This window comes from Cyrtonyx montezumae, unplaced genomic scaffold (assembly GCF_038088225.1).
Source record: "Cyrtonyx montezumae isolate F1298 unplaced genomic scaffold, pur_monq_1.0 scaffold_3, whole genome shotgun sequence".
Classification (NCBI taxonomy): Eukaryota; Metazoa; Chordata; class Aves; order Galliformes; family Odontophoridae; genus Cyrtonyx; species Cyrtonyx montezumae.
In genome coordinates this window covers 131,178,275-131,296,452 of record NW_027072034.1, presented here as the reverse complement: position 1 = coordinate 131,296,452, position 118,178 = coordinate 131,178,275, and the positions used below count along the sequence as shown (strand labels likewise).

Below are 118,178 nucleotides of genomic sequence, written 5' to 3'. Positions count from 1 at the left end.
TAGTCTGAGTTGGACATGCTCTGTAAACCATGTACAAGAAACAGAGTTACCTACATTTTGCTTAGTAACAATTAAACAAGACCATATTTGTTGCTGAATTGTTTATCCATGAACATCTTCTTCTGTATATTTGGCTATCAGAGTTCTGCTGTGTTGTGGCAATTTTTTCTCCTTGCAAAGGAACTCTTTGTTATCAAGGTAAACAATAGCAGATTGAAGCAACGCTCCCAAACATCCTGCTTCTTCAGAAGCAAGCATAAGTGCTTCATGAACAATTTGGGTGTGAGTGGAGAAGGACTACGTAGCTGCCTGGGGGTTATGGTCCAGCAGAAGCGTAGGTGGGAGTCTTGCTGAGCTGCTAGACAAAGCTTTTGTTGCTACAGGCAGCTCAGGGTCTAGGCAGCCTGACCAAGCACACTGACCCAAAGGAACAAAAGATTTCTTCAGTCAAATATGATAGAGCTCAAATCTAGCCACTTAAATTTCTCCCCTTTTCTTCAGTGGGGCAGATTGACAGGGAGAGGCGAGGGCCTTACTAAATAATCTCCAGAATGAGCACTTCTGTTGTAGTTTCTGGGACGGTTTACTTTGTTAGAAACCCTTTTTGTTGTTGTGTTTTACCTTTTTTGTTTCCCCGTGCATAACTCTTTGATGTGAATAGGACACCATGCCATCTTTCCTGTGCGTAATCTGTAGGTCTGTGAAATTCCCCTGTTTTTCATATGAAGTAATCCAGTAAAAGCAGGATTGGAAAATCTGTAAGATTAAATACTCATTTATTTAAAATTAAGTAGCTTTATTTCTGGATTTTTTTTTTGGTGAATTAGAGCTATCACAGAACACCATTAATTTATTAAAATTTCTCTGAAAATCTTTTATTCACCAGGCTATGGAAAAAATATATATATTTGGTTGCTACTGAAACAAAGAACAGCAAAGATACATTTCCTTGTGTATACCAATCTCTCACCCACAGTGCTCTCTCCGCCGTTCCCAGTGCCTCAGATACCTGAATGTTGGAGCACTTATCTATATGAATTCAGTCTTGTCTCATGTGAACGTCTGCCAGGCAGGAACTGGGCTGTCAGCTTCATCCCATCAAAAAGACTTTCAGTGCCATGAGCTGAAGGCAGGTTCCAATTGTTAAGTCATTCTGGCCTGGGCTGAATTTAAAGGCAGGCTCCTGGAGCTAACGGAAGTTGCTGGAGGCAACGGCTCAGCAAAAGGCACTAAAATCATATGTCTAATACTTATTCTTTTGACTCAATTACCCATTGACTCTTTATTTTTATATCCAGTGGAACCTAAGGGCGGCAAATGCTGCATGAGGGGAACAAATCCTGTGTAATAGTTCTTGTTTTGGTACATTCAGTTGGTAGTGATTTATTAAGGGCTGCTGAATAAGCCTGATTAAAATGCATAAACAGTTCTGAACAGTAAACAACCATGTCTAAGGATGAAAAAATGGGACCCACATGCTGTGCATGGAAATTGCCCTTAACAACATGGCCTATTGTTGAACAGATAGGAAGCCAAAGGTTGCTTGTAATCAAATTTGAAGTTTCCCATCACTTATAAAAGCAACACTTCCTTGTGTAAACGTTTCAATTTGTTGTTGTTAAAAACTGCTTCCTGACTTAATCCCTACAGGAACACACCATTTCTTTGATTGCCAGGTACGAAGACAATTTCAGATAAAGAAACTTTGGGAGTTAAACGAAGTAAAATAAATATGCAGAGCCCAAGCATTCCTGCAGCAGTAAAATCTGTGTGGTTTGTTAAGATTAGTTAGAAAAAATTGACCAGTTACATCAATTTAAAGTTAATCTCTCCCAAGAATTTCATCTGCTCTTGCAGTTAAGTAATGCAAAATAACAGAGATAAAAAGCAAGCACAGTTAGAGCTGCAGTAGCCCTCCTAATGAGAGGGCAGCTGGAAGCTGCCTTCAGTTTATGGATTTTTCCCTCCAATAACATGGCTAATTAATTACAGAAATTTGCATATTAAATATCTGATTGAAAAAACTGTAGTCTTTCCATGAATGTCAGGGGGCTTTGAGTTGCACTTAGAACAAACACAGCTACATTTCCAAAAAAATAAAAAGTTGCTTGTGACTGCTTTGACAAAAACAGCTTCATTTTGCTGAGACACTTCAGAGCAAGGAAACCTCAGTTCCTAACAGAACTATTAATGCTGTTACATTTCTCTTCACATGCAGCAGGAGCTGTGCCATAGGCTTCCAGGGAGCCACAGTTTCACCCTCTGCATTTGAGGTGTCTGAACGAAGTGATGTCTTTCTAATATTGTTATAACATATTTTTTTTTCCTATATAGGAAAAATAGGAAGAAATTGTGTTTAACTGTGTCCTCATATATAAAACACGATTCTCTATTATCTTTCACCTTTGAAAGGTTCTACAGACTTAGATTTCCCCAACAACTAGAAGAAGGCAAATGTCACATCCATCCTCAGGAAAGGCCAAAAGGACAAGCTGGGAAATGGCAGGAACTAAAAGAACCTCATGAAATTCAGTGAGGACAAGTGCCCAGTGTGGCTTCAGGGCACCAGCCCCCAGCAAGCAGCCTGGATGGGGGACCAGATGGGAATAGTTTTGTGGTGACAGCTCTTGGGGCCCAGTGGGCAGCCAGGTAGGGGTCAGCCATGTGCTCTGGCAGCATGGACAGACCGCAGCAGGAACACAGCCTTTAGATTGAGAGAATGAATTAATCCTCATTTCTCAGCGCTAGGTACTGCATCCCGTTTTGGACACAGCAGTGCAAGGAAACAAACTGGACTGAGTACAGCAGAGCCTGACTCAGTTATCTCTCTCACTTCATGGTGAGAGAGCAAGAGACAACAGGCTTAAATTGAAATGAGACATTCAGACTGCATAAAAGGGAGAACTTTTTGCTCATGAAGACAGTTAGGCAGTGGAAGAAACTACCCAGAGAAGCTGCACAGACTCCATCCCATGTTGACTAATGTCATCCCATTATCATGTTGAAGACCCAACTGGATAAAGCCCTGAACAACTTGGTCTTTGCTCAGAGGTGAGCTTTAAACAGGAGATTGGACTGGTGAAGTATTGGGAATACTTCAAAGATACTGTCTTTGGAAATTAACTATTTTATAAGCTCTATGAACCAGTGTCAGTATTTTTCATCCTAACCACAGACCACATAGTTGCACACAGGTTTTATGAAGTCACGTTTAAAAAATTAAAGTTCTATCTCATCTTTGCTTTGGATCCCAACCAGTTTGGGTATTTTAGTGGGAAAGTAAAACTGAAATTAGTACAAAGATCTATTTTAGGAATATTTCTTTTAAAATGGGAACAGTGTCTTTGTCTTGATGTATTGGTAACTTTCTCCTGACGTGAAACGTTATTTCAAGCTCGTGTTAATACTGTTAAGGTGTCAAAAAAGATTACTGTTATACCTTATATATCTTCAGAGTGATGAGATTCATGGGATCATGGTGTGCAAGGCTGTGAGATGCACTGTTATTACCTGCACTCAATGACTTCAGCATTCAAATGTCTGCTTTTAATGTGATGCCAAATCAACATGCAAAGCTGTAGATATTTAGTTACATTTTCCTCCCCACATAAACAGCAAAAAAGCTATTTACTTTCCTAATTTTCACGTGTCAAGCAGTGCTGAATTTCTGCTATTACTCAAAAAAGTATTTTCTGTTTATTTTTGCAGAAATAGGAGAATAAATTTTGACAGTTACTTTGAAAAATCTATCTTTTCCAACACTTTCAACCAGTCATTTTCTTTCTCTTTTTTTCTTCTCAATTTTCCTTATCAATTTTCCCCTACTTTGCACAAATGCATGGAGCATTTATATCTTACTGGCAAGAATTCTGTACTTAATTATAATTCCTATGATGTCCTTCAATTTATGTCCACTTAATACTGCTCTCTTATTTCATTTAAGGAACCATTTTTCCCTGGTGTAAAATGTCACCAGCAATACCATATTTGATGATGTTACATATCAATCTTTTATGTGATGCTAAATTAAAATACCTCTTTGTAGTCAGCTTAGGATGTATCCTACTTCACAACTGTCAGTTTTCATTGACTTTCCCATGAAGAAGCTAATTACATTAGTTAAACACAATTTTCCCTTTATATTTCCATGCTATTTAGCGTATACCTTTCCCAATTACCTTCACAAATAATTACTGAAAGAATTAGACTTCTGGGTTTGTGTTGGTTTTATTTTTGGTTGTTTCCGTTGGTGTTTTTTTAATATAACAATTTATACTTGGATTGCATGTATTGAGGTGGAGATCAGTTAACTGAGACTTGGGGTCAACAGGAAGAAACTATTAAGGAGACACCCTCACATTATGAGGAGAGGTAATTGCCAGCAAACAGCCTTCTGTCCTGTTTACTGTGTGTTACATAAGTTATCACTCTTTGTCAGTCTATCCTATGTATATAAACTCTCATTCTGCTTTACCTATCTAAAAGCACACCACTGTGCCCAGTAACCCCTATTTAACCCCAGTTTCCAGCTGATTGAAATAGAAGTCAGAAGGATGTGATCAATTACTCAATTAAGGTAGATTGTAATCTAGCCAGGTGTTTGAGTAGCACCTGCCTCTGTGTACAATTACTTCATCTATTCTTTCTTCCACACATGCTCACGTGATTTAATTATTTTTTTCTAACTCCGCAGAAGAACGAACCTCTCAGTGGTGCCATGTAAGATTCATTGACTTATCAGTATCAAAGCTAGTACAGCTAGAGAAACACTTTCTAGCAAAATGCTTAGTGTTGTAAAATACTCATTTGAAAATACTAAAATAATATGTTAATTAACAAAACTGAAAACATGTTTTGTTACTAAAGGTAATTGGTTCCCAAAAGCATTCAGATGCTAACTTGTATGATGTAATCACTGTCATCAAAATTAAACACTCCAGTAAAATCAACTCCTTCTTCCAGGGGCAACATTTGCCTGAAATTTCACTTTGGGACAAATGATAATATCCTAAATTATTCCAGTGGGGAGTGTGAAAGGTCAGAACTGATCATCAAAGAGATTCCTTGCAGGGTCTATGGATATGTTGTTTGCTGACTGTCCTCATGTCATCCTCAATTGAAGAGACATTTTTTATTCTTTCAAGCAACTTGAAATAGAATATTGATGATCATACGACAGAACCTTTACTTTCACAGTTGCAGGCAGTACCTCATCAATGTACATCAAAGTACTGACAATGTAGAGCTTTTCCTGCTATTGTCTTTATCTAAGAAAAATGGTTTTCTGCTTTTATTTAGTCCAGTCACCTCTTCATTTCTTTCGTAGAAAGCAGAGCTGTGCTCACGCTTCAGTATACTTTCTTAACTCTGATGAAGAGACATTCTTAATATCCTAGCATCATCTGCCCTTATTAGAGCCCCTGTCCAACCTCTTGTGCTTCACGCAGTAAATCTCTCCTTTTCAGATGTGATGCTGTCATCCTTTCCTTTCGTGTTAGTTAAACATGCCCTTATGATTTTTTGCCATTTAATACCACCTTTTTTTAAAGCGGCCTACTACTCTTTCAATGCCCATTTCATGTCCTTGATTACCAAATGTTTTTCTACCACTGAATGGAATTTCATTCATTTTTGCATATGATCCTCTGTTGGTTCTGTGCATAGTGTTTATTTTTTATAAAGGTAACACTGAAAAGCCCTAATTTATATTACACCTACTCTAGTTGCCCCATTCATTTCCATAATTAGTTGCTATATTATACTTAATATATTATGTTTACATTATTAGTGGTAATGTAAGTCTATATTACATAATTAAAGACTATAAAGTCTATATTAATATAACTATATTAATTATATATTAACTAATTAACCATAACTAATACAGTTAAAGTCTAGAGATCACCCACAAACAGTTTGCTGTGCCATGAGCTATACAAGCAGATAGGAAAATAGGTATGAGTTTTATTTAGCCCTTGATACATTCTGACTATAAAGTGATAGCACTTAGAAACATTAATTTCTATTTCAAGTATATTTGAAGAAAACTTTGAAGTTCAGTAGTATTCTCAGAGCACAGACCCCCTTGTAATTCCCCCTGGAATTCCTTTCAAAGTTACCTTTGGCTTAACAAATATGAGCTGAGATGAAACAATTGGGGTTGGATCTGGGGAATTCTGAGAGCTGTCATCTGTGAGAGAAGATGGTTATATGGAAGTGGTGATTATATGGAGATGGCATGGTAGCTAGAAAGTTACAAGTCAGTTGCTATGGAGATCCCAAGATTTTGGTTTATAATGATTCTCAAACAGATTTTGGTACGTTTTACAATGACCATCAATAAATCATACCTGGATTTTCAGGCAAGGTTCACTGACCAAGAGCTGACTATGAATGTATATGTCAGCAAATGTGCAACATCCCTGCTTTCTGTTGTTGCCCCAAACCCACTTTGAAGGACCTGAAGAAAGGCTTTGTTTTCTCTGCATACTATTTTATTTGTATTTATTTTACATGCAGTAGTGGGGCCTAATTAACTCACATGCTGACTTTTTAGAGAAGGAAACTTCCATCTGACCAACAGAACTAGTTTTGCTCACAGTAGGGATCCATGGGTGTAATGCAGGGCTGCTTGTGTGTTGCAGATATATTAAAACAGATTAACAAGTGCAATTATTTCTCCACTGATTTCATAACATAATGTATGTCAGCGTCAGGGAATAGGAGATATACTCCATGTAGATGCCAGTTCTGTACAGACAACAGTTCCCTTTGGCTTTCCACATCTGGACAACAGCAAACTTCTAATTTACCTTAATTGTCCTTTTTTTACACCCTAAATGTGGGCAATTTCCAGGAACCTAAATAAGTTCTCCTGATGGAAAGACACCTTACAACAAAGTACTAAACCCAGTCTTTGCCAGGCGAAATTATCTACAGACTTTCCCATTTTCCTGAAACATAAAAATCCCTTTGGACTTGATGTAGAGAGAGTCCCTGTGGTTTGCCAGTCTGTTATAACGCTCTTCAAAGTATGCACATTCTACATATGATGCTGAAAGCTGCCACCCACTGAGCTGCCTGCTACTGCCCAAGGCCACGAGCACCGGCTTTCAAATAAAACAACGTGATTTAAAAATCATTTCAAAATGTGATTGAGTCACTGCCTACATTGTTATGCTCAGAGGCTGAATACTGCAAGAGACTTAGCAATCCAGAATCTTATAGGAGGAGACATTTTATTCTGAACCCAAACCCATGGTGAACTGTTATCGTCCAGTAATGGTACATGACGCCTTTACCGGGATGCTGAAACTTTGTAGGGACAGGTAGAGAGACAGGTGGACTGTGGTCCATGCAGAGCAAATTGCTTGGTTAACGGTGAGAGAGCAGTTTATTCTTACAGTGGTTAGGGTTGGACTCTGAAAGCCTTACACATCTTTTGTAGTGCCCTGCTCCTCTGGCAACTCAGCTGAAATCCTGGAGATGAGAAGCACTATTCAAGGCAGGTAAGCAGAGCGAAGCCTGGCCCTTAGTCAATAAAGGGATTTGTAGAGAAGCTTTTTAAGAACATCCTGTGAATTACTGTTTACTTGCCTTGAAAAAGCAATGACAAACAATGACAGCCTCCAAATGCTGCTATAGTGTTTTGCAAGTGCAATCCTACCTGATGGATTTCAGTGCTTTCAAAAGTACTGTTCTAAGGGGAACTGGAATTTCAAGGAAGCAAAGTTAAAAGATGCTGGCAAATGAATCTCTCCTACAAAGGCTGAAATGCTGGATTACAAATGAGTGATCCTTTTAGCTAGCCTGCTAAATTGGTGTGCAGGCCTGGAAAAAGAGAACAATGAGCTCCTCCTGACACCAGGCTGTTTGTCTGGTGAGTATCCCTCAGTGCAAATGTTGGTACTGTGTGAGTATTTTTTGTGTTTCTATAAAGTCCTAATGAGCTCCTTGGGTGAGAGTGAAACCTTTTGCTTTTTCACACTGTGCTCAAGACCCTTAAACTTCATGGGGTCAGGCCTAAAGAAAGGGTAATGGACCATGAGGTCCAGCTTAATAGACCCGATATTAACACAGCAGCAAGAATGTCACCAAATGCAAAGTTTAGGGCAGGCAATGAATGAAGTATTTGTTACACTTAAATAATATACAAAGATTATAACAGAGTAGTAGCACTATATCAATGTCATCATGTGGGACTTTGAAAATCCCCCATGTATGAAATAACTTTGCAATGCGTCCTTGTGTTATAATCACCATAATTTACCTACATGCCCTAAATGATTGATTACATTAATGTGTATTAAATGTCATATCTAGCTAATAATATTCATCAGAATTTCTCATTAATCTTGGACCTTGAAAAACCTCGTAGAAAGTAGAAAGTGTAGAAAGCCTCTCTTAATCTCCCAGATCAAGTAAGAGAATATTTGCATATGAGAAGCAAACAGTTTATGCATTCAGTGGCTGTGATTCCAGCACTGGCAGATCAGTTCATGACGGTCTTATTGGAAACTGAATGAGATTTCTCACTTCCAGTTTTGCCCTGAGATGCTTGTTTTTGCAAATGATGTTTCATCTGATTCATGAAGCTATGCAATAACTCATGCTAAATTATGAACCAGTGTGGGCCTGAACCTTCTTGACTCCAACATTCCTTTAATATGAAAGCTCTAATGAAAGCAAGAGCATAAATACAGATTTAGTAACAACAGAGATCAGCAGCTCAGTAGTTTATTTAATATTTATTCAACTTCTTTTAGTGGTTATACATTCGTAAGCCCAGAAGTGCTTAACACTCTATTTGAAATAGCCCTATGTTGAATTTTATTTGTAGATAAGGACATTTTATTGTTGTCTCCACTTTGTATTGTTAGAAGAAGTAAAACGCAGATGCACATAGTCATTTTGTGAGCTTTCTGAAGGGGGCAAAAAAGGAGTTTCTAAAATAAAATAAAAAATAAATTTTGGAGCAGTAATAAAGTAATAAAAAATCCCTTTGGCTACAGAGCAAAAGCAGATGCTCTATGTCTGGCTGCCTGGCGTGTCCCTGAACTGACTACCATCAGAGCATGCTGCTGCTGCTGTTGCTTATGGTGAGGAAGGGACACTGCCCTGGCTTACGCAAGGGCTGCAAAGGATCTGGAGGGGTAAAGTGGAGACCTGTCCCTGCCTGGCACAAACAGCAGCATTGCATAAGCTCATGGCAGTCACGTTTCTAATGAAAAGCAGCAAACACGTCCACATTTCAAGGCCTGCCTTGCCTGGACAGCAAGCTTGGTTGTGACATGGAGAAGAAGGCCCATGGAAGGCAAAGAAGTGATCACTTCACTTTCCTGTGACTGCTAGAGGAAGTTGGGGAACAAAGGTAACTGCTGGAGCACCCAAAGAGTGTGAATGTTACCAACATCATTATTTGCTGCCTCTGACAGAAGTCTTCTGTGATCATTCTCCATTTTTTAAAGTTATTCAACATTTAACTTAATCATTAATCATTAATACAGCATGAAACTTTGTTTTAAACTATGTTTTAAATATAAACTATTCATCTTAAATTACTTTTGGTTTTGGTTGGTTTTTGTTTGTTTGTTTGTTTGTTTGTTCTCTATGTTTGACTTCAGTGTTCATGAGTAGAGAATGAAAGCTCGTTAAACTCAGATATTGTGATTTCCCAGACTGGTGTTGCTCATGTTGCTCACAGCTTTGCATGGAGAAGACCTGCATGGCTGAACCTGGCGTGTTTTGGTACCAGTGCTCCAGCAGGCTACCTTAGCACATCCACCACAGGTATGTAGCTAACAAGGAGAGGCTCTGCTAGCTCATCCTGTAGAAATGCAGTTCTAGTGTAGGAGCAAAATTTGAGGAAATATCTGTGTGACTTAGGAGATTTTATTTTATCAGTACTGAGTGAAATGGAAGTAATATTTTTAGGACAGACTCCCTGACTTAGGAATGTGTTTCACTTTTTAATTTGACTCAGGTGCTTGGAAGACCAATCTCCCAAATGTTAAGACAGACGGGACAGTAGGTGCCTGTTTCCCACTGCAATGTGAGCCAAGTACCCAGCAACAACCAGATGAGAAGAAGAACATGACTTTCAAGTTCATCATCAGAGATTCCTTCAGATCATCCATAGTTGGTGAACATATGTTGTAGCTGTGAAAGTAAATGTCTCTGCAGGGTTTGAGTCTTTTTACTGAAAACTATTAAGCCAGCAGCTCAAAATCAATTAAAATCTGCATGAAATGATTCCATCTTTAGGAAGACTAACTACAATGAAACAATCCAATTATGAATCAAGATAATGAAAATCAAAGTAATTACTGTATAAATAAAATGCTTAGGAGACACAAGCAATTTTGATCAGTGAGTGAAATCATCAAGGAAACACTGTGCATTAAATCATGAATTTGATTAACATAGACTAAGAGGAAGACTTGAAACCTGCTCTCTCAGTTCTTGAATAAGTGGTATATGAGATATTGCACAAAATAAGGATGCCATATTAGGCAAAGTAGAGGGCTGGCCTTTCCATATTTTCCACCATGTTTCCATGTTTAGGCTTAGACTGCTTCCAGCTTAATCACTGAACTTTTCTAGACCATTTTTGAGATGTGATTTCAGGTAACAGCTTTGAGATACATCGATTCAATAGGAATCTGTGCTCTCATTTTTGGCAGTCTGGATCAGACTGTATGTCTTGTGATCCCTAGTGAAAATCACGGGGTAGTTATGGGAAAAGATAACATCTTCAGGTCATTCCGAATATGATGAATCTTCAGGCCCTCCAAATATGATGGTTAGAGCTCTGATCAGCCAACTTCAATTCTTATTGATGCTTCATACCATGCAATTTACTTTAACCATGAAGCTCCTTAGGCTAGCATAGTGTGTAGCTTCTCGCTGTTCTCATTTGGCCTGAATAAGACATCTGTGTTTTCCAGAGAAAACCATGTTCAGGTTCTCTAACCCAGTAAGAATGTACTCAGAGGCACATAACTCAACTGTACATCTGTCTAACATGCAACATACTTGCACTGAAAGTAAAGAACTCAAAGTTTCTAGGTGCTAAGTTTTATTTCAACCTGTATCTTTCCACCTACATATAAAGGCTTGACCTATGTTGATATCCATGCTTTGAAAAGGAATGATCATTTTGAAGATCTATTGTATTATGCTGTGCTCTGAAGAGCAGAGATGCACACACAGTGTTGTATGGAATGGGAACAGAATATCCCATTCATACTCAAGTTATACACTTATATAGTGTGTTTTCTCTCTCTGGAACTGACTAACTTCTGAATTGTATTTATACTGCTACTTCTGTTAATGAGTCAGTTAGTTGGATGCTGTTCTATCTTGCTTTACTGTAAATCCCAAAAACATAGTTTACCTGGATTTACACTGATGCAACTAAATGAGAGATATCTAGCAAACAGAGCAACTGGAGCATGTTCTTGAGAACATACATTACTGTATATCTTGGATCTTGAACTCTCCTGCTTTTACACTGTGAATATTAATTCCAAAAAGCTATTACTTCATGTATCACTCAGCTATTAGCTGAAATGTTTCTCGGTCCCAGCAGTCAAAGCAGTACTGTAACTGCTCTCAAGGTCCATAACAGATCTTATCAGAGGTGATATGTCTCACTTCTGGTGATATAGCAAACAGAAAAGGGATGCAAAAGCCAGAAGCACACAAAACTCTGGCTTTATAGGAAGCCTTCCTTGGGAATGATGTAGTGTCTAATGTATGTCTTCATAATAATATACTTAGATTAATAACACATGCCATTTTACAATAGTTTGACAGCAGACATAGTGCTACCTTCTACCTGACAAGGATGACAGAAGAAAAATGGAACGATAACCCATTATCCTGTTACATTCTTCTGCAGTGACAGAGTGCAGTAACTGCATTTCCAGTAATAGCCTTCACACAAGGCTGCTCACTGGTGCCAACAGACAAGTCAGCTGGCAGGGAACCATTCGGGGTTGCAGCCAGGTTTGTGTCCCAGCTGCCACCAAAATCCTGGGCTGCATTTGCTGATTGGTGAAGAGCAGGCACTGTAAGGCTGACTCAACTTACTTTAAACCTGACTCATAATAATCAAGGATACAAGTGTGACCTCAAACCTTGCATCTGCTGAAAGTTACGGTGTAATTGATGAAATCACCAATGCCCTTCTTGTCTTCTAATAGCTTTATTTGTTATAGGAATAAGGTGATTGCTCAAAAATAGTGCATGGGTAACTGTACTAACAGCAGTTTTTCAATACAACAGGGTAAGCAAGAGCTCTGCCCGCAAAAGTGACCAGGAGTAGAGGCAACCAAGAGTTATTTGTTTAGACAGAACTGAGGAAAAAGCAATGAAAAGGTGAAGAACAAATACTCCAGCATCAGATCTAGGCAAATCCTCAAAACTTTGCTCTAGAATGATTGGAAACTGATCTTCTATTCCAAGTGTGAATGTGCGAAATATGTAACAATAAATACCTTCCCATCTAGTTAAGTGCAGGAGGGTGTCTTACTTCCACACTCTAAGCAAAATCATGCCAATATCTAATCTGTTTTGCACTGTCCCAGAGGGAAGCTTTGCTTAGGTTCTGAAAGACAACATCAGGACATGGAACATCTCTAACTCTTCTTTTTTTATAGCTCTGGAGACATAATTTCCCTTGTAGGCAAAAACAAAGATCTGAATTGCTCCTGCATAATGCTTGCATGCTGTCTGAATTCATTGTATTTACAAATGGATTTGCAGTCTAGTGAGTCAGATTAAGTGCCAATCTGCCACAGTGAAGACAGAGATAACATTTCTTTATGCAGCTGAGGAGGAAGACTGTGAAATATAAAACACTTTGAATATGTTCACTTCAGCACACATGCACCAATACAGACCCCGTTTCTTCTCCTAATTAAGGTAACTGCTTCTACTTAGGTGTTTGGCAAGCACCAAGGATGATAACCTGTACACTGGATTCATGTTCAAAACTCAGCTTTTGCATTTGAAAACAAATGAGCAAAGTCTCCCAATGTTACTGCCTAGTCCTACTTCCTTTGCTGTTGCTGAGGGGAAGTTCCTACAGCAGTTCATCTCATTACATTGATTTGGTGACTTTATGTGCAGGGAAGTTCCCTGTGGCTCTGTAAAATCCATCTATGCTGCCATACAACCACAGGAAGCAGCCAGTTTTCTGTCTGAACCTGAGGTCTCCTTTCTGAAGGAACAAAATTGAGCATGGTAGAGTGAAGGAGGGAGATTTCCAGGGATTGGTTGTAGCTGAGCATGGCAAATTGAGGCTTCATGACTTCTGTTTTTTCACCCAGTGGAGTCCAGAAAGGCCTTGCTTCAGCAGGATGCCTGTGTTGGAATGGGGTTTCTAGCAGCAGTAGGTGAATAAAACTCAAGGAATTATCATAGGCTCCCTGGCAGCCTCTTCTTTACCCTTCTGCTCCTCCTCAGCTGTATGAAATTGTCCCAGCTGTATGTATGTAGAAAGGTATTTTAAGTTATCCAAAATGTTTGGGATATTTCTCCTGGTTACATTTTCCCTTCTTTTTTTTATGACAATGGTGATCTGTAGTAGGAACGAATAGTATTTCACGATACTTCATACCATGCAGTACATGCAGTACAATCCACAGCACCAGGCCAGTTTCTCCTCGTGGTAAGTCTGCTTCTAGTATACAGATGTCAGGAAAGGACTCCTCATGTTCTGTTTAGGGACGGTTCTCCAGAAATCTGTTTGTCAGATACTCAAGAGATGGACAACTTCATTGCTGAACATTGTAGCCCACAAACTGGCTCAGCAAACCTGCACTGCATCTGTACTGCAAGCTCATTCATGCAAGTGAAGGCTTTTCTTTCCTTTATAAATCAAGTATTAAGCACTGAAATAAGCAAATGGAGCCAAAATCTGACCAGCACTTGTGTGTTCTCTTCTTGTCCCTCACAGAGGAAAAAAATTCAGAGCATTCTTTATTCTGAGTTCAATGTTATTTGCTGAAAAACTTACATACAAGAGAACTGAAGCAATAAATTCAAATACAGTGTGCGTGCATGCATGAGGCTGTAAACCATACAAAATGTTTGACGGTGTGCGGTCAAACTTACATCAGAACGCCAACAGATGTTGGACGTTGCTGATTGTCAAAAGGCCTCAGGAGTTTAAAAAAGGCGATTAAATATACATTTTCCTAGAGAAAGATCGCATCCCCTGCTGGGTTCCATAGCGTTTCCAAGAGCAGCCGGTTAGTATCACAACCTCTTTCTGTGTTTTCGCCTGCCAGCTGTATCAGCGCCGAGCCCGTGCTGCCACCCGCCGGCTGAGTGGGCTCCGCCTGGCTCGAGCTCTGCTTCCAGGTAGCGAGAAACAGCACCCAGATCTTACACAGAGCTGCCGGGTATATAAATAGCAGTGAGAGAGAAGTAATGAGCTACCCTAGGGCTACCTATAAATTATGGCTAAAAGTGACTTTGGTTAAGTGGCTATTAGTGCCTGCGCTGGGCACGCATGAGTGACTGTGTGTTAAATGGAACTAGCATGACAGCCACGTATTGCTAAATACAGCAGTGAAAATTAGGACCTGCGAGCCTGGCTCCTTCACAACAGATCCGGGAAACTAAGAAGTGCCAGATGAAATATCTGCATACTCTTTCTTGTATTGCATTCATGACTACTTGATGTTATTAATTTTATTGCTAAAACATTCTATTTGTATTTGAATGGTCTTTTTAGTTACTCATGATATCAATTTAACTTTATTTCTAGATTACAGATATGTGTGTACACACTGAGCAAGTGTAAGTTTCCCAACATATCCAGAGACACAAGAGCTACCTCTGTACGTAACAGTTGAAGATATACCCCTGAGAATTTCTCCTTAGAAAAATGCTGGTACTACAAAGGTATGCCACTCTCACATCAGCCTCTGACAATTTACTTCATGTTATTTGTGAAAATGTATATATACTTGCACACATAAAGATTATTCAAAGCTTATGAAGAGTTTTCTTTTTTCCTTCTTTTTTTTTTTTCTTTATCTTTTTCCCCCTTAAGAATCCAAATATTCAATGCCAGACAATTCAATGCCAACTTTCTCCATAAAGCTCAATTCTTACAAATAAGCTCTGCAGATAAAATGCACTCTTCTTTACCAATCTGGGAGCCTGGATTATTTCTGTTGCAATTCCCTGATCTGTTAATGACTTGTTCTGTGATCGTGATAATGTTTCTTGGTCTATCAGTACCTTGTAATCCTCAGGTCAAGATCAATTAAGGAATCATCAGGAATTATTAATCTCAGTGGAACTGACAAAGATTTCTGAAGTGAAATGGTATTTTCCTCCAGCTGAAATGGTTAATAGCACCCCTTCCTGCTGAGACTAAAGCAACATCTGCTTAGACTTCCCAGTAACAGCTTGCTTCAGACAAAAGTGAGTGGCATTATAGGGATGAACTGGCTTACATTTACTAAATATCATTTTCACGCATGCCATTTCTTATGCCATTATTACATATATCATTTTATAGGTCTTAATGAATACTTGTAAATAAATTCCCTGTGTTTCCATGAAAAGCCATCCCAACTATAACTGGGGAAAGGGCTCATTTGTAGTTGGAATAATTATATGATTCACCTAGATCCCTCAAAATACCCAAATGTCCATAACATCAAGTAGACAGTTGGCTCCTTGACTAGACACAGAGACCCTACCTGAAGGTGGCTGATGTGACAGCAGGAAATGGAGACAACTTCAAAATGTTTGTGTGTGCAGGCAGTCACAGCTGAAAGGTCCTGAGGCCCCCAAAGCAGCCGAAAGGCATTGTTTGTGTGCATGCACAGCATGCCACCTTCCCAAAAGTCACATAGATCCCAGCAGTTCAGCTTGTGTGATGGGAAGATCTCCTGAGTCAGAGAGAGGTAACTTTGGAATGCCCAGATGTTCAAAGCCTGTAACATCTGTATGGTGAAACATGTTCCAAAGTGTAAATATAAACTCCTATATTTCAAAGGGCACCCTCTACTTTCCTTAAAACTATCACCTATCTTCTAGTTTTATTAAGAGTGAGTGGAGTGATATTTTTTTCTTTGGTAATGGTATTTATTCTGAGAATATTTTCTTTGCTAAGCTCTTATCTTTCCATTCACAAGAAGTAGCATCTCTCCTTTGAATTTCTGAGTGCACTGTACCACTGGCCCTAACTAAAGCAACCAGAACCATCTGGTAATTCATTCTTAATGAAAGCATATGTTTAGAAAATTACCATTTTGCTTTGCTTTCTGTCAGTACCCTGTGGTGTCAGCACCTTCCTTCCATATTCTGTACTCTAAATATGACAAATACATTTTAAATACGAAGTCCAGCCTGAATTTCCAGGCATGAATGCAACTACAGAATACTTCAAAGAGCTCTAGGAAATGGAAATTCATTGAAGATCTAACTAGTCCCACAACGATCAGGCTAACGAATGCACAAACAAACTTCACAGGAGCTGCTGGTCTCTGCTTCCAGGCTTAAGCTTCCTACCTTCTTTCACTTTAATATACACTTTCCCCTGGTGACTCATTTTATCTGCACAAATGGCTGAAGGCCTTCTGCTGCAACTGCTGTTTCCTTTCTTATACACTGTGGTGTGCAGAGTCTCTGTAAACTTTGACCAGTGCAGCCAAAAGGCTGCTCCACAGATGCTGGCCCCTTGACCTCTAAGGAAAGGAGGATTTTTCTCATCTGGGGAAGCCAGAAGGAAGTTTTGCAGAATATACAGGAAGATGCTTTCCTCAAGGGAGCCTGAGATGCTGTACAGGAATGAAACCCAGCAGCCTAAAAAGAGAATCTAACCCTTAGACTCAAATCTATTGACAGGCCTTCCATGATGCTTCCATGGCCCTCCCAACCCACTAGGGTTACAGCAAGCTTCTGCTAAGAGCAGTGTTTATTTCTGGGATACAAAATGCTGTTCAGTGTTTGGGGTCTTACTGGAATTTTCCTTCATAAAAAAAAACAATGTTGAAGTCATCATTTTTCTGACTTTTATACTATTAGCATACAAGCAATGAAAAAGTAGCCATCATGTAAATGCAAACACTTTCAGTTTCAAAATTCTTCTACCAGAGATCTCACAGAAAGACATCTTGAGCTGTGGATTTTCTATAAGACCACATGCCTCGTGCTTTGTCTGGTTATCCTTCTGCTTTCTGATGTTTCTGTGTTAGCCAGTGATAGTTTCATTGCTTCTCTTCTAGCCTGGCCACACCACACTGCCTACACCTCTGCATTTGTAATCAGCCCAACTAAAGCATTCTCTTTTATCTTGTAGCATTACAATGGTGTCTATTGCTGTGTTCCTGGCAATTGCTGGTTCTGTTTCAGCTATCTAATTCCATGAAGGAGCTTTACTGTTTCTTACATCTTATTTCAAATGAAAAACAGCTGTTATGACCAGCAGCTACAAGGATATTTTGTCCGAGCTCTGGGCTAATGCAACCTAACCCCTACTGAATCCTTCTTTCAGAACGAAGTTCTGACTTCAAGATTTGATCTTTACAAAGGTCTGAGGTTCCTAGAGAAAAATTCTGGTACTGACTGGATATATCAAAGTTGAAAAGTCAGACTGCAAAGCCAGAAATATTCTTCTTCAACAAAAAAGAAATGTAAATCAGAACAAAACATTGTATCATGTTACAGAAAGGCAGAAATTACAGCCAGCCTGGGAATCCCAGGCGAGTAGCTGGAGGTAGCTCTGCAAGTCCATTTGTTCCCTTTCTGACCAGAGGAGACCTTTATCTGATACTAGGCTCCTTCCCCATTAACCTACTCATCAACACATCAGCATTGACTCTGTAATTTAAAAAAAACGGTACTGTTTGATGGCAGCACATTCATATGGCACCAGCCTGTCTCAGAGCAACACTGTTCCTTCATCCTTAGAAGGCCACACCAGGTAGATCACCCCCAGTACCATACAGGTAGGACCCACCGCAGTACTGGGAGAGGTGTGTGTCCAAGGCCACGGACACCAGAAACACATAAAGGGTTTCCCTAAGCAGGGAGTCATGTTTAGAGGTACCACATTGCACCTGGATGAGGATTGTGCTGGGGCCCAGCCTGGCCTGACTCCCAGATGCCCAGCCAGTGTGTGTAGGTAGGTCTGTTCCCAACTGGATGAAGGTGCTGCAGGAACACAAATGGTGCAAGAGAGACAGATCTATTGACATATCCCTCCGCTCAGGGAAATTAAGCTGAGCTCAAACAAATAAAATGAAATTCAATTTTATATGTACTGAGGTGAACTGAAGAAAGTGTAGCAGTTCAGAAGAAGATTCTTGCTGCAAACTGAAGAGGTCTGTCAAGACACAACAGCGCAAAACTGGCCACACGTATGCAACTGAATCCAGTGTGGAACACAACATCAGTTTCCAGTGGCTAAGAATAAAAGTGATTACAATGTATTCTGTGTCATTCCAGTGGCTGAGATCCATCACTCAAAGAAACAGGGAAATAATTATGAGGAATCATAGAACAGTCCAAGTTAGAAGGGACTCACAACTATCATCAAGTCTAATTCCTTGTAGAAGTCTTCTATATTGTAAATGATGTGAATGCTATATGGATAATCAAAAACAGTTTGTAGATTACACACAAAAGGTTAACTGTTGAAAAAAAAAACCTTATAAATTGCAAGGTCAGGGATCTCCAAGTTAGAAAAGTCCTTTGTAACTCTCATTATGACCCAATCTACAGTTATGTTATAAAATGCTATTTTCTCCAAGGAACTCTTCCCTTCATTCACCGAACAGAATGGAAAAGCTACTCAGAGAAGAAAATTCCTGGTGCTTTGCTGTAGCTGTGCTGCCCTACATGTACCATGTCTGGTGTTCAGGGCTGGGTTTACCCAACGTTCTTATGGATTCAACTCTGACATTCCTCCAAAGCGTCTCTGTCACATGCGCTTATTCATAAGGCTTCCCACTGCAGGACTCTACAGTTCTCTTGTAGCTAGCTAAGCTCGATTCCTGACCACTAGCTATTATGTGGATTGGATACAATTTATGGGGAAAAAAATATAACGTGATGCTGTTTTATGGGATGTAAACTAAAGTACCTGTACTAGGTAAGCCCAACAAAAATGTGCAGACAGACAACGTTTTGGCATCTCCTAAATTCTTCTTTATTAATACCACATCCATTTCGTGTTGTTTAATTATTTTAATGACTTTTTACAAGGGGTTACAAATAGTTTAATATCATACATTCCTTCAGCCAAGCCAAGTTCCTCCTCCACCAGAAAACTGTGGATTATTAAAAAGAAATTTAGCAGAAATTTAATTCTTTAACAGAATTAATATTAGTCTTATCTAGTTAAGAGAAACAGGTGTTTGCAGTATAATTAGAAATAAGGTAATCTCCCAGCAAAGTAAATAAAGATTTGTGGGGCCTGGCCAAGTATTAAACTTGCTGGAATACTTCATGCAAAGGGCAATTGGAGAGTATCAGTCACCAAAATACACACAAAAGTGATCAATGCGGAAGTCAGCTCTTCACTTGAGCTGTAGTTACTGAACACCATTGTCTGCTTTCAAGAGAAGGAATGTTGCTGGTGGCAGTACAAATACAGTAAAATCATCTTAGGTGTCCTATAGGGATATCATGTAATGGGAAAGTGACCGATCGTGGAACAGCAGCTTCCATGGCTGCATTGCTGTAAGACTTAGCATGGTTTAATGGGCTATCCGGCATGAATGGAGCATGCCCAAACAACCTGAATGTCATCACCTTAGTGCTATGATTTAAACTGTTCTTGAAATGGCCACATAAGTTGTACAACTTAGTTTCTGTATGCTTCAGAAAAATGTGAAAAATAGCATGCAGGGATATTTTTGGTAGCAAGGGCACATCAGCTTTGACAGGGATAGCAATAGATTAGACACGCTACCATGTTCACATGGTTTCTGGACTTGCTAACTAGTAAGTCAGTTCTTAAGTTGGAAAAAATAAGCTCAAATCTGTTCATACCCTTCCATGCTTTGTCAGTGACATGGCTCCACTCACATCCCAGTACTAAAACATAACATTTAATAGAAAATGTTCTTGTGGTATTTGACTTTGGATCTACTCTTCTAACATTAATTTTGCTTCAGATTGGAAGGTTAAGAAAAGTAAAAATGAGGAAGCAGGAGCTGTACTGATTTGGTGTAAAAGATTCACTTTGACCGGTCATGCCTGTAAATGGGGAGGAAGATTTCTTACTTTGAGGCATTCATTTCCAATTGCAATGAGTAGTGTTCCTCTTCACTAAGCAGTCCCATTGGCTTCAAAATGCAGATCTGGCAAGTTGCTGCAAAACCTGAAATAGATTTTCGGATACTCCACAGGATCACAATATGTCCTCAATCATTTTGTGATGTACTAGTTCATCAGTATCTTGGATTCTGTGGTTAGTTCCTTGTTTCTGTAAGGAACTATGTGAGTATGGGCCTTACAGAAGGAAACTAGCTCTGAGATGGAAGGGAAAAGGTCAAGCTACGGAACAGCCTTATGGATGTGCTATATTTCTCCCACCTGAATACAGTATCTGACATGAAGATGTCTCTGTTGCAGTGTATACAATGGTGAAGAGAAGGAACTTCAGGCTTTCACACACCACTCTGGGACTCTTCTTTGCCTCTCAGAGAAAGTGACCTGGTTGAGAAAAGTCCTTTGATCCCACAGTGGTGGTCAGGAACCTGACAGTCAGGAAAAACACTCATGTTATTGCTTATACTTTTTCCGCAGTCATCCCCAAACCATCTCTAAACACAAGGTACTGGTGCAGTTGTACTTAGAATTTAACCAGCTATCGCTGCTTTTGTGATCCAGTATGCTTTCCACATCAAACATCAGGCGAATGCTTTCTCGTTCATGAATTTTTATGCACCTGGGTTGGGGAGAGAACAAGATTCCATTTTATTCTTGCTTAGCTCACTGTTGAGCTTCTCTGGGTCGGCAGTGTGTCAAAGGCAAGGCATTTGTAGATGTCATTTCACCATTCTGTTGTCATGGAAAGCCACATCCTGCTCTTGTTCACACTCTGCAGCTCCCGCAATCTCACCGGGGATTTCAGAGATGAAATAAGGTCAGCATTCAGCTCTTTGCATCCCATCATACTGAACTTACTAAGGCAAAAAGCTTGTGAGTTTTCTGATACCAATACACTGTGCAATAGAAGGAAACATGTTCTCTCCTAAGTGACCATGGAAACTAGTACTTGGGTTTCCTAGGTGATTTTCTGGCGAGTGGCCAGAGGAGTAATCTGTAACAAAATCAGATCCCAGGCGCCAAAAGCACTGAGTTCCTGCCTGTGCTGAGGATCCTGAAGCAACAAGATACAGAAACAAACATACCAAAATCCTTGCTTTAAAATCATAAGGAATGTCAAATGCAGGGAATCAGGAAGGTTAAGGAAGTCTGTGGTCCTATCTTCCCTGAGAAATTAGTAAGCCTGGTACATTTTCTTTCCTCCTTGTGTCTGATAAATGATATGAACAAGAGTCAGCCAGGTGCCCCTGCTGTGCAGGAGGATGACAATGACCTGGGCTGCATGAGGCAAAGCATCAGCAGCAGGTCAAGGGAGATGACCCTTCCCCTCTGCTGTGACACTGCCACTAGAGAGTGGGATCCTGAGCCCTTCCAGCGTGAGAGACCTGGACACAGTGGGGAGAATCCAGCTCAGGGCCAACATAATAAAGTTCTGAAGCATCTCTTGTGAGAGGAGAGGCTGAGAGAGCTGGTCACTTAGCCTGGACAAAAGGAGGCTCAGGGGGATCTCATCAGTGTATATAAATACCTGACGGAAGGGTGAAGAGAGACAGGTTCTCATCAGTGGGGCACAGTGCCAGGACAGGAGGCAATGGGCACAAACAGGAATGGAGGAGGTTCCCTCTGAACACCAGGGACTGTGCTGTGCAGGTGACAGAGCACTGGCACAGGCTGCCCACAGAGTCTCTCTGGAGTCCCTCCGCAGAGATATCCAGCAGCTGCTGGGACTTGGGCCTGGGCACCCTGCTCTGGGTGTCCCCAGCAGCCTCAGCCACTTCGTGATTCTGTGCTATCAATCCTACCTAACATCTTAAGGCTCACAGAAGCTACTTTTTGACGGAAAATAGAAGACAAAAATGACACAGAGAAAGGAAAAAAGAAGCTCCTCGAGGCTGACTGATACCTTGATGTTAGGAAAATCTCACTCTGTGTATGTGTATGTACAGAGCGTATATACGTGAGTGTATATGTATATTTTTGAAATGCTTCATAGTAGTAACTAAGAATGTTTATCTATCTTTCATTTTCCATGGCATGGAAGATACATGAAAAAGGATCAATTTCTCTTTGAAGTGCAACACAGAGACTTTGCAGAGCACATCCCTCCTGAGGCTCAAAGCCCTCCTTCCATCTCTATAAGGAATATCAGGTCTCTCCCTACCTGTCTGTAAAAATCACTTCTTGTACAAAGGTGAAAAGCACTGAGGTACAACATGTCACAGTAGAGTGGAGGAGGAAGGACTGGTGACAAGACCATTTCTTTTGCAGAACAGAAGAAGGAGAGTTTATGAGTACTTATAGACATATGCTCCTGCAGATTTTGGGCAAGCATTAAAGCCCAACTGTCACAGAAAGCTCTCACATCACAAATTGTGGAGTCTACTGATGTACAGCTATGTGACCACAAGAAGCACCTAACAGCAGAACAACCTAGTGGTGGGGATGTTGCAGCAGCTTAGATTAAAAATCATTACAAATTAAGACCAGCTGCAGCAGAACCACCCAGAAATAGCAGAAAGTCATTTCCCTTCTTCTGAAAAAAGAAAGAGCTAAAGGAGCTTGGAGCCTCTCTCTACAAAAGACCACCTGCAGCACCTGTTGGGAGGAACTGCTGAGTATCAGAATCACAAACATGAATTGAACTGTTACTAAGCATTCACTTGTGTGTTTATATTCATGCCTTCAGCTACAAGTAAAGACATAGGAAGCTTGATTGTCAAGTTTTTCACTAAAGCCAGAAGGTCCTATTCTATCTCTGTAGGATACAGTTAATGACAAGTTATTTTAAGATTGCTTCATGGCCACAGCATAGAACTAAATTATCCTTGAAAGTACTGTGGCGTATTTTGAAATTAACTCTTCCCTTATCTAAATGAGGGCTTGATTTCAGAAATCTTCTTCTTTCCCCCCTCTTCAATTTTTAATAGAATATCTGTGCTTGCAAGTAATAGGGGAGATGTACACGTGCCATCACTGAAAGCACTCTTCTTACCAAAAGCATAAAACCTCATCTGAAAGCTCATGGAAGGAGCGCTTCTTATCTCTCTGGAAGTGCAACAGAAATGAATAATATTTGCGTGTGTCTTGTATCAGCCACTGCAGTAAGGGGAGATGTGCTGATGGGGAGGGGAGATACAGCCTGATTGTGTCATGGTCACCCCTTCTGACCTTAACACCAACAAAATCTGGACAAAATCTGTTTGCAGCCTCTCAGGTGTGGGATACATAGATTCATAGATACATTAGGTTGGAAAGGACCTACAAGATCATCTAGTCCAACCATCCTCCTATCACCACCCCCACCCACTGAACTACTAAATCAAATCCCTTAGCACCTCATCTAAACGCTTCTTGAACATCTTCTTCATCAGTTAAGCATGACACCCAGAGGCCTCAGCTCATCATAGGCAGTGCCATACATGGGGCAGCACCATGCACAGGGGCCTGCACAGGCTTTGTAAGGAGTTGTCATGTTCATGACATGCTAAATCTGAACCAATGAGCCAGGGCAGGTGAGTTTGCCCTCCACACTACCTACCTGTAGTGAAGTTCGTGGTGTAGAGAAGGTTCATAGGGTAAGCCAGGATAATGGAGAATGTTCTCCCTGCTAACTTGGTTAAACAACTCCATTACCTGGTGTAGGGAACCTGCTTCGGCAGGGGGGTTGGACTTGATGATCTCTTGAGGTCCCTTCCAACCCCTATGATTCTGTGATTCTATGAACTCCTTGAAGTTTAAATATTCTGAACCGTTTGAGTTCAGACATTACACTGTAAAAATAAAACTATTTGATCTCTCAGTCTTTTATGCTAAAATACGCATTGGCCATGGATAGATCTTTCCTAAGAATTAAAAGCTTTGTATTAAACACGTCAGAAACATCAGACTGTTTGCCATATAATTACCATACTATGACCATGAAAGAAGGTAGCATGAACACATAGGTAGGAGCCAGCAGAAGATCTGGCAACATTTGTGTGCTTTCCATATAAAGTAATTACACACATCAGTGGTCTGAGATCAATTATTTGTATCCTCCCTTATGTATTCCAGCTCACGTTTTATCGGCAATTGCTATTACCAGTTCACTTCAATAGAGGGCAAAAGAGACTGAAGTTGTCATCTCAGACTGGAGGTTGCATGCAAGAGAGTGAAATAAGGAGACTGGCAGGATTACACACAATTGGAAACATGAACAAATTAAAGGAAAAGTATTACAGCTGTACAGGGTCTGGGTAAGTTTAATTTCCCCTAATGCCTCATTGCTCTGCCTATCTCTCAATCACACTGAGATAAACAAAAGGACTTGAAACAAAATGAACTCAGAACTCTCCACAGTACTTCTTTCTTGAGACTGGAGCAGATTGTAAGCACCAGCTGAACAGCACTGAGAAACACACATGGGTTGGTGAACTGAAAGTACACGCTCCTACATTTTCTTTTACTGGTTTTTAATGCAGAAAATTCCTGAAAAACTCGCTGTACCTGTGGAAAATTCTTACAGTGAATGAATGTTTTATTTTATTTTGATTTCTTTCTGATTTTATTTCTACCTTAGAACACAGGCTTTGCAGGCTCTCTAATAACACATTTCAAATGCTTCCTTTTCTGTTACTGAGTTGCAAACTGTTTCAGCAATGCTTTAAAGTGCACCCATTACCAGGCACAAAAGTACCACATTCCAGCATTTCTTGAAAAGTGTAATGTCTTATGAAAACATTTGTTTGGCCTCTGGGATAATTACTTCTTCCATTATACCTAAGAATATAAAATAGGAAGACCACTCCATTCTCCATTCTGCAGTGAATCTCACAATGATGGACCACTGGGATCTTCATCTCCTTAAAGAATATCTCATGCAGTGATATTTTCCTGCTTCTTTTCTTCCTATACTCTGCCTGCACTGATATTATTTGCTGTAGTGGCTTTAATACAATGTCTTTCAATGATTGATAACTTTCTCAGAAAACTCTTCCCAAGTTTTTTCTTAAGTACACTTAACTTTCCAGTCTTCCAGCTTTGCTGTCAGTGTGCCTTCCTGTTGCTCCTGACCTTTATTCTGCTGTGACTGTGGCTCAAGCAGCACACATTTTGTCCCTCAGCATTTTGCAAGCACAGTGAAAGACAACATCTGAATTAGGTAAAATCCATGGAGATGGAAGTCAGCAAACTTACGCAAAATAATTGTGCTGCACTAATCCTTGGTGTTTGAAGAGTATGAGACCTGTCCAAAAACCAGTTTGTCACTGCCCAAGGGATGTGACGAGGGCTTGATACCTGGCATCCTTTTGCAGAATGGTTGAGATGGGTCCACCAGGCCCAAATTCTGCTCAGCCAGGACATCCAGAGCAGTGTGCCCAGGCCCACATCCAGGCAGCTGCTGAAGATCTCCAAGGAAGGTACTCCACAGCCACCTTGTCTTCTATTACACATAGATGACTTTAAACAGACTACCTGAACACATCTTGGCTCCTGTGAGTGTATGGAAGTGGGAGTGGAAGGGAATGAAATCACAGAGAAAGTGACTGTGAGGGGTTAAAGCCAGTGTATTCAGAGATTTTGTAAACTAACGTCACCTTCTCCTTTCACAGAGTCTCATACGAGACATTTACAGCAACTTCTTACAGAGAATAAAGCACGTGCATCAGTGATCTATGCTGAAAGGCTGAAAGAATGAGGTTTTGTAACCTAGATGAGAAAAGCTCCAAGGGAATTAAGGTGATAGTTTTCCATATGGAATATGTTATCACTAAGAGGACAACAACCAGCTGTTCTCAATGGATGCTGGGAGAAGGAAAGAAGAAAAGAGCTTCAACTGCAGCAAAGTGATTTTGGCGGAGTATGGACAGGAGTGAAACCCTGGTAACAGCTCATCTGGGGCTGTTAAGGGATCCTCACCAGGACTGTGCAGAGAGCATGATGGCAAGTGTTTGTCACCAGATGTTTGCATGCATTCAGACCTGGGCCAGACTGGCCCAGGACTGAGGATGTATTTTTGGTGCTTAGGGCCAAATTTATTACCGTTGTGACTCAGAGATCCCGGTGCCAGCCCAAATCTATGTCAGTTACAGACCTGGTGAATGTGCCAAGGTTTTGTCATCACCGGGCTGAACAATCTCTTTAAGTCCCTCTTGACCTCAGTTTGGATGGTTGCCATGAGACAAACCATCACTCATGGAACCAATTTTTCCACTGGCTCTACGGATTCCCACTCTGTATCTCACTAGCAGAAGTGTCAAAGCATTCTTATTGTTCTCCTAATCCTTTTTTCAACAAAACTGAAAAGAGCCATCCTTGAACTGGGGGCGAAAGAAAAGCTTGACCCTATTTAATAATCTACTTGTTGGCTGGAGGTTACGTAAGTGCATCTCTGAGCAATCTTTGGCTGCTGTATGATTGGCAAAGAGGTGGCAGCAGGGTGGTGCTGTTGAGTTTTCCTCTTCATTTGCTTTTTTTTCTTTTTTTTTTTTAATCTCTATTTTTCAGGAGTATCAAAACCAAGCTTCTGAAGCACTGGTGCTTTGCCAAGGGTAAACGCAGAAATATTTGCATCAGTTATGAAGTTTAAAAAGAGAAACAAACAGTCATGTGTTTTCACAAAGTTGTATGGGGATTTCAGGCACAGTGCTGCCATTGTCTTTTCCAATAACAGCACTGCTCTGCCTGGGAGTCGTCTAAGAAATCCAGCATCAGGGTTTGAGATCTGAGTGAAAGCTGCACCATCCTTATGTTCTCGTAGCTGCTGGGAGATGCTTTGCACTCTATCTATATATTTAGCAGGATCAAGTTATAAACTCATCTTGTAGCCTGGTTTTGAAATGTTCCTCTTTTCTGCATGTTTTCATGCACCTTGCAGCCTTAAATTGGATTTCCATTCATGAAATATGAAAATAGTAAGCATGTAATTAAGACAACAGTGGTGTCTCTACCATGCATCTGAGTGCTAAGTCCCACATCAGTTCTAAGATAAGCTGTGTGCCTTCTGTCACAGTCCCTGCTCTCCTCCCATCACTTATGAAAGAAGATCCCATGAGCGGCACCATTTTGGGAGGACCCACAGGGAAGGAGAACAGCTTCCTATTGCACAGTGCAGGTACAGGAAGATGTTTGTCTTTTCTTTCTCTGACAGTGACCAAAATGTGTAGGGCATGCTGAAGAATTCTATGTTGTACCTGCAGACCATGATAGGGACAAGGATAACCTCATCTCCGCGGAATGAATGTCTGTAACACTCTAGAAGTTGGCATTTCATCTTACATAGTCCTTGAGCCTTCCTCTTCCAACTGACACAACTTTCTCCAAGTGACTCTGCCAATATACATTGACTTTTTAATTTGATTTTTTTACATTCATGGGCTTCAGTTTTATGAAGTACCTAGCAATACTGAGCTCTTCAATGACTGCGTGATATGGTCTCATCTTTCACTCCTGACCCAATTTTGTACAGGCAAACTCATGGATGAGTACAGAGAAAGCTTTGTAAAATCTTTGCTCTGGATCCCATTAGGATCCAGTTCATTTACTAGTTTTGAGACAGTGTTTGATCAGCTGTCCTGACCACTGATGTGGTCAAGAGTATGACTTGCATTGTGGCAAAAAAAAAAAAAAAAGAAGAAGAAAGAAGAAAGAAAAGAACAAAAAGCACAGTGCTTTTCCTGAGTTCCTCTTAACTGTTGTGGACGCTGTTAATGCAGGAGGTAAATGTGCTCATTTACAGTAAAATCCTAGAATAATTAAGGCTGCAAAATGCCACTGAGATCACAGTCCAACCCCAACCCACCACCACCATGCCCATCCACGACACTCAGAGCCACGACTGCACGGTTCTGGAGCTCTTCTAATGACACTGACTCCTCCACTTCCCTGGGCAGCCTGTTCCAACGCATCATCATTCCAAGAAGAAATTTTCTTAATATCCAACCTGAACCTCCCCGAGGGCAACTCCAGGCAGCGACTGCGGTTCCACGCAACGCCTTCCCGCAGCGGAGCGGCTTCGGGCGCCGGGCACGGAGGGGCCGATCCCGCCCAGCTCCGCCGGGAAGGTGCCGAGCCGCCCCGCCCCGCAGCCGGGGCCGCGCCGCCGCCTGGCTCCGCGCGGGGCGCCCGGGGCAGAAGGGGAGCGCTCGGGGAGGAGGCGGCCGAGGGAAGGGAGCGATGCAGACGGAGAACCCCGACGTGCTGCTGGACCTGGAGGAGGAGGACGGGGAGGACGAAGAGGTGGACGAGGAGGATGGAGAGAGCGGTGAGTACGGGGAGCTCCGTGGGGCGAGAAGGGAAAAGTTTCGGGGAGGGGGTGGGAACCTCGGGGAGCGTGTACCTGTCGGCTTCTCACCTGCGGGGGGAAAGGCGCGGCAGAGGCGCTGTATGGATGCAGAAGCGCTGTGCCCTCGCTGGGTGCCCCGCTCCTTCGGGCAGAGGGAGGAATGCCGCTCCAGCCGCCGCCCCCGGCGCTCGGCATCCCCCGAGCTCGACCCCGCTGCTGGCAGCGGCCCCACTGCAGCGCCAGTGACGGGGAAAAGAAAAGCGAGGGATAATGACGAGGAGGGAAAGTGGCGAAGCAAGGAAAGGCGGTCATTGCGCTGGGAAAAAAGTAAAACATAAAAGCGTGCGCTGTGTCCCGCCGGAGATGAGGTCGATAGAACGACCCCAGAGTTTTAATACTCAGAGGCCGGGTGTTAGTCCGACTACGACAGCAGCAGCCCAGGACAATCAGGACAATTACTTTTGTAACTGCTGTGGGAATGAATTCTATTAAAGTGTTTGCAGCAAACAGATCCCAAAGGGCAGGATCTCGGCAGGTCAGACTGAAGGGGTCTGTTTTGTGCTGGCTGACCTCAGTTCAGAGCTGTTCTCAGCCACAGTACCCGACATATTCTGAAGTGTTTTCTTTCTGCTTGCTGAAGTAGGTCCAACAGACAAGGAATGCGGGCAAATGTCAGATGAGCACGCAGATGTTAGATTTGTATATAGAAATTTTATCAGTTAAGAAGGGTTCCTTTGTGCTATTTTTCAAAATGTCATGGCTTTTTTTTTTCCTGATAAGTGCCCAATTTTGATAATTTTTGGCTACTGAACTGAGTTCCTGCATTTGTCAGAAGCTCTACTGATGCCAGTGCTCTGATGCTTGTGCTGCCTTCACATACTGATCCTTAGCAATGGCCAATGCAGTTTGCCTCAGTGATTCAGTCAGCTCCAGCCAGCGGTGCAGAGCTGGAGTCTCACCCAGGGTCTCTGGAAATCAAGGCACATCCGTTCAGCCCAGTTCTCTGTTCCAGATGCTGTAGGAGGAGTATCCTTTGCTGGATAGTAACAGTCCAAAGACAGATGAAGTTTTCCATGTGAAGTGCAGCAGAGGGATTGTTTGACTCCACTCCTCTAGAAAGGGTGGATCAGCACCACAATGCACGAATCAACGCGTGCCTTTTCCTTTCCATTCTTCACCCCAGAGAACAACAAAATTGTTTCCTACTCATGACTCAAGCTTGGGGTTAGTTCAGCTCCCAAAGCCAGTAAGTGTGAGCTGCACGCTCTGCTTGCAGGATGTGGCAGTTTGGAGCAACGCAATGTGTGGTAAAATGAAATAAAAATTGAGTGGGGCGGTTTCATCAGTTGCTACGCAAAGAAATAGCCCTGCACAGCTCAACTGTTATTCTTCCTTGCAAAATGTGTGGGTAATAGTCCCAAGGTTTTTATGTTAGGTATAATCAGAGGAGAGCTGGTTTATAAGGCTGAGAAGCTTGCTGATCACCCCTTGGTCTCCAGTTTTATGGTACTATCTGCATCTTTACCAAGGAATCCAGCCTTACCTTGGTAAGGAGGCAAGACTTCTGAGTCCTTTCCAGTTCATTCATGATCAGCCCAATGCATGCATAGCTCATCAGGTGAGTATTTCCAAGTCTTGCCACATTAGAGACTGTGGCTGGTGCTGGCACGCAGCTGGTTGGGGTTCTGCGTGCCAGTGATGAGCAGAGCACTTCTGCCAGAGCAGACATGGGCAGGAACCCAGAGGAAGAGTGTTGTTTCTGAAATCACCACTTACCAGGCAGGCATGGTGGGAAGAACATGGAGCTGTGGTCGACACCGTATTAAAGTTCTCCCAACCCATTATTTTCAGCCTAGAAACTGTCAGACAGTTTCTTAAGCTGTAAAGTGTTTCTTTCCCTGATGCCAAACCTCCTGCAGTGTCTATATTAATTTCTTTGTACTTGGGGACTTACAGTATATCTGAGTGGACTTTCCAGAAAAGCCATCTTCTGAGGACAAGACCAGGGGTATTCACTCCGACTGACCATTCTGTGCAAAATACTTTACTTGTTATTGGGTTATGTGAGCATCTTCCTCACTCTTTTTTGTCTTGTTTTTGCTCACAAATAACTTCTAGCAGTTCCTTGAACCTCGTGTGTATGTCTTTTCCTGCCTTTTGAAACTGCTGCAGTACTCAAGACACTCGAGCTGGCCAAGAAATTGCAGTCTTTAGTAACTTCTTCATTGTCACGCAGCCTAGATACTGTGCTGATGAGGATTCCAGTTCATGTTCATGAAATATATTTCATGCCAATTTTCAGCACAAGTTTTTACTAACCACAATAAAAATGTACAGCATTTGGCTGATCCAAGGAGTGTTTTATTGTGGAATTACAGCTTCAATTCATCTGTGAGGAGGCATTCTTCTGCAGTCCATTTCCTTCCAGTTTTGTGCAGCTGCTCACTTTTCTGTTCTCAGCTTGGTTCCTCATGGTATATACTGAGTTTTATCATAGAATCATAGAATTCTTTGAGTTGAAAAGGACTCTTAAGGGTCATTAAGTCCAACTCCACTGAAAGGAGCAGGAACATCTAAACTTAGATCAGGTTGCCAGAACCTGGTCCAGCCTGATTTTGAATGCTTCCAGGGACAGGGCATCCACCACATCTTTGGATGACCTGTTCTAGTGTTTCATTACTATCACTGTAAAGAAACTTCTTCCTTATATCCAATCCAAAATTCATAGATTCATAGGTACATTAGGTTGGAAAGGATCTACAAGATCATCTAGTCCAACCATCCTCCTATCACCATCCCTACCCACTGAACTACTAAATCAAATCCCTTAGCACCTCATCTAAACGCTTCTTGAACAGCGCTAGGGATGGTGCCTCAACCACCTCCCTAGGCAGGCCATTCCAGTGCCTGACCACTCTTTCAGAGAAAAAATGTTTCCTCAGGTCTAATCTAAATCTTCCCCGGCGCAACTTGTGGCCATTCCCTCTCGTCCTGTCATTATTTATCAGGGAGAAGAGGCCCACCCCCTACTCACCACAATCCCCCTTCAGGAAGTGGTAGAGTGTGATAAGGATACATTCTTCCTGTCTGTCATGGTTTTATGATTTTTGTTATATTATTGATATTCCAATCATGACATCATATAGTGTATTAGGAGTTAAAGAGTTAATGCTCTTGGTCTAGTGGTTAGGAGCCGGTGCATCTAACCATGACACTGTCGTAACAGACCCTACTAAAGAGTCTGTCTCCTTCTTTCTTATAGCCCCCCTTTTATGTACTGAACGGCCACTATCAGGACTCCCCAGGGCCTTCTCTTTTCCAGGATGAACAGTACCAGCTCACTCAACCTGTCCTCTTGGGAGGGATGTTCCATCCCTTGAATCATTTTTGTGGCCCTCCTCTGGACCATGTCTCTTCTGTGCTGAGAACTCCACATCTGGATGCAGTTTTCCAGGTGAGTCTCAACAGTGCAGAGTTAGGGGCAGGGTCACCTCCCTCATCCTGATGGCCACACTTATTTTGATGCAGCCCAGGATATGGTTGGCATTCTGGAATGTGAGGGCACGGTGCTGCTCGTTCCAACTTGCCATCCACAGGCACCCAAAAGTCCTTTTTGTCAGGGTTGTGTTATATCCTTACATCGCCCAGCTTGTATTGATAATGACTGTGCCATGACCCAAGTGCTAGACCTTGCACCTTATGAACCTCATGAGGTTCTCCTGGGCTCAAATCTCTCTAGGTCTCTCTGGGTGGCATCGCATCCCTTGGTCATCTGCAGTTTGTTGAGGGTGCACTTGATCTCATTGTTGATGTCACTGATGAAGATATTAAATAACATTAGTTCCAGTACTGACTCCTGAGGGACATCTCTTGTTATTGATCATCTGGACATTGAGCCATTGACTTCCCCTCGATATGATATCACAGTCAGTTCCTCCTCCATTGAACAGCCCACTGATCAAGTCCACATTGTCTGCTTAGAGCCTCTAAATTTTCCTACTCAGTAGTTTCATTAACTTGACCTGCTTCTCATTTCCACATTGCAAATGTTATTGATACTCCAAAATGAACATTCTCCATTACAATAAATATCTCTAATATTTGCCTTCCTGGTTCTGAACAGTGGTCAGTTATATTCAGAAATGTTCTAGAGGCAACAGTAAGTCTGAGTAGTTGGATATGTTGACTGAAACGTGTTTTAGTTGTGCAATTGATTGCAATCCTCACACAGTGACAAATTAAAAATTTGTGTACTCAGAAGCAGGTGCAGGGGTCAGAGCTGGTAACAACATGCAATGGTTTTTTAAGTAGATTTCTTTTAAAAAGAAATGGGCCATATTCTCCCTTTCATTCTACTTACTGCTTTAAGTAGGGCTGGCTCTCCACACTTTCACACTTGGCTTTCTTCTGTTTTGTAACCAAACGGAGAGTTGCTGGGGCATCTTTCAGTCTTCCACTTCCTGAAGAGGGCTGTGGAATGGATATGTCTGATGAACTGAGAATCTGGGATTTCTGCTCTTCAGTTCTTATCACACTACTCTGGTAGAAATGTGAGGATAAGCAACTCTTGTGTGCACAAGTTGGATTTCACTTTTCCTTTCTTGTACCTTTGCATCCAGCAGGTGAAGAACACTAGTAAGCAGGAACCTCGTCCCCATGAAATGCAGGCTTATCAGCATTTAATCTCATTGCTGTGATTTGCTATTGAGGCAGCAAGAGGACCTTCATCATGAACTGGGGCACAGTTCTACCATCAAGGAGAAACTGATCTGTAATATTGTTCACAATGTAAACTGCTTTTCATGCCTCCCTTTCCTCTCTCATCTGTTACCCAGTAGTTTACACACATTTCATCCTCTCTTTGTGCTTCAGTCATTTAATTTTCTGCCTTTCCACCCGCCTCAATTTGCTGAATCCTGACTGTGAAAGGAACAGATGGGTCACCAAGTATCTGAGCTGTGCACTGTGGGTACCACTCACTTTTTAATTTTGATGTAATTATTTTTCTACGAAACTACTAAAAATACACAGCAAGAGTATAAATATTTAACTATAATATAATTACTGTTTTGTAGCTATTTATAATTCATAAACTCTGGAGGAGATGAGAATGTTTCGAGAAGAAGACAGGAGATTGGGAGTCTGATAAGATTAACAGATTCACCAGATACTTCTCTTTTTCAGATTTTTCTACCATGACAGAATTCCCAGTTGTCCATTAGGAACTTCCTGTATGTTGAGTGTATTTTTGAGAGATCCCATATTTCAGATTTGGGAGGAATATATGAGTGCAGCTTACAGATAAGTCTGCAGTCAGTAAGGAGGACAAACTCGCTGTCTGTCACTGAGCCAGCTTGTGTCATTTGCACAACTTGGATAGTAATAGTTGTCATTTCCTGATTATTAAGATATTAACTTTGTCAGGTACGTATCACAGGTGATATCAACTTTTATTTACACAGCTGCTCATGAGCTTTTTTAGAAGTAAAAGCAACCTGTGCATATTTAGGCTAAACACATTAGGTTTTTAATTTTTTTTTCAAGCATTATCATTTATACAAAAAAAGAAAAAGATTAAACATTATTAAACTTACTACAGCTTATTGAACAGAGAAAATAGAGTGTTTATGTCAGTAATGTATAGGGCTTGTGTTCCATGGTACAGAACTGTGGCTAGCAGATTCTTAGTGCTACAGTTATTGAAAGCAGTGCAGTCCTTTACTCATGAGGAATGTCCATGCATCACATGGTTTGCAACTTGTGCAGTGTATCAGATTCCAGGTATAGGTCTTGAATTTCAGGAAACCAGAGACATGGAGTGATCTATCCATGGCATAACAGACATCATGTCAGTCTGTGGGTCACACAGATAGACATTTTGAAAGTAATTAAATATGGAGTATGAAGGAGATCTGCTATTATATGCATGGAAGTTTCAATCCAATCATTATCATTTAAATTATAGAATCACAGAATTGTAGGGGTTGGAAGGGACCTCCAGAGATCACGGAGTCCAACCCCCTGCCAGAGCAGCTCCCTAGCCCAGGTTGCACAGGTAGGCGTCCAGGCGGGTCTGGAACGTCTCCAGAGAAGGAGACTCCACCACCTCTCTGTGCAGCTGTGCCACTGCTCCGGCACTGCACTGGGAAGGAGTTCCCACACACATTTGTGTGGAACTTCCTATGCATCAGTTTTTGGCCCTTTCTCCTTGTACTATTGCCACACACTGCAGAGAAGAATCCAGCCTCATCCCTTTGCCTCCTGCACCTTAGATAGTTATGGACATGGATCAGATCCCTTCTGAACCTTCTTTTTTCAAAGATGAACAGCCCCAGGTCTCTCAGCCTTTCATTATAAGGGAGGTGTTCCACACCCTTTATCATCCTTGTGGCCCTCTGACAGACTTGAGGACTTTGAGGAGATCCCAGTCTTTTTTGTACTGGGGAGCCCAGAACTGGACACAGTACTCCAGCTGAGGCCTCACCAGAGCACCTTCCTCGACTGGTGACACTGACTTCATCTTAGTATTTCTTGATACCTATCACTTCCTAGGAAATGATGGCTTGCATGCTGTGGGATTCAGGTCTGCTTTGCCACAAAACATGTGGTGAACCCCAAAGGGAACTGATAATAGAATTGGTATTTTCTGCCTTGATACCAGAAAAAAAGCACATTTTAATGTTTTGTATGAGAAAAATTACCTGGTTTAAATTAAAAAGTCTTTGTAAAGCTCTCCAGTTCACCCTTTACAAAGATGTTTTCCTTTTTTTTATTTTTTATTTTTTTTATATTTTGTTTGGTTTTAGTTTGAGAGGAGAAGTTCTTGTACCCAACTAAAAAAATAAATAAAAAATAAACATCTTTGAACTGTTTGCAGTTTTTATATTCAGAAAACAAAGGTGGGGACTGAAATATAATGCAAGCGCTGAGCACTGTATCTTATTGAATAGAAAAAAATCATCATCCTACTGCTGATCTGCCATTATGGCTTTAGTATATGTCTCTGGCATAGTCCTCCCTGGCAATCTGAAGTATTGTCCTACAGAATTTATGTTATTTAACTGACATTTGATGTATATTTTTAATTAAAAAAAAAAAACAAACAGGAATTCATGGGGCTAATATCACTAGTAACATTTTACTGGACTTTTGGTTCAAATCCAGGCCTCGCTGTGAGCATAGGAGAGCAGCTTTGCCACTGGATGGATTATGCTTCCATCACTGAATGAGCTAAGATGAAAGCCCACATGGTTAATATTTTGTGTTTAGAATTCAGGGTTCATTAATCTGGAAGTTGAAATTAAAGCCTTAGGATGTAATACCATAAACATGCCAAGCTAGCATGTAACATCTCCATGTTTTTTGAACAGCTCCAGGAACAGTTATTCCACCACTTCCCTGGGCAGCCTGTTCCAGTGCATTACCACAGTTTCTGAGAGGAAATTTTTCCTAATATTGTACCTTCATAACCTGCCTACATGTCAGAGCTGCTTCCTCTTCACAAGCCTTCCAGTTCTAAACCACATCAGAATAGATGGCCCGTTTCATATGCAGTGACTGATCTGTTGAAGATAGTAACATTGCATAATACAAAATAGCTAGAGTGCTGTTATTTTTTTTCATTGAAAATAGACATACTAACAGCATTTATGTTGTGTTTGTAAAATGACATGACTCAAACCAGTAAAGGCACTACTCACAAGAAGAACCGGGAAGATCATGTGATGTTGGAAAGAGACACATTCAAGCATCTTTAATTTAAATACCAGATTCAGACTGGAAAATTAACAAAGACATATTAAAACACAAAGCGTCTGAACTTTAAGCAGTGCAGTTACAAGTCTGCTAGAGGATAAACATTCTTCTTTAATTGATTTTATGCTGCTTAGTTGCAAACTGTTGGATAGAGGCTAAATAAGATTGGGCCCTTTGATTCAGTATTTACATTAAATAATTTCCAACTAAGCCACTAACCATCAGTATTCTTTAGACATATAGCCAAAAATCAAAGTTTTGTGGTGACTGCTACCAGTTTTTGCTTTTCTTTTAGAGTTACCCTTCCTTCCAGGTTTATGTTGGTGGATTCCCCCTGGCCCCCTTAATCTGTTCAGTCAGGTCCTTCAGCATTTTTTAAGTGTGATTTATCATAGAACATTAAATATTTGCATAGGAGAGTGTTCGCTGTAGTCAGAAGGAACTGCTATGCCAGCGCTCTTCCGCAGCAAACAGCCACCACTTCTTTTCTGTCCAGGTGCCATCTGACAGCAGCCACTGCAGCAGGTTGTATGACTGAGAATTGCAGCACCCTGTGTGCTTGTAGCTTGTGTGGGTATTTAGCAGAAGTGGAGGAAAAGAAGAGCAGTGTCCTGCCCACAGAGAAGCTGGGGTGTGTCGTGTCAGTGGAAGGGGTCTCCACTCAGCGCCAAATACTGGGATTTGTTATCAGTAGTAAGATTCCTGGAGCACAGCCAGGTTCTTGGCTGAAGAGTTTGGTAAAACAAGGAATGTCAAAGAGATGGAAAAAGGCAACTCTGAATAAGGAGGTGGAAGTTAAGGCATGGCATCCACTGAGACCTGGGTACAGACTGACAAAACATAAAAATAAAAATGAAGAAGTGAGAAAAACCTACCAATGCAACTGTTCACATATGTATATGCTAAGCAATGGCATAAAGATTCTTCCAGATCAGTTCAACAGGAAAATAAGCTACAGTGTGGGGCTAAGGTAATTTAACTGTGAATTGAAATAATTCATCTGTGGCATTTTCATGCATGTTTTTAATACATACTAAAAATAATTATGCATCTCTGGGTAATTTATCCAGCAGTGAAAATAGTATGTTTATACAATTAATTATTTGCAATAAATAAATAAATAAATAGAATCTCCACTGCTGTAGGTTTAGCAATGCAATTAGAGATAATAACATCTAATAAAATAAGGCTGATATGATGATCCAGAGGGCTCTAGTGATTTCCAGAGAGTTGTATTAGTTTGCACATAATATTACTAAATTTCTTTGATCTCTCTATCTGTATATTTTTTCTTAAGTTGTCTAATGGAGTTTTTGTAGACATTAATGAACAAAGATCAGGTCAAACAACGCACACATTTTACTCTTGTGAACTGTCCCGTTGACGAGAGTGGGAATAGCATCATTTTTGTAAATGCTGCTCTTAGTAGAGAATGCAGAACTAGTCCCTAATGAGGGCGATATACTTATTAAATATTTCATCATTTCAGTGTATACTGATCCACTCTAGAGAAAAATAATTAAATTCATTCAGTTATTGTGTTATAAAAGACCAGTAGGAATTTGCAGTTTAAAAACTGATGTCCACGTTTAAGAACAAAAGCCAAGTAAAGTATAGTATTTGGATGACTTAAACATGTGATGTATTAAAAAATAAAAGCAAAATCAATATGACTCAGAGAAGGAGTCAGTGCTGAGTTTAAGTATATAAGCCTCAATGGTAGCACGGTCCAGCCAAATGAAGCTCTATTAGACCTCTCCTTCACAGAAGTAGAAGGTTCTGAGTAAAGATGTTATTAACAATGCAGCAGCTGGTTAGAAGAAAAATCTGAAGAGTCCCTCAGTTGCTGAAACTACAAAGCATTTCCAGATAAGGAAACCAAAGTATGCAGTTTCTTTCTAAGCTTCAGTTCCACCACTGGGAATGCTTATAGACATGAGTCTATGCACCTACACAAGCAAAGCTCAAAAATTCACATCGTTTCAGACTTGAAACTTACTATTTCCACAAAGTCATTAAAATATCTTTTGGGGACCCTCACAGTGTATAGCAGCTGAATGTAAGAAAAACTTTAAAGCAAATGTTCTGAGAAATTCATCACAGAAGTTCAATTAAAGCTCTTTTGGGACATGTAAATTTGAGAGCGAGAGGTATGATTTTATAAACATACCTCAAACTTCAAATTTCACATTAAGCAACCCATTGGTCCACAGGCACTGAACTCTAACCAAACAGTCATTTGCAATTACGATTTAGTTAATCATCTCTGTTCCTCCTGAGGAGGTCCCACAGCTGCCTGGAGGTTTCTCATTCTTGATGAGCACTATGGGATCATCTCTGCTGCTAAAAAAAGCTCTATTTGTAGCTTGGGGCATCTCCTGTAAAATACGCTGAAGGCAACATACACTGTTTTTCCCTGTAATTGTGCAGGCATTCTGATAGTAAGCTTGAGATGGATCTTGGCAAGCCTGTCGGATGGCAGAAGTAGCTTGTCTTCTTTATGTTTTCTGCCTAAGGACAGCTGGTTTGGTTGCTCTGGGATGAAAAAAGAAGAAAGGATTCACATTATTTTAGGCAATGAAGAAAAGGCCTTCAGCTGAAGAAGGCATGCTGGCAGAAATGCTAATGCATTTGTGGAATAATGTACTTGAGCAGGTGAAAAACAGTTTGTCATACTGTTGACCAGAAAGTTAATTACATGGTTACTGCTGAAGCATCAAATCACAGTCCTTCAGCAAATCAGCATTCAGAAATATTCAGGTTTCTTAGGTCCTTGTTACAAATGTGGTCTAGAGATGGAAGGCAACGTGCTCACGTTAAAATGGTGAATGGCTTACACCACTTCTTGTTTTTATACTTTGTACTTGTAAAAATTGATATTTTTATGTTTCCTAATTTAAACCTATATATTGGTTTGGTATGAATAGCAATATTTTGGTTTAAAACAGCTGAGTTAAATTAGATCTCATAAACAGCTCATCTGAAATTTCTCCCTGTGTAGGGACTTGATGCATGCCTGTTACACAACGTAAGAAAAACAATTTTGAGTTAAGTGGCACTGTCAACATCCATAAAGTTATTTAAGTATGCAAATATTGGAGTCTCAACCCCCAGAGACTGTGTACTGCTGTTGAGAGTGCTGGAGGTTTGGTTTGGTTTTCATTTTTTTCAAAGCTATTCATGATAGAAGGATAAATATTTGTCTAAACAATGGTACTTTATGTTTTAGTTGTGGTTGATGGATCCAGGGGGTGTTCATTTTCTCTGAATGGAGGAGAATTTAATTAAATGTTTTAGGTGTAGATGTTTATCCTTTAAGACAGGACGGAATGTGTCCATCAGAGGTGTTTCCATATATGTCACTGAGCAACAATGAACAAACCCAGTGACCCCTCTGCTCAATTAGATTTTCTTGAGCAACTTCCTGCATGCAGAAATAAACTCCAGACAAATCTTTTTTTCCCTTTCAGGAAGTCTCATAGTTCTGTTTCATCTCCTTCACTATTATTTTCACTTTTATCTTCTGGCAGCTTAGCATCAGGGGTTCTCTTGGCCTTTGGAGTGCCAAGCCTGACTCCACAGGAGCAGGTGTAGCAAAAGAAACATAGGTCAGAAGTGGCAGGAGGTGTTCCCATTGTCCAGCCTGCAAAGTGCCAGCCTGCAGCAAAGGTGCAGGAGAGTTATTTTATTGGATCCTAATTTGCTGTCAGTTTCTAGAGATCTCCTTCCTGATATCAGACTGCAATTCATTAAATTTCTGAAACAGAGAAGTTTGTTCTCCTTCAGCCAGAATTTGAAGTTGACACGAGAGACAGGAGATGCAATCCCCTGGCTTGTGTTGCAGGGGTCAGGCTGGATGACCTCACTGCTGCCTCGCTGCCTGCCTGTCTATGAGCTGCATTCATGCACTTCAAAAGTTCATTTTTATTTCTCTCCACACACAAAAAAGTAGAATCTGCAGTAGATCCACTGTGGCGTCTTCTTAAAAGTAAAACAAAACTTCGCATAGCCACTATAGAGGGATTATGATGATCCTCTTCTCAGCCTGCCACACTCACTGTATTCCTGCTGGTACATTGTGATGCATAGCCAACCTTACCTAAGTGTAAGTGAAAGGTAGCTCTGTAGGATGATGCTTTGTTTTTGCTTTTTTTTTTATCCTCTCACCTCTACGGTTCTAAATAAGTGGATTAGAGTCTCTATAGAAATGCATTTAAGAAATGCATGGCTAGATCTCTCAGCACTGGTTGTAGGTTCATGAAGGTCTCTAATGCCATATGAAAAGAGCAAGCCCAATGCTTCCTTAACCACACGCTCTTTAGATGCCAAAGTAAAATGTTTTTTCCATGCATTCCAAAGCAACAGTTTCATCCCTTCCCTCCATCCCCCCCCCCCCTTTTTTTTTTTAAGATTTTTTTAAATTACACAGCAGTATAGGTGAGCTAGTATGAAAATGAAAGAATTTCTCTTTAGTGTTTTGCTCTTTGTTAGTTTTATTTCTTGGCTTTGTTATAGCTGAATGGCATGTAAGATTCAAAGCCACTCATTTTTCATCACTGTCATTAGTGTATAGTGTGACATCTTTTTGCTTCCTCTGGAGATAAGTTATCAAAATACGTATTTTCCATGTTTTTATGCTACCTGCCAATCTAAAGGAAATTTGTGCTTTTAAATTCATCTTTCTTTCCTGATGAGTTCTAAAATTGAATTTAATCACTTTATGATGGCTGGTCTTCTGGGAAGGTGCAGCAATTGTTAGAAAAAGTATACAAAATGCACTTTACATCACATAATATCACATGCTTACTTTGGTTGGTCTAAAGCTGTCTTCAGTGTTCCAGCTCTGAAAGACCTTTCTATGATGGCCCACACTCAGATCTGATAGATGACACTACCCAAGAAATGATCTGATCGTACTATATGTATTTATTATACGTGTAAATGTAAAATCTTCACAGCTACCTGAAGGGAGGTTGTGATGAGGTGGGAGTCAGCCTCTTCTTCCATGTAACTAGTGATAGGACTATAGGGAATGACCTCAAGTTGTGCCACGGGAGATTCAGGTTGGACATTAGGAAATACTTCTCCAAGAGAGTGGTCAGGCACTGAAACAGGCTGCCCAGGGAGGTGGTGGAGTCACTGACCCTGGTGGTGTTCAAGAAACGTTCAGACTTACTGAGGAACATGGTTTAGTGGGAAATATTGGTGATAGGTGAATGGTTGGAGTGCATGATGTTAGAAGTCTGTTCCAACCTTGGCGATTCTGTGATTCTTATGTAGGTAAGAACACTGCTGTGCCATGTGAGATCATTTAGAACAAATTGATATTGCTTCTCTCAATTCATGTCCTCTGGGAGTTTGACTACTTCAGCATCCTTATTTTACGCTTTGGTACATAGGATATCTGTTTTGACCCAGGGACCCTGTGGCCAAACCTGGGGACAGGAGACTGGGCTAGGTGGGCCTTTGAGTCAATCCATAAGTACCTTCTTGTGTTGCTTTTTGCTCTTGGTATCCTCTGGATGCATAAACACATTGTTTCTTAAACAGCACTGGCCTTATACAAAACTGGTGGATAGCCTTACAGCCAAAAGGCAGTACAAGAATGTGGACAGGCTCAGGCTAAGACCTGCAGCTCAACGTGGCAAATTATCTTCTTATGTTGTAACCACTGATCAGGCTCACAAGGCAGATCAGCAGTCCCAATAAAGGCTGATGATGTTACCAGCCTTTCAAGGTAATGTCACCTTCAGGCATCCGTCCTGTTAACGCCTCTTTTTCTAGGAATGTAATTATAAACCTCTGTGTCTTGGAAGCTGTTCAGCAAGGAGCTGTCAGCACTCACCTGGCTGCACTTGGTGGGCATCATGCACAGAAATGTCATCAGAATACAGAACTTTATATTAATAGTGATGGCAATAAGCTAAAACACACAGTTCTGTTTTTTCCATAACGGCACTGAATTTACATTAATTACATTATTCTGAACTGGCTTTTAAAACTCAATAAATTTGATATATGATTTGCTAAGGAAAAGTGTCCGCAGTTATTATGATTACTTTTCTCACAGTACACTTTGAAATTACTCATCAGCAGTGCAGAGTGCTCCTACATGAGGACCACTAATCAAATTGTCTGATTAGGTGAAATTCTAGTCATTCAGCAGTTTCCTCATGCCAATTTGCAATAATAATTTTTCCATCACTCCTGCTCAAGGAATCTCTCAACTGCTTCAGATATAATTTCATTTCTAAACTGACTGCATAATTAAATAATACAGTATAGCCAGCAGTAATCTTTCCTCAAATTTAAATGTAAATGTTACCAGTTACCAACAGGAGCCATAGAATAATTGGCTGTGGCTAATTATGTATTATGTCTAAAAAATGTTAACACTGTGGTTGCAAAGTCAAGCGTTTACAAGTCGGGCAACATCAGAATGAACGTTGCCCAGGCAACTTCCATTTTCCATCCATCCATTTGCTTGCATGCGTGTTACACTTTTTAATTGCACAATCATGCTGTTCTTTTTTTCCTCTTAAGTCCGCTGCCTCATTCAGTAAACCAGTAATAGGCGAAGATTTCTTTTTATCTTCCTCATTAAGAGCATGGCTCTGAGCCTTGTTTAATTCAGATTATCCCGGCCTTACATAGCATACATTTTTATTCATCTCTTCCTCTGTGTTTCTATGATGCTCTGACTGTATCTGAGCACTAAATCCAGAAGGGGTGTGTGAGTGTCAGGTTACCTAACTTCCCATTTAGGAAGGGCTGGAGTTTAGCAATCCAGACTCCTGAGATAAGAATGCAGGCTACTTAAGTGATAAGAATTGAGGAATGCTAAGCATTTTTTAACAGGATTTATGAAGGACTCACTAGTCTGAGAGGCTTGTACCATCAGCAGGCCTCCCTACAGCACATTCATGCAGGTCCACAAGAAAAGAATTGATTCTCAAGCATTTCTGTACAACCTAAAAGCATCATGTGTGTCTGTGGCTGTCGAACACACGAAGTTGCTTGTTGGTTATGTATGCTGTTTCATACAAAGTTGCCAATCACAAGAGCTTACTATTCCAAGTATTCCTGCTCCATACTTCTCCAGTGTACTTAGGCACAAATGCTCAGCTGTGCTGTAAGGGTGCTGAGCTTCCCAGTTGTAGCAGCCTGGCCAGTTTGACCACTTTGCTGGGAAAACCTAGGCGAACCTTAGTTCAAGTAGCTTGCTCAGGATGATAAAGCCAGGGCAGAGGATGCATTCAAATTCTTTCTCAGTCAGATAATTCTTCTGCCTTCCTACTGTCGCTATACCCCATCCAGTTTTTGCAAGCACAATTTGACGATTTCAACCGATCAGTCTTCCAAACCTGGACTTCATCTTCACTGCAGCCTCATCTTGTATACTAAGGAAGGTATGGAGTAAAGAAAAAAGAATAACAATCCAGAATTTATAGCAAAAATAATAAAATCTTCTGCTTTATAATTTACATTTAAAATTTAAAATCCACCTCTTGTGATAGATCAAGTGGTATAATGCACCTTTTACATAGTAAGAAGCATTCATGAAATGAGAAGATAGGTTTCTCCCAAATCCTGATTTAGGCACCTACATCTTTCATTTAATGCCAAGGCCCATGTTCATTTCAGCAGGTATACAGTTTAATGCACAATTTTTTTTTTTTTAATTTGTTGTTAATTAATGTATTCCTTATCTGTTAGATAATTACTATTTGCCTGTTCACTTACAATATTCATTAAAATATGTTTTGTTCATAAGTAGAGTTAATAAACCATGGAGAAAAGCAACACTGAAACATGGTTATTCATTGTCCTAAATATGCTGCATATATAAAAAGAAGGTGCATCTGCAAAATGTGTTTCATTTGAAGTAGTTTGTTAAGCAAGAGAAATATTAACAGTGGTTAATTAAATTGAGAATTAATTAATGAAATTGATTGATTGATTGATTCTGCTCACCAAGGGCCACATGCTGTGTTCTGTATGTGATTAATGTAATAAGGCATAAAAGCTGCCAGTGCTCTTGGACACTCTTGAATCTCTCACCAGGAATTTATCTGTAACTTTATATGCCAACACCTTCTGCAAATCTCTCCTAATGCCATTTGCATTGTTAGAATTAGCAAATCTCATTTTCCACCGACTGGATTCCATTCACTTTTTCAGCCTTAAAGAGGTTATTCCAAGTAGAGAAAAAATTTGCTCAGAACTTACCAATGCAACTGAAAACCAGAAAGTCTGTAAGGTGGTGCTGGTGCACTCTGTGACCCAGGTGATCGATCCCTTGTGTGCTGCGTTCCTAATGGAGCTGAGGTCGTCGTTTTTCTTAGCCCTAGAGACTGGAAGAGTTTGCAGTTTTGACAGCTAGAGTAACATTTTTCACACTGTTATGAAAAAAAGAAGGAAATTAAGTTTGTGTGTAGAGGTGTTTCAGTACGTAGCCATGTGACGCAGCAGAAATCCAGCATGGGATGGGCTCCTTTGACAGTCAACATCACAGCAACTTCCTTCTAAATTTCCTATATAATTAAAACAAAGCAGCTGCTAATTGTCAAAAATAATTTATTGCATCGTTTTAATATAGTTGAGTTTGTTAGTAGAAGAAAGAAATGGAGAAGAAAAGATGATCCAAGCCCATGTCCCAACCTGAGAGTAATTCCTGGAAAGATTATCACTCTGCAGCTGTCTGAACTTTGCTTTATTCCATGACAATTTTAGCTTGCTGTGTGGCATCTACATCCAGTACACAGAACGTATAGCAAATGTTCAAAATCATAGCAGGCAAGGTGTGTTAGTGCATTCTACAAGGAAAAAGAACATATTTATCTATACAGACAGATGAAAGCAGAAATAATTCTTACCGACAGACATTTCACATGAGGGTGGATGTATGGAAACTGCTTGGCCTCAGACAAAAGCATTTAGAATATTCTTAAGGGCCACACTTCTGCTCTGATTTACAGTCAGCTGCTGTCTGCTGTGCAGGCAACAGAGGAACACGGCCCCAGGCTCTGCTGTGTGCTGTGGCACTGAGGACTGGGTGCCAGCATTTCAGTGTTTGCATGTCAGTGGATTCCTCTGGATTCACAGAATTGTAACTAAAAAAGACATCAACCCAAAGCATCTGTATTCTAAACTGAAGCTGGGGCCCATCCAGGTCTTATGGAAATGAAATAGGATTTTTTGTCACAGGTTTTGGGCAAGTGTCCCACTTTTGGTGGAAAGTGATCTTTTTGATCATTTTTTGATCCATTTAGCTCTCAACACTCAAGAGCTGTTTTAAAATTTGGTTACAGAGCCCCTAATCCTTCCACCTTGGTGCCTCCTAAATGTTTAGTCACTTGCAATTGCAATTGCATTTGCAATTCTCATTCTATTCTACTAGCAAGTGAACATGCGTTCTGTTTAGGGTTAGTCATGGAAGAATATTTATTTTTGAAAGTTATACCACATGTTCCTAATGCTTTGTTTGCACAGCTGTAAGAAAGGATAACTTAATGGGAAGAATAGCCTCTCACACAAGAAAGAATTGTCTTCCAAGACAGCCATTTCTCTTCCTTTGTAGTACAGCAGCGTGGGTGTAGGTTCATATTGGTCATGCTTGTACGTCAGGAATTAAAATCAATGTTTTCCTTATTATGCAGCATAGAATAGGTTTCACTTTGACAAAACCTGCAGATATGCTCTGTGTGACTGCACAAAAATGTAATTTAGTGGCAGCTTGGAAAGCCATTTTGGTATTACTAATTGTCATAAGTTTTCTGTAGACAACCGTAGGAGGAGAACAAGAATTTCACACTGAAGGCAGCTGTGTAGATCTCCTATCATCTCTAAACAATAGGTTATAAAGCATAGTTTGGAATAAAAATAATTCAATTTTACTTTAAAAACATACCTTTTTAGAAAGTGAAGATAATGAGTTTATTAGCATCTTTTCTTTAAATAAGGCCTACCGGTATGAAGTAAAACTGATTTAAAAATTCTGGTGAAATAACTGAACTTTAAGGAATAGATACTGCTAATTGCAAGCCAAAAGGGGAATGAGGTGAAACCATTTATGACCTGTGACGACAACTCCACCCTTGTGTGTGAGGAGGAAAGGCTATGTCCCAGAGCACAGCCCATCTGCAGCAGTCACAAACCCAGACAGAGCCCTGACCATCAACAAGATCCTGGCAGTAAGGTCTCCTCCTGGCAAGGAGTATTGTGAAAAGAACAGATCTACATTTTGGAAGGATAACCTAAGAAATTATTTTCTTTATTATTTAAGTTTACTCAGTTAAGCTGTGAGATGAAAGAAATGAGTTTAGAATATTATCCTTGCCAAGGAGGACTTCATGATTGGGAGATTTTTTGTTTAAAATTGTCTCAGTGATTAAACTATATGTGTGGGTTGGCATTAAGGATTAAGACCATCAAAAATAGTTTATGTTTAAAGCTGATTTTTAAACAAGTAGCTCAAAGGAGCTAGTTGCCTTGATTAATTCTGTTTTAGAACTCTAGATCTCGTTGTCTCTTTCTTTCATTCATATATTTTAAAAGGAAGATGCATATTTCTGCTTTTTTCAACTCCTACAGTTTTTTACATCTGAAAGAACTCCTATACACTGAACTGAACATATAAAATAAAATACAGTGTAAAGTACTTTGAACTAGGAAGAGAGATTGTGCCTCTCAAAAATAGTCTAACAGTTGAACAGTTTCTCTTTCCACAGCAATTCCATTTGTACAACGGTTTTACTTCCCATTAAATTTCAGCAACTATTACATATGGCTTCAATATTTTACACTTAACTGCAAAAACATTTTATGCAGTTTGTGATCATTTCTGAGAGGCCTTTTTAATAATAACTATTAGATTAATTTATATGGGGAGAAATATAAAATCTGATACAAATTAAGAGGAGGGAAGGCAGGTTTTTGTCTAGTCTAAACAGTACAAATCAGACCTGGTTTTGTCCATAGCCTAAGAGCTCGTAGTCATGTCACGGAATGATATCTTCACTTTCTGAGTAAATGTTAACATTTGGAAAAGCAAAATCTTTCCTGAGTGAGGAAACTCGTTAGTAGTGTCAATTTTCCACTTTTTGTCTTTCCAGAGCATTTAAAACATCATAGCATAAATTTGTCTTCCCCTTTCCTCCCTTTCTCCCCTCAAAAGCTAGAGCAGAACCTTCTACTTCAATATCATCATTTTATAATGTTGGGCCCAAGAGACAGAGAGCTGGAGGTTCTTAAGAAAGCTGGCATCTTCAAGTCCCTTGAAGGGTAGTGGCTTGACTTCAGTCCCCACTTGGGATTCAGGGTCTACTCTGGTTCTTCAGACTTGTCCACCTGCTTACCCCTCATTATTATTTCCACAGCTCTGTTACAGACTGGCTGCCATTTCCTTGTATGGTGTTGTCTTGGATACATCAGTAGCCGTATTTTTTCAGAACATTCTCTCCAAAACATTAGTTTTATTCAAGACAGCAATAGTTTCTTCTTTCTAGAGAAATAAAGTGAAAATAATCTGGCTTGATTAGAGAATGGGGCTTAAGTAGCTTTCATTCACTTCAGCGCTTGGTTCCTATCCAGAGTCTTCCTTCATACTTTCCCATGGCTTCTGAAGCAGAATCTGTGAGGTGAGGTTTACTGCTGGCTGCCTCTTAGGTTCCTATTTGTTGTAGTACCACAAAAGCATTTTTCTGCTAACACAACTGTAGAGTGCTGAGATGAAAAGCCATCACCACAGTGTTTGCTCAGTTTCTGAGGAGCTCCACTGTGCAACTCTAGCAATCTGGCATCACTTCCTGGCTTTGTAGGTGTGGTTACTCATGAGGTACCATATTCAGTGCCAAGGCCAAGATCTTGTCTTTTGCAGCATCTCACAGGTTTGTTAAAGGAAGTGAAGTGTCACGTGCTACGAGTTTGGTGTTGTAAAACCATTCTGTTTTGAACAATTTTGAACAATTCTGTCTGATTAGTTTGGTGATTTGCAAGCCTAAAAGCTGTTGTTGCCCTTTTCCACCTTGGATTATTTTCATTAAAGAAGAAATCAGTGATAGCCAAGAATTTTTTTTGACAATTTGGCAGCCTTAGGCGTGTTTGGTAATGTCTTTGCTTAAAGAGCCAAGCCCAGCAAACTTTTCAAACACCAGCTTGTCCAATGTCTTTGTGATTTTCTTGTCGTTTCTTTCCATTTTTTTCTGTTTGTTTGTTGTTGGGTTTTGTTTGTTTGTTTTTTGACAGCATCTTTCTTTTCCCTTCTGGATATTGTTTTTTTCCCATTTTCAGGCCTCTTTTAATTTACAATTCCAGAAAACTGTACCTTGGATTGCTCATATTACTTCACTATTCAGACTCCAAGGAAAGGTTTAATTCTTCTTTTTATCTATTCCAAAGTTTCAATGCCTATCAACATGCCATGAACTCTCACCTCTGCCTTCACAATGGGTAGACCTTGCTAGCTTGTGAAAGCTTCTGAGATTAAATCATTCAGCAGGAGGGTCACTGAACTTCCTGAACAATTCAGTCAAAATCAATTAACTAATTAACTAGACTTTTTACTTTGACTCTCAAAGAATTTTAGAATCTTTATTCAATCCAGTCACAAATGTTGGCCAACCTGTAGTTTACTTGACTACGTGGTAGGACTTCATAAGCATCTGTGCTTGATGTGCTTTGACCCAAACATTATCAGAAGTGACAATGCTTCTGAAGAAGAAAAAGATGAGCAGAAAAACTATTTTAATATAAAATCTCAACAGACTGGTGTATGCTGACCATGGCTATGAAAACACCATGGGGTCTGGAAAGGAACTAAAAAGTCGATCTAGGCCATCCTCCTAAGGTGCATGCCAGATTCAACTTGGCTTACATTGTTGTAGCATATTTAATTAATCTGCAGTGAAGAATCTCTGATGTTGTAGACCTCACATGACCTCATCAGCCTCCCAGGCACTCTGTTCCTCTGTTCTCACTGCTAGAAGTCCCAGACTTTCTCAGTGCAGTTTTTTTCACGTCCTCTCTTCTTCAAACTGGTTCTGTTATAAGAGGAGAAGTAGAAGAAATAAATGAAATTATTTGGGTGGTAGAAAAAAGCGCTTTGTATGGATGCAGCCTTTTCTGGCAAAGCTGAGTTTTTGCAGGTACTACTTCAGTCTGAGAAACTGTAATAATCTTTTCCAGACAAAAGCTCTAGTGTCCATATTGGCATAGTTGTCTCAGCAAAACACTTAGAACACATCTGACCTAAGTGCACGTTCATGTAGTGTCAAGGCGCTGTATTCTTTGCTTCACACAGGCATTAACCTGCATTTAATTTGTGAGAAGTTCTGGGTTAATGTCCCAGAAGAAGTGAAAGTGGCAGGTCCCTTTTGCTTGACTCCTTTCATTGTACTAATGGCCCAGGAATTTACTGCATGATATTTCAAGTAAATATGTGTTCATATGATAAATGTTGGCAAAATGGTAAAGTGTACATGACATTGTTGGCCACAGACAATGAGGCAGAATTGAATTGTACTCACATATAAATTTCTCAAGAGGATATTCCTGGCTAGGCCCAGATCCATCAGGATTTAGGAGATCTGAAGTTATCCTTTCTACTGTGAATGCCATGTTTCTTTCTTCTCTTCAGCTCTGGCTGAAAGGATTCTTAGACAGCATTTTTGAGGGGTGTGTGGTTACACACCATGAAGATGTCACCAATAGGGCTTTTCAATCCACAATTCTTGTCACTGGAGTTCAGTGGCTGCCATAAATCTTCATGTCTGGTTATACCAGTGTACACATCTGTTTGCCTCATGTAATAACACACAGAGTTTCAGAATAGGTGCTTGTGTTTCCTGGGGAAATGAGTGAGAATTCACTGGGACATCAGTACACGCTGAAGCCATAGGTATGATATTAGGTTATGTGAAGATCATTCCTGTTGTGTAGTAAATGCCACAGCATCACTACCTGCATCATACCCATTCCAGGATTTCATAAAAATAGTCAGATGTTGTTAATTGAGATTGCCTAAGTATAATGACATGAGCTACAGGTATTACTTCAGGTGGAGCCAGTTCTGATTCCCTTATTCATGAAAAATACTACTAACTGTAGCAAAACCGTAGACAAGAGTTTTCTGAAGGACTAAATAACACATATTAACAAAGGAGGCTTTGCATCACTGTTGCTTGGTTGGTAGGATCTCCAAGCATTAACACATCATCCTGGTGAGAGTTTTGATCTCTTGCCACCTGTTGATTACTACTGAAGTGTGAGAGACATTCTTCTGAGAAACAGCCAAGTACATGGCTTATCCAGAAATAATAATAATAATAATAATAATAATACAGAAAATACTGATTTTTATTTTTGTTTTCAGTGTTGGAATTGAACCAAGTGATTATTCCCACTTATGGAACTGTGCCAGATCAGCAAAACCTTCATACTCCAGAATGGGTGGGTACTTCTTTAACTATGACTACCAGTAATTTTTTCTTCTGTGTGTCTACAACAGATTCCAACAGAATATCATGCCATTGCATTTGCAGCACATCCAGTTCATTTGTGTGATAATTGCTATATATCTGCTTCCCTAAACATACCCAAAGCTTTTGACTTAGGTATAGGAGTACAGACTGACACAGTCACTGAACACAATTAAAAGTGACAAGTCACTAGATGAGTTACCAAAATACATTCACTATAAACTGATAGACACACACGCACTTCTTTTATATTGTTTTGTGTCTGCATGTACGGGATTTCAACGTGCTTGTACAAGGATAAATATATGAATACACCGTGCATATAAACACACATACCTATAAATTCAGACACACCCAGGTATTAGTTGGCCAGTGTGAGTTCAGAGCTTTTTTCTCTGGCAAGCAGCAGAGACTGAGGTGTATAACAAGGAAAAAGAACTGGAGGTCTCTATTCCCTTTATCCAAAGTTCAAGTTCCCCAGCAAACCTAATGTTTTCTGCAGTTATCAGGCTTCTGGCTCTAGCTGAAGATCTCCTGCATCAGACCCCTTTCATCTTTAAGGTCTGTCCAGTTGGCCCTAACAAGCCCTGTTGCTGTGTGTGCTTTGTTAACCTGATGCCTGTTTAGTGTGCTGATGAGTCCAATTTCATATTTACCCTAGTGCGATAACAGTGCAGTTTGCAGTTGCACAGGGATATAGATATAAGGCTGGATTCAAAAAGCTGCAAAATCAAATAGCTATTATAAAGCTACTGGAGTTATTCCATAGAAATAAAAAAGTCAGTTCTGTGTTTCATTACTGTAATGGCTGAGGTCATTGTCATTGGCTTTAAGTGTGCATAGGTTGTCTTATTTATTCAGGCTACCTTTACAAATGGATCAGTGTTAAAGGAGGACAAAGATTAAAGAAACAGGTTAAACACTGTCAAGAATTGCTTTCTGGACTAATTAATTTTGGGCAGCTAAGAGTTGTTTATGGTTTTCACATATGGGAATCCATTCAAGAAATTGCTGCAATTGTGTCATAAAATAGTGACATCTAGAGCTGGTTCTCAGCCAGCCCTGTACAACATATTGACATGTATTGACTATTTACAAGTAACTGAAACAACCTGTGCCTTTCTCTCATCATCATCTACTAAATACTGTTCAAGGAATGACAGCCTGGTACTGCTGCTACCCTACGCTATCCCAGTAGCTTGCACAGAGGAGGGCTGTCTTACGGGTGTGGAGGAACAGGTCCTGCTAATGTCTCTGTATATGAGGAAATATTTTGTTTTCTTCATATATCTAAAATAGCTTGCAGTGCAAGAGTCATGGTGGTTTTTCTCCTGCCTCTGCTGTAGGAAACAAATACCAAATCCACTAGGAATGAAGTTTCTTTCTGGGAGCTCACCCTGCCTCTGGGTACTCTTACTTCATTTTATGCTGCTTCGGACTCTGGAAAAATATTTAATCTTTTTCTGAAGGATGAAATGGAATCAAGGCCTTCAATTTCCTAACTGAGGGCCCTCACAAGGATATTATAAAAATCCTACTGAGGATTTCTTTATAATTCAGTGATTATTCTTTCTTTATGCCTTTAAATGAATTGAGGTAGCATCAGAAGAAACAATGCCATGTATCTTGTGGTTAGAAAAGTCTCTTCTGAGTAGTGAAGGTAGAATTTATTTCTACTAAAAATCAACTGCAAAAATCGATTTTTATTTTTAATTCCTAATGTTTACCAGCACTTGTTTTTGGGTTTTTTTTTTTCAGTTTTAGCAGAATCTTTTCCAAACTGCTAATTCTTAGTTAGAACTTCCAGTGTAGTTTCAGTGGCCAAAATGGTTGAATAAAATTCAGTTAAACCAAACCTGCCCATGAAGTAGATGTGTGCTGCTTCACTCAGGTGTAGCTAGAAAGGAGAAACTAAATAGGAAGCCTAGCCACAAACTATTGCATAGAAGGAAGTACTCTACCAATTGTCTAAACTTTATTATTATTATTGTTGTTGTTGTTATTATTGTTATTATTATTATTGTTATGCTTGCTAGCTGGGTGAACTTAGTGAAATTGATTTTGCAGGTCATCTTGGGGAAGCTAAATCAGAACAAGATGTTGGCTAACAGCAATTGGCCTGTTCTTATTATGATACTGTCTCTCAATTACAGGATTGCATGCTAACTTTTTAACTAGTTGCCTTCCTATCCAGCATGAGTAGGACATTAGTCTCCCAAAAGTCCAAATTCTGTAGGATGGACGGTGTTGTAACCCTTCAGCAAGATTGTACATATGGCAAAAAATTGCAGGAAAAATATTAGAGGTTGTACTAGAAATGCCAAGTCACAGCTTGAACCAGTGATTGAGCGCTTGGTAGGAAGGCTGGGCCAACCCAGGGAAGCTCAGGTGTGTGCAGCATTTCTGGGATGGAGTCAGGATCCACCTCTTCCCAGACTCAATGGCAGTGGAGGCAAGGGTATCTTGCTGGAGATCCCTCCTTATCTGAGATCTCCTGAAAAGAAGCAGCTTCTTTCCTTTATTTCTGTGCCTGTGGCTGTTACATTTGAGCAAGTCCTTATTTGCTTCAGCCTGGAACCTTTCTGCTCTGCTGTCATTGCTGCACTTTCCATTGGGTTACAGGGATCTTATATAGAGAAACTGAATGTGGTCCCAGATAATTGGATTTTACCCTGATTGTATGACAGAGCTTCTGCACAAGACTAGTGAGTTTGTATACATCCAGCTTTTTGTCTATTTGTGGAGTATCAAAGGAGAGTGTCTGTGGCCTGTTTACATTAGCACAATGTGGTCATATATGGGTCTGAGGGTATTGCTCTCCAAGGAGAGAACCTTGCCAAGCACTCCAGAAAACCCACTGTGTTGCATTGGAATTCCAGACTCAGGAGCTAGGCAACAGTTTTGTCAAAGATTCCTTAGTGCTCTCTGCACTCACTGTCAAATTAGTATTATACCGTTGCTTTCTCTCCAAGGAGATCTTGTGAAATTTGATTTCTTAACATTTGTATGCGTAGAATATTGAGATTCTACAAGGGAAATACCATAGGCAAAGAAGAAAAATCACTATTTTTAGGTGTTCAGACTACTTAGATGAAGAGTAACAAAAAAGGCATTGAATAAAGAAGACAGAGTGTGGTGGTATGTGGCTGTGCAACCAAACCATGTGTCATGCACATGGTGTATAAGGAAGACAGAGATACACAGATAGTTGGGAAGTCCTTGGATGAAGACTTTTAGATGTTTTGCTTAGCAGCCTTAGCCTTAGGTAGATAGCTTGAATTTGGATGTTATAGTAAACACAATTCTGAGATTCAGCATCTGTAGAAGGAATTCTTTTCCAGTAACTGGCTTCCAGTTGTGTTGATGCTGTTCCTCAAATATTATTTCTGCAGCTGAAAGGCTTCAGCAAATTCTGAACAAGTGCTGGATACTCCTGCATCCAGAAAAGGAGGAGAGATGCTGAAAAATGTGTTTTCAGGGGAGTACTGTCTTCACCTTTGAGGGCACATGGTCTGTCTGTAGGCAGGAGGAGCTGGGATTCCTCCTGCTGCCAGCAGCTGTATGTGGGCTCAGGCAGAAAGTCCAGAGTGTCTCTAAAAATAGCTCTGGGTGTAAGGCTTCCCAGTGCCTGGCCAGTTACCAGCCATTGTCTGCTGGCAGAAATACACAGCAGTAGTGATGCCATGAGTATTCCTACTTTGTACAAAATCTTTACTCTCAGTTTGTTTTGATTTATTAGATGCCAAAAATTTGTTTGCATGTTAAGGTACTGAGAAAAACATCTCCTGATTCAGAACTTGCTAGTAATCTCATTGTTGCTAAAAACAGAACTGAAACAGTCCTTTGCTGTTATTAGCAAATATGAGTCATGAGGGAAAATGCTAAATGCACAACAGCTATTGCCTACAGAGACACACCAGCATTATCTTCTCATGGTGTGCAAATGAATTTACAACCTGCAGAAGTAAATACTTACATTGGTCTTAGTGTCAGAGCACTTGTCTCTAGTGGTCACTCAGAATAGAAATTAATTAAGCATCCTATTATGTAGCTGTGATAATGATTAAGACTTTACCCTTCTGTAATGTTTCAGATGAGCTCAGAGCACTGTACAAATCATGACGTTTCACGATATCATGCTCGTATTATGTGTTTTCTTTTTAAATATGTGATTGGAAGAGAAGTATCCTGAGGCCTGCAGAGAGAAATAACCGTGCCCCTGGGCAGCACTGAGACATTTCCACCAAGGCAAAACCCACCACTGCCATGCAGCCTGCAGTGCCCTACCAGGTGGGCTGTGTGCTGGAGTGCTCTGTGCTGGGACTGGATCCCCGCAGGTGCCTGTCAGTGGAGGCTGCATTACATGGCTATGTTCTGCTCTCCTGTCCCAGCACCGGTTTACATCCTGCCATGTTCTAAGAACCTGTTTGAAGGTTCTGTGAAAACTATTGTGATATTGCAGACAAGTGGTTTTTCCCTCCTGTAATAATTAGTTTGCCAACATTGGCAATCATACCAAAGGCTCCTGAGGACAAAATAAAGGACTTATTTTATCCTTCCAATTAGATACATCTTTCCTGCAGAAACTCTTTTTTATTAAAAAAAAAAAAAAGCAATTTACAATTCTGTGCTTGTTCAGAATGTAGTAATAAAAAAAATATCTGCAGTTCCATTCACCTGGTTTTTCAATATCTAAACGGGAGCAACGGGAAAGAAGGGGATGGCCTCTTTAGTGCAGGGTCTGTGATGATGAAACAAGGGGAAATGGCTTCAAACTTGAAGAGGGGAGGTTTAGGTTATGTATAAGGAAAAAGTCTTTTTACAGTGGGAGTGGTGAGACTCTGGAACAGGTTGCCCAGTGATGTGGTGGAAGTCCTATTGATTGAGGCTTTCAAGGCGAGGCTGGATACACCCATGGGCAACCTGATCTAGCTGTGGTGTCTCTGTTCATTGCAGGGGAGTCGGACTAGATGGCCTTCAGAGGTCCCTTCCAACTCTAAGGATTCTGTGATTTTTTTCATTCCTGTCTCTGTGCTGCCCTTCCCACCATTACCCCTGCTGTTTGTTTAACAGTGCAATGCCTTGAGGAAGCCGAAGAAGCTGAGGCTGTTTCTGTACAGTGCCACGTTTTCTTCCCTGTAATGGAGCACTGTTGCTGCTGAGAAGAGTTCAGGTCTCCTTCTTCTCCTGCTGCAGCATCACACATAACTGTAGCTATGGTAGCAGACTCAGGAGTCAGTCAAGGCAGCTCCCTTGGGCTCAGCCATCCTGGTTACATGTGAGGAACCCTGAGAAGCTCAGGGGCTCAGGGCTGGTTCCACCTCTGGGGTTTGATCACTCAGTTTAGGGCACCAAACTGCTGGGAGCCAGGGGCGAGGGGGTCTGGGTCGGATACATGCGTGTGGCAGGGCTGGTTGGGCTGGGCCTGTTCCTTTAGGGCCCTTGTCCATCAGTCAGTGCAGTGCCTCCCAGCTCTGCATCCCACCGTGCTGGCTGGGAGCACCAAGGCACTGCGTCTGTGAAACAGCACTTCTGATGTTGTATGTGATATCTGCTTTATACATATTTCTCATCTTTTTGTTGCTGCTGTCCACAACCAAACTTATTCCTTGGAGTCCTTATCCACTGATCCATACACCAGTGTGACCTGAAGCACAAAGGTGCACTTGCCTAACCTTCTGGCTTCACTGCCTCTGGACTAGCTCCCACAGAGGTACTCAAAGTATTTCAGATTCCTCCTGCTAATAAAGCAGCGAATTGCTCCCTGTCTCACTGGTAGGCAAGCAATGACTGTACAGCACTCTGCAAAGTACTAAATATAATTAGTACTTAACAGCTAAAGGTACTTTTTTGTGTATTTATTAATGTGATTAATCAATATTAACCTGCTATCCACTCAGGTATCATTATAACATTTAGGTGCACAACCAATTGTCTCCCTTGGTACTTAAAATGATTAGGCTGAGGCTAAGAAAATGTGAAAGAGCTGTAAATACACCCTGTGTTTGCTTCTTCCAGAACAAAGAGGTATCAATGGACCTGTTCATTATTTTCAGTGATAATGTGCTTCTGATACTTAAGCAAAATTATGGTTTGGAATTTCAGGCACATTAACTTGTGCGTGTATGCACAAAGTTGTGTGCATTTGCCTGATAATAACACCTGTAATATTGTCAAATAATATTACATATTTAAAAATATATATTGTCTCCAAGGAATTATTAACTTCAGTGTACAGCACATCTTTTTGGTTTCCAGTCCTGTTTTTCCTCTGGTAATCATGTTGAATAATATATGATTTTTCATTACAAACTATCCAGTAGGGATTGTAAGACATACCACACATCTGAGTTAACGTAACTGTCAGAACCTTAACCATTGCATTCCCTTTTGAGTTTTATGTCTTACTTTTAATTGCACAACATTAAATGTTATGTTACAATTGATTCGTATGTGTCTTCATCTTATCTCTTAAGTATTCAGGCTTAACGAGTCAATTCTTTGTCGTTATATAAAGCATTTATTGATAAGTCAATAAGATGATGGAAATTAAGAAGTTAGCTTCATGGGTATGAACTCCTCGTCTGGATTCGTGCAGTCCAATATTGATTAAACTTCAAATAATATTCAAGAATATATTCCCCTAGTTTGATATATTGTATGTGGTAACATGCATAAACTTAGGTCTACAGAAACATGTATGTAAGTGAATTCATGGGTTAGGATGTTGATTAATGGCAATTCTCTTCTGCTGGTTATTGCCATTCCAGTTAAGCCAATTACTGCTGAGTTACACTCAGGTTGTAAATGCTTAAAGGTGACTAGATTTAAAGGAAAAATACTTAGTGAAGTTATGCAAACGCAAATTAGGAAAAATTTGATCTTACATTTGGTGTTTGCTATTTTGTTCTTTTCTATCCTGTGCGCTGGTCATATAGGAAGAAAAACTTAAATATAAAGAACTTGAAAGCTCTTACTACTTCAGTGCTTTCAAGTGCATAAATTTCAGAGCTAGACTTTTCCTCTTAAGACAAAAGTTGTAAGGCTGCTGTTTCTTAAGTTTAATAGGGTCTCTTCCTCTTTTGAATATCCTTCTGTTTTAGACACTGGTAGCACTTCCCCTTATTCTGTCTGGGCTCTGTATTTCCAGCATTGCAACACAGGGCAATTTCATCCAGGGACAGAGCTTGCTGGTTCCCAGCAGAGCACAGGGGCTGCAAGGGATGTGTTTGGTGTCCAGCTGGCCTCAGCCTTTGTGCCTTTTTACCTTGTGATTTTTTACTCCAGTTCATACCACATTCAGACACAGTGGTGTCTGGGCTCCATGTGCTCCACGTGCAGCGCACAGGTTTTTCTCAAGCCCCATCTGCAACTCTGAAGATATTGAAAGACAACATCTCCACAGCGAAACAAGTTAGCAGTTCTGTGCATGACAGGGCATCAGGACATCACTCTTTTCCTGACTGCATCTCTCTGAACACAGCATGGGTGCTCGTGCTCAGACTACTGGGAGAGGCAGGCAGCTTCCAGATGAAGACATACATAATTGTCCACCTGGAAATACACGTCTTAAGCCCTCACTACAGAGAGATCTAGGGTGTCTAATCATTAGTATGCTGTGCTACTTTGCCATTGTGTTAGCCTGTAGTCACCAGAGTCCAAGATAATTCTGCTAATCAAGTGTAGTCATCTGTATTGTCCCGTTACTATAAATTATTTGTAGATACTGGGTACTGAGTTGTTTTATAATTTCCCACTTGTATTTTTTAATAGGAATGCTTAGAGAAATTTGAAAGGCAGACTCCTTGTGATAAAGGTGTCTGCCCTGTTTGGGGCATGGTCTGCTCCTTCTGTCAGCCACAGCAGATATATATTAGGAAAGTTCACAGAAACATAGAATTATTAAAGTTGGAAAAGACATCTAAGATCATCTAGTCTAACTGTCCACCTACCACCAATATTGCCCACTAAACCATGTTTCTAAATACCACATCTTCTCTTCCCTTAAACACCTCCAGGGAAAGTGACTCCTCCATTTCCCTGGGCAGCCTGTTCCAAAGCCTAACCATCCTTTTTTCGTGGTTGTGTTTTAAAAATGAGACTGAAAATGGTAGCAGCAGGCTAAATGTTACACCTTTAGCTAGTCCTTAGTAGGAAGAAGTCTCATGAGAATCAAGCCTGATTGCTTAATGGGACTACTGCAGCTCTAGTTCTCAGGATTATAAGGATCTGCATTTGTGACTTGTTTTGGGCAGTAGAGATGCTCAGTGCCATTGTGGTCTATTGATGCCATCTGAAAGTTTAAACTATTTCTTCTAAATCATCACAGTGTGCATCTGTCTGTTGATTTGGTGGCACTGCATGGATGTTTCCCGAGTGCTAGGCCAGGCTGTGAAACTTATACATGACATATCTGTACATAGTCACAAACCTCATAGCAGATGTAGGATTCAAAGGGAGCTGTTCTAACCAAGAATCTGCTCAAACTGTTGAAGCAAATAAGTTAACAGAATGTCTTTGTATATACAACAAAAAGTATTGAGTCTAAACTCCCCTCAGTTCCTTTAAAATACATAATTTTTGTCTCAATTGTGGAGAGACGCTTTGACTGAGCCAATAAACAGTAACAAAATAGTCTACAGAGAGAGAACTAGAATAAAACTCGTAGGGAAAATTTGTTTTGGAATAACAGTTGTGTTATTCCTAAAATGCCATCTGCCCATTGGAACTGGGATGCTCCTGATGGACTATTGCCATTCTTGTTAATTTTACCAGCATCAAAGAGAAGACAATTTAAGCTGCAGATAGGGAGTCTCTGACACCACAGTCATATTTCTCTGGTTTTTATCTGTGGACCAGGCATCCCAGAGTTCCTAAAACTGTATTCTGGGAAGCTGAAATGCCTGGCATCCCTCATGCAGTTTGGTCTTTACTGACAGGGAGATTTCCAGAAGATTAAATCTGGGAATCTTTTCTGTGAACCCAAAGGCACAGTATGTTCTTGAAATTATTTTGGGGCATTTTACTGGTCTGAACCTACCCAAGGCCATCCAGCATGCCCAGCCCTCTGGTAGGGTTTCTCAGCAGTTCTGTATTGCTGAGAAATTTGAGCTCACCATCTCTAATGCAATGCTGAGTCACAGAATCACAGAAACACAGAGTCGTAGGGGTTGGAAGGGACCTCAAGAGATCATCGAGTCCAACCCCCTGCCAAAGCAGGTTCCCTACACCAGGTCACACAGGTAGGCATCCAGGTGGGTCTTGAATATCTCCAGAGAAGGAGACTCCACAACCCCTCTGTGCAGCTGTGCCACTGCTCTGTCACCCTCACCGTAAAGAAGTTCTTGTGCCCTGTGCTGCAGTTTCTGTCCGTACCCCCTTGTCCTGTCTCCACACACTGCTGAAAAGAGTCTGGCCTCAACACTTTGTCCCCCACACCTCAGATATTTATAAACCTGGATCAGGTCCCCTCTCAGTCCTCTTTTCTCAAGGCTAAACAGACCCAGTTCACTCAGCCTTTCTTCATAGGGGAGATCCTCCAGGCCCTTCACCATCTTTGTGGCCCTCCACTGGACTCTTTCCAAGAGATCCCTGTCTTTTTTGTACTGGGGAGCCCAGAACTGGACACAGTTGAAAGAGTCCTCTTTCTTTCAAATATTTGATATCCTCTAATCTTAGTGGCACTACCCTTAATATCATGTATGAATCTGGACAAGTATCTTGGAGTTTGTTACTCACTGAATAACATGACAATACTGATAACATTGCAATTATACATTAACTAAGAGGAGGAGTTGTAATGTGATAGTGCCCACAGAGTACTCTAATAACCTAAAAAGCACTGCTACAGAAACATTCTAGAATATTCAGGTTGTACCATCATCAATGTGTCTGTATTTCGTGTGTATAATATAGACATACGAAGTAACACATTAAGATGTTATTAGTGGGTATGACAACTTTTCTGCTTTTCTCTGGAGACTAGATAATGGCTTATGGATATATTAATCCTTTTGATTCGGGCATATATTTTAAAGTGATGGATGTGTGGTATTTAGCTATGTTTTCTGCTTGCTGAGATTTTGTTAATAAAAAGAGGAAAATAAATTCACATAGGATGTGTCCATTTTGAGAGCACATCTGCAGCCTGACCATGTTCTTTATTCTCAGGGCAATTATTGTCTTGTATGTTAGCATGCAATAGGCAATTGTTTTTTGTTGTGGGTTTTTTTTTTTTTAATCACAGAGATGCTTTAACTTCCAGCAGGTACAGGGACAGATGGGAACACACTAATTCTGAGATTCCCATCAGGAGACAACATAACTTGTAGACAGAATATTGTATCATGACAGCATGAAAATTACTTGACAGATGCGTTGTTCAGATGTGGTGCTACATCCCAGTGCTCCTCCCATTGCCAAAAGCTAATATACCATTTTAAAAAAGAAAATTAGGTCAAAAGTTCTGCTGTCTTTAGGTCATGCAGAGATCTGCCAAATTCCTCTGAATGAATTTTTTTTCTCCAATTTACTCAAAACTAATTTTGATTCACTTTGGACTTTTTACTATATGTGTCTAATACATGCTGAATTTTTCCTTTCACTGAAATACCATGTAACAGGAAATAAATTAGGAAGAGATGAGTAACATTCTTCAAATTAACCTCACCTATCTACCTTACAGGCTGATTTTGATAATAAGCCTGACTCCTTATTCTTCAGTGATGGGAAGCGAAGAATTGACTTTGTTTTGGTGTATGAAGATGAAACAAAAGTGACTCATAAGAGGAGTAATCATAAAAAGCAGAAGGTAAGTTATTGTTGGTGTAAATCTAATCATCTGTTGGGTGCTAGAGCAGTGGGCTTAAAGGACAGTGCCCTTAAACAGAATGGCAATTGCATTACCCTGTTATGGGAGTACTCCTGAGAGCTATGAGACAAGCCCATAGAAGACCAAGCACTGCGTCCATCAGCGTGTGCTGAGTGACCTTAGAGCATGCTCTTGGAGGGAACCCTTCAGGAGGTATGAGCAGAAAGCAGTTAGAGATAGACATCAAGACCTTCACACTAGGGCAGTTTTCTATATCTAGAGTGCTTGGACTTTTGTATTAAATTCATGGTTTCCCCTGAATGCTCTGGAAGAGCCATCTGACTGAATATTCCAAATGACAGTTAAATACATAGCTGCTGACATTTTGCCCAGTAAAATACCTGAGTTGTTTGTAGAGGATACCTGTCACTTTGCCACCAGAACATCTCCAAGTACCACTCTTTCCCATGATGCTTCAGCAGTTTGACTCTCTTTAAAGACCTTGCAAAAAAAGTGACTCTAGCAAATGATCGCTTGATGCTTCCTAGCAAATGTGAACAGCAACCATAAATATTTATTTAATGTTATTTTTGAATTATTTTAGGAAGTCTGTCAGATAACTCAGTCATTATAACATCTGAAGCCACAAAAATAAGTTCAGCCACGCTGCCGAGCTTTTTAAACTGTGAACTGCCTGAGAAATAGGCACCCACTGGATGGTAGTTCCCTTGGAGTTTGCACTCACCCACCCACCACTTTCTTCACTGATCTAGCAGTTCTCCATGTTCCAGAAGCCTCTGATAGAGGCATACAAGGACAGAGATACCAATGAAAACAGCTCATATACAAATAATGATTCGCTGTTAGGAAAGAGAAGAGTAGGAGGAAAAAGGCCATAGCAAAGCTGGTTGATATTCCTTACACAGCACTGTCATTGGCACTGTCAGGGCAGCCGTAAGGAATGTGGTTAGTAAGGCTCAAGAGAGTCCTGCACTGGGTGGATGCTGAGTTACACGTGTTCACAAGATCAGCAATAAAAATGAATTGGAAGAGGTAATTAGAAATCTGCCCCCTTGGAAACAACTATTTTTATCAATTAACACTTTAAATCTGTTTGTAGTATTTGGCCATTACCCAGAAGTATGCAAAAATGTGAGTGTATTTTCTAAATAGTGATGGAAATTACATGTGAACAGTGGAAGAATATTTTTAGTGCTGCATGAATGTTAGAACAGTAGCCAGAAGTAAACGATGGAAAATTAGACCAGGAGACGGTAGGCAGATGCACGAGGTCTAGAGCAAGTGCAATGGTGGGCTGCAGTGATGGTAAGGAGCTGGAACACGTGTCTTGTGAGAAGAGGCTGAGGGTGCTGTGTTTATTCAGCCTGGAGAAGAGAAGATTTAGAGAGGATCCATCAGCCACTCTCTGCTATCCACAGAGCTATCCAGGAAGACAAAATCAAATCTGTACAGCAGTGCATGGGAGAAGGATAAAAGACAACAGGTGTTGACTGAAACAAGAGAGATTCAGACTGGATGAACTATGAAGATGGTGGAACAAGATGTGCAGTCCCCATCCTTTGAGCTTTTCAAGACCTGACCACATGCTCCTAAGCAATGTGGTCTGAGCTCTGGATCAACACTGCTTTGAGCAGCAGGCTGGGCAGTGACTTCCTGAGATTACTTCCAGTCTGAATTTCTGTGTGATCCTCTGACCCTAAGGTACAGCCAGCATGTAACCAAGGCAGCTCTCTATTTTCATCATGCTTTCAGTATCAGGATTCTTCATTTGATTGTTGTTTTATTTATGCTTTGGTGTAACCAAAGACTGTTTTCAATTACATAACAACTCTGCCATTGTGAGTCTGTGAGACTGCAGTGGATGGTGTAAGTTTGTGAGAAGATGAACACAGAGGTGATAGCAATCGTTGCAGCTGTGATAGACATGAACAGTGAGAATCTGAAGCCAGAGGGGTTCTGAGGAAAGCATGGGCAAGAATTTTCATACTGGAAACACATGCAATGCTGAAGGTGCAATAGAAAGCATAGAAGATTGGGATGAAGATGTGGCAATCATAGAAGATTTTCAAGAAAAATAAATACAAGTATGATGACAGCGAGCTAGAGAATTAGTGAAGGAATCCAAAGCTGATCATGGAACAGATAAAACAGCACACACTCAGGTACCTGAGAACATTTAAAGGAAAGTAGCAGTAAAGAAAGAATGTTGTTCATTAACCCTATAATGTAGATTGAAATGAGTCACATAGTCATGACTAAATGCTTGTGATACGGATCAGAGGTACTGACTCCCTCTCACCCTCCAGCTCTTCACATACAGGTGTCATTAGTTCAGAAAGCATTTCAATTATACATTGTCGAAGGAACAATTTTTTGAAACTTAAATAGGTAGAAATTTCCTAAATTTTCAGTATGGACAGGTGCAAGTCAGCTCCAAGCATGCAAGTAACTTGAAAACACAGAGGTACTTACTTTCATTTGAAGTCTGTTGCTGTGCAAGTGGAGGAAGCTGTATTCCTATGAGAGAATAAACATTTTGGCCTACAGCAATTCCAAGGAAGTTGTAGAGATGATGCTGTCCAAGATACATACAGGTTTCATCCATGTAGGCCTAAAAGTGGTTTGATAACTTATCTCCACTGACAGTATTATCTGCTTGTTTGTTTTTCTTTTCTGGGGTAAATGGGCGGTGGTGTGCCTCCCTCCTGCTCATGTGCTTCTAGAATCTGGCCTAAAAGAGACAAAACTGAACTAGTGAAATCACAGCTGCATGGAAACTTCTAACATAATTTACAGATTCAAAGGTTAGCTGATAAGGTTCTATATATGAAGTCATATATGCAACTCAGTTTGAAATCCAAATCTTTTAAATTATTTTACATTTACTTTTGCAAGTGCAGTGAGAGTAAACTATGAGGAGCAGACTCCAGAAACTGCCTAGAAAGCAATTGAGATTACAGCCCAAAGCATGTTTTTTAAACCTCACAATTTGAACTACTATATTTGTCAAGATAGGTTGCCATCAGAATAAAAATTAAATATCTACAGTCTTTTTCAGTATGCTCCAGAATACCACTTTTATCTGTCAGGATCGTGAAGTAATTCACTGTGAAAGTTAAAAGGTCAATGCCAGACAGACAAACTCAAAATAAATTAGTGTGGAATGTCATTCTAGTCCATCTGCTTCCCCCTAGCAGAAATAAACTGAAAAGCTGTCAGTGACTTAAGTAGGAATGTAGACAATGTGGGCAAGGCTGGATAAGTTTGTCTTCTTAAGCAAACAATGAGCAGTTCCCACCTCTAGACTTGTTTGGATTAGATAGACAAAAAACATAAAGCGTGAATAACTTTCAGCAAACCAGTTACACTTCTCCCTGTTGTCTGGCGTGTGTCACACCCACGAAGAAAGAACAGTGTTTGGGGTTACACAAAGAGCAGTAGCTCGGTGCTGTTTTATGCTGTAATCTGACTCAGTGGAGGATGGCAGGCTGTATACACCTGTGGTGTGCCCAGCCTGCTCTACCCAGGAAGTTTGATAGCAAAGGTGAAAAAGACCTTTGAACACTGAAACTTTGCTCAAAAGAAATTCAAGAAATATATAGAGTGGCCTTGTTCTGTCACTGCAATCAAAGCAAGTGCTCCCTACAATTCACAAAACAGAGAAAATCCTGTCAGTGGTCTATTACAAGTTTCCAGGCTCTCGATCTTGTTAGTCTCCTCAGCTTGGCAAGACAGTGGTCGGATGTTGAAAGCATGGTGGTGAAAAAGCAGTTCCCAAGAGCTAACCCCTCTATGTGTCTGTAATTGCTGATATGCATTTACACTATGCTTTCCTTTTTTAAAAATTATGTTTGATTGTATATCCCATATTGTCTCAGTCTGTTGTCTTGCCATTCAATCATCAAAACCCAAGTCAGTTTTGTTATGTTGTTATTACAACTTTACCTTGGAAGTAGCTGAGCAAAATACCAGATACCAAAATAAACTCCACAATCCAGCCAAATAAGACATTATATCTTTGCACTGTATTCCCCAGCCAGTGCAAAACCACTGTAGACTCCTTTGGGTAAAAGTCTAGCTTCTCCACAGATACTCACACACATAATTCAATCATTTATATAAAATGGCAAAGCCCCTAATTAGTGGAAGTTCCCAGGGGCTTTATTTCCTGCTGCTTGCATTAATGCATTATTAGAAATTTTAATATTGTCAACATTCCTCTAAGATTTTGGGGGCAAAATTAGTTTGGGGAACTCCTCACCATAATCAATTATTAAAGCAATTGGAACGGTAAGATTAAAAATTTTTTAAAAAGCATAAATGTAAATCACTCAGCATCTGTCTCTGTTTTGGAAGACAAGAAACAGGTATCTCGCCCTATGCCTTCGTTATTAGCTAAAATGAAGCATAATTCAGGTTGAAATGTTTTCATGATTTGTTATTTTACACCTTCAAAAGAACATTGTGAATAAGGAAGATACACAGAGGTAGAATTAAATGAATAATTTTCAGCATGGTGGAAGAGCTAATAACAGAATGACAAATAACTCCTGTGTGGTACATATTTCAGTGATCAGGCAAAAGGACTGAGAGGAAATCATTATGTAGTTTGCTCAGAAGCCAAGATTACATGAACCTTTAGCTCTGAGGAAGAATGGAGAACACTGTTACCCATGAAATGTTGACAAATGCAAAGAAAGATTGCTGTAAGGAAAAAGCTCATTCACTTTTAATTTAGCACTCAATGCAAGAAGATGATTTAGATTTCATGGGAAGTAGCTATTTTAAGGTACGGTTACATTGACACTGTATTATATTTACATATGTATAATAAATTATAAATGTGCATTGTATATATACAATATTACATCCATTGGAAAAAACATAACATTATAAAGTCATTATTAAAAAGTGAATCAACAGGATGTGGAGAAATACTTATGTGAAAAGTATGGGTTAAAAGATTTGGATCTCACTGACCCTAATCCATGAAGAAATTAATCAAAATGAATAAAAATGAATAAAAAAGCATGAAGTAAATACCCTTTTGCAAAATGTAGTATTAATAGTATTAGTCCAGTATGACCACTGCTACAGGTAGATGCTGGAGCTGAGAATTAACAAAATATTAATTATTAATTCCAAGAATTGATGGAGTTTTGGAAAACTGTTTTTTCTCCTTCAAAGACTTTCAACAGCCTTTAAACATTAAACAATGGGATGAAATTTATGTGAAGATAAAACCGAACCATTCTTGTGGAACTCCTCAAAACTTTTGCCCTTTTTTGCTGAAGTGTCTCAGCTTTGCCCCCTAGAGTAGGTAGATCTTCATTCTGGTCCTAAAGACCAGTTTTCACATACCTATCAGTTTCCAAAGCTCTATCTAATCAATTATTAATTGACTTTGGTCCTTTGCAACAAGGCTGAATTTAAGCACAGATCTTAAGGCCATTATTGTGGTTGTAAAGAAGCAGCCCATGGAAGCCATTGGACCGTTCCGTCTTAAAGAAAATCAAAGTTGCTGTACTGGGAGCACTGAATCCCTAAAGTACAGGGTATATAAACAACCAAAAAATTGTCCAGCTCCATGAAAACATCTGTGGAGCAAAATATTGACAAGTTACTTTGAGGAACACAGTGCACACCTAGTGTTCCCAGTTCAGAGATAAAGCAGCATCCCAGTTTGTAAATGCTGTTACCTTCGGCCGAAGCTCTCACAGAAGCCTCCTGCCTCTCACAGCTGTCTACAGCATACCCACCCTCTTACCCACAATGATATGCAGTGTGTAGGCCAAGGAGAGCTGGCCACCCTTAACTTTATAAACAAGTAGCTCACTAGGGAACCATCTGGCTGATGTAGATGGTCTTTGAAGTGGAATACTGTATGTGAATTTTCTTTTTTTTTTTCTAAATCACTTATGGAGATCACTGTTTTTTATTCAGGGGGGAGAGGGACTGTTTTGTTTTTTTTGAGAGAGGGGATTTGTGTTTGTGAACAATCAAATTCATTTCAGATTTGAAATGTCAGGCCATTACAGATTGTTTGTAACTGCCAGCCAAATGCTGGTTCTGTGAGCTGAAATTGAAAGGAAATATGTATTTCAACTTAACTAAGGGAAACTTGTAATGTCCTTCGGAGGACACTGAATGTTCCTAAGAAAGCATCACTGACTCCACAAGTGCTACAGATATCAGATTCTTCCTTTAGGACTGTTTATCTATGGACTACAATGTAGAGGAATCCTACAGTTTGAGCCACTCTGTGAGCTCATATGATTACTGTGAAATAATAAATTTAGAGATTACTGAGAAGGAAAGTGGGTATTGATTTTCATGGAAAATCCTTGAGAGAAAAAATATTGTTTAAAGGTCAGATTAATAGGGGAAGGGTGGCTGCCCTCAGTAGTTCACTTAATGTGTAAGGGCAGAGGAGGTCACAAGTTTCAATGGTAATTGCTGTTAACTGTCAAAATCTGGGGCAAGTTTTTACCTCTAGAATGTACTATAGACTAAGAGAGTGAATTCTTCTCCACAATTGCATTAGGGTGCAGTATTGCTCATCAGACAAAAAAAAAAATGATTTGGATTAGTAGGTAAAGCTTCACCTACCACCACAGTAGCTGCCAAGTGGGTTATGGAGATGATGACCCAACAAGTCTTCATACTGGGAGGAAATTCTGTTATTTTGTGTGTACACTTCTGGAACAGATGTTTACAGTTTCAATGCCTTTTAACAGAGGAAGAGACAAGTATATGAATCAAACCTGATAAACAATGGTTTGCAACTTGAAGCAACGCGATCGGTGAGTGCTCTTTCCTTCGTGTGCGTGCTGTGCCTGAGAGCAGAAGCTGCCCCTGTGTGGATAAGGAACTGGATATATGAACTGACTGTTACATTTTTATCCTCTTCTAGGTTTTGGATGAAAAAATTATTTTTGTGAAAGTGCATGCACCGTGGGAAGTGCTATGCACATATGCTGAGGTCATGCACATCAAATTGCCTCTGCAGCCCAATGACCTGAAAACTCAGGACTCAGCTTTCAACTGGTTTACTAGTCTCTTCAGGGTGGATGAAAATATCATCAAACCTGAGCAAGAGTTTTTCACTGCTCCTTTTAAAAGGGAACATTTATCCAACTTTTATATTCAAGACAAAGACGCATTTTTCAATCCAGCAACAAGAAGCCGAATTGTAAGTCCATGGAGTATTTCTAGCCTTTAGTCTTAAAAGGCAAAAAACAATTTTACACAAATCAATGCAACTGCCTTTATGAAAGCACCCTGAAAAACTGGAAACTATTTGGGATGCAACAGTTCCATATCATTTATGAAAGAAACTGGGGAATCTAAAAGGACAACAGTGCATACCACAGTGCATACATCTGCCCCATTTCTGTTCCACCAGAATTTAAGGGGGGGGGGGGGGGGGGGGGGATTGAATGGTTCCTATGCCAGGTACAATTAAATTTGCCTGCTTTGCTTACCTTTTCATAACTCACCTGTATGTTGAAGCAGGTATGACCACTTACTACTACTTTCAGGTTGCAAGAAACAAAATATTTTGTAAATTTTAGGTTCATTTTATCCTGTCCCGTGTGAAATATGCAACCAAAAACAATGTAAAGAAGTTTGGCATAAACAAGTTACTGGACACTGGAATCTACAAAGCAGCATTTCCCCTTCATGATGTAAGTCCAGAACTTTTAGTAATATGTCTGCAGGGCAAGAGTGTATTTCTGATAACAAAAGATACAAGCCTTACTAGTGTTTTTATTGACATGGTAGAATATGACATAGTCTGACTTAAGGGGATTTTCTCCAGAACACTGTTTGTTAAAAATGTAGTTCCAAGGCTGAAACATGATATATTTTATTTAGGATTTGTTAATCTTGTATTCTCTGGGAGATGTAGGTCAGTAAAGTGTTTGGCTAACAGAGGAACCTGGGAGCACAAGAATGATAGTTCTCACGATACACTTTATAATCATTTTGAAATAAGTTTTCACATTTTCATACTATTTCATTTTTCAGTATAAAAATCCATACCAAATGTCAACGTTTTAATCAAGATATAGAACACAAGTTTCATCTTGTGAGCAAAGACAAAGACATGATTGTATCTACACCCACACACCTCCTCCCCCACTCTTCTGTGTCTGAGGTGTGCTCTGTTGAGAAGAAATTGAGAAAATGGGAGGTCAGGAGTAGTAACTACGTGAGATGTTTGGACTCTGATAAAAATATTCAGGATGTCTCCAAGGATTTAAAGAAAATTTTTAAGTCAGAATCAAGACAAGTCATATTTCTTGGAAGTAGCTTTACAGGATAGAATTAATATAATTTGTGAATATTTTTAAAGACATCTTTTAAAGATTTAAAACCTGCCCTGCAGAATATTTCTGTCATGGTGTGGGGAATTTGGACTCAGCATGCCTAATAATTAATGACAGTCTTTTTGCACTCAAAATTATATATGAGAGCTACCCTGAAAATCAAAAGTAGCCTATTGATTTCTATAAAAGTGATTTTTCTTGTTGTATTACAGATTACAGAATGGAAAATTCCATCAAATAAAACAGGCTTTACTGAAATAGGTTTTCTAATAACTTGATAAAAAAACACAAGGATTACCTCCAAGTCAACTGTCTTTTGAATATAAATACAAAACAGAGACTAGACTTTCTGGATTCATTCTTTGGACTTTCCAGTCTTCATTCCAGAGCAGTATTGCTTTAAAACAAAGCATGTTACCATCTTAAAGCTACTCAAAGTCCTTATTAAAGCAATCCTGTTCTCAAATTAGAAGGGATCCTTTTCTGTTTTCTATTACTAAGTGCCAAGACACTGACATGGGCTGAGAATTTAAGTTCATGGGGAGGATCTGTTACTTTCAGCTCCCTTGTGTAAAGTGCTTGCTTTAGGATTCAGAATCTTTCTGTCCTCCTTCCAACATGAATCCTGATGATCTCAGAGCTACTTCCCAGTTGTTTTCCTGGATTGCAGTGGCAAAAACGGCTATTCCAGTGTCTGGGTTCATGCCACAGGATCTGTGGAGATGAGATCTGGTCCATGCTGGTCATATTAATGGCTACATTAATAATCTGCTTCCCACTCTTTCTGTTTGGCAGTCTAATTTTAGGCACCTGTCAACTGATCCTGACTGCCCAAGTGAACGTTATCTTCTCTACAGAGAATGGGCTCACCCTAAAAACATTTTTAAACTGCAACCCCTGGATTTCATCAGGTTGGTGGATGTGCATGAGCAGCATGGAGCTGTGTCAGGGGAGGGTCACTCTGGGTATAGGAAAAAATTCTTCATCAGAAGGCTGATCAGGCACTGGAACAGACTCCCTGGGGCAGTGGTCCCGGCCCTAAGCTGACAGAGTTCAAGAAGCACTTAGACAATTCTCTCAGACATTGGGTTTGGTTTTTGGGTCCTGTGGGGAGCTGGGAGTTGAACTGGAGGATCCTTGTGGGTCCTTTCCAACTGAGGACATTTATTCAGTGATTTTGTGCTGTAACTATGGCTGAACTAAACTAACATTGAGGAATTTATGTAACATGTCTGAGTTTTGAGGTGTCAAGACACAGGTACATATAATTCTATCAGTTCATGCATGGGGGTACACTCTGGGCTTGGTTTCACAATAAATCAGTTCATGAAAAACTACCCACTTTACATTTTTCTTTGCTAGCTATAATCTGTCTTCTTCCTTTTCTTTCCCTTCCAATCCTCACATGCAAGCATAAAAGCAGTGAGAGAAATACACAGAAATACCTAACCATAATACTTCTGCAATCCCAGTGTCCAAACTAGAGGAATCTGACAATGAAAGCTGTCGCATTTGAAACAGAAATTTGAATTTACTTGCATTTCATTACACAAAAATGTTCCCCTTCACAGGAAATACTACGGTGAGAAAATTGGAATCTATTTTGCGTGGCTGGGCTTTTATACTAATATGTTGATCGTGGCTGCAATTGTAGGAGTTGGCTGCTTTTTGTATGGATTCTTGATGAAGGATAACTGCACATGGAGGTACCTGATGGGTTCTATTTTAATATTACATGCATTTTTTATCAGTCCTCTACTGATCACAGTTTGCAAGACATAGCATTGTAGGAGGCAAAAAGGAAGAGCGTGAGTTATGGGTTTGAAAGGAACAGTACAAAATATGATATGTGATAGATGAGTAATGGATGTCCCTGTTCCATTAGAGCATTAGACATGTGAGTCTGTTGCTACAGCATTTTCTTCATACGTTGCACTAAGTCACCACATGTAGAGTAGAAATGAACGAATTTCTATAACATCATTTTCAGTGTGTTAGTCTTTAAAGGATGTATCCAAAGACCCTGATAAAACCCCTGAATTTGCTGTCTTCTGTTTTGAGAGAAAACAAGAAGAGCAACAGCACATGGGGGCTTCAGCTGCCCAGGATGCATTGGGAAGAGAAGCATAATGATGACACATATCTCATCAGAACATGATGAGAATGAACATGGGCATAGCACATGGGCCAAGGAAAGAACACTCAGGTTCCAAATCACCTACAGGACATCACACTGTACAGCCCTGGTCAGGAAGAGAGTTTATCCTTATGAATCATGCTGAAGGGCTCTTCTAGAGGTCAACTCAGTGGCCACTTTAGACTCGTTTAGCCATATTATCATTCAGTTAAATTATAATAAGCCTGCGCCATACCGGACTAAAAAAGCCAGACTCTTGCCACCCCTTAGGAGACCAGTTTCCAATCTGAGCCTCTCTAGAAGAACACAGAGACTAGTTAGCCATTTTGTTTCTGCAGCTGCTCCTTGCTCCTAACTCCTCAAATCGGCCTTGCCACAATAGCCCTCCTGAGTGTGCAAGTGTGTGCTTCCTACTGAAGGGTGTGAGCTCTTTGAAGAGATTTTATTTTTAGTGTGACTAGTTTTGAAAAATGCTGCTACATATAAAGAATGGAAAAAGTATTTTCTCTTCAGGTCATCTAGTATAGAGATAAGGGCTAAAAATGGCAATGGGGATGTTTTGAGGGAGGGGGGAAGATTTTCAAGAGCAGACCACTGGTGAATTATTTTTCATATCCCTGATATGATTGCACTGTCTTCATGCACAAAAGGACTAAAGAATTTAGTGTTGGTGAGTGACTGACTAGTTTTGTTTTTAGCCAAGAAGTATGCGATCCCAACATAGGAGGTAATATCATAATGTGCCCTCAATGTGATAAAGTATGTACCTACTGGAACCTCACCATCACTTGTGAATCATCCAAGGTAACTACATTTACAGCTTACAGACATGCTGTTGACCTTTAGTTGCACTTTCCCTAGTACTGCATATAAAACAGTGCTCTTCTCCACTAATGTCCTGCATAATTGCTAGAGCTGTGCAAATAGTTGTGCCTATTGATACAGCGACTGAACTATGAGAAGTTAACAATTTAAAAATGTTTCATTTTGATCTAAAATAAAATATAAAAAAAGGCTTTTTAATTCTACATAGCCCCCAATGACTAAAAGATTTTTTTTTATTGAAAATGGAACGTTGTGGTTTCATTTTGGCATATTCCTTTCCTTTTTAGTGAACAAAACAAAACAAACATTCAGTTACTAAAGACTTGATTGAGTAACTCTGAGTCAGTTTTGCTTAGGAAAAGTTTAGAGTATGTTTTGACATTTCTCAATCCTCCCCCCATCTCTCCAAAGAAATGAGCTGAACCTGTGCCTTGAATTTGACATGAGCTATCAAGAAGTTATAGGTACATGGGGAGGCCAGTATTAGCCATGACGGGCACTGTGGCTTGTTTGTGTCCTGTTAGCCATGGCATGGCATGGCCACACTCTTGCACTCAATTCATGTCCAGAGGGATCTGTCTTTCTTAGAATCATAGAATCATAGAGGCTGGAAGGGACTTCTCTCCATTAACTTTTCCCCCTAGGCTAGCATTAGCCTTATGTCATTCCTTTCCATAGATTCAGTCAATCCAAAGTTATACTTTTTCAGCTATTCATTAAAAGACTTTTGCTCTGCTTTAATGAATATTCTTGCTTCAGTGCACTTAAGATAAAAGGCAAAAGAAACAAGATAGGGAAAAGGATATTATGGAAGGAAAAGGCAAATACTCACCACAGACATATCTCGTCAGAATGCATGTTACTAACTACCTTGATTTGTTGTTATCTCTCTTATGAGAAGCAGAAATGTTCACTGGTTCTTCGTGACTACATTAAAACTTCATAGTTGCATAGCCAGTTCCAAGGCCAAAAGCACTGTTCTTCACCTTCCTGTGCAACAGGTGGAGGGGATTCTGACAACACACAATTTTATTTTCCTCTTGCTACATATTTGATTTATACTTTTAATTCCAAGCTTTGCAATTAATTTCCTTAGCTTACTGGAGGGTGTTGTACATTGACAGAAATTGAGGAAACTCTTAACAATAAAGATTGTTTATTAAACTACATAAAAGCTAAAAATCAACCTGTTCAGTGAGCAGCTTTGCTTCTGGGTCAGTGTAGAAAAAATACTGTTTGATTGTATTTTAAGGCTTTTTTTCTGTCCTTTTTTTTTTTTTTTCCCAGAAACTCTGTATATTTGATAGCTTTGGAACACTGGTGTTTGCAGTATTTATGGGAATATGGGGTAAGTCCGTTTCCATGGCTGTGGTTTGTTACGTAATTTTGGCCAAGCATACAGCCAAAAAAAAAAGTGGATAAATTTACTACTGCTTCATTTTCTAACACTCAGCAGTTCACCAGTAGGTAGTTCAGTAAAAGATACATACATTCATGATAGATCTTTTTAGCAACATAGAATCATAGAATAGTTTGGACTGGAAGGAACCCTAAAGATCATCTAGTTCCAATCCCCATGCCATGGGCAAGGACATCTTCCACTAGATCAGGTTGTCCAAAGCCCCATTCAACCTGGCAGATACTGTGGTTGACAGATATCTATTCATGCATTTTTTCCCTTACTACTCTGTTAAGGATAGATGGGCAGGTAGGTAATAAGAGCATACTGTGTAAGGGAACGAAAACTTGTAGAACTTAAATGTTGGTCTTCTGTATCCACATTTGTTTTGACTTGGAGAAGAGTTTGGGAGAAGTGATTAGAGCTACCTCGTGTTCATCCAGTGGGAGCCACGTTAAGCACATCCAGCAAAGAAGCTGTAGTTCCCCCAAAATCCTGGCAGCTGGCTGTGCCTATTAACAATCATGTGCCTGTGAAAAGCAATTGTAAAATATCTGTTTACTGTATTTCCCAGTCAGGTTTTCCTCCTGTCTTCATTTAAGGAAGAGTTTTTGTAAAAATGTAGTAGTAACAAGCAATGGAGATATTTTTTGTCTGAAACCAGGATACTTCCTGCGGTTGAATCATCTTGGTTTCGACAGATTAGGCAAGGTTTATTTTCACAGGAACAGTTTTATTTGTTCATATTAGCTACTTTCTTAACTCCCTTTCATTGTACTGCCTTATCCAGAAATTGTCGAAATAATTTATACTTTAGGTATAAAGGGTACTGCAGATAAAGTAACTCATTTCACACTTACTGTTAATATGTAGGCTGACAAGGATCCATGCATTGTTTTCTTTGTGGAACACATTGTATTCTCATTTTCCTAATAAGACCTGAAGTGCTTCAGAATAACTACTTCTTTAAAGAATTTTAAAATGAAGAGTATCATTTCTAAAAGAGTATTTCTTTCAAAACATTTGCTGAATTAAAAAAAAACCAGCAGAAAATTAAAAACTATTAAAAGAATTTTGATATTAATGTTATCTTCCATCATTTGAATAGTTAAATTACGTGGTTTGCTTTCTAATTAAAAATTGTGTTTCCTGTTTTAAAGAATGGTTCCAAGAGTAATAATTAGAAAGTTAGGCTGCATGGTTGCAATGATGGCTACAAGGTCTATTAGTCTTCCCTTCGTAAGTCCACTACAAAAAGTGAATTGTATTACAGTAATTTGGTCAAAATTGTACTGAATCCAAATTACCCAAGGTCCTGGTACAATTCCAGCTGTAATTTCTGTCTTGCTCTGTTACTTTAGTAGACTTCCTGGTGTAAAATAATTAAAAGACTATTGCATGTTTACATAGTTCATTGTATCATTATTATCAATATACTTTATAATAGATTTTTTTACTATTCCCTTCAAGGATCTCAAAGCACCATAAAACATCAGAGAAGTTGGCCTCAGGAATTAATCCCCTGTACATTAGCACTCTGGATAACAGCTTTTGCTAATTCCCCCCATGATGGCCCAAGCAGGTTGGCAAAGCTCCTGAAGAAGGAACAGCTTCCACTTTGCTTGCTACCATCAGTTCAGCAAACGTGTTCTCCAGAATGCTGGTACAAAACAATGGGGAAAAAAGTGGTAAAATATTGCAGCAGCTCCTTCCCAGTTCAAAAAGAGCGACTTGGCTGCTGGATTACTTGTAGAAGTTTTCTTTGCCATGGGGCTGTGAAAGCAGCCCAATGCTATGAGCCCTGGTTTTGCTGTCTGTATAGAGGGCAGCACAGATGTGGGCCCTGCACTTCTGGCCTCACCCGCAGCAGCTGGATTTGCAGCTGGAGCTAATCAGGATTGCCTGCAGTTTCCTTCATTAGGGCGGAGGCCACAGCAAGCAGTTAGAGGCTCATGGAAGGCTGATCTCCTTGCTCTGCAGGCAGAGGCAGATGTGATCCCCTGGCCCACTGCTTGGAGTGGCTTTAGTGCTTGTGAGCATGAGGTAGCGGAGAAATCCCTGTGAACGAGGCCCCTGAACAATCAGGGTGGAGGATTTCCAGGGGTTTTGGCTGCGTGCAGATTGCCAAGGTCATCTCACAGCACAGCCCATGGAGCTTATTCATTTATAAATGCTTCAGTATGAGTTTTATTGACCACACCTGATTTTGGAAATAACCTTTAATGTTTGGACTTATAACTGCATGCCATCAGCACTTCATCATTCAGGATGAGGTGCCAAACTAATGAAAAATAAATAATTTAAAAAAAAAACAAACGATTTGGGGGTTAATTACTCAAGACAATGGAAGCTATGGGAGAAGTACAGTGAAGGTGCACACTCTCCCCCTGGAGGCAGTGCTGCAGAGCCATGCCGTTCACTGAATCTGAGGACATGCTGCCACCATCAGTACAGCATCCCTTGCTCTGACACCCATGTCCTGAGCTTCTCCAGCCTTCCCAGCTGAGTCTCTCACTACCTATGCTGACAGACCTACCTGCATCACACCTCAGGTCAAGGTCATGAGCTTAGTTAGACTGGTGCCTTTCAAACACCGCATATAGGCATATGTGTGCCTGCTCCCCTTAGTGCTCCCAGCCTCAGGAAGACAGACCAGGGAAACTGCTGACCCAGCCCAGAGGTCTCAAAGCTCCTTCCATGCAAAAAGAGATGCAGCCACTTCAGATTTGTGCTAGCAGAGGAGGAAAGGCAGCTGTTATTAAACAGCTTTGCCTGAGCTAGCATCATCAGCTCATGTAGTCTGCAAACTGATTGTTTGTCCACACAAAAACTGCAGATTGAATGAACACAAACTTTTCCCTGTGACAATTTTTTGCTTTCTGAGGTTTTCTGTGTGAGAAATCCTTCACACTCCAACATTTTGTCTTCATCTATCCAAACAACTTGCTGTCATATATATCCCATGGTAAAGTTTTTCAGAAGCAGTCAGTAGTATGAAATCCAAAGGGATTATATTCCAGCCTTGGGCAGAAGGCAGATAAATTTATGTGTATTCTTTAGGATGTGCTTACGACACCACTTAGCCCAGGTTTCTTTTATTGAAGTACCTAAATTTCCAAAGCAATAATTCCATAAAGAAGTAGATTGATTATTTTCTTCTTCATGGGCACTTGACACCATCATATTAGCTAGTAAGGGTTTTGTTCCATGCCTGTGGAAGGTTGTATGGAAATCTGAGCCATGTAGTACATAGCCCAGCAGTTCAGTGTCCAACTGTTGCTCCTTCTGTTTGTCTTCTGGGCAGTTACATTGTTTTTGGAATTCTGGAAGAGAAGGCAGGCTGAGCTGGAGTACGAGTGGGACACAGTGGAGTACCTAGAGCAAGAAGAACAAATTCGCCCAGAATATGAAGCTCAGTGCACTCACGTAGTAGTGAATGAAATCACACAGGTAAGCACTATTTTGGTAACTGGTCAGAGCTACTGCAATAGACTTGTTATGAGACCACTGTGAAAATGATGAATCTGGAGTGGAACAGAATAAATTGGCAGTGCTTCCAGGAGATAAATTCCAGAATAAATTGGCAGTGCTTCCTGGAGCACAAGTCTTATGAGGAGCGGCTGAGGGAGCTGGGATTGTTTAGTCTGGGGAAGAGGAGGCTCAGAGGAGACCTTATTGCACTCTACCACTTCCTGAAGGGGGGTTGTGGTGAGGAGGGGGTAGGCCTCTTCTCCCTGATAAGTAATGACAGGACGAGAGGGAATGGCCACAAGTTGCGCCAGGGAAGATTTAGATTAGACCTCAGGAAGCATTTCTTTTCTGAAAGAGTGGTCAGGCACTGGAATGGCCTGCCTAGGGAGGTGGTTGAGGCACCATCCCTAGCGCTGTTCAAGAAGCGTTTAGATGAGGTGCTAAAGGACTTAATTTAGTAGTTGGGTAGAGATAGTGATAGGAGGATGGTTGGACTAGATGATCTTATAGGTCCTTTCCAACCTTATGAACTTATGAACTTATGAACTTATGAACTTATGAGATTTGATAAGCTGGCCTGAGGATAGTGATCTTATAAATTCCAGATGTGTAGGTTGGAAACTGTACTAAACATAGGCATCTCTTAGCTGCCTGTTGGAGGAGCTACTGAAGCTCCTGTGTCATTAATGAACAGAAATAGACATTGTACCTAGCTTAGGAGAGAGACTAAGTCTGCCTTATTATATCTCCCAAGAAATGATCCTGTGCTAGTGCCAGAGGCCAAGATCACAGAGCATTTGCTATCTTTGCTAAAAAATATGACAGGAAAAAGAAAGGGTAAAACAGAGAGAAGGATGTTGCATTATGTATAATGGCAAGACATTTTTTTTAACCTGTTTGCAATGTATAAATAGGTATTGTTGCCAAGTGAATGTAGATGCAATTACGGTTAATAACAGCAAACTCACAGGGACGAGGATAATCCCCATTTTAATGAAATAGGATTCATATTTATGAGGATCTTAGTTTAGATTTCTACTTCTTACATATTTTGAGTATCTTCAGCTTTGTAGCTCACTCTAGCCCATCTTCAATTTTTATTAATCACTGTCAATATATTACTCTGGCTTTCATCAGGTTATTTGCATTGCTTTCACATTGCATCTACATTATACTAGAGCTTATTAGAGAACACTTGTAAGGATTCCAGATTAACAGGCATAGTTGAAACTATCCAAAATGGCTCTTCTCTTTTATATCTTGTACTTAAAATAAATAAATAAAAGAAACAACCCTGATTCTGTTTAAAAGCTTATAAACTATGCCATTTTTGTTATATAATGTCTTAGCTAGCAAATTGTAAAGAGTAACAAATATTCTAAAACATTTTAAAATGTTTTGCTCTTGAGAGATCGTGCAGTCACTCAGTGATTTTTCACAGTACTGAGGTAAGCATTTCCCCTGTGATTCATCTCCTTGTCCCCAAGGGATAAATTCAGAAATACAGTGATCAAGAACCAGCATTTTAGAGCTTGCTACTTTTAGGCAATTAGTTTGAAAGCCAGTGGTCTTGGATATCATGATCTGCCAAGAAGGGTGGGTCCATTCAAAAAGGCTATGCACACTGTTGTAACTGAAGTCAATAAGAGCTGAGGACATACAGCCTTTGTGGAAGTCATTTTTGTCTTAGAATAGGCAATAAAAAGCAACTGTAGTCAGGTAAGTCTTCTGGCATCATGAATAAATGTGAGTTTCCAGGATAAAAAGCAAGACACTCAGTGTCCTGTCACAAAGGGCTAAATGGAGCACACAAAAATATATGAAGAAAAGATTGGGTCACGTTTATCTGTTTCTGAATCTTTTACAGCAAGAAGAACATGTGCCATACACTGCCTGTGGGAAGTGCGTGCGTATAACATTATGTACAAGTGCAGTCTTCTTCTGGGTAAAGTTCTCCTTTTATTCTTTCACCTCAACAACTTACTTCTTCACTAAATGTCTAAAGAAAGATTCTCCTAACCTGATCAAAAGGTATCAGAATAGGTTCAGTTAGATTTCCATCTGATGCAAAAACCAAGCCCATCAGTGTGGACAAGGTTGTTGTAGCCACCAGATAACTCATTAGCATGCAGTCAGTGGAAAATATGCATCAAAATATCCCACAGCTGTAGCTTTATGAATGTCATCCACTGTTTGTTTGGGTTTTTTTCCTCATTATTTAAAGATAAATGTCTTTGCTTTTGTGGATAGAGCAGGAAAAAGAAGGCTGTGGGTTTTTTGTGTTGTCCTCCCTGCCAGCGTCTGCCCTACTCATTCCAGCTGTTTGGTTCAATATCATGTCTCACAGCTCTGGACTTCTTTCAGGTTTTTTTGTTTCACTTAGAAGAGCAAAGCTGGGCACTCTTTAATCTTCTAGAGCTGCTGCTTTAATTAAAACTTAAACTTGAAAGAAAACCAGCCACCCATGAAACTATATAACATGGTAAGCATGCCCAGAGAGGTTGCCTTGAAAAGATCAGTGTTTCAGCATGCTGTATATTCTCCTCACATGTAGCACAAGTGGCAGCTGGGAAAGAGCTCAAGAACTCCTCCTAGATAACAGGAGACAAGACAGCACTGAGACAGAATGGTGGCTGGCAGTCCAGAAGCACCTCTTAACAACTGAAACACAAAGAAAAAAAGACTGGCTTGCTGCTGGACTTAAATAGGCAGGCCTCAGGTTGAAGGGAAGAGATTTGATCTAGTTTTGTCACTGTATTACTGTAATCTCAAATTCTGTGCTGGGAGTGTGGAGAAAGGTGAATTTATGGCATTTTGCAGAGATAGCAAATAAAAAATGCACAGCTCTGAGGATCTGACTCTGAACAATAGCTAGAGAACTAGCAAGAAAGCAGAAAGAGATAGAAAGTAATGTGAGGTGCCTGGAGCATGTGTACAGCTCCTGCAGATCACGTGACATGCCTTAAAATGTGTCTGTAATATCATCATGCGAAAGAGAAGCGACAGCCGCCTCCAGGGTCAGCAGGGACCTGCTAGCACATTTGCTGTCTCACTAGTTGCCCAGCATCCTCCTGGAACCATCACATGCCTTCAGGTGTGGGATTTGATTATGCATCTTGTTATATCTTATCTTATCTCACATGGCAACAAGGCTTGTTATTAGTCATAAAACAGACCATCTCTTTATGTTCCTGCAGATTCACTATGCTACATGAAAAATGCTTCTTTAATGGATTTAAGATTTATGGCCTTCTACCCCGTTTGTGCATCCTCTTGTATTCATGGAATGGAATAAAAGGCACACAATCAGTTTCCCTTTGCCTATTGTAAAATGAATTCCAAACTTTTTTTCCCAAAGCCAGTGGTTCAACATTAATATATTTCCTACATTCTCCTGGCAGATTCTTTTGATTATTGCTTCAGTTATTGGAATCATTGTCTACAGACTCTCTGTTTTCCTGGTGTTTTCTGCCACGTTGCCACGGCACATTAATGGCACGCAAGCAATCCGCAAGTACCTGACTCCACAGACAGCCACCTCAGTAACTGCTTCAATCATCAGCTTTATAGTCATCATGGTTCTGAACATCATTTATGAGAAAGTAGCAATCCTCATTACTGACTTTGGTATGTCTTTGCTATGCCTCAGATTGAAAATTTGGCTAAAAATAAACAAGCAAAAATAGCATTTGTATTTCTAATAACTCCAGTAAATGAATATCTGTACCATGCTTTTCAGAATTTCCCCACCATATGATACCATCCAGAATTTTTTGAATACAGATTTTCTAAGTATCAAAGGAATGTGTTATTCAGCTCTTTGCCTGGAAACTCCTTGTATAGCCAGCATGAAAGACGAATTGTTTACAATTTTGTGCTTGTAAAACAGGCAAAGCAAAGAAAATTACTGTAATAACCAAGCTTTATGAAAACAGATCAGTAATGCATAACACATTAAATTACATTAGCTTTTGTTTATGGGGAGAATAGCTATTTTCTTGTAAATAAATGAAATAGGGTCACTGTTCCAAAGCTAGATGCTATTCCCTTGTTATTAAATAGATAAACAGTCACAAATATTATTATTCTTTATATTCAGGCCATCAGCTCTAAAGTAGCTATTTGCTTTAGATGTGTGAAGTTGTGTGTGCTTTAATATAGTTTCATTTAATACTGTTTCATCAGTTCAAAGTGTTACATTTGCATCTTTCCTGAGTGTGCTATATTTGGGAGACTTTTTTTTTTTTTCCCAAGTTATTAGATTTTTTGCTTGCTCTTTTACTTTATTGTCAGGAAACAAATTCTTTCCTTTTTTACTACCCATACAGATTTAGAATTAGCATATTGGCTACCGTATATGTAGGGATTACGTACAATCTAATTTATAATGCTCTCAGTCACATTAAGGAATACAAGTCATATGCATATTTTTCTAGCTGAGGCTCCAAAGCAGCTTTTAGGTACTTGCAGGTTGGCCTTTTCCTTACTTTTTTTTTTTTTTTTTCTATAATTGCAGAGCTTCCAAGGACACAGACAGAATACGAAAACAGTTTGACCACAAAGATGTTCTTGTTCCAGTTTGTCAACTACTATTCTTCATGCTTCTACATAGCCTTCTTTAAGGGTAAATTTGTAGGCTATCCTGGAAATCCAGTTTACTGGCTAGGGAAGTATCGCAATGAAGAGGTAAGAATATATCATAGTGCTTGCTTTTAAAATGCAAGAGACTTCAGTCCAGGTGTTTTGCTGCATTTAGGATTGTACATTATGGTGGTACATATTTGGAGTTTGGAAAGTGACTGCCTCCCATACTACTTGTCTGCTTGTTAATCCATTGCATAAATGAATACAACACAAGACTAGTTGAGCTCAGAAATGCTTTTTATGTACCCAGAGAAGTTCATTTTCCCATGGTCCAACACACAGGACAGGGAGTAGATGCAGGAACATCCCTGCTCTGCTCTGCACCTGTACATCCTCACCTCAAGCTCTGATGCAGTTTTGTTTCACACAATGTAAGGACATGCAATTGTTATAGAGAGCCAAAAGGAGGACTGTGAAGATGTTGAAGGTTCTAGAAGGCAGAGGGTATAAGGAGCAACTGAGGTCCCTGGGTGTGCTCAGCACAGAGCAGAGGAGCGGAGAGGAGGCCTGATGGCAGCTGCAGCTCCTTACAGGGAGCAGAGGGGCAGCGCTGAGCTCTGCTCTCTGTGAGGGCCGAGGGAATGGCATGGAGCTGTGTCAGGGGAGGGGCAGCTGGGGATTAGGAACAAGTTGTGCACCAGAGGGTGGTTGTCATGGAACAGGTTGTCCAGGGCAGTGGAGATGGCACTGAGCTGCTAGAGTTCAAGGAGTGTTTGGACAGTGCTCCCACATACGGGTTTGAATTTTGGGCAGTCCTGTGTGGAGCCAGGAGTTGGACTCGAGGATCCTTCTGGGTTCCTTCCAACTTAGGATATTCAGTGATTCTATGAACATGAGTAGGTGCCTTCCTGTTCTGCTAGGTGATCCTTACCTGATAATATTAGAGTACAAAGATGCAAGATCTCACCTGGTATTTTGTACTTTCAGTAGTGTCCTGTAAACCTATTGTATGTGACCGAATTTGGCCTGGAGTTGGCTTTTATATAAATTAGTGCGAAAGTTTGCCTAAATAGTCTTCATCTGTTGCTTAAATTTATTATAATAAATATATATAATAAATCAGTAATTCATCTTTTTAAATGCTTCATTCATGCTTGAAAAGTTTCTCAACTTCAAAAATTTTAATGTCTCTCCCAACCTGTAGTGTGATCCAGGAGGATGCCTCTTTGAACTCACAACTCAACTTGCCATCATAGTAGGAGGTAAAGCCATATGGAATAACATTCAAGAAGTGCTTCTTCCGTAAGTTCAAACTATTAAGTAACCTGCCCTTCTGTATTTGAAAGATGTTACTTTGGCTTGATTTATTCAGGCATGTGGTCACTAAATCTGACTGTAGCATATTGCATTCTAAAAGAACAAGACTAATCTTTTGGGACTCTTTTAGTCAGTGTGGTTATTTTTGCTGTGGTAGTTCTGAGCTCCCGTCTCTGTCATTTTGACCAATATTAGTTCTAATCAGAAGTGCTTTCCTCCTTCACAAATTAGATTTAATGTGCATCAGGTTGGATACTTAAAACTGAGGCAACAGAAGCTCTGAAAATATTAAAACTAAATACTGTTGCTTAATGTTGAATTCAGTGATTTGGTATCATATGTTTAAAAATTGCATATAATTTGCTAATTTAACTCATTTTGTTTTTCAGTTATATGTGACCTTCATAGTGCCTAAAAATGGCTTTTTTTTTTTCGCATGGCAGATCTCTGGAAGGTCATGTTTTAATGTAAACATTAAACAGAGTGCTAACAGTGAATACCATGTAATTTAGATGAAGTTACTATCCAGGACTCTGTTCCGGCTCCCAGGACTTCTTATTTTAAACTGATCAGTAACTGCTTACACTGCTTGGAGTAGGAAACTCCTAGTTTGCCATAAACACCAGTTCACAGCATCATATTCCATTTGGCTGTAGTTCTTCCAAGCCCACAAACTGTGCAGCAAAGGGATTCCAAAGCATGTCATAAATACTATGTGGTGTTGAGGCTGTGGTGCTTTGCTGAGTTATAGTTTCTCCAGGCTTAAATACTGTCTGTTGCAGGATGGAACTGTAGACTCATCATTCTTTTCAGGTTCTTTTAGCTGGTTGGTACCAAGTTGAACGTGAGCAAGAAACTTGCCCTTGCCTCTAAGAACGCTAACAGTGTTCTTCACTGCATTAAGCGACCTATTGCCAGCAGGTCAAAAGAAATGATTCTTATACTTGAACATATGTACCATATCAACAGTGCTGAGCTTCCCAGTTCAAAAAAGATAGGAAACTACTGGAGATAGTCTAACAGAAGGCTACCAAAATTATTGAGAGACTGGAGCATCTGTCCTGTGAGGAGAACCTAAAAACCTAGGACTATTAATTAAAGATCAGGGGAGAATTTACCAGTGTCCATAAATACCTAAAGGAGTACAAGGAGGATGAAGCCAGATTCTTGTCAGTGATGCACAGTGCCATAACAAGAAGTTCCCTCTGAACACCAGGACACACTTCTGAGCTCTGCAGATGACAGATCACTCAGCACAGGCTGTCCAGAGAAGTTGGAGATTTCCTCATTAGAGATCTTCAAAAGCTGCCCGAACATGATCTTGGGTAACCTGCTCTGGTCCCTGCCCAGAGGTCCCTGCCAACCTCAACCATTATGTGATTCTGTGATCAGAAAGGATTAATTTGTCTGTCCAGAGGCCTACTTCTGTCTTAATTTTTTGTAACCTTGAAATGTCACTCACCTGTACAATATAAGTATGAAGCACTGCAATTCAGATTCATTTCCTTTTTACAACCTCGTTTGTGGTTCTAAATAACTACATTTGAAATAAAAGAGAACTATACTCATGTTTGAAGGAAGTTTTCAGTAATTTGGGAATAACTAAAATCCACTGTGTTACAACAGCAGGAGAATATTTTGTTTGTTTTGGGTTTTTGTTGTTGTTGTTCATTCATTTGCATTTACTGAGCTTTGTAGGCTATTTTACCAATTTAAGTGGTCTTTTTTTCTCTGACTGACAGTTGGGTTAAGAATCTGATTGGAAGGTACTGTGCAGATGCTAGATCAGAAAAGATTGTTCCACGCTGGGAACAGGACTATCACCTGCAGCCCATTGGAAAACTTGGATTGTTCTATGAGTATCTTGAAATGGGTAAGTAGTCATTTAGTTCCAATTTCTTGTTTGTGCTGGATACAGACATTCTCTAAGGAAAATTTGCATACCAGTAATACTTAGTATGTTTAGAAACAGGAGATAGATGAAATTTTCGAAGTCCAATATGAGTTTTGATGAGCTGTTATAGCTTTGTGAGCTTTTATTAAGCAGCTTAAAACTCACTGCAATTTCTAGCTAAGAAACAGAGTGAGTGGTTGCAGGTGTACTGCTGTTTCTTTACCCCATCCTCCAATAATTGTATCCAGAAGGCAGAACACAGGGTCTGTGGTCCCTTACGTGTTACTGGTTTCCTGGTCACTGACAGAACTCTGGCTGGTTTGCCACCATCTGTTCTGCAATAGAATTGCAGCATACTTGTCACAGCACCCAGACAGCCATAGCATCACTGTTCAGGCTTTGCAGCACAACACTGAAACAGGTAGTTGTTATATTTCCAAGTCTACGTGGTAGAGAAATGAGAAATAAATGAATGTTTAAATACCGTAACAGTTCCTTGTGATGTGTTGTGAGTTTTCAATTGTCCTGTCCCCTCCACCTAGAGGGTATTTCCAGTACTGTTGTGCTTATATTAGATTCTCTGGGAACTGCTACTCTTTCTTGCCTCTCTTTCTCACAATTTCAGTATACAAAGTATAAATGCTCGTATACGCTAATCCCCAGTAAAAGAAAGCATCAAGATATGTGTCCTCTCCTTTTGCCAGTTATACAGTTTGGCTTTGTCACCCTGTTTGTGGCGTCATTCCCCCTGGCTCCTCTTCTGGCTCTTATCAACAACATGTTGGAAATCCGGCTGGATGCGTGGAAACTGACAACCCAGTTCAGGCGCATGGTTCCACAGAAGGCACAAGACATCGGTGCGTGGCAGCCCATCATGCAAGGCATAGCCATTCTGGCCGTGGTGACCAATGTAAGTACTGTGCCAGCCACCACGAAAGGTGCAATACCTTTGCTGCAAGTGTTGCATCCAAAAGTGGAATGCCATGTGTATCAATGTCATGCCAGAGTGGCTACGTGAAGCACACAAATGATGCCAAATAAATTACAAGTTTTCGTTCCTTAAGACGTTAGCCCTGTGAAGCAGATGTGAGTTACTGTTCAGATGGTTTAGAAATATAGCTACAGTCTAAAATGTTAAGTGTAAATAAAAGAAATTGCAGTTCGAAAGATGGAGTTACTAGAGCCTTCATAAAAAGTTATTACATGTAAAGACACACATCTTTTCTGAGATAATAAGAGATATTTTTGAGAGTCTACAGCTACATGTATTAACTTGGAAGAAAAAGATAGGTTAGAGTTCATCTAAGTCTTAATTGATTGTTGCTTATAACTTTTTCAATTCTTATGGTCATACCTTCATACCTGAGTTAGGCTTTGAGCAATTTTGCACTCAAAGCAGCAATTCAGCTTCTTTATGTATTTAAAAATACGATAATGCTCAATATTACAGTACTTAGCTCTTGAGATAGGAATGAATTTCTGAGAATATGCAAATTAATCCATTTTTCACTTGCAGTTAAAACAATTTTGAAATGGATTTATTTAAAATATTTAGAAAACTTTATTCTTTCCTCGTGAATATACTCTTAACAATGACATTTATATTTAAATTTCCCATATTGCTACATTACCCAAATCTTATACAGAGCTGCACATTGGGAAGGAAGATATTCCAAAAAATCCATTGGACTTTACCATTCTGAGTTGTTTGATTTATTATTAAGCAGTAACTCATATGTATTATGTTTCTAAATTTCCAGTGTTGCCCTTTCTCAAAGGAGCAGTGATCACAGCTTTCCACTGCAGTAGCTGTCCATAGTCAGCAGCCTCTTTCAACAGTGCCACCATTTCCTACTCTTACCACTGAGAACAGGGATTCTTTCTGACACACTCAGAGATGGACCCTTCCTCCAGGACCTCCTCCTTTCAGTAACAGTGCCTTGTTGCACTCACTGGGAGTTTCTGGAGAAACCTGTAAAGTCTGAAGTTCACCTCAGCCTAAACTGCCATGGGGATGTCTGCTGGTTTTGAAGACAGTGGAATCTGGGTAAAAGGAGAGAGATGAAAATGAGCACTCTGCCGTAATTACTACAGGGGACTTATTTCAATGAAAAAAGCAATTCACATTTAAACTGGGACATTAACTTACTTTCCTGTCTTGGGCACCTTTCAGTACTGGTGCTCAAGCTGGTGTGGGATCTCAACCCCAGAGGTTCTACTTTCCAGAAATCATGAGATAGATACCTGAACACACCCAGACAAGTGCCCCTGTGTATTGCTCCTGCGTATTGCTCTCTCTTTTCTCCCCACTTTTAAATGTCTCTTTTTTACCCTGGAAATAAGTAGATATTTTCAAGGAATTAGAAAGATGAGCTTCCATGACCTGACAGCCTGTTGGGCTGTCACTTTCTCAGTTTGTTTTCATAGTTACTGAAGTTGGGGGTTGTGACAATACAGAAATAGGAGTGTAGGATGGATTTCAATGATTAGGAATATTTTTATGTCAACTTCAATTATAAAGTGAACATTCAGGTATTTGGATATAATTCCTTTCTAGAATTTTATCTCAAACTATAGAAATATAACAAGCATGGTAAACATAGACAGAATGCAGAGAAGAGATTTTGGAGAACATAAAAGCAGGGAAATAAACACAAAGAAGTGTCAGAAGTAAACAAAAGAAGCTTGAGAATGAGAAATTTACAAAAGAATCTGGGAGATAGATAGACAACAAACTGGAGCATCTACTCCAGTGGTTTCACACAGATCTACTGAGGCACACCAAACATAAGTGCAGCTGTTCCATAGGCATGTGAAATATCCAAGGGCTACCAGCAAATGATTTTAAATTTTAAAACAAAAATAATGCAACTTGGGTAACGCATGTTCAAATTATTAGAGTGACACCTGAGATACAGCTGGGCTCTTTTGGTTTTAGCTTTTGTGTAAAAAAATTATTAATGGCAGCTTTCCCAGCAAATTAGGGAGATGGTGCCAACACTCAGATGTAACATAGCTATAGGAACATAGGGGCAAATTTACTGCTGCATTAATGTCTTCTTCTGAACTATGCTGTTACAAAACCTGGAAAATATAAGACAAAAAAAGTTCCTGGTGTCCCAGAAGGAAGAAATAGGTAGATTGATAGATAATATGTATTAATTATGTATATTATATATATTAATATTATATGTATATTATATATATAATGTTATTAGGTAACCTGACTGTCTTTCTTCATCAATCCACCCAGAACTTACTATGAAATAGAAGATTGAATATCTATCTTAAGATTATTATAAACATTGTTACAAGTACCTTAATCAAAGTCCTTTTGGTATTCAGTGCAGGGTTAAATGTGGTGACCTTATGGTGACTGAGATGCACAGGCTTCTGTTAGGAGTGTGTACATGACCTTGCTTTAGCTTCTGCAGAAAAGTGACCCAACAGTAGTTTTAGGTGTCTATCACTACCCATTCACAGCCCATCTGAGGCTACTGTAAGTTTTACGATGTTTCCATTCCAAATTCCTCATGTGCTACATCCCTCAAGTGACATCTCTGAAAATTCGGAGTCCTCAAAGTACATTTACAGCTCAGTTTTGCTCCCTGTCCTCCTTGCCAAGCACTCAATCCCAGTGCTTATGTGAGTGCTAACAGCAGGCATGTTTCTTTTCATAAACCTGTTCAGAGATCTCATGTGTCAGATTTAGTTAATCTTAGTATGGGCGTAGTGCCTTGGCCACTGACATCAGGCAGGCTGTTAGCATGCAAGGGGCACAACGTAGAGGCCATGCTTGCAACTCTCTGTTGCAGGTGTTTTAAGGAGCTCAGAGATCTGTATTTCTTCCTAGTGAAGTGTGGTCTATAAAGCCATGTACTAGAGATCAGCAAATACTGAAAACAGTTTTCTTCCATTATCTTTAGGTATGTTTTTTCCTTCTTTGACATCCAGGATCTGGATCTAATGTAGGCCATTAATCTTGCCTTTGCCATCCCTATTTCTTATTAGAACACAGAAACTATTTCTTTTTTATGTGACTCCTGCTGCTGATTTGACTTGGGTTGTGTATCATCCTCTCCTTTGTGCACTGGCTTTCTAACACCTACAAGTACCTTATAAGCAACTTTTGCAAAAATATGTCCATTTTGAGATTTGTCACTAAAGCACTGGACTAGTTATGGCATGATATCAAAGCATCTGTTGTTGATGTGAAGACTGATTTTAATTAGTTATGGTATAAATGGAAAACTGTGCATAGTATAGCTTGGGAAGTAGAGAATGTGCTATTTGTTTGTAGTTCCCCAGTACAAATCTCTAAAATGCAGCCCATAATTCAAAAGGAAAAAAAGCTTTTCCTCTGAGAGGATGCCGTAGGATTAGCTTTCGTTTTTCTGTCCTTGTAGCCCTCTGGAGCACATCTGGAGATCATTCAGGGAGAGGGAGGAGAGTGAGACGGGGCTCAGATTTATGATGATGAGAGACCTGGGGCCTTGCAAAAAAAATATCATAAAGAGCAAACGTTAAGTTGTATAAATAGAGTATTCTAGCATCTTGCTGAATGATACATAGAAGCAGTTCCAAACCAAATTGGTATAAAGGGAAAAGGATGTTTTTTGCCTTACTGTTCAGTTACTTTTAGTTCTTTTATGGTCTGACTGGATGCAAACCTAATGGGCTAATGAACAGTAAGAAATTATATTTAACTAAAACTTTCTGTACTTATACTTCAGTTAAAGTGTAATTTAGGTGTGAGGTCTTCTTCCTGAAACTACGAGATACAGTAATATATATTTCTTGTCAGCCAAAAACACCTACGCTGGATGTAAATATAAACAACACATAATTTTCACTTCATTCCTCACTGGCGTGTATTGCTTAAAAACAGTTTTTAAAAGTGCATGCCACCTACATTTTATTTGAGCCAGAATACAAAAATCTTTTTGAAGTACTGAGCTTCTAAACTTTTAAACACCTTTAGTGGTAGGATGCTTCTCTTTTCTTTCTCATCAGCCAAATTAACGTTCTCTCAATCGAACTAAATTGCAACAACATTCTGGAGAACAGAAGAAAGATTCTGGACTACAGTCTCATGCTTAAGTCCTGTTTCTGCAGCTTGATCTCATGGTGTAGCAGATCAGGGATGGGCCCAGCTGGGAATCCTCTCCACACAGGTTGTTGCCATTCCAATCAGTGGGGTATTTTTGTCCGCTGCCATAGGGCTGAGGAGTTCTCCTCCAGCAGTGGCAGGCAAGTAATCCCTAGTTCCTGGGCACTGGGCACAGCACAACCTGCTGTGTTGACTTGGCTGGGCAGCCTTGTGCTGGGCACGCAGCTGCAGTGGAAAGTCTTCCTCACGGGGAAGCCTTTTGAATTTGCAGTAGCGGAGGAGGATACTGGATTAAACATAGTTTACCTGTCCTCCAGAATAGGATGTTTTGGGAAGTTCATGCATTTAGAAAAGACTTCCTACGACAAACCCACAGATCCAATTTCCTGCCCAGTTTGTGACTAGCACACAGAGAAGGACAGGGCCTCTCTCGGGAGCGCGATAAAAACAAGTGGTCACGTCATATGTAAAACAGCACCATGCAGCTGCTACTAAAAAAGTGATCTTGGCATCAAGAGCAGTTTCCACGTGTACTGACACTGAAACTTATGAAGCAGTAACTGCCAAGACAAATTTGGACTGGCTGTCACCTCGGAAAGAGTGGGATGTTTCTAGGGTCAGAGCTGGATCAGCTATATATGTCATTTATTTCATTCTTTTACGCAAACCTCTGGCTTCCTGGTGAAATTTAATTTTCTGTTGCTGAAGGACTCTGGTGTGGTTTCCATAAGTTTCACCAAGCTGAATTTCTTCAGACATCTTGCATGTACCTCTGCTAGCAAGCATGTTTGCTCAAGGTTATCCTAGAGTGGTGCAAGGTGAGTTTGGTTGTTGACCTCCCCCGCATGCTCAGGAGGATAGAAGTGTATCATAGCACAACTTTTTTGAGGCATCCAGCAGAGCCAGTGTAATTTAAAAACTAGACAGAGGGCACATTCCAGGAGGAGATGGTTTGTGCCTCTGAGTGCCTCACTCACTGAAGGGAACCACTGACTGGAAAAGCACATACTTTCTGTTTTTAGTTCATACTGTAAATTTTGAGATACTAAATATACAGCAAAGCTACATGTATTAAGGCTTATTTCTTAAGTTCTGCTCTGTTTTTTTGTCCCCTCTTTCTGAAATGCAGGCCATGATAATTGCTTTTACATCTGACATGATTCCTCGTCTGGTTTATTACTGGTCCTTTTCAGTCCCTCCTTATGGGAGCCACAGCAGTCACACCATGAAGGGGTACATAAAAAATACACTTTCTGTCTTCAATATATCAGACTTCAAGAATGCAAGCAAGCCATATTCCCCCTGGTTTGGGAACCACACGACATGCAGGCAAGTGTCAAATAACCATTTTTTTCCCAGTGACAAGAGTAAATATCACCATTTTAGTAGCTAAATAATCCAGCTCCATTAAAAATACCCAGAAAGAAATGTTAGAGTGCAGTGCTAGCAGCATACTTTGAATGGCAGAACTGTGAGAACCATCCACCTCTAAGAAATGCTTCATTTTGTTTTCCTCATAACTTATGCAGTCTCAAAAAAAAAAAAAGAAAAAAAAAAGAATAAATAAATAAAACCAAAACCCCCACAACGCTTTAAAGGTGACTTAAGGTTTATTAGAGCTGCAGTTGTGTTCAGCCGACTGTTCAGGCTGCACTAAGCCCGGGCACGGCTTGCTCCATCCTCTGGCCACAGAGCCGTACTGCAGGTTGCTGACACTGGCTCCTGACTGCCTGCATTGCCTTCAGGTACCGTGACTTCCGCTATCCTCCTGGGCACCAGCATCAGTATGAGCATAACATATACTACTGGCACGTCATCGCAGCCAAGCTGGCTTTCATCATTGTCATGGAGGTAAGCCTGTAGGGGTTTTCAGCATAAGTGATTTAGACTCCTCTTTCCTCCCTGCAGAAAATCCTTGGAAGACATTCTGTTCAGGCACAGCTGTCAGAGCTTTTAGTGCTCAGTGATGCTGGCATGGGCTCAGGAGAGGTAAATTAAGTGTAGCACTGTTAGAAAAAGTTTCTGAAGTGATGGCATCCATTGAGGATTGTCCCAGTGTTTGCTTTTTCTTTTCTCAAAAGCTGTAAAGCGTTTTCTAGTATCAGAAATAGAAGGGACAGTTGCACCAAACATTTTTATAAGTTTGTAGAGGTTTGTGCCCAGCCTCATGAATGCATGCAACGCAGCACATATGCACTGAGTGACCTGCATAAAGACAGTCACTGCAAGAGGTGAGTCTGTAAACGAGTCTCTTTGGTTAAAGAGCATTTGCTGTCTCCCATGCAGCAACAATGTGGAGTTAGGAAAGATGGGAATCGGTCTGAGATCAAAGAAAAGGAATACCAGATATTCTTTCATTATAAAATGTACTTAGTGCCTGATCCAGGGACTACTGAAGTCACCAGAAATGTGCAGTTTGCTAGAGCACAGTTCCAGAGCAGAGGAATGTCTGCAGCCCCAGAGGCATCTGGACAAACCTGAAACAATTTAAGAAGATCTGTAACCAATATTTCCGCAGTCTGGAGGGAAAGGAAGCACTGGGCACCAGAGTTCCCCCAGAGCAAGCAGAGAAGTCATTAGTAACATCGGGATTGGAAAATCAGAAAGTTTTGTTTATCAGACAATTATTCTATTCATCTCTGCTTTTTAAGATACTGTTGTACTGTGGTAGATTGTGGTACAAAACCCACTCAAAGCCTTAAGAAATAGTGTTTCAATATTTCAATATTTCTTAGAGTAATAATAACATGCCATTCAACCCAACTGACATTTTTTTTTCATTTGCACCTTCCCCAGCATGTCATATACTTTGTGAAGTTTATTATTTCCTACATAATCCCGGATGTGTCGCAAGAGACCAAGAGCAAAGTCAAACGAGAGAAATACCTGACACAGAAAATCTTGCATGAGAACGATCTCAAAGTAGTGAAAAAAACCATTGGGAAAATCGCTGACAAAATTATCGAAGGAGTTGACAGCACTTTCCGGCCTAAAACTGAGTAAGGACTTTTTGATAGGGAGGAACAGTCTTTAACCAGCTAACACCTGGCCAGGCATTACCAATAGCTAACCAAACACTCTGGATGAAATCACTTTACTAAACATCATTTCTTGCAGCTGTCCCCTTTGCCTGTTTCCCTTAGGCAGATGCAATCACTGAGACTTGGTTTACAGTTATCCATTTTTTAAACCAGCTTCAGTTGGACATATTTTTTTAACACGTGAAGGTAAAAATTATCATCTTAAAATGATGCAGATTAACTCTTGAAATATACAGAGTGCTTTCCACTTTATTTAGGTATATGCTGTTAGATGTGAACTTGAATAAAACCTTAATAACATGAAGTATTTATTGTAAGAGCACCACCACTTTCTCTGAAGGATCTTCAGTCACTTGGTGATGGAAACCCCAATTAAAAGAAGGAAAAGCCATGAAGGAAAGAGAAGGAAAATGCAACTCACAGCCATATTGTTAAGCTGTTGCAATCAACTTACTGAGCCCTGTTGTGTGCTTCGCTGACTTAGAAGCGCATACTGAGATTTAAATGGATAATAAGATATTTCAATTAATCATGGGCTTGGATCACAAGAAGCAGCGGGAGTGTAAGCCCATCCTGTTCCTCAGTCTGGAGTAAACAGGAGGACTGTCTTTGAAATCAGTGCATACAAACTGACTTTATCACACTCAGAGCAAATGGAAAACTCAGTTATCTTTTCCCGGTCAGTGTACTTTCATTAGCTCACTTGGCTATTCTGTTCTGAATGAACACAGCCTTTAAGGTCTCGCAACTGTAACAGTACTGAGTGTTAAAATTCTTTTCATAAACAAAATCAGTATTTGTAGAGGGCAGTCTTTCGCCTGTACCATAGACATTCTCTTCCCTGATTTTAACCCAGAAAGAATGCACAGCTGGACCTGTTGTGGTACAATGCTGTATGATAAATTAAAGTTGGACAAGGCTATGAAACTATTGAAGCTGCAGAATGGAATAAAGCGTTTAATATGCATTTACTCTGTTACAAAACTTTAGATAATCAGGAAGATGTTACAAATGTGGATAAACTTGCCAGAACCATCAATTGTATTCACGTTATGCTGCGGATCTGCATGGCTGTTTTAGATTCACTTGCATCCTAGGAGTTGGGGAATTAAAGGGTAAATGTGTATGTAGAGCTCCTGCAGCAATCATGTTCCAGATTATTAACTTGCTTTCTTTTTTAATGGTTCTAGTGCAACAATCCCTATGAATTGTGAAAAGCAAAATCTTGAAAGAAAGGCAAAAGTATGTCTGCACTCTGTAAGCCAGATGATTACTGCTGGGTTTGTAATTTTGTACTCTTAATTGTAATTTCTATGCACAGTACTTACACAGATATTCACATAGCTTTTTACACATTAAGAAGTTCGTTTGAAAAAGCAAAGTAGCGTTGGCAAGTTGTATTTTATCCCATTAATAATCGGAAGGAGACAAACATCTGAATTTTGTAGAAAAACATCAAAATACTGCTCTGTGTACCTCAGTCCTTCCCTTTGAAATGGCAACATATGAACCAGAAGAGGCAACACATGAAGGGAATTATTTCAGCAGCTGCATTTTGCAAGCTTTCACTAAGCACAGCTTTGCAAAATGATTGCGTAGAAGAATATGGGAGGAAAGCTTGGTTCAAAAATCAAACCAAGGTTGAAAGATGAAAGACAGAAACTCAGAGGTTCCAGAGAAGACTTACATTTCTGACAATGGAAAACTGAAGTTTGCTCTCTATGCTGCCCAGAAAGCCTGCTGCTAGACGCTGCCTGAAGATGAAAAAGATGCAGGACAGGAAAACAAGACCATAACCATAAACAACTGCCAAACAGAGCCATGATAAAACTGGGGCTTCTTTTCACAGGAAATCCTACTCTTTGACATTTATTTTTGTTGCCAGTCAAAATCATCACAAGTCTTTTAATATAAATTTGTCACATGGATAGACAAACACTCAGAAGTTTCTAAAGAAGGCAGGATTTCTTGTTGAAATATCCCAATACTAATATAACCTTTTTCCAGAATGAGAGAATGATTAAGGTTGGAATGGACTTCTGGGCCCATCTGGGCCATCCCCTGATCCTCAGGGACACCCACATCAGGTTACCCAGGGTCACATCCCGGTGGCTGCTGAGGATGTCCACAGAGGGGACTCCACAGCCTCTGGGCAGCCTGTGCCAGTGCTCTGTCACCCACACAAATACACAAAGCTGTTTCTTATGTTCAGATGGAATTTCTTGTGTTTCAGCTAGTGCTTGTTGCCTAGCTGTCACCTGGCAGCATACCAAGTTTTCCTTCATAACAAAATTTTGTCCAGAAGACCATTTCATGGAATAGTCTTAATGAAGTACTCAGCTCCATTCAAGCTCAGAGCTTCTGATTTTGGCTTCAAATTGGCATTTCCCAATATATGTGCTAGCATTTTCCCATCAACAGCAGTGTTCAGCTGGGAAGTGCCATTTCCATCTCCCCGTCGGGGATCACTGTGCCAAAGTGCCTTAAACACCCTCTCAGGTGCCGTGTTGGAGGGCTGGTGCTAGCAAAGAGGTACCGTGTGGTAAAGGCAAAAAATAAAAATCACGAAATGGGCCATCTCAGGTAATTGGTCTTCAGAAAACTTTGATTGCCCTCTTTGACAAGTAAAGAGAAGGAAACAAAAGTAAAGAGACAAGGAAACAAAGGAATTAAATGCCTTGCCTGGGGTTACACTGTGAACAGTAGCAGAGCTTAAGACAGATTTTCAGGAGTGCCTGGTATTCTGATCCTTTTTTTGTTCCTGTGCCTCTCAGTTGCCCCTTATAACAAGCACTGCCCGAAGGGGAGATGGCCCTGAAGCCATTATTAAAAAATAAGTAAATTAAAGCATGCTAACACGCCGTAACATCAGCAAAGTGTGTTTATCTATGACTTAGTCTCCTGTAATAGACTGCTAACCACCTAGAATCATAGAATATCCTGAGTTGGAAGGGACTCATCAAGTTCAGCACCTGGCTCCACACAGGACCAGCCAAAATTCAAACCCTGTGTCTGAGAGTATGGTTCAAACGTTTCTTGATCTCCGTCAGTCTTGATGCCATGACCTGGGGAGCACTGGGTGCGTTTATACATTACCATTTCGCTCAGATCAGGAGTGTGCTTTGAGTCTATCTTCCTCCTGTCCCCATTTTCTGGGTGATAGTTCACGTCTGGTCTCAGAGCCCATGAACTGTATTCTTTTTGTCTTGAGCCAAACCAGGAGATAGATCTGAAGTATGCACATGATGGTATTCCTGGCTCTGGCAAATGTTTTAGTCCACAGCTCTAAAACCAGAGCTAGTTTGCAGAGAGCATGGAGTACTGAGGGGCATCAACTTCTCAGCATCAAAATTTTTCTCAGTTATTTGCTTCCCACGTGCCATGCTACTTGCTAATGTGGCCATAGCATCTAATTTCAGAAAACATCAGGAATTCAGTTCATTTTGCCATATGCATAGTGCTGCTGACAGCACAAAGTGCCTAAACTTCTTCAGCTGCGCAGTGTAAATAAGACTACCTCCAACTGCTGAAACGTCCAACAGTGTGCTCTGCAGAGGCATAGGAACAAAGTGCTTGTGGGGCAGGGGCAATTGCCAACATATTCATGTTTTCTCAAGACTAGCTCACTTTAATAATGTTTAAAGATTTGCTTGAAGGGAAAATTAATGTTGATTTTAAACTATGGATCAATTTTACTATTTTTACACTTCGTACAGATCTGCTGAAGTCAGGATGAATTTGAGTCAGTCACCATTTCCTTACCTTAAAGTGAGACATAAGCAACATAAATTGCAGACCATTGCCACTGTTTTAGATTCTGTGTATGTTGATAAAATTCAGAATGTAAGAATGTATTTTTTTGTATTTTTTCTAAGAATATTTGCTACTAGTTTCTGAACATTGCAATTTGTATTTATTGTCATTAAATAAAGTCTATTTTAAAATAATAATACGTTTGTTGTTGATTGGCCTTGTTTGTTTTTGCATAAACAACACTGCTGCTGCCAAAGCCACATTTAAATTCTTAGAACATCATCGCTGTCTAATTTCCATATTGCTCCTCTTTTTCAATCTTTTGCCATTAAGCTGTTACTGCTGCTGTAATTTATCTCCTGTTTTTCCTGCATCCTCTAGATAGAAGTCATTCCTTTCAACCCCAAGTTGATGACAAGGACCATTATGTTCTCATACAAATAAACAGTTTAGGTCTTTATACCTTTTCACTCCTGTCATGATAAGCTCTGTGTTGTGTTTCAGAGTCATCATTTATTTCTTCATCTGAATCAAGTGTGTGAGATGCTCCCACCTCCAGGCAGGCCAGATGCTGTGTTCCTTACACAGCCCAGGCAGCAAGCAGCGGTACAGCACAGCCTCCGGTGAGGCAGTGGCTTCATTTTGACTGAAACAGAGGTGACTGGCAGAGTGCAACTAAACCAACTTCCAAATCTCACTCTGTGTCTCTCCTTGTCACCTATCACCGTGTCTCTTCTGCTTCCACTCCAGTTCTCTCTGCGATGCCAGTGTCTGAGCCATTCCGCTGCTCCCGTTCCACAGGGACACCCCTGCATCAATTCGGTTTGTTAAGTCAGAGCAAGAACAAAAGCAGCTTCATCGTGACTGATAATCAAGAGTTATTTTTCTACAGGCTGAAGGATATAGTGTAATCACAGGCCAAATCTGTATGAGGACAGTGTGTTTTTAAATCCTTATTGACAGATAACATTTCAAACTCTTCAAAGAACAAGTTGTAGAATTTTGCTTATAGCTGCACAGATAGCCAAAGTAGCATTTTACTTCTGATGCTGTCTGCTTAGTTTCAGTTGTTTCTGCCCCAGAACAGATGAACTGCTTTTATTTTGGATAAGTGTACGTGCCAGATCAAAGCAAGCTGTGCTGTGCTCTGCCCCACCTGGTACACCCTGCCTGTTAGCCATGCATATCACAGGAGAGTTCAGCAAAGGTATCAGGCAAGACAGTTTCACCATCTACAGCAAGTCCCTTTTTTCTTCTTTCCTGTTATACTTCCATTTATACTGTGCATCAATAACAGATTAAAAAAGCATTGCAAAGATACAGATGTAGCTAGTCCTAAATAACCTCCACGTGGCTCAGAGCAATATTTTCTACATGAGAAAATAATGTATCATTATAGACTGATAAAAGTAATGAATATTTTCCAGGAAAGTTGACAAATTCATTTTTATTTACAACCTGGAAGTGCATCAAAAGAGGAGTCTTTAAAAAATTGTTAGGGTTTTTTTTTTCTTTACCACATTTGTTACATCCTGTGATGCAGTTATCCCGTATAAGCAATGCTAATAACTCGGATTAAATTTACATTTTATCAGTCAGCAATGATGCCGAGAAATTAAATCACTTCTCTCACTTTTAGAACATATTAATCAATTCTGTACGTATTCCAAGCAGCCCTAGCACTGTAACAGTGTAGGGTTACAGAAGTGCATGCGTGAGCACGTATCTTCTGTCCTCTTTCCAAAACAACACACACACGTGCATACACTGATGGGTGTTCTGCCAGCTATGAAGAACATAACTCATGACCTACCTCATAATGAAAGGCATTCTTTTCCAGTAACTACAAAGAAAGTCTTCCATCCCGCAGTATGAAGGTAGACCATTCTCTATAATCATGTAAGATTCACTGATCTCCTAAATGCTGCAGAAGACTAAAAAGCACATGACACAAACCATCAGACCATGGAGAAAATCCCACCAAGTTCATTTTTACAGCAAGCAGAGGCGAGGGCAACAAAAATACACCTCTGGCATATGAAGAGAGAGGGGGGAAGGGAAAAGTCAAATTCTTAAATTGTGAAAGAGTAAGGAAATCACATCCAACTGTGGCAGTGTTAACAATACAATATCAAAGATTTATATATTTTTTATGTTCATGTAAGCCTCTCAAACTGTTTATCTGCTCTAGAAACAGGCAGACACTGCATGACAAATGGATAAATAAGCCGTGTTCCCAGCCACACACACCTGCCAGCTATCATCTTACCTTCCCACTCTTGTGCGATCCCATTTGGACCCGAGTAAGAAGTCTCCCCTTACAGCCGTATTGTGCTCATTCATGCAGTCATTTTCTAAACCAGTCTGGCTGCTTGGAGTGAACAGAATTACACTTAAGCCTCTGTGAGCAGGGCACTGCAGGGTCCTTGCTTTTGGTCTGCTCCCTGCTGGAGTGGGAAATGGTGACCGATCCCTTCCACCCAATGGGCAAGCCCAAATCCACAGCTCCAAGGCTCCATGGCTTTTGGAGTTTGTCAGACTCTTGCAGTTTATAGTGCTGAAAGCTCACCAAGAGGTGAGCCAGGGGTTAAAGTAATTTGTCTCGTGATAGACCTGCTGTTTAGGTTAGCTGGATTGGGCCACTCTGTGCCTTTAAGAGTGCTCTGTATGACTGCAGGGCTAGTCTTGGCACCTGGTCTTGGCCTTCTGAATATCCCTATTCAAGGAAAGCTATTGTGTTTTGACTTTTTGCTTCACCTTAGTCCAAATGAGTTTTCAAGTTCAGACAAGCCGTCTGGTTGTTCATAACTTTAACTACACAGGACATTATACAAGCAGCTACAAACTGGTAGAATCGGGCCCTTCACTATTGTCTTAAGCATGGCTTTGGAAAGAATATGGCACTATTATTTACAGGTTTGCCAACGCAAACTGTGACCTGGCATCTGAAAAAAGCAAGGAGATTGGGACGCGTGGCAGCAACAGATGTCTGCCGTGCAGCTGAGACACGAACAAAATCAGACAGAGGATCTGCAGGAGGTTTTGGTAGGAGGCCGGGGCCGCAAGGCAAGGGCAGCTCCTTCCCCAGCCACAGAGACCCCATTTCATTGCTGTCAAATGCTTCAGAGCAGCAGCTAAGAAATTCTTTCCGTATCTGCTGTTAATTAGTAACTGCTTATTTACATCTAGGAAAGGCAAACACTGGTCTGCCTCTCCTGGAGTGCCGTGCTTCAGGATTAGCAACAGAGATCTTTCGCAGCTCACGACATTCACCTATTGTATTCTCTTTAACAGGGACGTATGCTAAAGCATATTGCACATTATAACACTGTTTTCACACCCTACTACAAATTAATAATAAAGAAGAAAAAGCCTGCATTTGTTAAAACCTCGTGCTTGAACTGCAAAATAAATAAATAAATAAATAAACTCTGATTTCTTTCGCTGTCAGTCTGTTCCCAATTTTTTTCCCCAGTGATCTGTAAGGGGAAAAAAAATGTCCCCACCCTCAAGAGGAGCCATTAACAAATCCTTTATTACCTTGCAGCTAAAGTAATGACATCTTATTGACAGCACAGCAGAGCAAACAATGTCTTACTGAAAGCTTCAGTGCTGGATGTGGCCTGTCCTAAGGATTTAAGACCAAGTAAAGTAAACAGGTTTTGCTACTGAATGAAAGACTGCTCTAGTTCTCCAGTGGCCTTTAGCACTCCTACATACAAAGCAGGTATGCACTGAGACATCATTTGCTAATTTTGTACTTCATCAAATTAATTAGACCACAGACATTGAACTGAGATGGTAATTTGGGTTTTTGTTTTCATTACTGTGTAAGATTTTACTAAAATTATTAATGTACTTCTGTTCTTCAGGTAGTGTCTCCCTCTAGCAAACTCCTCTCAGCATCCTGGAAATATTAATAAATATGTAAGTCAACTTTTTTTGATAGAGAAAAGACAGGACATTACCAGTGGTTCCCTTCCCTTGTTCACTCCAGTAGCTCCTACACAGACATTAGAGGCTCTGCACAACACCTTCCTCTTATAATGAGCAAGAAACAAGCTGTGGGTACAGACAGTTTGGCAAAAATTTCCAAACCTTTACTTCCTCTATTGCTTCTGGTTTTCACTTGTTATTGCAAAGAAAGAGGGCCAACTATATTTTCACATTATAGCTAATGCTTAAAATAGCATTGCAGCAGTTCTTCACCATCCCACTCTGGTGGTGTCACTCAGGCATGACATCCCATAGACTTTTAAGAATAAAGCACCACTACATCTCAGTGGCCCTGGTCAGCCTAGACTTAGCATCCTTTAACTCGTTATCCTTTTCTGCTTTATCTTCCTTGTGATAGGAGTTTCATCCTTTTAAAACAACCTGTCTTTAAATACAAACAGACTCATCTGGTCTATCTATAAGGAAGCAGTTTTAGAGTCGTTCATTTTCAATTCACAAAGTACTATCATAGCTTAAGAAGTACAAAAATCCCCCAAATTATGTATCAGGCTTTACTGGTTTACTTATTCCTGTTGTATAGTCTTAAATGAGATTGTTACTTGAAAGATTGTGGTACCATGTAGATAAACTTTTTTTAAATGTCCAACACCAGAAAGGCTAGAAAAGCTGAAAACATGTAGTCTGAAAAAGCAATTTATTTGCCAAGCAATTATCTCCAGCATTCAGTTCTCAGATATGTTAAATCCAGGTTACCTCATTATTTATCCCCAAGCATACTTCTAAATATGAGAATGGAAATATTACATTGGGTCACATTCTAAAACTGTTACAATTAAGTCTAATCAAATTCTTTCAACAGGAGCCTGAAGTATTTCACATCTATTCTCAATGCAGACAAGTATCTTTCCAAAAAGGAAATAAGGAAGATCAGAGAATCATAGAATCCTTAAGAGTTGGAAGGGACCTTTAAAGGTCATTCAGTCCAATTTTCCTGCAATGAGCAGGGAAACCACAAGCTAGATCAGGTTGCTCGGGTTGCTAGATCAGATCCAGCCTGACCTTGAATGTCTGCAGGGATGGGACATCCACATCTCTGGACAACCTGTTCCAGTGCTTCACTACTCTTATCAAAATAAAATAAAATAAAATAAAATAAAATAAAATAAAATAAATCAAAACAAAAGATTTTTTCCTTCTATCCAGCCTAAATCTCCCCTCTCTTTGAGTCTGAAACAATTTCCTCTCGTCCTATCACCACAGACCCTTCTAAAGATCCTGTCCCATCCTTCAGACACTGACAGGCCGCTCTCAGGTCTCCCCGCATCCTTCTCTCAGGATGCGGGAGAGCCAAAGGGCCGGGTTTCACCCAAATCAGCACGATAATCACATTGCTTTGCAGAACATTGTCCTTAACAGAGGTTGTTCTTAGCCTGATCCTTAATAAAGGGGATCATAGTTCACGAGAACAACGGTCGCAGGAGATATTTCTAGTCAGCTTTTGTTCTTGTACTTGGCCAGTTTGTGTGCTGCCTAAGGGTATAAATAGAGGGACTATAGAGGGGATTAGCAGACTTTCTTTCCTCCAGGGCTCATGTGCCAAAGCGATGACTCTATTAGCATTGTTTTCCCTGAAAGGTTTGTTTCACTCCGGCTCTCAGAAACCAGCACAAAGGCACCAAGCCCTTTCTGCGGCCTCATTTTCTCCTCCGAAGAGGAGCAGTGCCGATCTAAATACCAGGGCTTCTGCTTCCACCTGGGACAACCCAGAAGCTTTCCGCCTCCCCTTGGCGCCAGGGGCAAGGTTGCTCGGAGGGTTTTACACCTCTACAAGCTTGTAAAGCACCTCAGCACCGCAGAGCCGCTTTTTGAATATAGCATTTAACACTGAGCATTTGTAGATGAAGTGGAAGTTAGCTATGACTTTGGTCTTTCACTCGCCTCAAAGGTAGAGCGGGAGTTAAAGGCTATGCCTCACCTCCCCGAGTTTTAGAGCATGGACATCAATATCCGAAAAAGTCACCGTGGGATCCCTTTGTAATTAACAAATAGGCACCTTTCAGGCCTGATCCTTCTGATCCATTTTGACTGACGCTGGTATGCAGTGAATCACCTGGGGGTAAACACTCTGCTGTCTGTAGGTGACCAAGCAAAGCTGCATTTCTGCTTCAGTTCTCTATCACACGAGCAATTTACTGAGCCCCCAGCTTCTCAGTTTTCTCTTTTTTCTTTTTCTTTCTTCTTTCTTATCCTCCCTCCTTCCCTCCCTCCCTCCCTTCCTCCCTCCATTCCTCCCTTCCTTTCTTCTTTCACAAGTATACTTCTCATCGACAGACCTCACACAAACACAAAGGTCACCAAAACATTGGAGAGACACCAGAAAGAGAATTTCCCAGTGGAGCAAACACATGAGAAATGATTCAGTGACCACATCCATCACAGAAGGAGCAGTCAGATCTGACTCTGCACTGAACACCTCATAGGATCCACCAGGAAGTCTGAACGTGTGTTTAAATAAGTTTCAACATCTTTCTGGACCAGCTCTAGGTGCCTATCACAGCAGCTCTACCAACATTACCAGAGCCACGTCACTGGTTGATCTGAAAAATCAATTATTTTGATTGCATCCATCCATGTGGTATACACAGCCTTTCTGACATACTGTAATCATCCCTGTGATCCAGTCCAGTATGGACACTGCTGAATTTCAGCAACTAGGAACAACAATCTGAATCCCAACATAATCATTCATACCAGGAGCATAATGGAGCGCCAGGATGAAGGCTGAGAGCCACCTAAACAGCTAAGTGTGAATTACTGCACCATAACTCAAAGTCATTGGTAACTTTTATTAATAATTTATAGAGCTGCATATTATTAATATATGCAGAAACAGCTGTCTCTCCCTCCAGTGGAATTTGCTTTTGTGAGCGATTTAGGGGACGCCAAGGAGATTAAGAAGCAGAAACCCAGCAGAGCTTTCCTGAACACCGAAGAGGGGAGCTGCAGAAGTAGGTCACAAAACCTTTCAGTAGGTGGATGGGTCCTTCCCTCATTAGTCTATTTTTAAATACACAGGGCCAAATCCTTAGCTGGTATAAAGGAGCTTGGTCCCATTGACTCATATGCAGTCAGCCTGATATATTGACATACTTTTAAAATCTGACCTGTACGTATTTAAGTGTAAGGAAATACCCTGACACACACCAATTACAAGCCTGGGTGGTATTTTGAGTGTGCAGTAATGCAAAGCAGGACTTGCAATACACTGTGTTAACAGTGAAATTTGAATATGCTTCAAGACAGGGGGCCAAAGTGCTGCTGTGTGAGTGCCATACTGCCACATGATGAATATATTACAGACATACAGCTGTCTCTATGTATCTGTAAAACAGATATTGCTTTCTTATTCACCAGCCCATGTGCTTTACTTACTGACTCATTAGAGCTGCCCTCTAGGATTTCTTCCACTTGAGGGCTGAATCTCCGATCTACTCTGGAAGATTAAAAAGCACTCATGGTTTTACAGAAATCAGTTCCTCTTATTTAAACACATAATTAATTTCATGGCAGGCATCTCCCAACATTTCTTTTTCTTTCCAGGCTATTTACTGGCCTGCTCTCTGCAGCAGTTTGTTTCATCTGCTAACATTTGTACATCAATTACTCCATGAGAAGACAACCTTCAGGAATGAATAATCTATCTCTTAGCTACCCTTAAAATTGAGCAAAATAATAGTAATAATGATAATAATTTCTAGGGCTGAATGGAAAATATTTATTTTTTTCTCTCAAGATTTAGGAGTCCAAGATGTTTTATACTGCACAAGCAGCAAAGCGCAAGACCTTGGGAAGTTTCCCACAAACAGATTTAAAATCCTGAGAGAAGCTGGAGGAAAGCATTTTCACCTGAGACTCAAAAAAAGCAGAATGAAATCCTGATGTCATTGTATAATTTTCCAAAACGACAATATAAAATGATTTCGTTAGAGGAAATTTGAGGAGTCCTTCTCAGCCAGTATCCAGTAGTTGAGTACGCTCTTGCCAGGTTTGAAGGTAGGGAGGTCTGGTTTGAATCAAGATCTTTGTCATCCCAGGATGGGTAATGGATGCTCACCCACTGCAGGAGGAAGAGGAGAAACATTCCTCCCTGACTTCTTTTCCCTTCTCCTCCTGTTTCCTCCCAGCTTGGAGTAGAAATGCAATATTTTAGCCAAGATCATTTCTGCAAGAATTTCTATGTGATAATAACAAAAATATATATTTGATGTGAACAAATTAAATGTAAATTCATTCATTTATTTATTAAAAATACAAATGAAAATAATCTGAATAAGGTAAGATTCTTCCTCCCATAGAAATATGTGAACAAATAACTACATGTAGATGTTCATATCAATCTATGGATTTTAACACAGTGAAAATTAGCTTAAATCTACAAAACCCTGCTGCTGAAGTATTGCTGCTAAAGAATGTATAAATCCATAACATACGGCAGGTAGCACAAGAAGTCTGACTTTCCATGGCTTTGTCATGCAATTTGGCTGCAATCAAAAAGTAAAGCAGTGAAAATACAGATGTCATGTAACCCTTTCCCATTAGTGACCTTATCATGTGATTTGAGACTATTCATAGTCCAAATAGCGGGTTACTGTCAGAGACTGAAAGTTGTAACTGTCAAAGAGAGTTGATTTTATGGTTTTCATTTCCCTTCTAGTTGATTTTCAGTTTGTATCTGCCAAGAATGTGTGTTTGCTTTTTACCCTCTCTGCTCCAGAGGTTTGAGGAAAACCTGATCAGCACTTTATACTTGTTTTTAATAATTTATAGAAGGATGGAATGACCCATTACTTTTCTATCAATCAGTAAAAAAACCTATGGAGGTACCAAGAGGTTTTTGAGTTTTGCACTTGTAAATTTAAGTGTTTAGAGGGTTGTTTAGATCATGATAGGTGTGCTTCTGGTTCTAATTCGTATGTACCAAATGTGACTTAAAAAATTTTGAGGACTGTAAATCAAAGAAAACAACAGTGTGTAATCACAGAATCACAGAATTGTAGGGGTTGGAAGGGACCTCTAGAGATCACGGAGTCCAACCCCCTGCCAGAGCAGCTCCCTAGCCCAGGTTGCACAGGTAGGCGTCCAGGCGGGTCTGGAACGTCTCCAGAGAAGGAGACTCCACCACCTCTCTGTGCAGCTGTGCCACTGCTCCGTCACTGCACTGGGAAGGAGTTCCCACTCACAATTGTGTGCATCTTCCAATGCATCAGTTTGTGGCCATTTCCCCTCGTCCTATCGCCACACACTGCAAAGAAGATGACCCTGCCTTAAAAACAAATGAACAGAAAATACTTGGGCACTTATTTAGGATACTCAATTTGGATACTTACTTCACTTACAAGGTCTGCAAAATTTTCTGATACACAGTTTACATTTGATAGTGGTGATTTTAGGCTACAAATGTGAGCAGAAGGTGCTGCATGAGGCGAAGTGCTAACTCGCACTGCTTTGGATTTATTCTCAAAGCTCCTCTCCTCATTGTAAAACCAGACCGGTTTTAATCACTCTAGCATAAGTGTGCAGTGCCTCGGGATACCCCAGGGTGAGCTGTGCTCCTGCTGCAGGAAGAGCTGCTCGTTGCCTGCTCCTGGCACTATGGGAGCCCTCCAGCACCACAAGGCCTCTAAAGGCATCTTCCAGTCTTTGAGGGTTTTCTAACCCCATGCTGTGCTGTTAGCAGAGCTCTCTCTTTTGGAAGTTTTTAAATCAGCCCGGGTACTGCTGACTTGAAATTTTTAAACAGTATATATTCTTTTTGGAAAAAGTAATAATAATAAAAAAATGCCACTTCATCAAAAAGAACAGAAGTCTGTTGAAAGCAGAAGGAGAGAAAGAGACAAAGACAAAAAAAAAAACACACTCTTTTGAGAAAGTGGAATTTCTGCTCTAGTCCGGAGAAACGGAGAGTCCCAGCCCCACAGAGCTGCATCCTTACCTGCAATAACCATTACCTCAACAGCTGTGCAACTCATCAGGCAGAAGCAGCCTGGAGTTGAGTCCCTGACACACAGAATCCAAATTAGATCTGTTATTTCTACAGCAAGATAAGAAGGTGATGCTGCTACAATGGCCCACTGCACCATTAATCTCAATGCTGCCATTTCCCCAGCCACAACTGTGTTAAAAGAACCACTGCAACGCTGCAAGATCTGTCTTTGTTCCACACTTTCCCATATTTTAATATGCTGGATGTAATTAATAATCATGGGGAAAACTAGTAATTTGCAAGAGCTCATTTTCAGTAGTAGCTTTTGAAGAATATTTTGGTGCTACAACTTAAAAATCATAACATCAATAGCAGTTCTCATAAAATGGGTGCCATCAGCCCAAAGATGAGCCCCTCTCTGATGGCCATTTGGGAACATGAGGAATCACAGCCACCACGAGGTACCCCTGTAGAGCTGGCAGCACCGGGTCCGGGGTTGCTCTCCCCACAGAGGCAGCCCTGGTGGGTGGATGGAGGACTTAACCTTATCCCTTTGGATTTAACCACACCTGCTAGGAGACGTTTTTGAGGCTTTACTTTCGAGTTCCCCACAGCATCCATGGTATCGCTGGTATGCAGCATATGGCTTGTGTAGTAATGAATGAGGAGATTTTAAAGGGACTTTTCTGAGCTTCATGAGTCACCCAGAACCAGGTGATGCTATTGTCCTTCCAAAGTTAAACTTGTTTCCTCACACTTTTGTGATCTGGATAAGTCTCTGAGTCTCTCTTTGACTAGTAAATGGTAATTTAATGGGTTGTTTCCTCCAATATCCAGCTTGTGCTGGTTAAATGCAATACAGTTTACCAGTCTGATGGATCAGCAGAGCAATTCCTCCTCCTCATGTAACATGAAGCTTATAAGTCCCATACCTCTGCTCTCCCCATAAAGGTGCAATATAGAGTTTTGCTGTTCTTTCATAAGACAGCAAACAGGAACAAGGCAGCAGCTGGATAGTTTTCTTCTATATTCTTTTATTTATCTGTTACGCTCCTGATTGTTGGTGCTGCATGTTTGCTGCTGCTACAGTGAAGCCAGCACACACACACACATCTCATCCCTACAGCACCATGCAAAGCCAGCCTTGGCGAAGTTCAGCACTGTCTGTATGTCAAAGGGAAACCTGATGGCAACCAGCAGAAGAGTCCATTTCTAAATTGCAGTGTGCACTGAAAATGGGCTGAAGCATGTTAAAGAAAAGCAGTTATTAGCAGCATCTTTCAGTTGAATGCTAAACTGTACTGAACAGAATAAGGATAAGAGCATTTCATCACCGAGGCAGCTCAAGTTACATTATAAACTTCAATGTTGTACTACACAGTTACATTAAATTATTTTTCCTATATTTTAACTTAAGAGTTGTCCCCTCTTCCCTTACAGGGCATTCTCCTATGCAAAATCATTAAAGGCCTATTAGCATGGAAAGGCAGACTTTCTGTGGATGTTAATAGAATACAAATGCATACTGTTACACTTGTCTTCCTTTGATTGGGCCAGACCCATTTCCAGAGATAGGATGGTAGTGCAGGAGTGGAGCATGGCTGACCCTCCTCAGTCTCAGCAATGCAGATATCTTTGTAGGTCAACCTTTGCATCCATATGCTGAGGTGCAGTTCATGAATCTCCGATTGGGAAAGTCACCTAAGATGGGAGGGGAGGGGAGGGGAGGGGAGGGGAGGGGAGGGGAGGGGAGGGGAGGGGAGGGGAGGGGAGGGGAGGGGAGGGGAGGGGAGGGGAGGGGAGGGGAGGGAAGGGAAGGGGAGGGAAGGGAAGGGGAGGGAAGGGAAGGGAAGGTTAGGGAAGGGAAGGGAAGGGAAGGGAAGGGAAGGGAAGGGAAGGGAAGGGAAGGGAAGGGAAGGGAAGGGAAGGGAAGGGAAGGGAAGGGAAGGGAAGGGAAGGGAAGGGAAGGGAAGGGAAGGGAAGGGAAGGGAAGGGAAGGGAAGGGAAGGGAAGGGAAGGGAAGGGAAGGGAAGGGAAGGGAAGGGAAGGGAAGGGAAGGGAAGGGAAGGGAAGTGGCTTTCAAGATTTGTGGCTTTCAAGATTTAATGACTTCAGTGTTATATTAGTCCAAAAATGATTAAAAAAGAAAAGCATGTGGTCTTCTCAGCAATGGCTTGTGCAGAGGTGTAACTAAGAAAGAATGGAGTTCAGAAGAGCACAGGAAGATCCCTTATAAAAACATTGTCGGCTGACTGAAATGAAATTATTTGTACAAATTTCTCTTCCAGGTTTTCCAGTGCATTGCTGGTTTTGAACTAAAGATAGGAGCTAATTCCCTATTGGAGAATAAATTACTGGGTAGAGATTCAAAGTGGCAATGTAGCACTAGTGCTGTCACAGACAGAGATGTGGCTATGCTCCATCCCATCCTGCCCATCCCAGCCCATTAGGCACAATGAGATCCCCTGCATTAACCAGGAGTGATATAATTAGTGTGTCACATTAAGATACCTCCTAAGTCACTGTTACTGTAAGCTGCTGTAAATATGCTAGCAGACCCTTAGCAGCTCTTAGAACCTGGGAAAATCTTGCTGAAAAGCACAATTAAAATCTTTTCAAATGTTGTTTGTTGTCTGGTCTCATGAGCATTTGGAAAATGTGGAAAAGCATCTCCCTTTCTTCTATCTTGGAATATGTGAACTTTCTGAGACTGCCCCTTTCACAAGTGGGAAATGTGAACAATGGCTGCCCCATCTTCCCTATAGTACTGTACTGGTTTTCAGTTTCTATACCCCAACAGTTAAAAGAGACCCAAGCAGAGATCCCAGCAGTGCAGCCAGCCAAATAGGAGAGGAGGCAGGTAGCAGGGCCTTAATTTGATTACATTGCCATGGACTTCTAGAGACCCTTTGACAGATCACAGAGGGTGTGTAGATGAGTTCTCCTAGACTATTTATTATTTCCTCTCTCTTTTTTTTCTCTCTCCTTTTTATTTGTCTCATTTCTAAGAGAAACAACTGCAAACTTATCAGTCTCCCTTGATATGAGAGCTTTCTTCTGCTCCAGTCATGTCACCCTTCCTTGAACCCTTCTGAATTCTCTTGTTATTACTTTGAACAAAGATGGATGGAATAGCATTTCCCCAGCCGCACAATTTGCAGAAAAACAGGTCAAGGCTGGCCTGAACTCTGGAGCAGCTCTAGCGAGGTCAGTGGAGTTACCTCAGGAATGAATGTACTCCTCTTCAGTTTGGTTTTTAGCCAAATTCAGTTTCCCTGCTGTTGCTCAGGCTACAAAAAAAACCAAAACAACATGTTATTGACAGTAGTAGCGTATGCAACTGAAATCTCGTCAAACATACAATGTCTGCTACAAAAGTAATGCCTCCAATCTTATTATGTTGGCCCACGACACCAGAGGCAGATGTTGGTGGTATGGTGGTAGAGGTTGAACCTTCCCACCAATATTCTGCTACATGTTGTTGCCATGTGACAGATGGCAGCAGAGAGGCAGTCTGACAGAATGGCGTCTGACATGGAAGTGCATATGAAACAAAGGTTTGGCACTGAATTCCTTCATATCAAAAAAAAATTGCACCCATTGGCATTCATTGACCCTTTTTGAATGCTGTGGCTGTGAGCACAGGGAGCGGTGAGCGGTGCGTTTCAGCAGTGGTGACAGTGACAGTGGGGCACCTCTGCTGGTGCAGATTTTTTACATGTGCAGGTGCTTGCTCATTGCTGGCAAAAATGCTCATCTAATTGTAATGACTATGATGAAGAATAGTGTTTTGCAGATGATCATTTGTTCTATCAAACAGTGTCATTGTGCTGTAAACATTGAGCATTTTAGGAAATTCATGCCTAAAGCCATCTGTACAGAACTATAACACCTGACCAGAGATTGGATCTGGCCACCTTAAGCTCTTGTTGAGATCATTGCTAAAGTCAAGGGACAAGAAACCCACTGGCAGCTAGTAAGGGTCATGCTTTTTGTCACATGGTACTGTCAGCAGGGTTTAAGTTTTTCTTGTTCATACAAAGAGATTCCTGTACTTTTATTTTTATTAAATCCTTCATTTTGATGCATCAGTCAACACTGTAAATTAATAATGCACCACTCAGGATGTGCTGCTTTTCTCTTCCATTCAAAATTGTCTTGTTTTGGCATTATACAGAGGAACAAATAGGAGACCTTGCTTTTCTATGACATTCATTATTTTGTGCCTCCTACACTCCATATAAACTCTATTCATACACCTACTTTTTCATCTGCTTCCTGTATCAAGCAGCTGTGTTCCCTCCATCTCTACACAGAAGTATTTCCAGGCTTTCAGCTGATATATGTTCGTGGGGCAGGACTCTGCTTTGTCCAGCTGCTCAGTAGCAGAAAGGAACCTGATAATAATACAACCAAACTTCTGTTAAGTAGAACTACTAATTATCTCTGCATACATTCTTTGACTTTCAATCAGGGGGACAAATTTTGACCAGTATCTTGTGTGGTGCCATACTTCCTACCACCCCATAGTGCTGGACTGGAGACCAGTGGGAAGTTCTTCTCAGCTCCCAGGACTTTTGTCATCCATTGTCTTAAGGATACTGAGTAAAAAGAGTGAAATGAAGGCACAGCCAGGTGAAGTGAACTGAGCCAAGCTACATAACAGGGGAGCGCTGGAATATCACTGGTCTATCTAACAGCTACACTTCATGCCCTGGACCTGCAAGAACTTCTTTAGGATAGATGTTTTCAACTTGTTGTAATTGCTTTTTGTCTTAGGGATATAGAGTGCAATACAGTGATTTGTATTCAGAAGACACCTGCAGAGTCAACATTAATAAAGAAGTAACCAGCAAAATGTAAAACAGATGGCTAGTGATACGTGTGTTAGTGCTGAGCTGAGAGAAGTTCCCACAATCCTGAATTTCTTCATCAAGAATCAAGCCAAAAAGATGAGAGTGGCTCAGTTCCATGGAGCAGGACCATGGTTTAGCAACCCTTGTGGACAGCCTGCTGTCCAGCCACAACACCCTGCCCCTCTACCTGCACCTCCCATACTGGAGCACCCTCATCTTCCTCACCTCAGAGTTGGGCTGGGCTCACAGTCACTGCTCTGAGTGCTGCCCTCCTGTTCCACCACGATAGAGTGCAGAGGGCTGTGCAGTGATGGCTGGCTCCCAGCTGGACTGTGCTGAATAAGAGTGTGCCACTGATCCCTGCAAGATTTACAGTCACGTCCAGCAAAAGACATATTCATGAATTCTCACTTTAAATCCTGTTCCTTTTCAAAACGCTGTCCCCTTGACAGCTTTTTTTTTTTTTTAACATATAGATATCAGCATTTAGTAAAAAAAAAATAGGGACATTTCCTATTTTTGAAATACATCTAACAGAAATACATCTCTATCAAAATACATCTAGTAGAAAGAGCTTTTAGGAGAAAAAGATTTGAAAAGATTCACTGCTTTTAAGGAACAGTTGAAACCTATCTTTCATTGCAGCAAGACTTAGGAGTGGCTTTGATCTCTCAATATTATCGGACCAAAGCCAGTTAATACCAAGAGTAGCAGCATTTGCTTTTGTACAAAATTCTTTAAATTACTTCTAGGGCCATTAGAGTCAATTGTGAAACACCACTGCGTTTACCTAACCAGAATTTCCCCAGTAGATCAGTCCACAAAAAGCTTTAGATGTTGCAATAGTGAATGTTGCAGTTCTGAACTTTTAGCACTTTTATCCAGCTATATCCCACTGATGTTGGGAACCTTAGCCAGGAGCATAACCTTACTATGCTCCTCTGAAGTCATTGGAGGTCTCTGGAGAATGAGTCAGGCTGACTGTCACATGGCAAGAACCCATGATCTTGGCAGCTGTTGTTGACAGTCCTGGGTTGTGTACCCGGGATCTCTGTTGAACACATGAACCCATGTGTCTCTGGATGGGATCTAGGAAAGCCACCAGAGGAGCCCTTCTAACTCACAGACACTAAAGGGGTGGGAATGAAAGTCCCTTCCCAGCCGCGTGCGACTGAAGATGCCTTCTTGATTTCCTTCCCTTCTAAGAGCAGCAAAGATACATCTGGGCTTGTGGGAGCCTTGTCTCCACTCTTATCCAGCCAAGACAATTTTAACCTAGATCTTCACATGGCCAACTGACTGTAACAGGGTGGTGCTCTTGGTTTCTCCAGATCAAGTGTTAGTACTGCTTCCATCTCTCTTTACAGCATGAATCTTACAGGAAAATCCAGTGGCTGCAAACAGAGTGCACCCTGGTTTCCTTTAGTCTTGATCCCTCCCTCACATGTAAATGGGGGCATGGGTGAAGCCTGCTTTCATGAATAGTTGAAAAAATAGGTGAATAACTATGTCATTTCTGAATGATTCAAGAAACAAATTAATCTGCTGTCTACATAGTACTCACCATGGAATACTGGCATCTCGTGTTTGCCAAAATAAATAAATAAATAGGTTTTTAGCTGATATACTGAGAAATAAAGCTCACAATGAGAAGATATAATTTAAAATCATAAACACATTATGAGTCAGTAGTGTACCATCCATGAATCTACTAAGGTTTTCTGAAAGACTGTGTAGACAAAATAATATGGTGATCACCACCAAAGGAATGAAAAATCATGTATTTTAAACAAGGAAGCTGTCCAAGGAAAATGAAATATCAGCATAAAATATTGAATTATAAGATGGGCAGGATACTAAATAAAAATAATAATTAAAAATAAACTAATAAAAAAACAAAACAACACAAGAACATGGAAAACAGAAAAATCGTAGAAAAGAAGAAGAGCCATCGAGTTCATCAACTAACAAAAGAAACTTCTGAAAGTTTCTCATGCATTTATGCACTGGAAATGAGCATTATTCTGTTCCTTTATATGTTTATATGTTTGTGTGTTTATATGTTCCTAGGGCAACATAAAATGTTTTTGCACAATGTATTCTTTATTTTATAAAGCTCCCATAGAAACAACAAACACATACATTAAATGCATATATAAACATATATTATAACTCATTCATTACCTTCATTGTGAAAATGATCTAGCTTTCAGTAATGAAGAGGAGAATCAGATTCAAGTTAATGAGAACATTTCTCTGATTAACATTCTCTGTAGTCAGTGACTTGTAATGGTCCATCACCCATCCACGCCTAAGTACTGTTGCCAAACGAATTCAATACATACTAAAAAGTGTATTTATAGAAAATATTATGGCGCACTAAAAAAATCCAGAATTGTGTAAATGAACACCTCACTGAGAGTACTCAAACACCTCAAGATATGCTCTTCATGACCAAATTATTAGAGTTTACAGTCTTTCTGTTACTGAATTCCCAAGTGAAAATTGAATCATAGGAGGAAAAAGATTCATAGGCAATTAAAAATCCCAAAAGATTTTTACTTGTTAATGAAGATGATTCTGCATAACAGTGACTGAAAGATAATAGTGCTTACCAATTGGAAGATGTCATTCCTGAATGTAAAATCAGCTGTCAGTCTTAACCCATTATTAACAGTGAGTATATAGCTGTATTATTAAAGCCTGTTATGCTCTGGGCTTATTGAATAACGACTGGAGTTTGAAAAGTCAAAATGAGGAGATGAGATGGGCTTAATTCTCTCTGTTAATGCTGTGATTAAATTATCCCTTTAGAACAGTGTGGGGAAAATCTCTTTTCTCTTCAGGTAAAATCCCTTCTTCTTTCAGTGTGAGGAAAATGCCTTTCCAGTGTCTGTAATGCAGACAAATACAGGTATCCTTGTCCTGAAGCAACCAAGTAAATATTTGAAATGTTACTAGCTTCTCTTTAAAAAGTAGAATCAAAACCAAAACCACAAGGTGCAAGTTCAGCCCAGGCTGCCAAGTACTCAAAAGTAGTTGTGGGAACAGACATGCAAAGTCAATTGGGGTTTCCACTGCCTCCACTGCAGGTGTAAATAAGTATCAGTTGCTTGAAGTTTAGAAGAGCCACTCCTGTGAGTGGGTTACTACATCATTTTGTTGAACCTTTCTTTGAAATGTGGTACCAGCCACTGTGCAAGAAATGGAAATGGGCCTGTCTGTCTAGTGGCCTGCTAAAATATGGCAATTCTTCTGTTCCTTAATAGAGAAAAATCAACAATAATTCACCAGTAATGGATTAGGTAACTGTTGATTTTATTTTATTTTTTATTTATGAGCTGTCATAGACAGAGCTCCATACTTTCAAATACAACTATTATTCCAAATTAATTGGGAATCCCTCAATAAAATAAATAAAAATCTCTCAGAGATCAGAGGGTTTGTTGTGAATAAAGAATAAATAAATGGAGAGTGTGTGCTGAATCTGTAGGCCTTAATGTTGTTTCAGGCCTCAGACAAGCTCATACCTGCAAATAAATATCGAAGTACAAACTGAAAACATTGAATATTACAAATGAGTATGTAATGAAAAAATGTTCTGTGAAACAAGGAGCATAAAGGATGCTATACAGATGGAGAAAGGTCTGGAGGGCAAGTTGTATATGAGCAGTAGCTGAGGTCTCTGTGTACGCTCAGCGCAGAGCAGAGGAGCTGAGGGGACGACTCATGGTGACTGCAGCTCCTCACAGGGAGCGGATTCTATGCCTTCTGTGGACACTTGTCACACAAAGCTGCAAAAGATCTAATGCTTAAAACCCAAATATACTATGCACTGAATTTCAGAAGTCAGAGATATATGGCTTAGAGATCTTCTTTGACCAGATTCTGACTTTTCCACAAGCCAAATCAATAGACAAACACTGCCTGTTACCCTCCAGCACTGTGCTCACTGGAGGCAGGTTTTGATAAACGGTCAGTGATGCCCCCATCTCACCCATAGCTCCCATCCTGCCAGCAGGGGAAGCATGTGGCCACTAACTTGATTCTTCAGCAGCGCTTTCTTAATTACGTTTTGCTAATTATGTTATTGACCTTCCTCCAAGGAAGTTCCTCTCTTGAGAGAACAGAATTAACTCAAATAATTTAAAAATGGAAGGTGTTTCTTAGTTTTTTTTTCTTTTTTTTCAGAGAACAGTCTAAAAATGGCATAGAAAGGAAGGAAGATGGCCAGAACATGAATACCCGACCTGCCTGTATTCAACCATTTCAGGTTCATGGAAATTACTCTCTGTGTGCTGAACTTAGGTCATTGGTTCACTTCCTCTAATCCATTATGAACAGTATATTGATCTACTTTTATTTCATAAAAAAAGAAAAATAAGTGATTGATATAAACAACATACCAAACAAATCACTAGGACAGACATATCCAACCTGCAACTATGGGCCACACGCAGCCCAGCACATCTTGCAATGTGGCCAACCCCTGCCCCACTCCATCATGGCAGCTGTTCTGCCCCACGCACACCCATCGTGCAATGACCAAACATCAGTGTGTTATTAACCCCATCTGGGCTGAAACAGGGGCACAGAGACAGCACAATGCAGTGCCAGCTCAGGTTATGGCAAATAAGTGCATGGATTTTCATACAGTGGCTAAACACAGTCCCAAGAGCAGCAAAAATCTCACAGCCTTGCTTTCCATTTTGTTACAGAAATTTGAGATCGGGTTTCAAGATTTCAAAAAAGATCTTAATTTTTTTGGTTTATTTGTGTCTCCTTTTTTAGTTCACATAAATACACAATCTGCACATTTTCAAATGAAATGCATAGAGTTGCAATCAGATGTTCAACTGGAAGATCTAATAATGTCTCTTTACCAGACTTTTCTAAGCTCTCTCTTACCAGAGAGAAATATCCCTCACTTCACAGTCACACCTTCTTCACTGTTGGCAGAACAAACATTTGCGAACAAATGTTTTCAAGGATGAATCACAGGAGGAATAAAATTTAACCAAAAATCTCTGATAAACACCTTGAAAAGTCAATGAGAATGACAACCATTGCCACTGAACCAGACTGATGTGTTAGTTTCACAAAAACAAGATCAAATATCCCACTACTTCTATGGTTTTGTCATTCTCCTTTTTATGTTCTAACAAAAAATATAAAAAAATAAATTGCTTTGTTTCTTATATATATTACCTGTACTATAGATTTTATGAGAGCTGCTTCAAAAGTAGTGCCTCCTATTTTATCACGTTGGTACACACTGTCAGAGGTAGATGTTGGTGCTCTGACAGTAGAGGCTGAACCTTCCCACTGGTATTCCATTGTGTTTTGTTGAGGTGCAACAGATGGCAGCAGAGAGGCAGTCTGACACAACTGCCTGACGTGTGAGTGTTTATGAAGCAAAGGTGAGTCATTGAATTCCTCCGTGTGGGGAAAATTTGCACTCATTAACATTTATCAACACTTTTGAGTGTTTTTGGAGACCAAACAGTGGATGTGAACACACTGAGGCAGTGAGTGATGCATTTAAGCAACGGTGATGACAGCGGGTCACCTCCGCAGGTGCAGATTTTTACAAATACAGCATGCAGGCTACTGTTCATCACTAATAAAAATGCAGAGCTAATGGTGGTGACTGTGTTGAAGAATAATATTTTGTAGCTGAGAACTGACTCTATCAAACAGTGTTACTGTGCTTTTTGTATCCACTGTAGTTTCCATGGAAATAAATAGGAGGCATTACTTTTAGAGCAACCTACATATATACACCCAAGACAATTTATCTTTCCCCAGCGCAGACCAGGCAAGTCAAAAGGTTGGACACCCGTGCCCAGGAGGTCTGTAAAGGGTGTGTTTTGGTGAAGAAAAAG

At 40.3% G+C, this 118,178-nt stretch overlaps 1 protein-coding gene across 2 annotated transcripts; it reads left to right on the top strand.

Moving 5' to 3' along the window:
• The first annotated feature begins 28,333 nt into the window (after window positions 1-28,333).
• On the top strand, window positions 28,334-93,984 carry ANO6 (anoctamin 6). 2 transcript variants are annotated; one of them, XM_065743439.1, is made up of 20 exons: window positions 28,334-28,549; window positions 50,697-50,773; window positions 61,487-61,612; window positions 68,371-68,436; window positions 68,547-68,825; window positions 69,208-69,321; window positions 70,762-70,877; window positions 71,538-71,672; window positions 72,802-72,907; window positions 74,216-74,276; window positions 77,632-77,777; window positions 79,666-79,743; window positions 81,200-81,425; window positions 82,315-82,484; window positions 83,587-83,684; window positions 85,442-85,572; window positions 86,298-86,503; window positions 91,833-92,032; window positions 92,449-92,554; window positions 93,500-93,984. In XM_065743439.1, the coding sequence occupies exons 1-20, from the start codon at window positions 28,462-28,464 to the stop codon at window positions 93,704-93,706; spliced, it is 2,736 nt and encodes a 911-aa protein (XP_065599511.1). In that variant the 5' UTR covers window positions 28,334-28,461; the 3' UTR covers window positions 93,707-93,984. The 2 variants fall into 2 exon arrangements, with proteins under 2 accessions (XP_065599511.1, XP_065599510.1); XM_065743438.1 differs by lacking the exons at window positions 68,547-68,825; window positions 93,500-93,984 and having other exon boundaries at window positions 91,833-92,514.
• Window positions 93,985-118,178: the final 24,194 nt, after the last annotated feature.

Bases quoted from the DNA above. Each gene is read 5' to 3' on its own strand.
- ANO6 (XM_065743439.1), top strand. From the start codon at position 28,462: ATGCAGACGGAGAACCCCGACGTGCTGCTGGACCTGGAGGAGGAGGAC. The intron at 61,613-68,370 runs GTAAGTTATTGT...GCCTTTTAACAG, and splicing joins GTAATCATAAAAAGCAGAAG to AGGAAGAGACAAGTATATGA. The intron at 83,685-85,441 runs GTAAGTTCAAAC...TCTGACTGACAG, and splicing joins ATTCAAGAAGTGCTTCTTCC to TTGGGTTAAGAATCTGATTG.